This window comes from Hypomesus nipponensis, chromosome 9 (assembly GCF_054491055.1).
Source record: "Hypomesus nipponensis isolate SF chromosome 9, ASM5449105v1, whole genome shotgun sequence".
In the NCBI taxonomy this organism is placed as follows: domain Eukaryota; kingdom Metazoa; phylum Chordata; class Actinopteri; order Osmeriformes; family Osmeridae; genus Hypomesus; species Hypomesus nipponensis.
The window spans coordinates 23,813,428-23,957,606 of NC_140369.1; the positions used below are offsets into that span (position 1 = coordinate 23,813,428).

A 144,179-nucleotide genomic window follows, 5' to 3' on the forward strand; every position below is an offset into this window, starting at 1 on the left:
TGTAGGCTATGTTGTCCATGACAGCAAGGATGGATGTAAGGCTACATAATCGAATACAAAGCATGGAAAACGATTAGCCAATGGTGTGTCAAATACCGCCTACCTATTTTGATTGACACATCTCATTAACATATTGAGAAGAAGAAATACAGGAATGAATGAATGAATAAATGAATGAATAAATGAATGAATAAATGAATGAACACATGAATTAATAAATGAATACACAAATAAATACATAATACATGTAAATTATAAGGTAATATTGATTGACAATTGTGCATTAATTAGTACATGTATTCATTTATTTATGTCTAAATGCATGGATGTGGACATTTATTTATTCATTCATTCATTTTTAAATATGGCAGGTTTGGTCCTCCATAGAAGAGTAGTAGCAGAGCCCCTTTACGGATATTAGACATTCTCTGGTAGTAGGTTAACGTTACGTTTTGAGTGGATGGCGAGCGCAAGACGCCGAAATGGATGCCAATAAGATTCTGAATGGTTTATTTAAAAAAAGTTGCCAAATGGGTCAATTGACAAGACCAAAGTGATCTGTGTGTTTTGTCGTTGTAAACTGAGCTATCATCGCAGCACGTCCGGTCGGAAATACAACTTGATGGCCGAGCACACAGCTGATGCGAATTCTCCGCCCCCTCGTCAAAGCCAGGCAATTGCAATGTTGTTTTCAATTTAAAAAAACGAACCACTTTTCCATGTTGATAAGAGCATTAAAGAGCATTTGAAAAAAGAATGGGACCAAAATAAATCAAGGGACATTTAGAATAGATAAAAATGTGTGATTAATTGTGATTAATTGCGAGTTAACTATGACATTAATGCGATTAATCGCGATTAAATATTTTAATAGTTTGACAGCACTAATTTAATTCTTATTCTTGCTAACTGTGTAATCTAAATGTAATGAATTTAATTAATGAAATCACCCATATAGTTTCTCTTGGTGTTACAAATCAGTTAGCCTTCAAAAGGTGTGATTTGAAGCTACTTCAGAGATTCAATACATTTACTGGGGATATGAACTTTAGCTAACATAATGCATAAACATCAGAAAGAACAATAGTATTTGCAGCGACTATCTCTCTACAGTATTAATAATATCATATATTAAATAGTTGACAGCATTCTAAAAGTAGTGTCCTTAAGTACTAAAAGTGTCTTTCTTGAAATATTACTACTTGCTTTAACTCACAATCTCTTTAAAAATATTTGCACGTGACATGATGTTAAACACACCATCACTTATTCAGTTTCATACATATTGTGGTCATGGATAGATAAGGCCTGCAGGTTCACAGACTAACATCACCATCCTAATCAAATGAATAAACAATTGATGCAAGTCAAGTTTTACTTACACTGTAATATGTATGTACTTATGTGGTAGATGGTAGAATGGTAGATGCCAAGATCAAAGCTCAATGAACCACAAGAGATATGGGGCAAACTTCATCCTCTATGTTTTCTTGGTTGAGTGCCATCATGAAGGCTTGACCTTAGGACTTGTTAAACCATACATGAGCTGGCGCAACGTTGGGATTTCATGTAGTCTCAGTGTTCCAGGGCATGGTTCTGTCATGATTCTGACAACTCTAATACTAACAACAGGGTCTGGAAGCGACTGAACAGTGTTGCAGAGATATTATCCTGATGTATAGGCCTGGCTCTTCACTGACATACATTCTTCTACCATGATGAGGCCATCTGAGCTAACCACTCTCTTCACTCTGACAAGTGAAATGTATTTCTATAGCACATTTTAAAGCTACCAGTGTTAGCCAAAAGTGCTGTACAATCTGCTATGATAAAATAAGGTACCAAAATAAAGATAAGATATCACCAGGACACATACAGTACACAGACAGTATAGGAAAATATGTACTGTATAGGCTAGGGAGTATAAGTGGGTTATTTCAATATAAGTGGGTATAAGTGTATAATGGGGGCATCAATGACCTCCATCATGTTCTTTTCTCTTCCTGTCCTCTTCTCACTCCAAAATCACTGAGAGAAAATAACGAGCGGCTGCTACTCTGTTGGGAGTTTGTTGTGAACTGATCTATTTCCAGAGAAACAAACAGCTTATTAATAAACCTTTCTTTTTCTTTCCTATCTCTGCTCGTCTCTGCTCGTCTTTAGCTCTTTTGCCTCACCCTTATATCCTCCCACAGGCTGTCTCAGCAGTGATGCAACTCAAGCAATGCACCATGGGAGACACACCACCATAATCTGTTTTGTATGGAGGGATATAGCCATTGTCCTCCCTTTCACGGTTAATAAAGACGCCTATATCCTAGGGAAGGTTAGTCAGAGGTAACCAGTAAGAGCAGTGTGGGGACAGTTCACAGCACATCAGGACAGTATTGAAATCATGAACTCAGTATTTAATACAGAGACTGACCTTGTCACAAATGTGTGTGTGTGTGTGGGGGGGTTGAAATGCTAACCCTTTCTTGCTGTAATTGCAAGTTAACAATAACAACGCACATCCCAATAATATGTATAGTGTATGATCTCCCATGGTTGAGTGTGAGGTAAAGAAACCTACCACAGTTAAGTTATATGGTCCTAGACCTGAGTTAACTGCTTACATTAATATGATTAATCTCAATGAACAGTCTAACAATATACGATTTTTATTACAGGTCATGACCTTAAATTCAGGCCCTTTCTGCTTTGATAAGAAATAATTAGTCAGCACCCCAGTGTACTGTGACTTCCTGGCCATTGATACAGTGTAACACTATATGCAGCATGGAGAACACTGTGCTGTGCTTTGTTCTAGATGAGTGCTACTCCTGCTCTACTTCTTGCTCTAGTTCTTGTCCCTCTAAATTCTTTGCTCTTATTTGTCGTCTAAACTGGTCCATAGCAGCTATTTGATACCACCAATAGGATTACGTTGAAATGAACAAGCACAAACATGATAATAATGTGAGCTCATAGAATAGCATTTTGTGCCATATATTATAAATGCTGATAGTGGTTAGTCATGTTTCTACACTTTTAGTACACACTTACCGACCTTAACCCCTTTGTTTTCGAAATGGGTCCAATAAATAACAAATTGACAATTGGTCTATCTCTTTATCTAGATAAATACTCACTATGTATCCTACCAAATCCACATCCGTGACCTTGCCATTGAAACCCATGTTGTAGCAACAGCCATAGTGACAGTGACAGTTGGCTATCTCACAAAGAGAGGAAGGAAGGGAGGGGACAGGGGCGGTAGCCCACAGCTCTCAATCATCAAAGTATCCCACAGTGTCTGGCACAACATTACCTCCTTCCATCTCCTCAATATCTGTCCATCCATCACTCACTCCCTGCTCCATGTTTCATTACAACATGTCCCAAATCTTTTTTTAATGTAACAAGTGAACATTTTCTGTTCTTTTCTCTTTCTTTCACTCTTTCTGTGTATCTGTGTGTGTCAGCCTGTCTCTTCTCTTCTCATTTCATATTAATATTATATCATGCTTCACAGAAAAGGGTGCAATAACAGTATCATCAAAAAAAAGTAAATCAACCAAAAATAAAATTCTTACAGAAAATGACAGTCATTCCCCATTGTCCTACATATTTTCTATGGCTATTTTTAATCTGCCCCTTTCATTCTCCCTGTGCTTCATCTGTTACTCCATTTGCCATTTTCTCAGTTGCACATCCTCTCCACTCCTCACTACTTTGCTCACCTTTCTTTCTTTTATTTCAGCCCTCCCTTCCCTTCTTACCATCTTTGCTTCCTCAACATCTTTCAAACCAACCTATCCGGCCTCCCATGAGGTTGCAGAGAGGTTGCAGTAGTGGCTCCCCCGGAGAGAGGGACAAAGTGAAATATTTATGCTCCAAGGCAGAGGGCACCTCCAGGACACTCTATGGGGGGTGGGTCAGTGAGTGAGGAAGCCAGGGGTGAACTCGAGTGAGAAGGATGAGAACATCGTGTGTCATAGACTGAGTGTGAAGAGGAGGGGTGAACATGAGCGCGATTAGAGAGAGAATGTGTGTGTGTGTGTGCCTGCATGCTACGTACAAGCCTGTTCTGGTTATGCAACCCCCGGGAAGAAGTAGCACTGTACAACATGGGTATCACAAACAAATACATTTCCTAGTACACAAAACAAACACTACTAGCACCATCCCATTTATGAGTGTGCTTTTGGATTATGCTTGCTAACTGCTAACCTTGTTAGCATCTAACTGCTAACCTTGTTAGCATCCTGATGGCTACAAACCACTTGCCAGCTGGCCAACCGCAAATCCACTCTCTTGCTTCCAGCTCATATGGCACCTGCTGAAAGCTTTGTTCAAAGATGCTGTTACCTTCTCTCACATATAGTGGCCAAATAAAGTATGGTTTCATTTCTATCCTCGTCCCCTTTCATAGCTCAGTTCTCCCTCTCCCTCTCTCAGCTGTTGTACTGGGTGTCAGTCAAGCAGAGGTGACCTTGGTGGAAAGCAGAGAGAAGCCTGCAGCAATTGCCATGGAAACCGCATGTAGTGACACACCAGGCTATGGTTAGGGACGACAGAATATTTCATAAAGCCTTTCTACCATATGTGTCACTACCGCAAAGTATCAAAATGACAAAGAGAAATGGATGAAACAGACGAAGGCAGAACTCTGGCACAGACAGCCTCAAAACAGAGCTTCCGCTCTTGATGCTCAGCCCCATCAATCTGTTTTAGATTACTATAATTCTGCAAGCCCCCTCCCCCTCCACACACACAAACACACATCCAAACTCAAACTCATGGACACGTGGCACCTTTTTAAGTATTGAATTAATATGATCACCGTTTGCTCATCCCTATTCGCAGAATGCAGTCTACTTGTGGTGCAGTAAATAGCAACCAACCATTTCTCTCCAGTTTACCTGTACTGTACTTACAATATAGAGAAATAACTGAACTGAAGTGACAAGGAAAGTATTTTAAAGTATGTTGATTTTGGCTTCTGTCCAAATTGTATTGCATCAGGGTCCGGATCCGGACTGCGGTCCGCCTATTGAGTACCCCTGCTCTAGTGTCACTTCTCATTCCCCTCAGTGAACATTCTACTGAAAAATTCCACAAATGCAAAGGAAAATGGAAAATTGTGCTGGCAAATTGTCTGCTGCAGGCCACAGCTCCCTCTCAGCCACTCCAGGTCAGCACCAGAGACAAAGCCCCTGGGGCTGTGCAGCAGGAAGAGGCCTGCCAACCAGGAGCAGCACCATGGACAGCAACCCTGCTGCCCACTTCTCCAAGCTCTCCCAGCTCATTCTCCAATTAGCCACCAACGCGATGCCCTACTGTGGCCATTTGGCAATCAGGGCCACTATAAAGAAGCCCAGAGAGCCAGAGGAAGAAATAGGAATAGGAAGCTTTTGCACACTACCCTCCAGACAACTACCCAGACTATCCTCCGACACCTGCATCCCAAGTCCAGCGGGGAGGAAACCTGAACTCCCCGTTGGAGTTCTCACTTTTTCTTTTCCCGTAAGCTTTAATAAACACCCCTTGGGGCTGAACAGTGTTTTGATTGTCAGCCTTTGTGTTCTCCTTGCCACAATGCTTACAGAGCAAAAGCTCAAACTACTATAACATTTTGGATCCATGAAAGTCAAAAAGAGCTACCGCAGAGATGTACACTCAACCCATGTCAACAGTCCCCTGAATCTGTTCATAACCAAGCTTATGTACTTAACCTGCTTCAATGAAACCCATAACAGTAAATCTAACACGTCTTTCAAACTTTATAAACCAGAAATATGATAGCCCAATTTAAAAAAATAAAATATAATAAAGGGATTGTTTTCAGCTGTTGTGCAGATTAAAAAACAGGGATACATTTTTATCCAAACAAGCAATAAAAATGATTGGTTTATCCGACATTCAAATATAATTTTAAACAAAAGGATGATGCATGCAATACGTGTACATAATCTCCACATTCATGTGTGATGTGTACATTTATTTTACACACACACTTGTTAAACAGTTTCTCCCAAAGTAAGATAAGCTTACATTTGCCCAATGTGATTAATTACATAACTTTTGGGACCATGCATTTGTATTGAGAGCAGAAAATTGGGTCCTAAGGGCCAAACAGATCACAATGTAATGGTGCTTTGCTAGTTTCTGCAGTCAGCACAGTCATCTGTAGCCTGGTCCTAACCAGACCCTCGTACATTTCATTTGTACAGAGGGTCTGGGATCGCCCCATTGCCAAGCGTTAACTTCCTTGAAGGCGGGTCCTCTGTTGAAGTTTAAAACTATTGGATCTGCCCAGAGCCACTCTGATCTGCCATAACCAATCGCAAGCGTTCGTCTTAGCCAACTGCTTCACCACTACTATAACGGAGCTAGCTGCCGTAGCTGGAAAATCAAACTTTTCCCGAACCCCGTGGGGAGGAGGGCCACAACATCATGGCAGCCAACAAAACTCAGCAAGGAAAGTTCTTGCTCCGGCTTTAATATATGGATATTCGGCAACATTGCCACAACCGCAGATTAACTTCGCTTGCATCTTTCTCCGCCGCCATTCCTGAACTACTCAAACTAGTGCACGACATTAACGTCATCGTTCTCAGCCTTCCTCTGTTCGCTGATTGGACCTACAAAAAAAAAGTTTCTGAAAGCCGACTTCAAAGTCAAACTCCCAGATCTAGTAAAGAAGCAAAATCCAAATTGAGCGGAAGGACGTAGGAGGGCAGAGCCAGGCTAAGTCATCTGTGCTTTAGGACATAAATCTGCTGATCACCTGCTGATACATTAGCATGCAGTCTCCATTTGTCAGTTCACGTCAAGGAATCTCTGTCTATCTGTCTGTGTGGTTTCATAATGGTATTTTAGGGAAACAAATGTTCAACTATTATCTCGAGAACCAGGCACTGTACAATGTATCGTTTTGGGTGAAAAGCTGGCTAGCTAACTAAGATGAAGACAATGTTTAAAGTGGATCCTTTTTTTCATCTGGAAAGTTATCAGCAGTTATACGGAAGCCCATAGGGGACTATATTCAAAGGATAATGCATTTCTGAAATGGCATTAGAATTTTCAATATGTGTGTGTTATTTGAGACAATATTCAAATGAAAAAGCTATAATCCAAATGGCATTTGCATTGTCACGTGTCATATGGGCGTTCTATGACAATATTAAAATTAAAATGGAATAACAGTTTGACATTTAATTTTCAAAGACGTACCCCTCTTTATGTTAAAACGTCACATTCTCTCTGTAGATAGGACACCATAGGCAACCTACCCAAACCTGACTTTTAAGATTGTTGCGTGATGGCGAAGTCTGTATCGCGAACGCAATTTGGATTATAGCATTTTCATTTGAATATTGTCTTAAATAACACTTACATATATTGAAAATTATAATGCCATTTCAGAAATGCATTATCCTTAATAGCATAGTCCTACATGGGCTTCCATATAATTGCATGTTGCACGTTGCAAGTCAGGTTTGGCTAGGTTGCTTAAGGTGTTTGCTCTACAGAGAAAATGTGATGTGTTAACTGAAGACCCGCCTTGGTGAGAGGTCTGACAGGGCGCGATGTTTAGCTTTAGAAAATGTGAATATTGTCCACTACACATTCGAGTCTTTGAAAATGAGATGTCAAATGCCATTTTCATTTCCATTTTCAAATTGTTAGAAAGTGTACCTCCAACTCCAACACCAAATCAACTAATCAATGTTATAATCCAAGGCCGTAATGATAATATATATTGGGGGGGACACATCCCTCCCAATATTCAAATCTGGTCAAAATGTCCCCTCAATATATTGATATAAAAATATAAATACAAATATAAATGTGCTACGCTACGACAGGCTCGCAAGCTGTCCGAAATCATAATTAAAAAATAATTAGTCCCCCCCAATATTGACTCCATGGCTACGGCCTTGTTATAATCACAAGCTGTATCATGAGCATGGTGTGAAGTAAAGTTTTGTATGTAAAATAAACGGGTCTTAAATAAGGTTTGAATTTTAAGCTTCTATGTTCATTGATAAGAGACGTTTGTTACAGGAGAGGGAGATAATTAAATTGAGACAAATTGGACATCAGGCTCTGAGGGTCTGTTGTTTCAACTGTCACTGTATTGTGTTAGAAGAATGTGACAGATGTTTATCTTGATACATTGTATTCTTTTAGGGAGTGAGATGAAGAGACATGAGACAGCTACATTGATTGGTTTTGTGATGGCCATATGTTATAAGTTTATAAAAGACTGTGTGAATTGTAAACGGCACCTCTCGGCCGAACAATTGTAGCAATATCCTGCGGTATAGACGGGTTACAGAGTACTCTGTTTTGTGCTCTAATATTCAAATAAATAATTTGTATCAACCCGGAAAATCGTATCAATCTAGAAATACAGTGTTGTCGGAATTTTCAATAGACACTGCACTATATTCCAGGAATCTCTGTCTGAGTCTGTGTGCCACAGAATCAACTAAGCGACAAATGTAATCACCGGCTGCATCACGGGCATTGCACGGGGTTTGTTACTTGATGATTCGGGCCTGCTCCTCAGTCGGTTGTCAGTGTCAAAACAAGTCACGAGTATAGAACAAGAACGTGATTCCTATCACTTTAGTCGATAAGATTTATAACTGAATAAAATGTATTACATTTAGTCATTTAGCAGATGCTCTTATCCAGAGCGGCTTACAGTAAGTACAGGGACATTTCCCCCAAGGCAAGTAGGGTGAAGTGCCTTGCTCAAGGAAACAACGTCATTTGGCTCAGCTGGGAATCGAACTGGCGACCTTCAGATTACTAGATTACTAGCCCAATTCCCTCACCGTTCAGCCACCTGACTCCCTATTATCAGTATTGTTATTAATGATGCCATATACATGGATACTTTATGCTTTTTTAATTGGAAAACAGATGACTTCCTTGAACTCATTTGAGCAAGTTGGTAAAGAAAAATCTGTGGGATTTGTGGCATTGTGATAACTGATGTTTAGTAAGTGGTAAAATACAAGCCAGCTGGAGACAGATGTGCTACCACTATAGCAAAAGGTTATACCATTTAAATGTAAAGCAATGCAAAATAAATAGATACACCCAGTCCTTAATTGTTGGGAGTGTGTTAGTAAGAAATTGCTTGTGAAAGTGTTCTTCCAAAACGAAGGTTACACCTTTTTATAGAGTAAAGTTTTTGATCAATTGATAATGACGTTCCAGGTCACCCAACAACTAAAAACATATTACTATTTTTTGCATAGCCAATCTTAATCATAAATGCTTTACCAGAAAAAGTGATCCAGTGATTTTTACATCATCATGGAATCTGCATACATTTCTTGGATTTATAACCCATACATGCACATTTAGTTAGTTAGTAGTTTTTAATAACTAAGCAGTTCATAATTATTTCCCTTTAACCCGTTAATTAGTAGCGTCACGTATATGTGATCGTTCGAAAGCGGGCCCCACAGAGTACCGTCACACATATGTGATTCTGAACATTTCAACCGACTATTTTCCGATAGACAAAAACTATATGACAAACGCTATAGTATGGCTTCAAAATTTACAATTAGGAGGCTAACAAGTAACACTAGCAGGTAGTAGCATTGCTACGAGTATTATTCTAGGTTGCTAGGTAACGGAAGCTAACTAAAGCTAGCTAGCTTTCGTTTTGAAAAAATAACTCACTCTGGTGGCAGCATCGGTAACATTTAGAACTCACTCCTCTAAAGGTTAAAATATTAATTTTGCAGGCCAATCACAGAGCAGAGATTTCAAACTGACATTAATAACAATCTCCTTTTGACATGTTCCTAGTATCACTAATGAGTTCAAGTGCTTTCTAATGGTTCTTTTTCAGACCCCCAAAATTATCACTTAACCAACAGTTAACAATGCATGCTCCAATCTTCACCAGTTTTACAAACCTTACAAAACTCTCAGTAGAGATTAAATGAAATAACTTGTTCCATAACTTGAAATAGTGTTTCCCTTTACTTCCCTAGTCAATTCCTGCTGGTAATTAACTAGGGAAGCAACATATACTGTACTGGGTCATTGTCCAGGACCATCTTTGAGGTGTGTGTGTGTTTGCTTATTGTCTTATGTGTGCATGTGGTACAATGGCCTTGACGGTCATCCCTCCTCCTTACTGACTTCTCACTTTGCTTATTACTGTTCACCAACCATCCCTGCTCCTCCTCTCTTTCCCTTGCATCTTTCTCTACCCTTACTCCTTCCCCAACCACACTTCTCTAAAACCCTCACCTCTCCTCCTACATCCACTTCCTCCCCTCTCTTCCTTCCCTTGTCCTCTCCTATCACCCCCCCCCCCCCCACCTATCCTCCCCTCATCTGAGTACCAGTTCCATTTCCACTGACAGCTGCAGTACTGGCAATTAGGTCAGCCGTTGGCCTATTTAAAGCATCCTTGAGGAAAAAAAAACTAGGGCCCTAGATTTGCTTCAGTACGTACAAAAACAGCAGTAAGATCAGATAAAGACATGTATGATACACATGTATGGAGTGCATCAAATATACAATGGAAAAAACAATGTTTCCGTATTTCCTTGAAAAACCATGATATGCATCATCTGCATGAGTTTGTATTAGCAGTGTTAGTTACTTTCCAGAATTCCAGACTTTCCAGTTAAAGGTTGGATTATTGGGTACCTGAATAATTGTAACCACTTTCTTATGGAATACAAAGACTTGTAATGGTTTGCACCTTGATGACTATACCAACTAATTCCTTTTTTCCATGGGGCCAATTTAATTAAACCCCTTGACAGACTGACCAACACCTTGCACACACCAGACCAAATGCGAAAGCGTGTCATATTTGGTCTCCCACACGGATTGGGCCTATTTAAATTGATGGTAATTCAGGCTTTCTGTTGTTCATTTCTTAGCACTGAGATAGTGGGTCTTCACTCTTGGTATGGTTACTCAGTTTTGGCATGTAAAAAAGACACCGCTTTAGCTGCTAGCTAGTTATTTCCGACTCTTGCATTATTGTATTTTTTGGAAATAAACCCGCGACTTGTACCCCAATTTTACAGTTTTCTTGTGGTTGTAAGGCTTATATTTCGAAGCGTTTAACGACTAATTCAACTTAAGTAGTGTAACTGAGTGCATCACCTCCAAATCTTTTGTTTAAACTAATATCAAACATCCAAACATTTGGAGGTTAAAACTTAAATATTACAACTGATATTTCTGTACATTTTAAATAAGTATGCATACTTAGTATTTATGGGGATTGCATAGATTAAAGAGTGTTGCTGCTCATTTAACCTTCAAAATACTAAATTTACATTTAGCCATTTAGCATTTAAGAGTGAAGTGTAGAACGAAACAGGGTTCTCTTCTCATTTCCCTTTGTGCAAGAGGGAATGGTGATATGTGGCAGCCTCACATAGTTGAAACAGTTGCAATAAAACAATGAAATTAGGCAATCCTGTGTAAAAATGGTCCTAACCTAAATTATGATTTAAACTTCCCTTAAGGTTTTTCCCTTCTAGTGATATATTTTTTAAGCATGTACTCAGGGCCGGCTCAAGGCATAAGCGAACTAAGCGGCTGCTTAGAGCCCCCGTAGCTGCTTAGGGCCCCCAATATACGTAAAATTGCAGTTTAATGTACCGTGTTTCTGCAATTAAACGATGCTCTCAATTAAACGCTGCACCAAAAATTAACATTTTTAATAAACGTCGCCCCAAAAATACGGTAGGAGAAGCATGTCCTGAAATACCTATCTTAGTAGCAGCATGTCATTAAGGAACATTCTCTTTTCTTGTACTAGGGGTCCATTAGGGGTCCATCCTTTTAACAATAAACAATAAACTAGGGGTCCACTGTTGGCTAAATACGTTTCAAATATCACATCAACATACCTTACTTAGCAAATTACTCTAGCTAGCTAGAGGCTAGCTGTTAGGCTGCATTAGAAGGGAAGCTTACGAAAAATAGCCAGAAAACAAATAGCAGTCTAGCCTATTGCTAATGCCTGTCTAGATTATTAATTGAAAGAACTGGAGAAGCAGGTGCTTTTGCATTAGCAAGCTTAACTAGTTTACAGGCTGTACAGTAGCTTAGGTAGTCTAGGTGTTTTTCTTATCTTGCTGTTCTTGCATTCTTGCAAACAAGCATTAGTAAAAAGCAGATGAGATAAAGCTAGCTAGTCTAACTAACAATGACATTTGCTCGTTGCTTGATGGGTGATTTAGAAGACCGTACTGTTCAAACTATCTAAGAACATTTCATGTAGCGAACGAACACGCTCAGCTAGCCTAGAATACCGTATTTCTTCGATTAAACGTCGCCCTCAAATAAACGCCACCCCTGAATAAACGGCCCACCAAAAACAATGGAAAAAATGATGTGTAATAAATGTAATCAATGAATTACGACAATTAAGAAAAAAAAAAAAAAAATGGCAACGCTGAGGGGCCCCCAAATAAATTCTGCTTAAGGCCCCATAAAGGCTTGGGCCGGCCCTGCATGTATTCATATGCATTTCTTTAATAAAGAAACCCCTTTGTAACAAGCTGATTATAACAACGTCGTCACTCTAGCATTCGTTCACACATATACTACCTACTCATATCAACCTACTTATGAGACATTATCACCCTGGCCTGTGCCTGTGGCTTTAGTTCTGTAACTAGCAAAGTCGATTTAAAGTTCTAGCCAGCTAGCTAGCCTGCTGCAGTACCTCCTGGAAGTTAACTAGCTATAGCTGACAAAAACTGAGAAATATCTGGAAAACAAACAGTGCAACACTGTAAATGTAGCCAGCTATGTTTTCTGAGATAACACCACCCTGGTTTGTATATTCTGTCAGCTGTAGCTAGCTATGCAAGTAGAAAAATGGCTCACTGAATTAAAGGCAAATCATTGTAATTGTATTTGGTCTTCTTCATTGCTTACAAATAGAAATCCAACAATAAGTATTTATATAGGCTGTTCCTACAATCAACATATTCATCTGTGACCATGCACCATAGGCAACCTACCCAAACCTGACTTTCGCGTGATAGCAAAGTCTGTATCGTGAATACAATTTGGATTATAGCATTTTCATTTGAATATTGAACATATATTCATAACATATTCAGATATGCATTATGCTTTGAATATAGTTTGGGCGTCCATATAATTGCAGGAAAGTGAGGTTCGGGTAGGTTGCTTAAAGATCCTGTAAAGTGGAATTGAAAAGGAGTTTTAAGTTTATCACACCACAGAACAATGTGTTGTTAACTACCCATCCAAATTAGAATTAAAAATAAACACCCACAAGTATGTTAAATTAGGCTTTGAAATTGTGAGAAAATCAGCAGTCTTCTCTGCTTGAGACTGGGGGGGCGTGTCGCCTGAAGGAGATGGTTCTCCGCCCCCTCTAATTTATTACATTTTGATAACAACAGCTACACTAGCTAAATCAATTGCAGATATCAGAACAGACCACCTACCTGCAGTCTCTGAGTGTTTTATGTATTAATTACTTTGTCTTTGCATCGTACCAAATGAGTAACAGAATGCAACTGTCTGTGATCTGATGTAGATAGGTCGCTGTGACGTAGATCGGTTGGGTTTGGCTCCGCCTATACAAAACCTGAGCTGTTCAACGGTCTAACTCCACATTTCAGTGCAACAAAGTTTTTGCGCTTTGCACATGCTTTCAGGAACTAATTTCATACGTATATAATGTACTGAGAAGCAAATCATGGAATTTGCTTTACAGGATCTTTAAGATGTTCGCTCTACAGAAAAAATGTGACATTTTAACTGACCGCCTTGGTGAGAGGTCTGACGTCTGAATCATTTCCATGATTGAATTTTGTTCCTAAAAAAGCGTGGTGACTTGAAAATGTAAATGCAATTGAGAGGGCGCGCTGTTTAGCTTTTGAAAATTTGAATACAAGACCGCTGACAATCTACAGATTTTTCCATGGTTTTTAAACACCAAAGGACTGGTAAGTTGAATGGTTTTCCCCTGCTGTGTTTCAAATTAGCAATGACTGAAATGTACATTCTGAGTATTCAGGACTTTCTTTGTACATGTTGGGATGACCTTGTTAAGCTAGTTGAAAACTGCTGGAAAGGGGGGCTACAACTTTCAAGCAGAAGATCATCAGTGAAGACATGTCCCTCACTTCGACTCCTGCTGTGTTTTTCCTTCTTTGGTCAGCAATAAACGAGATAGACAGTCAAGATTGCTTTAGTAAGAAATTCAAGTTGCTTATGTGTAGAACTTTGAACTTGGAACTCCTGTAACTGGTGTTACAGCAAATCATACATGAGAACACATGAGGGAATACATGATATTACATGAACATCTCACTGTGTACAGCACCCATGCTCTGTTCAACAGAATCAGAATGTGCGAATGTGTTTTTCTATTCATTAATCTCATCATTTCAGTGTAACTAGCAATTCCATACAAGCCTGTAAATAAAAGTACATGGGGAAAGAACTACCAGTAGCTACCATGTAGGCCTCTCTGCATCCATCTCTGCGGTGGCAGTCAACATCTCTTCATCATCTTAATCATCATCATCATCCTGTGATGAAAAGCATTCTGTTGCGGATTACTGCTACTGCAAGTTGAAATAGGCACCAACTGATATTTACTTTGTATCATGTCGAATATGTTTAAAATCAAGGTGTTGTTCGTAGTATGTTTTTATATTTAATACAGCATTGAACATGCTATCTTAGTAGCTATCAAGTCCACCACTTTTTCACCTGTAATATTAAAAGACAGTGTGGTTAAATGTTCAATGTATGGACTGGCTACTGCATTCAAATGTATGCATTGACTCGGCCAGCAATTGTCTCCCATGGCAATTGTCTCTCCTACGCTGCTGCAACCGTGTTGCTTTTTTCCAGGATATGTGCTCAGATTCACCATAAACACATATTAACACTTCTATCTGAAGTGTTGTGAAGTAGGACAATGTTTTTTTGACGCCGGGTGCTATGCTGGATCCTAGTATCGGAGTTCCATTGATGTTTGCATTTAATAGTTCTCCTGCCGCACTTAATTCAGAATGGACGTACTCGCAGGTTGATTTAACTCAACTCTGGAATTCTGGAACCGAAAAGTCTGAGTTTCCCAATTTAGAGAAAATCAACTCAGAGTTCAGAGTTAGGTTCACAGTTTGTTAACCCGCTTTCTGGAATGCCCGCCTGCTTGTGGAAAGCATGAAAGGGTTTATTTTTTATTCTGCTAGTTCATTTAAGGGGTACCAACATTCAAACAACCGTTTCTTTTACTAGGCTATATTGTGATATCAATGTATGAAACATCATTTGAAAACTTACAATCTGTTTTCCATGATCTGTAAATAAACAAACAGAAAATGACAATGACCTACATGCGGACCAACATACCAGCACCTTTCATATATACCATTTGGAATCGGATCATAATTTCAATAACTGCCAAAAATAAATGTATCTGGTTATCAATACAAAACAAAATATTTTCATATGTAATCATGTATGTTTAATACTGTACCAGTATATTTGTTATTGACACCATTATGCTTTCCCCTCTAGAATAGTTATTCTTATTCTTATTTCACAACATGGAACGGCTTCTTTATGAACATCAACACCTCTATGTTAGCTCATGCATAGTAAAACAACAGCAGCATTCTAATCAAAAAGTCTCAGATTGTCTATCCATAGACCTTAAATTGAGACAAATGCAGATTCTAAACCATTTTTTATGCAAAAGCATATAAATCGGTACTTCATTTCTAAACCAGTTTTAGCTGACTGTCTCATGGGCCCACATAAATGGGCCTTGTCACTCTGGGAGTGTCAGATATGCATGTGGCTAGCTCACTCAGTTTCAGCTTCATTATGTCAGGTAGGATTCGTCGAGGAAACTATGTTTGTAGCAGTAGCTGTTATCAGGAAATATGTTGGCTTTGTTGTTATCAATGCAGTACAGGCAGTTACCAACTTTACAGATATTTGTTTATTAAACGTTTCTGTCTTTATGGCACAGTACACACAGGAGGGTAGCAGTTTGCAGGTTGGTCTGCAGAAGGTAAAACAGACTTGGGACATTTGGGATTGGTTTTGGGAGTATTAACAGGGCTAATACAACACTGCTAACCTAAAGGGTTTTGAAAGATCAATATTGGCACTGATAACTCTACTTGTTTTGCACATGAGAGTGATTATTTGATCCAGGACTGTAAACACTTAAACAGTAAAACCATCTCAAATTTGCACAAAGATTACACACATGCAAATGCCCGTACAGTACACACAAGTGTATTATATGTTGTCATAAATTCTCACACATGAACACAGTTTAACTCACAATCTAACCAGTTGTATTTTCCCAGTGGAGCTGAGATATTCATTGTGGTGCATTGTTTTACTATTCACTAATTATGGTAGTGTTCACTCTAACAACAAACATGCACAAAACAATTATGTATTGTAGCTTACCCTACATGAGGCTTAGCTCGCACTCACTGTGGCCGCTCCATCAAATAAATAAAAGCATACTAAGAACTCTGACACAAACAGATTTTAACATAGAGAACAACAAGTACAGCTTACTTGCGTTAGTTTTCCCATTTTGTTGAGTGCAAACCACATAAGGCTTCATAATGGCTGTAAAGTACTGTCAGACCTTCAGCCTTATGCTGGATTAAGCCACATACAAATCCAAAACATATGTACTGATAACCTTGTATGTGACGTCTATAACTAGTATCTCATCACAAACTTGGTCATCTCTTACAATTAATAAAAGTAGAAGACTGCTAGCACAATGTTTGAGAGATCAGGGCAGCATAATCTGTATTGCCTGGGACAGCCTCATCTGGACGACAGTATGCAAGATACTAGTCATGGACAGTCAGTTAATTTAGTCTATTCACCTTAACTGAGAGATAATTACTCAAACACAACGGTTGCATAGCAGCTAAAAGATAACATCTCTGTTAGTCCTTCTTTTTGTTTCTTATCTTTCTACATATTAGGAGATGCATTACAATTAGGTCTTGTCGCACCAAATCTACGATTGCATTAGAAAACGTTGTCTCTCTGTCTTAAATTGAGGATAAACTTTTACAATGTACCCATAGTTTAACAACCACAATTTACCTGGCAACTCTACACTAACCACATTTGACCTTCACTGCTATGTTAACCAGGTGAAGACCTTTCAGTGTGATTTACAAAGGTTGTTTATCGACTAAGCTTTAGCTTAAGAATTGACCAGCTCAATCTCTCCTTGTTGAGATACATCTGTCAAAAGCAGCCATTTTCTCTCCATTATATTTTGTGGGTTGTCATGGCTGCCAGAGTCAAGCTGTGAGGGCTATCATTCATTAATACAAGGGGCGAGGGGACTGAGGCCATTCATAGGAGGAGTAGATAGAGCTCAGGGTCTGCATCTTAATATGGCCTGTACCATACAACAGACTAGACTGGTTATTTAGGGGCAGAAGGAGGATGCAGATCAGAAAGAAAGGGATGAATAGTGAAGAGTGGCAAATAATATAATGAGAGAAGGAGAAAGAGGTGGAACGAGAGATGATATGACAAAAATAAAGAGCTCAAACAGCATGCATGACAAAGAGTCAAACAAATCATGGTTATTTGTACATGTTATGGAAATGTGTCCAATTTTCAGAGTTTGTGTTCACAATATTATGTTACTGTTATGGTACTGGTGATATTCTAGGAATTACAACACATTTCTCTTCAACACAAATTCATTAAACAAACTAAGGATAATATTATTATTATTATGTGGTCAGTAAACTTATTCGCTCTCTACTTACTGAGTATGTGTGCCAAGATATGCAAATATTATTATAAATATCTATCTGTGTTGCTCACCCAATGTCACAAACTTATCTTCTTTGTATGGTCTTTAAACCTTTTCAATTAGTTTCACTGGTCCAGAAAATCAAATTTCTTGATCCAGTCATACTTGGGGAAAGAGACATGACGGGTTTTACCTTTTTTATACCAAACAATGCCTATGTTTTAGCAAGGTCAATTCCAGAGCAGACGAAAGCTTGCATTATTTGGTTACAATGCTGACTTCAGATCTCTACTTGGCTACAATTCCTTATTGAGTTGGCAGTGCTGATCATTCTTCAATGTAGATGCAAGCAGAGACAAAGCTCTGGCTGACACCTACCTTAATACAATGCTAAGAATTAATGGTTGCCATGCATGTGGATAACCAACGACACAATTAGGCATATGTTGTGTTGACAAAGGCTACACACGGTTGGTGGGTGTAGTTTGATAGAAAGAAAATAGCTCCTACATGAAACTGATCCCAACCAGGTCTGTGGATTATCTTGAGTAACCGGGTCATGATCTCTGGAAAGAGACATTGCGATTTAGTTTTTCAAATGTACTTATTTGCCTTTTTATGACTGGCATATGAAAATCTTCCTCAAAATACAATCATTTTAAGCCTTTGGTACAATACTTAAACATTTCCCATTTGGCAATGCTGATGGAGAGATGCCTACAGTGTTTATCCTTGGCTATGCCAAAGTTGTTAAAAGATAGTAACTTAACATTTGGTAGCTATATGACTGCTAGCTCAGCTGTAGACATACTGTAGACTGTGGATTGATGATGTTTCCTTGATACCACCTTGCTTGTTGTACAATAGGATCCGGTTTGATTAATGCACAGACTTTGTTGTCCAAGTACGACAAATTCACATACTGGATTCACAAGTGCATAGATACACATGAAGCAGTGTGGCTTTTAATGACCACACCTCCTAGAAGGGTACAAATGCAGGTTACTCAGCCTAATATTGCCACCATCCTCTCTTCACTGTGTATGTCTTTGCTGCCAATGGCTTGATCGGTCTAGCTAACTAGCCTATAGGGTTCAATTTGTAACTTGACAAGCTACTATATACAGCTAAATTTAATAAGGTACTCCCTAATGTTGTTAATATGGTAGAACAAAATATTATTTAAAAAGATTGCCACTGTATGTTGGAAACCTCCATCCAAGATGTTTCCCTCTCACTTCACTACAGTTACAGTGCAGTGGTTACAAAATAGTTACATGACAGAAGTTACCAAATTGTTACAGTGCAGTAGTTACAAAATAGTCACTGTGCATGTGTTGTAGTTACGCAAAACCTGATCATACAGCAAGAATGTTCCCCCCTCCACCTGTCTTTAGACTGGAATGTACACCTCCAACACTGCAGATATTCAATACAGGATGAGCTATACATAATGCATAGCCCTCTGCAATACACTTTTCGATTAAATAGAGTCATTGCACAAATAGACGATGACTTGCCATTCATGTACTGATAACGTTGGGAGTTACATTTGTAGTTATGTTTGCTATATAATATATATTCATGGCAGATATATGAGTGTATGTGAGTGGACATAATAGCTGAGTTCTTATGATATTTTAAGTTATTATTGTAAGCTGACAATAAACATATGACTAAAATGACCAAAGAGATTATAAAAGATGAATAACTATACGATACGATATTGACAATAACTGAGATAAGAGAAGAAGATACTGAAAGATATGAGCTATAAATTGGCATACAAATAACAGAACAGGCAATGTGTAAGCCATATTGCAACCATACCTTGGCAGCTCTTTTCAAAATGTTAAGTTTTTCATTTCTGAGGTAAATTGAGGCCACTAATGCAGTTAGGCCAAGGTATTGAGGTCAATAAAAAAAATAAAAAGCTATGTTCAAAGTGTGGCACTAAATCCCATGCTATTCAATGGTGTGAAAACCACAGTAGATCTGGCGTAACTAACATATATCTTATCTCTCCACAGTGATCTAAAGTAGTACAAGAGCCACATTCATAATGGCATTGTTGCACTCACTCAGTTCCTATTCTTCATGTTATGTCCGCTTGAGACAGTCTACATTCGATTTAAGGCTAATGGACAAAATGTGTAAGAGGTGGATTTTGCCTATAACCGTTCATGATTAGCTAGACCTTATGCCCTTTGGAATAAGAGGTTGCACATAATTAATCATTACTGCTATTAAAGTCATACTCGTCGTCACCATATTTTAAGTAGGTTACACTGTGCACTGAGTGTACTGCATGTCAAGTAGTAGGATGAAGTTATTGGCATTCCTTCCTAAGGAAATACATTACAATAGTAAGTCTGTACAATCGACCAACACCCCTGATGTTGTAGAACCAAATTCAAATGTTTACTCTCCTCCCTGTGCCATCTGGCAAGCCACCCAGTTTTAAATTCTCTGCGTATGTATCAAGCAGGTTGGATATTTATTGTCAAGACATCTTGCTCCAGGCTTGTTAAAAACAGAATGACACGTTGGTAAAAATGCTCCCCATGAGTTTTTAGTTTCACAGCAACTGGATCGAAGCCTATTTAGGTTTTATTGGCGTTCGTATAACCTAACATTAATTAATTAATTGAAAGAACTCGTCACTTTTTCCTCATCTATTCAAATTAGACATTCAAAGCGCTCTTGTGAATCTATATCTAATAGACATAAAACTATTGCCTTTCCTTTTTAGGCTGCTAGTGTTAATTAAGCCTTAACGCCTCATGGGAAACACGACCGACAACGCAAACATGATCATGATCAAGCGTCCTGTCTTTTTTTTTTACCGGCAAGTACATTCTGAGTGCACATATTTGTCAACAAAGGAACTCGCACTTACTGCAGTCGAAGTAAAACGATTCAAGCTAATGATTTGCTAAGAGTCTGTCATGCTTCTATTATTAATCACTCGTCAACACTGAATAAGAATCGCTAAGCAATAACACATCAAATTCAACAGCTTCTTCTTCATAACCTTACCTCTAGAGCAGCCCACGTATTGGTTATTAGTATATTTTTTTATCGAATTAGTCTTGAAAAACTGCAATGTATCCTCTTCTGGCTACTGCCGTCGATACGTTCCAAAACCTTCCGGCTTCTGGAAAAACACGGATGATATGATAATCAGTGACGGTACTCCTTGTATTTTTTATAATATGCCTGTTATTTGTCCGTTGTGTCTGTGTTTTTCCAGTGAGGGGAAATGCAAGCTCCCCTGTCCACTGCTGTCCCCATTACTGAGCAGTTCATTCACGTTTGAAAGCAGACAAGTCTATAGGCGAGTCAGACAGTGATGCTATACCGAACTGAGACCCAAGGGAAGAGAGAGAGAATTCAAATCAGCACCACAGACAGCTCCTTGCCCGCCCAGACAAGTGCAGATCGTATAGTTTTGTTTCCCAAGAGTCAGGCAAAATGGCCACAAAGGCATACACATTCACCACTACGCACACACATTTCTATGTTATTGCCTGACAGACATACATTGTGCATGGTTGTAAGTCCTAAAATATTTACAGTAATGCAACCTGTACAGAAGTTAAGCTTTATTGAATTGTTTTAAGTAGGGGGGACCAGATATTATATAGATATATAATTGTCAGTTTCTCAGAAATTGATTGTTGTATTCCAATCAAAATGTAATACAATGTACATCTTTCCTTTAAAAATTGATGTTGTTATGATATATACATATATAACTTTTATTATTGGTTGTAATTTGTCAAACTTCAAATGCATGGTGCTGTCTTAAATATAACTAGAGAGGGTTACGTCAATTGCAGATGGGTATGTTTCCAGGCAGTGAATATCAACACTGTATTTTTGTACGCCTTCGACTGGTTAGCTCCTGCGATTCCCACACAGCAGAAGTGTAGTAGTTAGCTAGCTCTACAATTTACCAGGGCTAGGTCTGAATCTAGGAGAAAAACGGAGCACAGCTTTACTCTACTCTTAACGCATGACTATGTTTAACTTAATGTCTGCACCTCTCTGTCACCAACTGTCTCTGGAGTGGTGGGTGGGGGCTTCATATCCAACAAATTACACCCCTGAACTTTTAAAACAAATCTAATATTTTGTGCCCATTCTGCGCAGTTTTTGGGGACTTTCCACACCGGCACCCTTTGCCCAGTTCCTCTATTCTGCCCTACTATGTGTTTTCCAACGCCACTTACAATTAATCCTGGGTTTTAGCCCTTCACCATTGCATGGCGCCATTCATTCTTTACAGATCAAACCCATCAAGTCAAAGTGAATAGTAACTGGTCCAACTTCATGTCCAAGCCCATGGTATATGTGGGGGAATACTCATCACACTTGTCAAACCCTCACTACACAACACCAATGATTTTATAACTTTCGTGTAGGCCCAGCAGTTTGCAGACATACAGCACAGATGAGACTCAGGAGAGTGAATTAGAGATAATGGTAGTGGGAGGGTGTTGCACTTTCATGCTTTTCTTTTTCGCCACTCCTAGGAAACATTTCTGGAGCACCACTGCTTTTGCCTGTTAGTGGTTTTAATGCTGGAAAAAAAAACTATATAACAACGAAAATGTTTAATGTAACTGGCCTTTCTAACAGTGCAACTGTCCCCAGCTTGCCCTCCCATGGTCTAGAACATCCCCTAGTTGCAAATCAAATCAAGACAAGAGCCTTTTCATAAGGCCCAGTGGCGGACTTATGCTGTCTGAGGCCATTAAATGTCAGCACTCATGGAATGCCTCTTGTCCAATGAAAGTAGACTTACTTGGTTGTATCTGGACAGAGCCGCCCTCCTATGTGCATTCACTCTTATTTCCATAGCTATTGTGGTCTCAAACTAGCATAACTACATGTGTGGCCAGTGGCCTACACATACATACCATAAGTTAATTGGAGTCATGGTTCAGAAGAAGATATTTGTACGTTTTTCAAAATGTTCACCATACATGGCGGACTGTATGGGTCACCACTGTATAGTTTCCCATGATAAATAAGGCACGTATAGTTTCCGACATTTTAGACTCATGGCATGGAAATTAGAACGTGAGAACTTTTTACCATTGCATACAAAATTGTCAAATTGTTTTCATATTTTGACATATCAAGGTGAAATTGCATCTGGTACTTTAATGATGTAATCTTGAAGCCAATAAGGTTTGAAAACCATCAGTCAAAATTATATTAGATTTATTGACACAAAGATATTGAGGTAATGTGGACATTTACACAAATACAGCCGTTTCAGCCATTTTGTATTGCATTTCTTATTCCATTTCACCCTATATAAACACATGTATTCTACAAATCTGTAACAAATTTCATGAGGAGTATGTTTTTGAAGGTTGTACCAAATTTGGACAGTATAGCTAAATCTATCGTGGCGGACCTTATGGGTCCTTGAGGCTTTTTTGATCCCCATGAAAAAAAGGCATACATACCAATTTCCAGGCATTTTTTTGTAATGGGGCGCTGGGGAAATCACTAAGACATTGGGCGTGGATTATAGCGCCACCTATGGGCGTATGTGGGTGACTAGCTGCCTGGGAGTAGTGAGTGACCTGTTGTATCATTGGCCAATTTTTTTTAAATTGGGTCATGGTCTTTTTGAGCTATTGAGCCATTTCACAGAGAAGGATAATAATGAGAATACAAAAAAAAATCCTCCTACCGGAGGAACCCTAATAAAGAATAAATATATATGAGAGAGAACAAAGGTTGTGCTCGCCGAAGGCTTGAGCACACCCAATTAGGTCCTGGCCTTCGTCAACCAGTCTGCCCCCGCCAGACTTGTGCTTGTGAACTGACTACCCTGTCGGATCTCCTCCTTTGCTCTGATTATCTGTGTGACCTCTGCTTGTCTTACTACGCCTAATAAAACCTGCATCCGGTACCCTCTGTCCTGGGAGTCTGTCCGTTACACCTGGGATGTCCCGATTACTACTGAATGTCATAATTGAATGTTTGATAACTTATATTGTGTGATGTGTGACAATATACAACAGTTAAAGATCCTGTAAAGCAAATGCCATGATTTGCTTCTCAGTACATTATATATGTGTGAAATGAGTTTCTGAAAGCATGTGCAAAGCGTGAAAACTTTGTTGCACTGAAATGTGGAGTTAGACCATTGAACAGTTTTTCTTCAGTTTTCACCTCAGGTTTTGTATAGGCGGAGCCAAAACCCAATTGATCTACGTCACAGTGACCGATCTACATCAGATCACAGACGGTTGCATTCTGTTACTTAGCTGGTACGATGCAAAGACAAAGTAATTAACATATAAAACACTCAGAGACTGCAGGTATGGCTGTTCTGATATCTGCAATTGATTTAGCTAGTGTTGCTGTTGTTGCTAAATTCCATTAATTTGAGGGGGCAGACATTCAGCTCCTTCAGGCCACACACACCCCCAGTCACAAGCAGAGAAGAACTGCAGATTTTCCCATGATTTCAAAGCCTAATTTACATTTACATTTATTCATTTAGCAGACGCTTTTATCCAAAGCGACTTCCAAGAGAGAGCTTTGCAAAGTGTCACTGATAATAACAACAAGATAGCCCCCCAAAAATTGTGGGTAGCCAAAATATGAAGCACATATTGTGAACAACCAAAATAAGTGCCATTTAACATACTTTTTTTTAAATTCCAATTTGGATGGGTAGTTAACAACGCATTATTCTGTGTTGTGGTGAATTGAAACTTATTTTCACTTTACAGGATCTTATCAAAAAATGTATAACCACCACCAGGGATGTAAAAAATAAACCCAACTGGGATTAGGCTTTTATTCAAATGCAGCATGCAGACAAGGTTACAACAAAGAATGATTTGTAAATGATGCCATAAATCTCTATCTTGTTGTACTATGTGTGTCTGTCAGTCCTGTTCTACACCTGGCTGCTGTGTGGTTCAGCGTCAGCTCCATGGAATGCTCTCCCATTATTTCAGAAATAGGAGGGTCTATGTGCCAGTCTCAAAAGTGTTTTTCAAAGGGCCTGAATGAATTAACTGGATAAACTAGTAATGTGTGAATGCTTTTTCAAGGTATTGTTACCAGGTCACTTACCAACCACTTACCAGGGCAGTGATGGTAGATTTTTAATATGCTGTTGTGTATTAAATTCAATATACGTTTGTTGTGTGTATATTATAAAATCAATATACAGTAAATGTGAAATGTGTTCATTATAAATTCTATTTTTTTTAAATTTTTTTTATAGAGAACAGCTGATTGTTTTACATTAATAAAGTATAAAACACAACAACCAATGGATAAGACTACTTAAATAATATATGTTCATTTGATAAATCATTTTTAATCCTGGGTCACTCTGATGAGATCATGTCGGAAGCATCATCAACATCATGAGAAAGGTCCATTGGTTTCATTTTTGAGCTTTTCACCAACTCTTATATCTCAACCAAACTTATATTTAAAAGGGCAAATGAAAGTCAAGCATTTTACCTGATGTTTGCATCAAACTGCCACATAAGCTTATGCAATCATTGTGTTTGGTCTTCACTGCACACTTTTTTGTTTGGGTACAGGATGTGGTGTAGCAGCTTCCTGAGTAGCAGAGGTATACAGGCGCATTAAGTCGTTTGCCTTTCTATCATGCTTCTGCATTGTATACAGGCTAGAGTAGACTTCTGATAGTTTACTGGCATTTATTTCAGAGTTAGAGTATTAATATTAGGATTGGCTTTTGTGGATGTGGCTGGATGGACAATAAAACTGGTATTGGAGTAATCAATAGCCTAATTACTTGTCTGAGGATCAGCGTGGTCAGAGACACTAAGGTTAAAGACAAAAGTGTAGGTACATGAAATGGCATCCATCATCATGCGCATCCTGCACTTGGGAGCTGAGAAAAAGAAGGTCAAATACTATGAGAACTTACAAAGGGACATTGACCCACGAGAAACATGGGAGACACAGGGAGAACTTGGAGATGGGGCCTTCGGGAAGGTCTATAAGGTAAGAATGCTGTAAATTGTGCCCCAATACTTAAGACCTCTATTTCATTTGAAAATCCCAAATGAATGAGCTGTTTAAGAATATGAAAACATATAAACAGAGATGTTTGTTAGACAATTCTGAGCAGTAAAACCTGTAGCGATGTCTTTGAGCTATTAGTTGAATTTAGTCACATGCACAGGAGTCAGGTGTCTGATCAATTGGGGAACCGGGCTAGTAATCAGAAGGTTGCTGGTTTGATTCCTGGCCGTGAAAAATTACATTGTGTCCTTGGGCAAGGCACTTCACCCTACTTGCCTCGGGGAAATGTCCCTGGGGACACCTTGCAAAGTACTAACTTGTCAACAATCATAATCAGGGCCATTGCCAGACATTATTGGGTGTGCTTTGCCTTCGGCAAGGGCACAACCACTGTTATCTCACATATATATTATTATTATTCTTTCAGCCCCCCTAAAACATTTAGTCTTGGTAGCGATTGAGTTGCTTGTATTGGGATTTACATTCCGTTGTGCGGTTTAAGTAGAAATATTTTTTTTAGGCGAAAAGTGAAGCTAACGGTGGCTAACGGTCACTAACGTCACTAACGTCACAAAAACATGCGTAACTATCTCTAGCAGAACATTAGTTTAGCAGCTTGTTAACCTCTAGGAGATAACTGCTTTACTGCAAGGCAGCTGCAGACACGCCACAAGCAAAGAGGCCTGGGTTATAACTATTTGCTCATTTTACTTGATATGACACACAATTGTAATGTGTAATGTACAATATAAGCTAATATTATTAAGGAAGTACATCTACTTTCGGAAACAGTAATCTACTATGTCACTGAAGCATTAGCATCATGACATTAGCCTCTGTTGCCCGGGCAACACATACTACAGCGGTCTATGATGTATCTGTTTTCAATCGTTAAAATTAACATTCCTCACAAATACATTTTCGTTGTAGGATTTATTATAACATTAGATTACAAATAAACGATTTGTGGGTGAAATTATCATTACCTGTGGTTTCAAATCAGTGTAGCTCACTGCAACGCTGTAGCCTAGTCTAGTAGCTATCAAAAACATCTCCAGCTGTTTACAGTACTAGTAGGAAGTCAAACGGCGGCACATGTTCGGCACTACCCTTACTTAAATCAAAAGTCTTTCAATGGGTGAAACTGTCTGACTAGTGACTACTAACCTGAACTTAATTGCCACAGCCTAAACTTTGTCAATCTGTTCATGAAAATAATTCATTTCAGCCTAGACCGTACAACAGAAGTAACGTCGAATTCAACCAACGCAATCGCTACCAAGACAGTCTAGTAGCCTACAATTTACGGGGGCACCTTCTCCACACAGCAGGGCTATATCGCATTTTGCCTTGTTTCTGACAATGAACGCTACCACTGATATGTTTATGAATTAGTGATTTTCCCCTAAATAAATGTCAAGCTTATTTACGTTTTGGGGGGCATATTTTCAGTTAGCGTAGTACTATTTGAATTGCGATTCCATTTTTAATAGCTACTGCTGGTAACGTCATTGTTAAAAAAAGCTTCAAAAGGTTTTTTATTAATGAATGAATGCAATATGAGTAGGCTAAATGCCTGAAAATATCACGAGAAGGGAAAAACATACAATGACATTTAAGTCATAGAGATTAGGTACATTTTTACACCGGTCTGCCAAATGTACTTGTTTCGATTCAACTATGAGGTTTCTGATCACCATTCCCTCTTGAAGGGGAAATGAGAAGACAACTATTTCATTCTACTCTTCACTCTTAGTATTTTGAGTTGTAAATGAGCAGAAAAAAATGCTTTTAAATATATGTAATCTTTATAGATAAGTAGGCTATGCATTTTTATATAAAATATACAGAAATATCAGTTGTAAAATGTAATTTAAATACGAACCCCTGCAACCAACGCAAGCAAGCACACCCTTCACTTTCCCCCAAAATTGTACCCTCTCTTGTACTATTTGCGGCTTAGCCCAAACCTAGCATCGGACCTTGAGTATGCTTAATTTGACTTCAGATCTGGAAATTACATTACATTTACATTGCATTTATTCATTTAGCAGATGCTTATATCCAAAGTGACTTCCAAGAGAAAGCTTTACAAAAGTGCATAGGTCACTGATCATAACAACAAGATAACCCCCAAAACATTGCGGGTAGCCAAAACATGAAGCATACATCGTGAAAAAACAAATAAGTGTCAATGGGAAGAACCATAAGAGCATGCAGTTAAACAAGATACAATTAAACAACATGAACCTCAAAAGTGCAGGAGTGTACCAGTAGAAAAGCAAGCAACAATAATATAATTCACAGCGAGTACAATAAGTTAAATCAGATACAACAACCAACAAGAGCGACAAGTCTCTCAATAAGACTCATTGTGTAAATTAATATAATAATATAGTAAGTAAGTAAAACTTTATTTATATAGCACATGTCATACAATAATTGTAGCTTAAGATGCTTCACATAAAATCAATAAAAACAAAAATACAAAAGGACCTTTAAATTCAATTCTGAAGGTAACAGGGAGCCAGAGTAAAGTGGCTAGGACAGGACTAATGTATTCTCTCCTTTTAGTCTTTGTTATCGAGCGAGCTGTAGTCTTTCAGTGATTTTCTTGGGAAGACCAGTGAAAAGTGCGTCACAGTAGTCCAGCTGGCTGGATATAAAAGCATGAATTAACTTCTCTGCATCATTAGGGTTTATGCATGGTCGTACCTTTGCTATATTCCTCATGTAAAAGAAAGCTATTTTGGTCACTTTATTAATATGAGAGTTGAAATTCAAATTTGAGTTCAGGATTAGGAAAGTTTGCACAGACAAGGAATTTGCTTTGGCAGGAAGGTGCATACAGTAAACATATAGGAATCTTAAATTTAAATATGTGGTCTAACTATACTAAGGATACATAAACTAACAGTACTAAGTGGAATACAATTAAAATAAAAATAGAATATACAATAAAGTAGAATATAAGTTGCCAATTTACAATATAAAATACAATATAAAATACAAATATTACAGGAGTTGAGTGTAGTGCAAAAGGTTTTTAAGGACATTCAGTCAGTGTGAGCTTTGGCCTTGTTGAGGAGGCCAACAGCGGAAGGGAAGAAACTGTTTGTATGGCATGAGGTTTTGGTCCTGATGGACAGCAGCCTTCTGCCGGAGGGGAGTGACTGAAACAGGGAATGTCCAGGGTGGGAGGAGTCAGCCACAATCTTCTTCGCCTGTCTCATGGTCCTCGAGGTGTGCAGGTCCTCGAGGGAAGGCAGATTGCAGCCAACCACCTTCTCTGCAGTGCGGATGATACGCTGCAGCCTGCTCTTGTCCTTGGCAGTGGCAGAAGCGTACCAGGTGGTGATGGAGGAGGTGAGGATGGACTCAATGATGGCTGTGTAGAAGTGCACCATCATTGTCTTTGGCAGGTTGAATTTAGATAAACAGATAACTAATCAAATAACTGCCAATAAATTCCATAGCTTCAGGTTAATATTTAAAACTGCATCCATTGAACATCCTAGACACTTGAATGCCCAACATCAACAGTCTCCTGGCTGTTACCGTTGTCAGGCTGCACACCCGTCAAATTTACTTCAGCCATGAATGGAACTATAAGAGGGTGCAGGGTCCAGAGATTGTGAGGCAAGGACAGCAAACATGTCACAGAGGTTTAGATGAGGAGAGGATGGCAGTTGGAATAGACTGTGACAGATAATCACATTAATATTTTGCCTGACCACTACACTACCAAGCCTTAAGCTCAAGGAGGTGGATGAAAGTGGCATAAGAGGTAAAAATGTCATGTGATTCCACTGACTTCAATTGGAGCTACTCCAGCAGGCAGTGGTGAGTACTTTACCTGGGAGGGGTAGGATAGCCCTGATTTGTTCAAATGGCAGTTTCAAGTGTTTCTTACATTTACATTTAGTCATTTAGCAGACGCTCTTATCCAGAGCGACTTACAGTAAATACAGGGAAATTCCCCCGAAGCAAGTAAGGTAAAGTGCCTTGCCCAAGGACACATTTTTCACAGCTGTGAATCGAACCGGCAACCTTCTAATTATTAGCCTGATTCCCTAACCGCTCAGCCACCTGACGCCCAACCGCTCAGCCACGTGACACCCAACATTTCTTCGGTGTTTGCGTTCATTTGGAACAGTGTACTCTCTTATAAATATTCACGAAAACACTTTAAACTCAAAATGATCGATGACCGTTTGAACATCATCAGCTCAATGATCCCGCCGTTGAATTTAATGTTCAGTTGCAGACACAAATCTGCCACCTCATCACAAATGTTTAATATTTCATGGGCTGGGAGAATACAAAACTCAAACTTAAGGGAGTCATAATCCCATCAAATAGTAACACAACTATACTTTATCTTCAGTGCAGTCCCAGCCCAAGGGCTAACCTGATACATTATACAATTTTAAAACATTTAAAATGTTTGCCCACCAAACCCAGAGAGAAGTACAATGTGAATACACAAATAAACAACTATATTAACACAATATTTTACTGTGCCTTTTTTCTTTTGTCTTCATTGTATTGTCCAGATCCATTTAGTATGATATAACTGATAAGAATAGTGAAATTACACAGAATGTACAGTACACATCATTTTACTTAATGACATTTACAGGATTAGACAGGCAGCTGCAGAGCCTGATCCATGCAAAAAGAGAATAATAATGCACTTTTGGAAAGGATTTTGGATGTGACATTGCACTTAGCATGTAAAACCTGCACATTTTTGGGCATGCACAGAAGCTTTTCAATTGTGCACAATTTCCTCTGCACTCATGAGCTATAATGATCCACTTTTAAATGAGCAGTTACAAAAAATCAGAAACAACTCATCTGGACCTGAAAACCTGAATGAGTTATGAGTTAAACTTTTAAATTGCAAAACTGAGAATTTGAAGGTGGTTTATCATTCATTTTCCATGTTTTAAGTGATTCCACCTCATTTTGTTGAAATCCGTTTCATTTAGAAGTCTCGTTTGTTGGGATTTAATGTTTGTGTGTGAGATATTACCTTATAATAATATAAGATAGAATCATTATCTGTAGTGGTAATGTGGTAGCATGGTAACTTTTTTTACACAAATGACAACTATTTTACAATACTTCACACATGCATGATCTTTTTTATGTGACACAAAAGTCTTCACAGTAGCCCATAGATAATACCAAACCAACCTAAAACCCTCTGAGAAGACAGGAGGGGGTTGGCAGTGGACATGAGAAAGAAGAGGTTAGACAAGCGAATGATGGCGATGTTGGCTATCTGTGGGCTACTGGAGATGTAAATTTTACAGTTGGACTGACTGAAGAGATGCTTCTTATGATATGCGATATGTTTTTTAGACATTAAGGCCGTTCAAAGTTTTTGCCTATTGCTTACACACTTTTTGCTGAATTTGGCTCGTCATGTAAAAACTCTACACACAAGCCAATCAGACATAGCACTTGGAGATTAACAACTCACATCTATGCCAAAATGACAGACTGCAATCAAAACTTAACACTCCTTTCTAAAAATCAAATACTTGCAACAAAACCATACACATAAGCACCATTCGAATTACTCTTTCATATCAACAGCTACACACTGAAGGGCTTTATATAACATTTAGTCATTTAGCAGACGCTCTTATCCAGAGCGACTTACACGTACTTATATAAAACACTGCAGACTTTGTATTTCTATTTTAATTGTCATTTTCTCAGACTCAGTCTTCTGTAAAACTCAAAAGTAGAATTTATGCCGTAATCAAAGAAGAGTTTACAAGAGTTTACAAAAAACAAACATTCTTACAGACATAAAGAATAAAGAAATAGAATCACAAATCATCAAATTTAGCAACAAAACAAAAGTAAAAAAAATACAATTAATGGATACTATTGTATGCGTGTGCGTGGTGGGGGGCTGTGGGGGGGGGGGGGGGCTTATGGATCCCGCCTTCTGTTTGGATCTGGCCACAGGACCGCGTCAACATCACAGGCAGTGTCCTCGCAGGCTAGGCATCAGGGAAAATATTGCCTTGTGTGCCGAATCCACCCTTGGATTGATCCCACCTCAATGTCTCTGCATGCCATCTTCCATCCAAGATTGAAGCCTGTCTGTAACAGAAAATATTGAAAAGTTTTACTGAAAACACATACAGTAACTACAATGTCTATATTTGCAGTAAGGTTGGGTTGGGTCCAGGCCCGGTCCTTCCTACAGGCGACATAGGAAGCCGCCTAGGGCGGCATGAAAAGGGGGGCGCCATTTTCCGAATTGCATCCATTAATTAACCGTCCTGCACAACCAGCAGAGGGCGCCAACCGCACCACGTCATATATTCGTATTTCGTTTAGGGGGGCGGCATTTCGATTTGCGTTTCCGGGGGAGGGGGGTGGTGTTGATACATTTTGCATATTCTTGCAGTAATGTCCTGTTGCAAATGAATCCCTTTACTGCAGCAATTGTGTTTCTGTCTTCTTTTTTTCAATACAGTAATCAAACATTCTAGAAAGCTACTCTGAGATGGGTCACTCATTTTTTGTTCTGAATTTATGCAGCAAAAGAAACAGAATGCATGCATTTACAAAACCCAACAAAACAAAAATGTAGAGAGGCTTCAAAAGAAACTGCACTGTAAACACAACCTATAATCTATATACTGTGAGACCTGAGACCTAAAAGAATACAGCTTCTGTAATTCAATATGATGTTAGTGTTTTTCATGACATTGTGCTATGAAAGATTAAATGTTCCTGTTGAAAGAGAACATGTGTCAGTGTTTTGGTAGACACAGTGTTATATTTAGTGTATTTTTATGTTCTGACAATTAGTGTTTGAGTTTAGTTTACATTGTGATTTTGAGCATGAAATAAACTGTTTTGTCAATTGTGTGTCGTAGATGTGTTGGCGCGTTAGAGTTTAGGAAACTTGTTAGAAGTGTTGAAAAAAGTGTCATAGTGATTGTCAAAAACGTTAACATTTTTCTCATGTCTTCTTTGAAGATTTGGATTGGTAAGTGCTGATCAGTCGGCATCAGTAAAGCCCTCAGTGACATCATTTGAAAAAAGATGTACAAATAAATATTGATTTGTTTTGTTAGGGAACAATAAATTAAGTCAAAAATCTTATCTTGGTGATACTGATTTAGAATTGTATGTATCTGTGAATTATGAACAGCACAATGTAGTATGCCAAATACATGTTTGCTTATGTCTTAACCTATACACCAAGATCCTTATTACACTGTTATGTAATAACTGTAAAATGATACTACTGACTACATTAACATGAATAAAGGAACATTTTTAAGGTATATGTTTTTTTCAAAAATTATCTACCGAAAGGCAGCTTGAATTCAGACCACTGTGACGTGCCTTCTCCTTACATATGTTCATTCCATTTCTTTGTGTCTAGGTGCAGAACAAGAAAAAAGGTACAGCAGCAGCTGCCAAAGTGATCAAGGTGCGCAATGAGGAGCAGCTTGAGGACCACATTACTGAAATTGACATCCTGGCAACCTGTCACCATGACAACGTTCTTGCATTTTTGGATGCCACCTTCTTTGAGGGTTGGTTATGGGTAAGGAATTTGTAGATATGTTTGTCTATGAATAGTAACCAACGAACATATTAGACAATAGACACATGTTCTAACATTACATTATGGTTGGTAATCAAGTTTGAATGCTCAATGAGTTTGAATCTGTGCTTGTTCTTGTGAAATGTAGTTATCGGTCTAGTAATTGAACCAAAATGTGTTTTGATGCTTTTAAGATGGTTAGACTCTGTGCTGAGTTGTCAATGTCAGTAGTCAATGTTTTGAAAGGCTAGTGTAGAACATAAAGTATCATATTTATTTGCATTAGAACAAAAAACATAAACACGTCCTTGTAGTCAAGTTGCCTATTAAATGCCATCTCAAACCAGTAGTGCCTTAATATAACATTTAGTAAAGTTTGTCAGTGGAATTGAACAAACATAAGTTTAATGAAAGCAAAAGCTTGCTTTGAAAATTGTAGAAAATTGTTTTAGTTACTTTGTGTGTTAATTAATCATTAGTAATTGAGATGATTTCTGCCCCAGATCATGGTAGAATTTTGTCCAGGGGGTGCACTGGATGACATCATACTGGGTAAGTGCATCAACATTTATTATGAAATTTGACATATGTGTAGTAGCTGAAAAGTGGGAGTTAAATAGGTAACATTTTTATATGAAATCAAGAGTTTAAAAACACTCCCCGAACACATACAATTTTGAACAAATACATTTTAAATATGTCTATACACTTGTTTTCAAATGCTACGGTCAGAATCAGAATCAGAAACTGATTTATTCGGCAAGTTAGTGTGCACAAACAAGGAATTTACTATGGCAGGAAGGTTCAGTATCTAACTCTAATTCTATACAATCTAAAATATGAAATATAAAAAGAAAGATGGATTTTATGAGAGTGCAAGTGACAGTTGGGAGTTTTGGGCCTTATTTATGAGGCCAGCTGCAGACGGAAAGGAAATGTTCTTGTGGTGTGAGGTTTTGGTCCTGATGGACCGCAGCCTCCTACCGGAGGGGATTGGCTGGAACAGTGTGTGTCCAGGGTGGGAAGAGTCTTGCTCGCTTTAGGGACCTCGAGGTGTGCAGGTCCTCGAGAGATTTCAGTGGCAGCAGTGTACCAGATGATGATGAAGGAGGTGAGGATGGACTCAATGATGGCTGTGTAAAAGTGAACCATCATTGTCTTTGGCAGGTTGACCTTCTTCTGCTGCTGCAGGAAGTACATCCTCTGTTGTGCTTTGTTGGTGAGGGCGCTGATGTTCAGTTCCCATTTGAGGTCCTGGGAGAGGATAGTGCCCAGGAAGCAGAAGGACTCCACTGGGGAGTCGCACAGGGTGATGGGGCTGAGTGTCTCCACTGTCTTAATAGCATTGAGCTCTATGTTGTTCTGGCTGCACCAGGTCACTAGATTCTCAGCTTCCCACCTGTAGTCAGACACATCCCCACTAGAGATGAGTCCAATGAGGGTAGTGTCATCCGCAAACTTCAGGAGTTTGATGGACTGATGGTTGGAGGTGCAGCTGTTGGTGTACAGGGAGAAGAGCAGAGGGGAAAGGATGCAGCCTTGAGGAGATCCAGTGCTGATGGACCGGGAGTCAGAGACGTGTTTCCCCATCTTCCTGCATTGCTTCCTGTCGGACAGGAAGTCAGGGATCCACCTGCAGGTGGATTCAGGCAAGTGTTGCTGGTAGAGCTTGTCCTGTAGCAGAGCTGGAATGATGGTTCTGAAGGCAGAGTTAAAGTCCACAAACAGGATCCTAGCATAGGATGTGCCCCCAAGGTGGTGGTGGAGGGGGCCTCTGGGGTGGGTAGGTGTGGGTCAGGACAGACCAATTGTCTTTCAAATAGACAGTAGAACTCATTCAGGTCATTGGCCAGGTGAGAGTCGTAAATTGAGTGGGGGGCTCTGGGCTTGTAGGTTGTTATTATACTTTTGGCCAGCAACATACAGTAACAGAAATGATATAATGACAGCAAAAGGATCTGACAAGCAACTCAAACTTGATGATTTTCTGGGGGGCATTGCAGTTCTGTTACATAAATAGGCAGGCCTACATATAGGCCATTACCATTACCTAAGTGGTACATTATATTGGAGTGCATTTTCTGGCATTTGGGTGACTTTGCAGTCCTTGACGATTCAAAGCTTGCCTGAAGCCAAAGAAAATGGATGACATTGGTATATTAGGTATAGGTATAACGGACGATGCGGAGACATAAACCATCTGACGTGCAGCGGAGGTTTCTTATCAGGTGATAATGTATACCTCAAAAGGGCATTATCCCACTTATACCATGGTCCCCCATTTTTTTTATAAACATTAATTAATGTTTTCTTGAAATGAAATGTCTGAAGTACTGTAGATTGACTAGCGAGGTGAATAGCAAATGGGATGTGAGATGAGCGGTTATATGACTGACATTAATTCAAAAAAGTAACATTTTCCAAATAGGAAATATTGATATTTTTTGCTAGCTTCCAGCTTTGTTTCTCAGTGGACACTTTCAAGGTGTGTTTTTTTTTTTTTAAGTGCTGCTTTAGGCATTAGATAGTATTTTGTTGGGGCGCAGTTTTCAGTTCACTTGAACGTTTTTTCCTACATCTTCAATGAAAGCGAAGTTGTGTAAATATTTCCATCCCGAAAACGTAACACGTTCTGTGGCCTTGATTGCTGTTGTGTTAGCCCGCAGCGCGAATCAAAGGCAAACAGTAGGCTACTGCACCCAGAAAGTGTCATTTTGGCAAAAATCTGTATTTATAAGGCTATTTGAGTCCTTTGTTGAATTCATGCAATCATTGTCTGGAATTTTAAAGCTCTGAACCTTCACTAACTAGCTGGGCCCCTGGAAGAGATTTACCACTGTGGAAGAAATTTAGATTTCCTGTGTGCTTACATTATTCACTAATCAAGATAACTAGTCATTGGATACTAGTTTGTATGTTCTCATGTAAGCTTGCTATTAATAAGAGTAGATTGTGTCTATGTGTCAGGGTTAATAGATGTTTGAGATCAGGAGAAAGTACTGGCTAAATGGTCCTTGTCATGACTACAAGGAGAGCTCCAACTATGAACTCTGTAGTTTGAGTGGTCATGCGTTGGGAGCTGTGAATCTCTTTCTCTGAGACTGTTGTAACGTCATTACTGCCTGACTGTCACTATCTATGTTTACATTCTTGTGCCCTATAAAAGATGGTCCTTCGGCCTTCAGAGCGGAGAGAGACTTGTTTGAGACCTAAGCCTGGTGTTGTGTTGTCATTTATTGTCAGAGGTCTGGTTTTCTCTCCCAATCTGCAGATTGATAAATACTTATTAAAATCCAGAACTCAACTGAAATTAGTCACTCCGTTTATGAAGAGATGGACAAAACACTTTCTTCATCACCACACATGGTGACACAGAAACTTGAGAGTAACATATAGTGAGTCACACACAGCACAATATTAAACTGATTGATATTGCACACAGTTGTTTTGCAATATTGTGTTACAAGTCAGCGTGAGCAATGATCAATACACTGATTGCATTTTCATTTTACCTAAGATGTTTGCTCCTGAGGTTTCTATTGAAGGTTCTGTAATTTGGTGAATGAAGCAAGACGATGATAAGGGATGAGGAGATTCTTTTGGCAAGATTTTCCTTGGCTGAATTTCCGCTGAGCTTCTCTAAATCATCAGTTGACATGGCTCAAACATTATGCAATTACCAGAATATATGGTCTGGGTTATAATTTAATAAAAAGAGTTGGTGACCTCAGCAATGGCGAAAAAGTTATTTAAACCCCAGAACTGTGGAAAAACAACTCAGAATACATTCGCAGAAATTGGCTTTTATGGGTCAGAGAATACAATTTGTAGATAGCAATACCAGAAATAAGATAACAAAATAACAGAAAGACATAACATAAGGTCAGATTGCAAAAAGTTGTACAGACCATAGTTTGGGCAAAAAAACATAAGCTAAGGTTCATAGATTACAGTACAGGGAAGACAACCATTAAAATATACTTCTTGGAGGAACTACTAATTTGTCGTCATTGATGACGTTATTGCAGATGGTTTTAACAGCAGTATTTAGTTATTTATTTAGCAGTGTTCTAAGTGACCGGTATGCATTTGTTTGGCCAGACACAGAATGTCTATGTGTATCTGTCAAAGTGTATCTGGCTTCCTAAATACTTTTGACACCATAAAATGGGGGATGGGTTGACAATAAACCTCCATAGTAATTTTATCACTTCCAAATCCAGAGTATGAACAGGACAGAATTTGTGTAAATGTGTCACTCTCTAAATGTATGTATTTTTTTATGTATGTATTTATGTATTTAGTATGTTTTAACCTCCTCATCCTGACCCAAAAAGATTAACTAACTATAATGAAGTTCTGTTTTATGTGTGTATGCATGATTATGAAGGAGTATTCATTCACTGTTTTGAAACCAACCCAGAGCTAGAGCGAGGCCTATCAGAGCAACAGATCAGTGAAGTGTGCTACCAGACCTTGCAGGGTCTGTCTTACCTGCATCAACTCCACATAATCCACAGAGACCTAAAGGCAGGCAACATCCTCCTCATGTTTGATGGACAGGTCAAATTGGGTATAGCCATGCTCTCTATCCATCTATTCATTTATTCCTACCACCTATCCTGTTGATGATATGACAACTCTAATCATCCCTTTCTCTTGTAGCGGACTTTGGAGTTTCTGTAAAAAACACGCACACCCTCCAGAATAGGACCACGTTCATTGGAACACCATACTGGTTTGTATCTACCATATACAATAGACAGCCAAAAGTGAGTTGTCCATCATTAGATTTGAATTAACTGGTAACTGGCAAGATAGTTAGATAATGTATTTTTTACTGTTAATCATGTATTTATACGCTTAATTTACATAATTATAAATATACATGTGAAATGTACGTATATCTAATTGTCTTCTTTAACTATTGAACCATCCAAGGATGGCTCCAGAGGTTATCCAGTGTGAGACATCCAAGGAGAACCCTTATGGCCCTGAGGCAGATATGTGGTCGCTGGGCATAACTCTTATTGAGGCAGCAGAGATGGAGCCTCCACACCACTCCCTTACTCCCATGAGGGTCCTGCTGAAGATCACCAAGTCACCACCACCCACTCTTAGAAACCCACACCTATGGTTAGACCACATACATTACTGTGTTTTTCAGAATTAATGCCGCGGTTTATACCCTGATTTTAAATTTTTCTTGTGGTGATGAGGCTTATATTTTGATGCAGATTGTAGCCCAATTTTATAACAGAACAACAGTAGAAACACCTTTTTCGTGAATGCTATTTAACCCGTTAAGGAGTAGAGTCGCACATATATGATCGTTTGAATACAGGTCTCACAGCGGAACGTCGCATATATGCAATTTTGAACATTCCAACTGAATATTTTCCAATGGACAAAAACTATGCCACAAATGCTTTAGTATGAGTTCAAAATGTACTTATGAGAACAGGGCTTCCAACTCTCACTCATTGGCCCTGAGACACACGCATTTCAACCATTTCACATGCTCTCACGCCACACCTTGTATATCTCACTCTGAAAAGGCAACGCCAACCAAGTAGCCCTCTTAAGTTTGTAAACAGGGCTGTGGTGGGTAATCGGAAGACTTACCGGTGGACCGTTTCACTTTTGGGCCGGTCGAGGATTTTTTGTTGTTGACATTTGTCACGTTAGTATTATCTTCTCTTAAAGTGGGCTACACACGTTCCACATTCTGACCCCTCAGCCTCTGCATGGGTTGTACCATGTGAAGGAGTTCTCTCCTCCCAAATAGAGTTGGTTTGGTTCATAGCCCGTCTTTTCCCAAAAGTTTACTCAGATAGGCTACCAATAGCTGGGCCGGGGGGCCCTACCGTAACGATACGTGTTAGCGAGGATGGATGGGAGCATGGCATCACTAGACAAGGTGTTACCAATTGAAAACGTCTACGTATGTTTTTTCATTAAGCTCAATTCAACTATTTTGCGCTCAAATAATATCCAAAATGTTTTGCTTGCACGCTGTGCGCGCTTGCATTACGTGTGGAAGTCCTTATCTTGCATCAGATCAAACCCATATGCCCTAGGTTTGGGCTAAGCCCCGAATGTTTACATAGTCTGGCTCCGTGCCTGATTAACACTCAGATCGTTAGCAGTCTCAAAAATGTATCAATATAAAAAATAATAGCCTACGATACCCTTTCTGTAATCATGATACCCCCCAGAAAAGTTCACTGCACCCCCAGTTAAAGCAGGCTGCATCCGGCCCTCTTTGGTATATAAAAAAAGTGGGCCGGGGAAGGGGAACAAATACCAAATCTCACTCCAAGGTTTTAGCAAAAGTTGGCAGCCCTGTGAGAAGGCTAACAAGTAACACTAGCATGGTAGTAGCATTGCTACGAGTATTACGCTAGCTAACTTAGCCCAGAAGCTAACTAAGCTAGTAGGGGTGCAAAACTGAACCAAAGTTTTTTATTGTTCGACACACAAACCACAGTTCGGTTTTTATAAAACCACATTTTTGGGGGGGATCTACAAGAAAACCCAACTTAACACCCTTTGTCCTTCTACTTTACCGTAACCTTTCCTGGAGAGCAGCTGTCCAACTATCTGTCAGTATATCAATGACGAGTCAAGTAATGAAAGGAATTGGAGAACAGTGTTGCCAATTTAGCGACTTTCACTAACCTGACGTTGTCATACTCATAATTCTAGTCAGAATATGAGTCTGAAAACTCTCCGTTGGGCTGTGACTATATGGGGCGTGTTTCAACCGAACTCATAAAACAAATGCCTCTTCGCTCAATTGGATAGACATACAACCAATCTGAGCAACGTAAAATGTTGTTTGTTGAAGACGAATTCAACCCAAGGGCTTTTTCGTGACGTTGTTGATTACGTTACTGTTGATCATCTGTCCGTCATCGTATAAAGCCCGCCCTGGCAATTTCATTGGTCCGCCAAGATCCTAGTTTTATATAGTTGTTCCCAATACGAGACCCTCCAGACCCAACTTCCCGACCAAATGTTTTTGTGGGCGGGGCGAAGTTGGGCTGGCAGCCAGGCTAGTAGTGATGGGAAGTTCGGTTCATTTTACTGATTCGGTTCTTTGAATCTCGTTCAGTAAAATGAACAAATCTTTTTTCGAGTCATTCGTTCATTTCAACGGGGGTGGGGGGGGGGGTATACGTCCACTGCAAACACGTATCATATTCTCATGTAGGTTAGTGCATGACATGTGCACCAGCAGATACTATTTCAAAAGAAATTCCTGCATTAAAATAATGTATCATGAGTTTGTATGATTTTGTCATGTATTATCACACTAGCATGTAATTATCACGTCAAACAATTACACTGCACTAAACTGTAGCCTAAGTGTAAATGTAAAGTGAAAATTACAAAACCAGTCAGTATGATGACTTGAGCGAATATCATTCACGTCTTACTAAAACAGCGGCCACGCGAAAGGGAATAAGGAAACAGTTTCCTCTACTAAAAAATACAATGCGGGTCACGTGAAAAACGGATCCAAAGAATCGTAGAAAGACCGAGTCGGGAAATGAACAAATCGTTCGTTTCCTCTAGCTACAGAGCCTATGCAGGTCACGTGAAAAATGATCCAAAGACTCGTAGAAAGACAGAGTCGGGAAATGAACGAATCGTTCGTTTCCTCTAGCTACCAGTACAGAGCTTATGCAGGTCACGTGAAAAATGATCCAAAGACTTGTAGAAAGACCGAGTCGGGAAATTTACGAATCACTCGTTGAGGGGACTAGTTACTCCCGACTCCTTATAAGGATTCGTTCAAAATGAACGAATCGCTCACGAACGACACAAAGTCTACAGGCTAGACTTTCACGCTATATCTGGCAACTTTCTAAACCCTCCTGGAGACTTTTATTGTCAAAAGCGACTACCGACAAATCTAGCAACTTTTTTCGGTGTTGTTGGACACTTCCTGGTGTTTTAGAGAATCAACGATGTTTGATTCTCCCCTCCGTGAGTCACCACCTTACCGCGGTGGAGGGGTTTGCGTGTCCTAGTGATCCTGGAAGCTATGTTGTCGGGGGCTTTATGCCCCTGGTAGGGTCTCCCAAGGCAAACAGGTTCCAGGTGAAAGACCAGACAAAGCGTGGCTCAAAAAACCAACCATGAAGAAACACAACAATGGTTCCCAGTTGCCCCTGCCCGGAAGCGGGTCACCGGGGCCCCCCCCTGGAGCCAGGCCCGGGGGTGGGGCTCGATGGCGAGCGCCTGGTGGCCGGGCCTTTTCCCATGGGGCCCGGTCGGGCACAGCCCGAAGAGACAACGTGGGACCCTCTTCCAGTGGGCTCACCATCCGCAGGAGGGGTCATGGGGGTCGGGTGCAGTGTGAGACGGGCGGCGGCCGAAGGCGGGGGCCTTGGCGGTCCGATCCTCGGCTGCAGAAGCTAGCTTTAGGGACGTGGAACGTCACCTCGCTGGCGGGAAAGGAGCCTGAGCTGGTGCGCGAGGTAGAGAGTTTCCGGCTAGATATAGTCGGCCTCGCCTCGACGCACAGCACGGGCTCCGGAACCAGTCTCCTTGAGAGGGGCTGGACTCTCTTCCACTCTGGAGTTGCCCTTGGTGAGAGGCGTCGAGCTGGGGTGGGAATACTTGTTTCCCCTCGGTTCGGTGCCTGTACATTGGGGTTCGCCCCGGTGGATGAGAGGGTAGCCTCCCTCCGCCTTCGGGTGGGGGGACGGGTCCTCACTGTCGTTTGTGCTTATGCACCAAACGGCAGCTCAGAGTACCCACCCTTTTTGGAGTCTCTGGAGGGGGTGCTGGAAAGCGCTCCTCCCGGGGATTCCCTCGTCCTCCTGGGGGACTTCAATGCTCATGTGGGCAATGACAGTGAGACCTGGAGGGGCGTGATTGGGAGGAAGGCCCCCCCGATCTGAACCCGAGTGGTGTTCTGTTGTTGGACTTCTGTGCTAAACACGGCTTGTCCATAACGAACACCATGTTCAAGCATAAGGGTGTCCATATGTGCACCTGGCACCAGGACACCCGAGGTCTCAGTTCGATGATCGACTTCGTAGTCGTGTCGTCGGACTTGAGGCCGCATGTCTTGGACACTCGGGTGAGGAGAGGGGCGGAGCTGTCAACTGATCACCACCTGGTGGTGAGTTGGCTCCGATGGTGGGGGAGGACGCCGGTCAGGCCTGGCAGGCCCAAACGTAATGTGAGGGTCTGCTGGGAACGGCTGGCGGAACCCTCTGTCAGAAGGAGCTTCAACTCCTACCTCCGGGAGAGCTTCGATCATGTCTCGGGGGGGGCCGGGGACATTGAGTCCGAATGGGCCATGTTCCGGGCCTCCATTGTTGAAGCGGCTGACCGGAGCTGCGGCCGCAAGGCGGTCGGTGCATGTCGCGGCGGTAACCCTCGGACCCGGTGGTGGACTCCGGAGGTGAGGGATGCCGTCAAGCTGAAGAAGGAGGACTATCGGGCTTTATTGGCTGGTAGGACTCCTGAGGCAGCTGATGTGTACCGGCAGGCCAAGCGGAACGCGGCTCTGGCGGTCGCGGAGGCAAAAACCCGGGCATGGGAGGAGTTCGGCGAGGCCATGGAGAATGACTTCCGAACGGCTTCAAAAAGGTTCTGGACCACCATCCGGCGACTCAGGAGGGGGAAGCAGTGCTCTGTCAACACTGTATACGGTAGGGACGGTGCGCTGCTGACTTCGACGGGGGACGTCCTGGATCGGTGGAAGGAATACTTTGAAGACCTCCTTAATTCCACCAACACGCTTTCCGACGTGGAGGCAGAGTCTGGGGACATCGGGGGGGGCCCTTCTATCTCTGGGGCCGAGGTCGCCGAGGTGGTTGAAAAGCTCCGCGGTGGCAGGGCCCCTGGGGTGGACGAGGTCCGCCCGGAGTTCCTTAAGGCTCTGGATGTTGTAGGGCTGTCTTGGTTGACACGACTCTGCAACATCGCGTGGACATCGGGGACAGTGCCTCTGGACTGGCAGACCGGGGTGGTGGTTCCCCTCTTTAAAAAGGGGGACCGGAGGGTGTGCTCCAACTTTAGGGGGATCACACTCCTCAGCCTCCCTGGGAAGGTCTATTCAGGGGTCCTGGAGAGGAGGGTCCGCCGGATTGTCGAACCTCGGATTCAGGAGGAGCAATGTGGTTTTCGTCCTGGCCGTGGAACAGTGGACCAGCTCTATACCCTCCGCGGAGTCCTGGAGGGTACATGGGAGTTCGCCCAACCAGTCTACACATGTTTTGTGGATTTGGAAAAGGCGTTCGACCGTGTCCCTCGGGGGCTCATGTGGGGGGTGCTCCGAGAGTACGGGGTACCGGATTCCCTGATCGGGGCTGTCCGGTCCCTGTACGACCGGTGCCAGAGTTTGGTCCGCATTGCCGGTAGTAAGTCGAACTTGTTTCCGGTGAGGGTTGGACTCCGCCAGGGCTGCCCTATGTCACCGATTCTGTTCATTACCTATATGGACAGGATTTCTAGGCGCAGCCAGGGTGTTGAGGGGGTCCGGTTTGGTGACCTCAGGATCGGGTCGCTGCTTTTTGCAGATGATGTGGTCCTGTTGGCTTCATCGGGCCGTGACCTTCAGCTCTCACTGGAGCGGTTCGCAACCGAATGTGAAGCGGCTGGGATGCGAATCAGCACCTCCAAATCTGAGGCCATGGTTATCGACCGGAAAAGGGTGGAGTGCCATCTCCGGGTCGGGGAGGAGATCCTGAACCAAGTGGAGGAGTTCAAGTATCTCGGGGTCTTGTTCACGAGTGAGGGAAGAATGGAGCGCGAGGTCGACAGGCGGATCGGTGCGGCGTCCGCAGTGATGCGGGCTCTGCATCGGTCCGTCGTGGTGAAGGAGGAGCTGAGTCGAAAGGCGAAGCTCTCTATTTACCAGTCGATCTACGTTCCTACCCTCACCTATGGTCACGAACTATGGGTAGTGACCGAAAGAACGAGATCGCGAATACAAGCGGCCGAAATGAGCTTCCTCCGCAGGGTGTCCGGGCTCTCCCTTAGAGATAGGGTGAGAAGCTCGGTCATCCGGGAGGGGCTCAGAGTAGAACCGCTGCTCCTCCGCGTCGAGAGGAGCCAGCTGAGGTGGCTCGGGCATCTGATTAGGATGCCTCCTGGACGCCTCCCTGGTGAGGTGTTCCGGGCACGTCCCACTGGGAAGAGGCCCCGGGGAAGACCCAGGACACGCTGGAGGGACTATGTCACTCGGCTGGCCTGGGAACGCCTCGGGGTCCCCCAGGAAGAGGTGGTGGAAGTGGCCGGGGAGAGGGAAGCCTGGGCCTCCCTGCTTAGGTCGTTGCCCCCGCGACCCGATCCCCGGACAAGCGGAAGATGACGAGACGAGACGAGACGATGTTTTAGAGATGTGAAAGCACGGATTGTTTTGCAGAAGGCTACTGTTCTCAACAAGCAGCGGGTGCTGCCGTGAGCTCCTCCGCCATCCCAAAGACTGAGTCGGGAAATGAACTAATCGTTTGTTTCTTCTAGGTACTAGTGATGTCGTTCGTGAACGATTCGTTCATTTTGAACAAATCCTTAGAAGGACTCGGGAGTAACAAGTCCTCTCAAAGAGTGAACAGCTCATTTCCCGACTCGGTCTTTCTACTAGTCTTTGGATCATTTTTAACATGACCTGCATAGGCTCTGTACTGGTTCATAGAGGAAACGAACAATTCGTTCATTTCCCGACTCGGTCTTTCTATGAGTCTTTGGATCATTTTTTCGCGTGACCTACATAGGGTCTGTTGCTAGAGGAAACAAAAGATTTGTAGTAGAGGAAACAGTTTCCTAATTCCGTTTCGCGTGGCCGCTATTTTAGTAATTGGTGAATGATATTTGCTCAAGTCATCATACTGACTGGTTTTCTTATTTTCACTTTACATTTACACTTGCAGTTTAGTGCAGTGTAATTGTTTGCCGTGATAATTAAATGCTAGTGTGATAATAAATGACCAAATCATACAAACTGTCATGATACATTATTTTAATGCAGGAATTTCTTTTGAAATAGTATCTGCTGGTGCACATGCACTAACCTACATGCAGTGTCGCCGCTAGCCATTTTGGTACCCCACCACCACCACCACCACCACCACCACCACAGCTGCCCTGTCAATGCATCCACACTCTGTGTTTGATATGATGCTAATTACGGAGTTAATGCGTGATATGCGCGCGAGCGAAGTTTTGGGGCCTTTATTTGAGTGCATGATGTATTTTTGTCTCTTAATTTTTCAGCCCCACCCTTACGTTTCTTAGCATGGTTATCTAAATTAATTATAAACATTTAAAACTAAAAGCATGCAACCAAGGAGCTCTCCACCTTTATTACTCATTTAAAAACTATTTGATCAATTGACTATAAAAGCATCATAGAATGTACAGTAAAGTAACATCTAGCTGGTGTCAGTTATTTCAAATGCATAGATGGTAAAATCTAAATTTAGTTTGCACCTAACATATTTGAGTGTGCTAAAATTAGCAATAACGTCAGCTAGTTCGAGGTGTATGCATAGGCTAACTATAAGTTAGCAGCATATTTCCCGTATTTAACAATAATTAAACATGGACTTACCTGAAAGTGATGCACGGGCATCATCTTTCTTTTTCTGCCCCTGACTCCTGTTGTCTTTTTGAGGCCATTTTCGAAAAGTTTACCTAGCCTACTGTCAAAGTTCGTCAGGCCACTGAGATAGAAAAGGGCACCCACGGCGAGCTTGGAAAGTTGAGTGTGTATTTGTTTTTTTGTGGGGTGGGGGCACCATCGTAAGGTTTTTTGAGCAATTAAATATATCTCTTGTTTTGCCTGTTTTGTGATAAACATGCCTAAAAGGTGCGTAATATTCATACAGGCCTACTGAAATAATATTGGCATTACAATTATATTAACTATGATGATTTTTGTCCTATGATGAATTGTCCATGAATTGGTGCCCTACGCACAACGCGTAGTGCGCGTTGTGGGAGCGGCTGCACTGCTTGCATGAGAATATGATACATGTCTGCCGTGGACGTATAGCCCCCCCCCCCCCACCCCCACCCCCGTTGAAATGAACGAATGACTCGAAAAACGATTCGTTCATTTTACTGAACGAGATTCAAGGAACCGAATCAGTCAAATGAACCGAACTTCCCATCACTAGCAGGCACACGGAGTGAAGCAAATAGACGTGCGAACATCCGTGAAAGGAGTTAGAGGGGTTAGAACACAGCAAAATGTGGGTTGGCCCCACCGAATCTCACTCCAAGGTTTTTTGAAAAGTTGGCAGTCCTGTCCTAATGGTAATACATCTAATATGATGGGGCATTTACGCCGGATATACAAAAAATGCACTGAAAATACAGAGAGAACACTGAAATGGTAATGTTTTTTTCTTCCCTCTAATGTGCTAAACCAGGGGTTCCCAATCCTGGTCCTCGGGCCTCCCTACCCTGCATGTTTTAGATGTTTCCCTGCTCCAACAAACCTCCAACACACCTAAAACATGCAGGGCAGGGAGGCCCGTGGACCAGGATTGGGAACCCCTGTGCTAAACAATCCGAACTGTGGGCTTGTTGAATTGTTGCACCCCTACTAGCTACCTCTAGCCTGGCTGCCAGCCCAACTTCTCCCCGCCCACAAAAAAATGTGGTCGGTAAGTTGGGTCTGCAGGTTCTCGTATTGGGGAACAACTACAGAAAACCAGAATCTGGGCGTACCAATAAAATTGCCAGGGCGGGCTTTATACGATGATGGACAGATGATCAACAGTAACGTAATCACCCACGTCACAAAAGAGCGCTTAAGCTGAATTTGTTTTGAACAAACAACATATTGGTTGTAGGTCTATCCAATTGAGCAAAGAGGCATTTGTTTTCCAGGCTCGTTTGAAACACGCCCTGTAGTCAAAGCGCAACAGAGAGTTCTCAGACTCATATTCTGACTAGAATTATGAGTATGACAACGTCAGGCTAAGCTACCTCTGGGGATCGTTGTAAATATTTCGATCTTACGCGTTTAAAGGTAAATATAATTTCATTCCCGGGCAATAGAAAACATACATTATGCACTTACTTTCGTTGTAAGTGTGTAACACAAGGGTGTACTGTAAGGTGCCCTATTCATGTGCATTGCTTGGTATCATTGTTCCCGTATCAAGTGTAGCCTATAGTGCGGTTTACAAACACAAGGTTCCCATTCTGGTGGGGTGCGGATTATAGAAATTGTGGCTTTGTCTTTTTGCTATTCAAAACATTAGATTTCTTTAGAATAGGCAGTCACTTTCTCAGTTATTTTACACTGGAAAGTAAAGTATACAGTAACTTAAAAGCAATGAATGAATAGCAATTTTTGAATAAAAAGCTCCTTTCAAAACACAGTAGTGTGTCACGTGGTTTTATATTAGATTGATGGGGAAATGCTTTTTGATAATCTTGGTTCAAAGTTCAGTAATGAGTAATCAAGCAAACGTTATATCCAAATAAATTAAATGGGAAGTTCCAATACATGTGGGTTAAGTAGTAACATGTGATGTATGTCCTCGTTTCTATGACTACTATGATACACATTTCTCCCTCTGTTAACTTGAACCCTCAGGTCCTATCACTTCCAGGACTTTCTACAAAGAGTGCTACAGAAAAGCCCTGAGATGCGTTGGGGACTTCAGCAGCTCCTAAACCACCCTTTCCCTTCCACAGGACAGACAAACCGAGCCCTCAGAGAACTTATAGCTGAGGCTAAAGCTGATGTCATGGAGGAAGCTGCGGTAGGAAACACATTTTCAGAAAAGACTTTCATGGATGGCTATAATGTCTTGATGTCTTACACAAAAGTACATCATAAATAATTAGCACACTGAAAGCCTTGTAGAAGCTAGCAGATGCATGTATACCATATCCACAAATACACAGGTTTAGGAAAACAATAACATGAGACTGAAAACAGCATCTGTGTAAGGCGATCAAGTAAGTAATTGGTGTGAAGAAAGCTGAATTAAGTACGTTATGTATTTTGAAAGAAAAATACCACAGATCTCTGTGAAGCCATGTGGCTTCGCCATGTGGCTTCAGTCAATGAATAAGCCACATTCCAGTCAATGTAGAAGCCACATGGTTTATTCAAACATAATCACCAAGAAAGCATAATACTGCATACTGAACATGTTTTTCCTTTTCTTACTCTTTCCAGTCCATAACCAACTTCAGGGCTTCCCTTGATGAGGTCATGCAAGTGAAGAGCCCTGTAACAAAGACAAACTGCACTCAGCAGAAAGACACGGACATGGCACATATAAATAATATTGCCACCCCAAACCAAAACCATCCTCTTGTGCAAAGTAAACTTGACAAAACTGTACCAATGAATGAAAATAACCATAACACAGTGGCAAAGACAAAAACTGCACTCTCCTCCCTTTTGGAAGCTGGACATTGGGATAACACCAAAAATATGACAACCAATCAGACACTAATGACTGGTTTGTCTGATCAGACAGAGGCAATTGCAACAGAAGTGAGCAAATCAATGGAGAACTTTGGCAAAACAAAAGACAATGCACGTAATAATGAAGAAAAGACTGAAAAAGGTGAATGGCAGCAAAAAGAATGTCTAAAAGATGCAGTGGACTGCAGATTCAGATACCTTTCTCTGAGCGAAGTTCCTAGACATGGAGAACAGGCCAAAGAATACCCCCATTATGACAGGAAAGAAGTTGTGAATGACACTGTAGGCCCTCATTATCCCTTAGTAGAGATGTCATTCTGTCAACAGACAGCATCCTGTGATACAAATAGTAACATTTCAGGTTGCATCTGTCAATTAATGAACACACACAGTCTATTGATTATTGCCTTGGCTTTGGAATTTCCAAGGTCACCAAAAAAGTGCCAAGGGGATTGGTGTCTTTCAATGCAAGACTGTACTGATCTGAACTTGAATGGACTCGGAGCCAAGCACTGGAAAATGGCCATGGGTGGCAAGTTTAAGGAGATGGAATCAAGTATCAAAGTGGAAACTACTGAAACAAGCCAAGAAAAAATGCAGGAGGAAAGTGGAAGGATGAAGGAAACTATAGACAAACTATTGTTGAAAGGTAAAGATATAAAGCAGGAGGGCAGAAGATTTGATGAGACAGATGAAAACCACTCAAATTATGAGATAAAAGTGGAACTAATGGAAAAGTGTAACTTTAGTGAACAAGACCAAGTCACAGAAATACCAATGAACCAAGGACTAGAAGAAGAGGACACACAAGCCTATAACAGGAGAGAAGCCAAAACAGATACAATTAAAGCAAAAACCCAGGTCAACTTTGTGTCAGACGCACAGAAGAAAGAGACAGAAGATACAAGTCTGATACTTTCCTCTGCTCAGACTACACCCTCAGACACAAAACAGTCAAACCCAGAATCAAATGAAAAATTGCACCAAATGACAGAGTGTAAAATCAATAGGACCTCAGATGACAATATAACATCAAATAATAAAGTTTCAACAATGTCCCCACCTTGTAAGGTGAGTTCTCTTGTAACACTGCGGAAAGGTATTCAATCCTATATTACAATGAAAATTAAGATCTAGCCTATCTTAAAAAAATCCCAGGGCCTGTAGAGTATTTTATGTAGTTAATAATTATAGATATTTGGTATTATGCTACATTCTATCTAGAATCAATGTCAGGCAATCCAATCCATTTGAGAAGTCATTCAAAATAACATTCTGTGGGATAGGATCAATATGATGTTTATAGGAACTTTTGAAGATGACCAAATCCAGATAAACAGTTCTATGTTACCATCCACTGGACAGGTTGAGGAACTACATGACAACACATTAGTTCCTCAATCCCAATCAGTTTGTGCATACTGCAACTTTGTTAAGTAACATATTTCCTACATAACATTAATTGTGCATGCCTCAATTAATGTTTCAAGGTGTAGTTTTGGAAATGTAGTACGGTATAGAATATTTACTGCCATTTTGAAGAAAAACTGCAACTGATCTCTAAATCATTCAGCAAAATGCTTATTAAATCAATGTCAAGTTAAAAGTTTAAAGATCTTCTTCAAATTGATCATGACTACAGCTGTCATAAGGAACTGGTAAGAGGGCAGAGAGCACACTAAACTCAGGAACCACAGATGAAGTTGTAAGAGACTGGCCACAGGCCGGCAGTATTGGCACTAGGAAAATGTAACACAATTCCTTACACAATACGGGACATTCTCTTACTATTGTCTCTTACTTTTTCAACAGAGGAAAGTAAAAGAGTTTTTTAGAAACATAGACCGATTTGGACAGCATTTAAAAAAATCTTTGTTTGTGGTGATTTGTTCTTGAGAACATTATCTTAGTCCATGTCCCCCAGTACAACTTCGATCTTCAAATAGGGCCTTAGAGTGAATCCAGGAAATAGGACATACTATATGATGTGAAACAGCTCAGACATTTGGCAGGATGTAAGGTAAAATATCCAACTAAAAGATTGTTTTTACATTCTTTTTTTTTGTATTTCAGGAGTTAACCAATAATAGGATGACTATAAAGAAGACTCGAACGTTCATGGTGGAGGGCCGGGAAGTTAGTATCACCACATCAAAAATAGTTTGTGAGAGCGACAACAAAGAGCAAATTAGGTCTGCCAGGTAAACCATATTTCCTGGAAATGTTTTTAGGGTCACAAGTGATTCGTTTATTTTAGTTAAAATAATGTTCAAATGTTTTCCACATTGTCCATAAACAAAACAAAAATACATGTAGCAAAGATATAACTTATGTAAGTGCCATTTTAATATTGGACAAAACAAACAAAATGGACAAAATGTCTGTATATTCCAATTCTGGTTGCAACTACACAACTACAAAGAAACCTTCAGACACAGTTGACGTAACTAACAGATTACACTAGTCTGCATCCATTTTAATCAAGCCTCTGATTCAAAGTTTTGGTCAAAGTTAAAAAACATCATGCCCTTCATACTTAAAACATGGTATACTGTAAGGCTACTGTAAATTATATACATAGTGTGAAACCTTTTTAATCCTGTTAAAACTCATCTTTTGACTTAGGCAGCTTTTGTTATTTAAACTTTACACATGATCCAACACAAAAAATTGCTTCTCTACTAGCTTTCTAAACAATCGTAATTAATTTCAACATGAAATATCTCATGAACTTATTTAAAAATTGTTGGATCAGCAGTGATGATTAGTTATGCAAGCTAACCCATTCAGTGTTTCACTCGGGTACACTTTGAATGCAGACGCCAGGAGCTGCAGGCCCTGAAAATCCTGCAGAGGGAGGAGCAGAGAGAGCATGCCCGGTTGGAGCAGCGACAGCATCAACAGAGACAGATGATGTTTCGACAAGTTGCACAGCAAATGAGTGTGAGGAACTTTCCCTAAATGTAGTTTCATCTCATCTAGCATTTGGCAAAAAAAAGATACACTTAAACATAATTTTTTTTAAGGGAGTATTAATTAGTGATGGGTCTTTTCTGAGCGTAAGCAGTTATCAATTCACCCTTTAAGAAATGCATTTCCTTAGCAAACACTGTTGTGGTTTACACTGTTGGTAACCCAAAGCCCCCCTTCTTAATCCCAGCCTCTCATGCACTCTACTTTAAAGAAGCAACACCAAAATATACTAAATTCTGTATATATGTTAACATATAAATGGAATAGGTGGAAGGGATGACCAGAGGACCAATTAGAGTTAAGGGGTTGTGGAGGCACATGAAAGATGGGTATTGTTTTTGGAAATGTTGAAATGCTGATCTGAACAACGTCAATAGCGGCACTGCACTCTGCACTGTTTCTCCAGATAATCATTGACAACTAACACACACACAAACAAACAAACAAACAAAAAGAGATTCCTGCCATTATTAGAGAAGGTTAACATTTGAAGTGTGTGAAAATCTGAAATCTTAGAAAAATGAATTTCAGAATATCTTAGTATTTGTTGCCCTTTGCCCCACTATTGCATTAGAGGAAAGTTTGCACTTGAGCTGGCATGTGGACTCCACATGTTTGTGCAAAAACCTGATCCCAATTTGATTTCAAAATGTTCCAAATAGCTTTGTGTGATGTCACAGAATTCTTGGCTTTCTCAGTCTTCAATTTCCCAATGATCATAAGGTTTGGGACTAGGCCCTACCGTATATCTAGAAATGGCAATCCCTATAATAAAAGGACAAGACCCTGAAACTGTAAACGTAAATAAAATAGTGAAACAAGTATTTTAAGGCAGATTCCTCACTACTCTATGCCTGGAGTTTTGATAACTGTTCTGCACAATTTGGATTGGTTACAGTTCCCACTTGTGGGTTTTTATTGCATGTGTAGACTAAGAAGCAGTACTACGACGGTGAGCTGGAGAAGGTGGAGAAACAGTACCTCCAGCAGAGTAGTCGGGTGGAGGCCGATCACACAGTCAAGTTAAGAGAAGATGCCCGCAGACTTAAAAGCCAGCAGGAGAAAGATCTAGGCCGCCAGGCAGCAGCACTGAGGAATCAGCCCATGAAGGTAAACACATCCCAACGGGTGATACATGATGCTGCACACAGTCACAGGTTCTCATTTCTTTCTATGCCCATATGAAATTAAATTATAACTTAATTCTGTAAGACGTTCTATTAGACTGTATCACCTTCATCTACATTTCTTCCACTTTACAAGGAACAACCTTTCATACAGAAGCAACAACAGGAGTTAAATGAGGCATTACAGAAGGTTGTGCAGGAACATAAAAGGAAGGTTGCCTTTATGGAGAAAGAATTCATGATCAAAACTCAGCAGCTTAAAAGAGGTATGCACATACTTATGCACACATATTATCACTGTCATCCCAACCATAAACAAAATGAATGAATTATCCCTTGTGAGGATAAGAATATTTAATTAATGCTTGAATAGAAAACATACAAGTAGTAATGGCAGATAATCCTCAACCGAATATTAACTAAATTGTAAATATAACTTTGTAGTTGATTATAAACAAAAGTAGTATTTTTTTTTCCTTTTGAGGAAAGACGAGATTATTCAATTAATGCTTGAATAGAACATACAAGTAGTAATTGCAGATAATCCCTAAACCGAGCATTAAATATTTATATATGGCGCCAGACAGACAGCCAATCAGATATGAAATACAAGATGACGCTATGGTGGGGCTACCCATAGATATATATATCACTATAGATATATATATCTATGGGGCTACCGGCTCTCTGCCCCACTTGGCATCAAATTTGTGTGATCTACATTAATGGATTAGAATTCTGAGCATGCTTATTAATACTTTCCCACGTCCAATGTACATTGTATTGTCGAGAGGGGCTAGCCCCACCAGAGCCCCACCTTCACGATTAGCCTATGCTAACTCGAATCGGCAGAACGCAGTCTGAAGCAGCAAGGCAGGGACCAATGAACATGAAATAAAATCCTAACACAAACGAATGAAACGAAACAATTTAGGAAGATGCTATATTCATAGATAATAAAAGATTCAAAGTAAACGAACATTAAAAAAAAACAGAAATAAAAAATAACAATTTTGTTGCAGTTCCTTCTTTTGATAACAGATGGGGCACTGCCCCACCTGCCCCTAATGACCAGTCGCCACTGTATATAAGAGGTGTTCATATTTACAGATTGGCAATAGGATGTTATGGGTTGTTCATCAGCATCCCATCAGCTTTTTTGGTGCCTTTGTGAGGCACAGGCTTTCAGAGATAGAAATTTAGTGCATTTAGTGAGGAAGTTACATTAAATAAATTGTAATCTATTGTGCTGACACATTCATTGTGAAAGACCAAAAGTACCAAAAGTATCCTAAACAGAAGTATTTGGAATCTAAATTCTGTTCTACATTTTATAAGACAAAAAGATGGTTTACCTGCTTAAAAAAGGCTCCGGAAGGTCATGGGGCCAGCTGCTGCCAAATGGTGAGGGGCTTCACATGTAAGTTCATCTGCAGATCTTCGTCCCTTTGCCAACCATGATCTCACATAATTGTGTCGACTAAACTGCTGTAATGGTGGTCCATTGCATTTCAGGGACACCAGGTTTGACAGTCTGTTTACAGCAAGGGAATTCCTTTTGACTGTTAAAATGTCATTCATGCAACTGAAGGCTCTTTCGCATTCACTGGTAGAGACTGAAATTGTATGGACAGCTTAAGAAGAGGTTTCAGGGCTGCTGGGGTCCGGGATGCCCTCAATTCCTTGTACTCCCGAAATCCCTGGATAATCTCTCTTCTCTTTATTTTAAATGTTTCACATAACCGAAGGACCTCTGCTTCACCATGTATGTCCAGATTTCCCTCTGGCCAAGTATCTGGTTGAAGAACCTTGAAGTCGGACATCAGTTTGCATCCACCTCTGTATGAGTGACTTTCCTGTGTGTTGACATGAGAGGAAGTTGTTGTAGCTGTCCTGGTTCTCATATTTTACGCCATGCTGCGAAAGAACTGTCCTGCATTGATCTTTACAATCCTTTGATTGTCACACAGTGATAAATTCTGGAACGATTTCTCGGTTTCAGCTCAAAGAAAGAGTGTGTGTGGGGCCAGGTGTGAAACCATGAACTCAAACACCCGGATCTCCCGAAACAGCGGCTTGTCTTCTTCAGGCAGTGTTGTGCCTCTCTTTTGCAGCATCCTTGAGAGATCACTCAGTTCTGCTGGGGCATTGTACATAACTCCACACACAAAAGACACAGAAGTGAGAACGTCAAGGAGTCCCTTATATTTTGCTCTCTCTGTTGAATCCCTGGTGACATCATCTGTTTACTGTCACGTCAGGCTAATTACATAACGGAACCACATTAATAAAATAGATTATCCGGATATTCGAAAATAATTTCGGATACTATTCGAATAGTGAAATCAGTTCAAATCTCCATCCCTAGTAGCCACCCCTGCTTTTCTGCCAAGCATCACTGATGCTCCATCACATACAAAGGCCACAAAAAACTCACTCAAAAAGTTGTCATCGAATCCATATTTGTTGAGGCATAACAACAACGTCGCTATGATAGCATTTACTGTGGTCCTTTCCAATTACAGCAGGACCAAAAAAAATGGTCAGGTTCTGCGTCAGAAATAGCTGTCCGTAAACAGACAACCAACAGTTTTCCCACTGATTGTCGTGGACTCGTCAATCAACAAGCACACTTTTCTTTTGTTTACAATGATGTCATCAACCATTTTTTTTCTAATCTCCGTTGCAATATGGTGCACAACTTGGCCCATGTTCAATCCATTAAACTCTTGCAACATTACATCCATTCACATGTCTTTGAATGGACGCCCTTGCGTGCCAATTTTGTATGCAGTTCGGAACACCCGAGACGTAGTTTAATGTTAACTCCCGTGAATAGATTGAACTTTCCTGCTCAGTTTATTGCGGGACGCCATTTTGGCTGCCTCAATGCTTTCGAATCTCTGTGGTCTTTCAATTTTTTGCGCAGTGACTGCAGTTGATTCACTTTGTCTGTACCAAAGGCTTGAATTAAACATTGCCTCCATTCTTTTGACAGCTTCAGTGACCTCTCTGTCTGTGCAGCAAGTGACGGGATGCTGGTACATGTTTTGCAGCCCAGTTTGTTATTTTTAAAAACAAGCCAGCTGTTCGTGGAGCAAAAATACATCACTTGGTCCCTTGACCAACAGTCAGGCTATCCATGTGTTTTGTTACTCACGTTATTGTTGATGTCTGTGTCATTGACTAAGGTAAAGTTAAGGTTGGTAGCTGCAGACTCATTTACGCTAGCTGTTAATATCAAGTTTGAAGCGCATGATTCGTACACAATGTTTCTGGTTGGACTTGGACCTCTGTTGACTCTGGCACACGCGTTCCTTTAGTATCTTTCTGAAGCCCACTCACCAAATGTCCATTCATTCCAGGGTCTGGAACAGTGATGGTTTATTTTTCTGGCCCTTACCTCAGAGTTCTGGCGGTAATTTTGATCAAAGTGTCATTTCATGTTACCACTTTTGACAAGGGCAACCGTCTAATTGCAGATTAAACACGTCGGTTTTGTGCTCCCCACCGGCAACACCGTCTGAAATTTGCGATTTTCTGAATCAACTTTTCTCTTTTAGGTGGGTTTTGTCACATCATGATTTTTGTTAAGAAAAAAACAGGTACCGTTAGCAAATCGATTTGCCTGTGTTGTTGCAAATGACACACACAACCATTGTGAACCTCAGGAGGTTGTGGCCAACGTTGGGGTGAGTGAGTTGTCATGGTGATTACAGTCATTACAGCTCCTGATTGGATCTTTGGATTGGACACAGAATATAGAAACCACATCTAGTAGGAAAACAATGTAGGCTTGCTTGGATCATGACTCAATTAGAATGTTGATTTTAGCTTCGGTCCAAATTGTATTGTGTCTGGGTTCGGATCCAGACAGCGGTCCGCCTATTGAGTACCCCCGGGTATTTTTAAGTGACAAGATTAATTGTTCCAAATCTTTTTTCTTGTGGCATATTAATCCATTCAATGGAGAATCTTCCAAATACATTGTTCCTCTTTACCAGAGGTGGTTCTAGTGATTTGGGGGCCCTAGCCAGAGACTGGTTGAGGCCCCTAAATAATGTATTTCTTTACCTGGCTTCTGAGCCATACCGACAACAATTTGAACATACCTTCTTCCTTTATGGTTGACTGGAAATGCCGGTTCCTAAGACACTTGCATTGCTCCCCCTTGTGACTTTAAAGAACTACATCCCCTCGTACCCCCAAGAACTCTTCTCAGTGAAGTCTGCTACCGCTCACGGTGCCAAAGTGTTCTTCGACTAAGGTAAAAATGTCATATTGTCACCGGATGGCACAAGGTATAATATTCATGTATATAAGAGAATGTACTACTTGCAAACCGAGTGTGATGTAGATGATGTGTGTAATGTCAGCTTTGATATCCAGACATGGCATTAGATAATGGGTCACTGCAATTACGAGGATATCTTGAAGCTGCAAGATGTAACAGAAGGCATGCACATTAAAGGTGCAAAGCGTAGGCCTGATAAAGAATGTACAGTGTGCATAGAGGGAAAGTACATTCAATTGAGAAACAGAGATCCGGCTGATAAGGTAAAGACACCACTTGAACTGGTGAACACAGACCTAGCTGGTCCAGTGAACAATGAGTCCATAGATGGTTTCAGGTACATGCAGTCTTTCACCGATGTGTGTACGGGGGCAGTGTTGGTTTACTTTCTGAAAGCAAAAAGTGATGCATTTCAAGCCACTGAGAAGTACCTGGCAGATGTAGCGCCTTATGGTACTGTAAAATGTATCAGATCAGATAACGGGACCGAGTTCATTAACAGAGAGTTTCAGACACTACTGAGAAAGAACAAAATTGGACACGAGACTTCCTGTCCTTACTCCCCGCACCAGAACGGGACAGCTGAAATGGAAGGGCGCATTCTTTTTGAGATGGCCAGATGTAAGCTTATCGACAGTGACCTACCAAAGAGTCTTTGGCACTATGCCATCCAGGAAGCAGGCTATACCAGAAACCGGTGCTTTAACAAACACACGGGCACCACCCCATATACAGCACTGACAGGTAAAAGGTGCAATCTAGGCAGTATGCATAAATTCGGGTCAGTGTGCTATGCCTATCAGCAAGACAGAGGGAAACTAGATTCTAGGTGTGAGAGAGGACTTTTTGTAGGGCATGACAAGGGCAGTCCTGCCCACCTAGTTTACTACCCCAGTAAAGGTGCAGAAGCACAGACTGGTAAAGTTTATCACGAAGACAACCTGTGAAAACGAGACTCAGACACAGGAACTAGAACTGGACCCCAAGTAGCTTGTGACAAAAGCATAGAGACTCCACAGCCTAATGTACTGAGCACAGAGGACAACCAGACCTTTACCCTGACTAAGTTACCAGAGGGCAGGAAGACAGTGGGAGGAAGGTGGGTATACTCGATCAAGGGTGACATTGACGGACATGACCAGTACAAAGGTAGGTTTGTAGCAAAAGGATACAGTCAGAGAGCAGGGATAGATTATGGGGAGTCATTCTCACCAACAGCCAATCTTACAAGTATACGTGTAGTGATGCAGAAGGCTGCCCAAGACGATTTGAACTTACATCAAACTGATGTGAAAACAGCCTATCTGCACGCCCCCATTGATCGAGATATATACATGGAACAACCTGAAGGTTACGAAAAAGAGGGAGAGAAGTTAGTGTGTAAGCTACAGAAGTCAATTTACGGCCTCAAGCAGTCGGGGTGTAATTGGAACGAGATGCTCCACACATGCCTTGTAGATGACAACTTCACTCAGAACCCAACAGACCACAGCGTCTATACAAAAGAGTCTAAAGAGACAGGGAAGGTAATAGTAGTTGTCTGGGTGGATGATCTTATCATTGCAGCCAGCAACAACGAGAGTCTAGAGAAAGCGAAAAACATGTTTTCTACCAGATTTAAAATGGACTTAGGTAGGTTGAAATATTTTCTGGACATGGACTTCAGCCAGTCTGATGGCTATGTAAAAGTGTCACAAAAGAGGTATGTTGAAAAGATACTGGAACGTTTCGACATGCAGGAGTGTAGAATCAGAGAAACACCATGTGACCCAAAGTTAGACTACTCTGAAGATGCGCCTAAAATATCTGATGTGAAGAAGTACAGGGAGGCTGTCGGCAGTCTCATTTACCTAACAACCTGTACACGTCCTGACCTATGTTTCGTGGTGAGCAAGTTATCACAGCAGCTACAGAGGAACATTGGGTTACCGTGAAACATGTTTTGCGTTATCTCAGGGGTACTGCCGACAAACAACTCTGTTTCAGGAAGAGCAGAGAGAGTCTAGGCCTACAGGCGTATAGTGATGCAGACTGGGCTGCGGACGCTAGCGACAGATGCAGTACCACGGGGTATTGTGTGAGTATGGGTAAAGACAGCTCCTTAGTCTCTTGGAAAGCCAAGAAGCAATCCACAGTAGCATTAACCACATGCAAAGCCGAGTACATGGCTCTAGCTCTGACAATACAGGAGTGTATTTATTTGGAGCAACTACTGGGAGGTATAGATACCTATGTGTATAAGAAAACTGTTGTTTATGAGGATAACCAGGGGACAATTGCACTGGTTAAGAACCCTGTGTGTAGACAAAGATGTAAGCATGTGGACATTAAGTATCACTTCATTAGGTCTACCATAAGGGAAGACAAGATGTCACTTGTTTACTGTCCCACAGACGACATGGTCGCGGATGTTATGACAAAACCCGCCTCCAGACTTAAGCTGAGGAAATTTGCAGGAGTCATGTTTGGTTTGTAAAATGTTGACATTTGACACTACCATTTTTGTTTGTTTTGTTCATTTTATTATGGAAAAGTTGTACAGTATACATGTCATTCATAAGTGGGAGTGTTGAGAGTGGATAAGTGTATGAATGTATGTATATAATTATATCTGTCCAGGAGGAGGCACTGTTGTGCCTCATCTTATAAAGGGGGATGTTCACCCTCTCTCTCTACACTTGTTACCTGACTCTCACAGAGAGAAGCATGTTGTACTTTCAATAAATAATGTCACGCATTGATGGCTAAAGAGACAAACGTCTAAATGTCCGTTCATTCCTCTGAATCATTATTCCGCTGTGCAGGTAGGCAGAGGGTAAAAGCCTAACTGTCAACAACTCGGATGAAGGAAAATACTTTTGTTTTCATTTGAACATACAAACACTGAGCAACTGTTATGCTTCGTTTGTTTGCAAGCTATGATGTCCCTCGAGGAAAAAAACGATATTGCACTCTTACGGTCATAGGTCAGTATCTCATGGGTGGGCCAGATTCTCTTGGCGGGAAAAGCAGAGAAAGGGGAGGTAACCTTCCTCCTTATGATGACATAAGGAGAGGATTTTCAAAACCGAGCGTTTGAGTTTCCATTTTCTCAAAGGCGGAGAAGAATACCCAGGCCTTGGTTTACACCTATCAAACTTTCTAGCCACTGGGGGAACAAAGGCTAGGGGATCTCATATTCATGTACACATACACATAACCTCCTAAAGTGAAATGTTCATGTCATGGGACCTTTAAATAATTTTGGCGTTATATCGATCGTATTTTGGCTTGGATCAAATCTTGAAAATGGGTTGTTCAAAATAAAATAAAAAAGAGAAATTGGATAGATCACGTAATCCAGTCTTGGGTTTGATCTGGAACAAACCTTCAATATGTGTTGTTCAAAACTTTTTAGTAAGATTGGGATACCTTTGATCTAAAAAATCAAGGTCATTCTGATCCCAGGAAAAGGATGGATTTAAGGTAGATTGCAGGAACAAAATGTAATAAAACTTGAAATTGGTCAAATAAAATTGTATTTGTATTATGTCATTGGGGTGTGTTTTAAAACATAGCCTACTAATACTTAACATTTTAGTAACACATGTGACCTTCTTTCATCTTTAGTTACCAAACAATATGTACATAACACTAAAACTTAACTTTAAGTTAAACATGACATCACAGGATTCGTCAGTACCCAGCGGTAGCATCTCTTCCTGCAATCTAGTTTGCAATATTTTTTTTAAGCTCACCTTCAGACACTTTCTGCACTGGCGATATAAAATCAAGTTTTGCCTGCTTAATAGGAGTTGCTGAGGTGTTGTCTGTCGAAGTCAAAGTAAATTCCTTGTCAGTGCAAACTTTCATGGCGATTAAAACCCTTTCTGACTCTGATGAACATGTATCACTCAAATGTTCGTCGATGCTGCCTTGTGAAGTGCTTCAGTAAGTTACTTGTGCTAGCCGCAGCCTTATATCGTTTTTCTCCCCAGGACATAGCTTGAACTTGACATTAATGTTCTTGTCAACCTGTGACAAAAAGGTAAAGTACTTGGAATATTTCCATTTGGTAAAACAACTAGAGCTACTTGCTTCCACTTCAAACCGCTAGAGCCCGCGCTTATGCAACAAAAACTCGCGTCTCCCGTGCAACAGGAGCAGTCTCACAAGCCCTACTTACCCGGCGTCATGGAACCGACCAACTCAATAGTTATTTAGCATTTGTGTTGCTACCTGCATACCTAAAGCTGGCAGCTGTGCTCCGTTTTGCTCCTAGATTCAGACCTTTCCCCGGTAACCACTAGACGTCTGCTGTGTGGGAATCGCAGGAGCTAAAAATACAGGGTGCTGATATTCACAGCCTGGAAACATACCCATTTGCAACCGACGCAAGCACACCCCACAATTTCCCCAGAAATTGTACCCTCTCGTTTATATACATTTATTTATATATGAGAGCAGAAGTACAGATTCTTCTGGCAGAGGACCAAATCACTCTTTCCGAACTTCAACAAACCAAAACCTGACTTGAGATCCGCCTCCTAAAGGGAGAGTTTCAAAAAGTTTGTCTCTCTTCAACCGAAGACTAACTTTTATAAAAATTATTTAATTTAGTTAACTATTAGACATTTAGTCTTGATTTTGAAATATGTTCAAAATAATCACATTATATTTGTGAATAATGTATATTTGTTTGTTTTCAATTGTTTGTGGGTCAGATGATGGCTCTGACTGTTAGGATTGTTTTATTTTGACTGTTTCTATCTTTACAAATCAAAACACTTAAAAGTGACCCCGTGCTGGCTATTGAACCTGTTCTTTACTTGGCTAGCCTACTACATTGGCCTACATTGTTATATGTAGCCCCATTTACAACACTGGGAATCCGAATTTGGTAATCTTGAAAAGTTTGTATCTGGATCAGGGTGATCCAATGTTGCTTTGAAAAAAAACAGTGCTAATGTAAAATGGATCACCTGATCCTGGATGGCAAAACATGGGATTTCAAAATCCAGATAATTCTGATCCAGATTCTACTTTTTGAATAACTGGCTCCTGGTCTATTCAACCTTTCAGAATTTATGGCTGCATCCAGGATCCAAGTTCATTCTATTCAGTGTTTTAGTGAAAACAAACTTTTTTCTCAAAGAAATTAAAATAAAGAGGATACCCTTTCATTTAGCAAAACATGGTTTCTTAGTGCATCATTTCCATCTCTGATAATTTGTATGTAGGTGGTCGGTCAAGCCTGTTTCATGACTTGTGCCATCTGGTGGTTTTGAGGTCCATTTGAAATTAATTCAGACAGGCAAAGAGACATTTCAAATAATTCCCTGTGTTAGATTTTGCTGCCGTACCAGGAAGAACCTACAGTTGGCGTGGTCATGGGGGAGTAAAAAAAATCATAATTAACTCAAATGAAGTGACGAACAGATTGAAATCTTTACTTAAATTACATTAATGCTAATGCATTGGATATATGCTGGGTATGTTTACAAGTATTGTTCCTTTAATTCAAGACTACATAATTGTTACAAAATATGTAGACATTGTTTATTCTTGTACTCATATATATATATATATATATATATATATAATTTGATTTTTTTTCACTTCAGCGAGAGAATCTGTGGTTTGGGAGATGGAGCAGCGTCATCTCCAAGAGAAGTATCACCTGTTTAAACAGCAGGTTAAAGAGCAGTTTTCTCTTCAAAGACAGCAGCTCATCAAAAGGCACAAAAAAGTGAGTCACACAATTTGACACAAACCTTTAAAACACAAGCACACACACATTTTGTTATTAATATTGTTGGATATTACTGTACCTGAAATTGTTCATCTGAACATACTGTATGCAGAATATTTATGTGTATTCTCATATCTCTGCAGTGGCCTATACAAATTAAGTAAAAATATCAACTGAACATTTCTTGACAAAGATTTAACTTAAGCAGTGTGCAAACTGAAGTTTTTAATAGTCCTTTGTGACTCGTCAGACTGTACATACATATACATTTAGTCATTTAGCAGACGCTCTTATCCAGAGTAACTTATAGTAAGTACAGGGACATTTCCCCTGAGGCAAGTAGGGTGAAGTGCCTTTCCCAAGGACAAAATGCCATTTGGCACAGCCGGGAATCAAACCAGCGACCTTCTGATTACTAGCCCGATTCCCTAACCACTTAGCCACCTGACTCCACATACATGACCCCTGCAAGGGGTAGGCGGATCGATCCTGTGGTATCGATACTGACGTTGATGTTGTATCAAAAGGATCGATTCTCACATAATAATATTGATACAATGATGTTTGATTCAGTGATTTAATTTATTTAGCATGAAATGTAATGTTTAAAATAAGTTTTGAGGCTAATAATCACCAAACACGTTGCTCCTCTTCCCGGCTTAATTTTGAGGTTGTCCTGCCATCATGCGCAAGCAAGTGCAAGCCAATTAGCAGAGTAGACACTTTGGGCTGTACATGAGTGAGAGATGTCATGATGGCAGAAAGAAAGAAAGAAAGAAAGAGGAGCATTATGCGGCATTATTTTACGGCGGTAAAAAAACTTGCAAGCTGCGATGTGCGTCGAAAGACTATTCTTTACTGTGGCAACACCACCAACTCATACAAACACATTAAAACACACGAAAAGGAGAACAGAACATAACCACGCCCTCTCGCTTGCATGTATGATTGGAAATGTATACAGCACAGAAATAAATGTGGTGTTCGGAAATATGTGACATTAGAAAATAAATGTCTCAAAAAATGAATTAATGTGGCATTACGAAATAAAAGTCCAATGAAATAAATAAATATTGTCTTTACAAAAACACAATTTTGAAATAAGTACTTGCATTTATTTATTGATGTAGGTAAATGGATTCAGCTATATAATAATATGATGCTATGATTTTATATTTATTGCCATCTTTTTATAATTTCAGGGTTTATTTCATAGCCATATTTATTTATTTATCTACCTATCTATTCATTTATTTAAAATTGACTGACACGGCAATACACCAGGGCCAGAAAATGCAAAGCTCCCTCATGAAGTTGCATCGCTTTACCTCTCATCTTAGGGCCTCATGTACGTACATTCGCAAACGTAGCGTTATAAGCACCATGGCCAACCCACAGATTGCACACGCTGTGATACTTAAGTTTACATCGTATTTACGAAACCTGCAGGTCACCGGGTAAACAGCGCCTCATTTCGCCGTCTATACCGTACATTGCGAGCATTTAAACGCGCAATTGGGCCTCCTTCCTTCTTTCTATCATGGATCAGCCACCAAAGTCAAAACAGCGATGACTGTTTGAAATGATCCTGATGCCAATATTTGTAATGTAGCGAGGAGTTAAACAACTGCTGGAATGGAATAGGAACCCTGAGTCGGCGATTTGATGTAATCTATGATTTCTTCCAGTAACTGTACTATTGCATGGCTGCTTAATCTGTAACGCGTAGCGTAATGATTTTGTGTCAACTCAAAAAGTGTGATTCTTGTGGCAAAAATAATTTGGCCTATGTCTTCATCTTGGTCGGGTTACGGCTGCCATTTCACCAGAAGGTCGGCTTCCATTTCATATGCGCATCCTGGTTTAAGGCGGATCGTTTCACCGCAAAATAGAAGCACGCTTTCACGGGCGGTTTCTGTACATTCCACGGAATACATAATTAGGCGCACTTTACGCATCTCCCCCCATCTCTTTATGGGAACTCCCACTTTCCCCTTAACCATCCGATGAAGGCATATGCATGACTCGGAAAAGTGCAATTTGACATTTTCAATTTCTGCAACAGGCAGTCTGCGCTTTTCTCTCAGTGCAGCATGACAAATACGCCTGAAGTGGGCGCAAAAGCGTTATTACATGAGGCCCTGAGTGTTAGCATGGGTCGCTCACGTCTCAGATCAAATAAGACGACTTAACAGCCCAAACTATCTTAATTTATAGTAGTATATATAACAAATGATCCCACTGATGGTTTCACCAACAGCATTTTGTTATTTCCATTAGGATGATATTTAAGTTTGTTTTAGGACAATAAATCTCATTAATTTGTTAAATTAATAATTGTATTCAATTGTTTCAATATGATAAGGTAACGAAAGGTATTCTTGGTCAAGTTAGTTTACCTTGTTTCTATGCAACGGTTGTGTAGTATATGGAACCATAATGTTGATAAGGGGGAGGAACAGGTGCAGATCGTTGTGGCTGAAGCGGAAACAGGTGGAAGTAGGACAGAAAGCCCTTTTACCTATCCAACTGACAGGGGTCATTATGCAACAAATGTGGATGGAAACTAGTTTTTTTTTAAATATGATTTGAGATAAGAATTTTATGACATAAATGGGAAACATTATCATTGTCATTATTTCTTTTTTTTCCTCAAACGTTCCCCTCGTCTCCTCCCCTTTGTAGGATACAGAGCGGACATGCCAATTTCACAGTATTCTGCTAGATGAGTTACAGTCTGAGCATGCACAGAAGAAAGGTGAGCTCCAACGAGCACACCGCATAGAGACCAAGGCCAAGCTCTCCCTCTTCAAGGAGGAGCTGAAAACACTGGGGTGGAGTGGTCCTGAGCAAAGACAGCGCCTAGCACTGGTGAGTGTATGAACCTCTCATATGTAGGAAAATCTTTTATTTGAACAGTATCTCATAGTTCTGTCAGCTGTTTGACAAAAGAGTGTACTGTTGGCTAGGAGACACCTGTTGGAGGATTGAGCCCTGGGGGGACTCAGTCTTTCTACGAGTCTTTGGATCATTCTCACGTGACCTGCATAGCCTCTGTATCTAGAGGAAACAAACGATTCGTTCATTTCCCGACTCGGTCTTTCTACGAGTCTTTGGATCCTTTTTTCGCGTGACCCCAATTGTATTTTTTAGTAGAGGAAACAGTTTCCTCATTCCCTTTTGTGTGGCCGCTGTTTTAGTAATACGTGAATGATTTTCGCTCACAAGTCATCATACTGACTGGTTTTGTTATTTTCACTTTGTCATTTACACTTACAGTTTAGTGCAGTGTAATTGTTTGCCGTGATAATTAAATGCTAGTGTGATATTACATGACCAAATCACACAAACTGTCATGATACATTATTTTATTAATTTATTTTGAAATAGTATCTGCTGGTGCACATGCACTAATCTACATGAGAATATGATGTGTTTGCAGTGGACGTATAGCCCCCCCCCCTGAAATGAACGAATTACTCGAATAACGATTCGTTCATTTTACTGAACGAGTATCAAAGAACCGAATCAGTAAAATGAACTGAAATTCCCATCACACGTGTCCACAAACAGTACTGTCTTTGAGAGATGTTTGTAGATCCAATAAATGTCTGTTTTGGATAAATCCTTAGTTTAATCCAAAGTTTTCTGGAGTAGGGAGAGCTTGAGAAAGGACCATTTGGCTGGCTCTTCCCCCCCGTATCACCCCCTTTGAGGTTCATACAATCAGTCGTCCTGGGGGGTATTCCAGGTAGCGGGTTTAATAGCGGGTTTAATGAAAACTTTGAGTTGTTTAACCCTGAAAAGAGGCTTACTCCAAGGTTTCCATTCCAGAAAGAGAGGTAACGAAACCTTTTGGTAAGTTTCCATGGTAACTTAGTCCGTGAAACTAACCTGCTCGCTAGCAGGTTTTCCATGCCAAACTGTGCGTTTCAACCTATCCCCTCCCACTTTCTGAGCTTGCAGAATTGCCAGACATGGGATATCCTTTCCTGGTTCAGCCGAGCGATTTCAAACAAAATTTAATTCGCTTAGTTATATGCTGGGAGACTATTTTTAAGACTGTGATTTGATGTGCTTTAATTCCCTGACGAATACCTAGGTTAACGTTACTGTTTCCTGTCACAATCTGTAATTTGTTTTAGCAACATTCTAAGCCCTTGGGCCATCGCTAATGTTACACTCAGAATGACCAAATGCTTTTTGGCACTGAAATAAAGACATATAATGGAAATTGTATTTGGTCTTTTTCATTGCCTACTAATAGAAATCTAATGAGTATTTTTAATGGCTATTGTTCCAACTTCCTACAATTTACGTGATTCACCATGTACCTTCCTGTAACTGGTGTTTCAGCAAATCTATTTCAAGATTGTAGGGGGTCAATATTGGCCAAACAACTGAAACTAATTCCCCTATGTTTTTTTGACTGAACAGTGTATTAACATTAAACAAATAATGCCAATACCAATGGAATTACAGTTATTTGACCCTATAGGTTAAATCAGAGAAAGAGTGGTAAAATTAAGGTGAAATAATATAATCATTTAATCATATTGCAAATTAATGAAATCAATGAAGGTTAACTCTTCCTACTCTACCAGATTATTGTAAAGTATTGTAAAAAAAAAAATATTGTAAAATTGAGATAGAAAGCAAGAGGTGAGGAAGAAGGAGTAGGACAAGCCAGAGCTGATGAGAAGGTCTCAGGAGATCAAGAATCCACAGATCAATGCTTCACAATTCCTTTTATACCCAAGAACAACTACAATCACATCACAATCTTGACCCTTACTTATCTACATGACAGCAATGCTACAGTAAGTTACACAACGTGTGAGATGTGTGAGAGCCATCAAGTTGAGACTCCATCCAGTAACTCCATATTTTACCATATGAGAGGTGGGGGCAGGTTGATAGCCTTACAAGATCAGCCTTTATTATTCTGCCCTAACTACACCATCTCTTGGCTCATAATAGAAATTCAGAAAATTTCAATTGCAATTAATATTCATATAGGTTATTATTCCTACTATTAACCTATGGCCATGCATCCTCCTGTAACTGGTGTTCCAGTAAATCTTGATTAGCCTTTATTCTTCCACCCTAAATAGGCCTACACCATCTCTTGGTCGTTTTTGACACTTCATTCATGAGATGCAGTTTGTACAACTCATTTACTTGTAACTGGGAATACAAGAGATTGCATTAAATTTCACAGTTCCACATGTATAATTCACTTGCCATTAAATGAACATCTCACTATATACAGCATCCATGCTCTGTTGTCAGAATGTGCAAATCGTTGTTATATTCATTATTCTCATAATGTCAGTGTAACTGACAATTCCACACAAGCTTGTAAATAAATGTACATGGAGAGAGAACTACCAGTAGCTACCATACATCATTCTCTGCATCCATTTCTGCGGCAGCAGTCATTAATGTCTCTTCGTCATCTTAATCATCATCCTTAGATGAAAAGCATTCTGTTGGGGGAAACTGCTACTACAAGTTGAAATAGGCACCAATTGATATTTAGACTTCATGTCGAATATGATTAAAACCATGGTGACCTCGAGGCTACAGTCACAAGCGTATAGCCTAAGCCTAGCCAAAATATGCAATACCTGTTCAAAGTATGTTTTTATATTTAATAAAACATTGAACATGCTATTTTATTAAGTCTGCCACCTTTTCTAATATTAATGGACAGTGGGGTTAAATGTTCAATGTATGGACTGGCTATTGCCTTCAACTGTATGCATTGACTCGGCAGCAATTGTCTCCAACGCCACTTGTATACGCTGTTACAGCCGTGTTGCTTTTTTTCCGGAATATGTGCTCAACCATGAACACAAAATAAAACTTGTATCTGAAGTTTAGTGTAGGACGACGTTTTTTGTCGCCGGGTGCCATGCTGGATCCTAGTATGGGAGCTCCATTGATGTTGGCTTGTAATAGTTCTCATGCCCGTGCTTTGCCCAGTTTTCCATTTTAGAGTAACTCAACTCAGAGTTGAGGGTTAATCTCAGAGTTTGTTAAACTCGCTACCTGGAATATCCCCCGGGTCCTCTACTCTGTGGTTAATGAAACACAACTTATTACTTCCTCTTAATACACCCAATACATTAGTTCATTCACAGACAACAACGTCATCATCCAACCCAACACTCATAATACCTGTAAATAATGACATCTCTCTTTTCAGTTTGTTGCAGAGGAGGAGGTCAGACAAAAACAGATGAAGCAGAGTTTAGAGGAGGTCCAAGAGAGTCAGTTTTTAGATCTCCGGCAGCAGTGTGAAGCCAACATGGCAGAACTCCAACAACTACAGGTACAAGATGAATAATGCAACTGAACTAAAACCATAAATGCAATTAAGTTTAGAAAAGCATGTTACATTGTGGTACATTGTGTTAACGTTAATCATTGGCAGGTTTAATGTGAAACAGGTGATCAGACTAATTTGTGATCAGACTCATTTACGGCATTTGAGTTTGTGAGAAATAATATCTATTCCTTGCCGGTGTTTTGGGTGTGTTATTTTATTGCGCACATATGCTTGTCTAAATGGGTGCATGTGTGTGTGCAGAAAGATAAATTGCAGTTGCTGGTGGACATGGAAAAGAAGAAAATCCGTGCTCTAGATGATGAACACAAACTGGAACACAATGAGTGGAAAGACAAACTGTCTTTCAGGAAAGAGGTATGAGACCAAGGGAGGTTATAAAGGGAATGAAAAGAAAGGTCACGCAAATTAATAATAAGTTATCTAGGAGGACATCAGTAACAAAGTATCTAAATTAAGCCTCGATCCTGTCAGTGTTTAATTGTTGTGCTAAAACTACCCTTAACTAACACCCATTCATTATCTATTGATTAACACTACAACTCAGATTCCCTACCACACAATCTGATGACGTTTTCCAAGTTTTGCTTCCTGTGTTTAATATGTCTGTTCTAAATGTATACCTTCTAATAATCATGACCATTGATCAGTTAAATCAACATTGCTTTATAATGAGTTTTATTTAGTATTACATCTCCTTTCTGGCAAGTGGAGCAGTTGTATAGTTACAAAGAGGTGTTTGTTATGGCAAGAATTGTGAACTTTGGTGATACTAGCCATATAATTTGTTGTTCTGAAGTACATTTAAGTATGGAAGCGTATTGCATTCACCATAGATTTTTTTTTGACACCTTATCACGTAATATTGAGAAAAATATCTCATAATTACGAAATTAATGCACTTTCACAACAACAGAAAACAGCTCTCTTGTGTGAAGCTTTCAGGCTAGCTAATGCCATGGAAGCAAATAAGCCTACGTCTCACCTGTTTAGTTTAATCCATTATTATTTTGGTTTGAGACATTGGGAGATGCTAATGTCTTTAAGCACAATAGATGGGATTGTCATCTCAGAGACGCAGAGTTTAATTACTGCACTTTGAATTCACCTCTTAGATAGAACAAAAAACAACTTGTGAATGCATTGTTTCGAAATACTGATCAGTATCGTGGAAGACTCAACAGGGTTTTCCATAATAACAAGGGACTCTTATCTACATAAATATGCTTATTTATATGTTACATTAAGGCATCGGTTTTCAAACTTTTTTTGTCAGGCCTCCCTTTGGTATTTTTTCTTTTTCCCCAGGTCTCCCCTATACCCATTTCCACCTATTTGGTCAAGTTTATTGCATTATTGGGTTGGGGTTGAATTGGTAATTTCTACCTACAAATAATAAGAAACAGATGCAGATATGGTAAAAATAAGTTTAAATTTTAAAAGATTCATGACATCAGGATATTTAATGAACAGCACTAGCCAATGGCTGTTAAGATTTAGTCAGGCGGCAAGTTAAAACTAGAGAGCATACAATTTCTGGGGAAATTGTGAGGGTGTGCTTGTGGCTGCCCCAGCTTTCCATACACTCCTGGTGTTTACATATTTCAAAAAGCATTTAAGTGTATGACTACAGTTCTGACCATTGTGTTCCCTTGATAATAAGTTTGTAAAAATGACATGCATCACTCAGATGGAGGAGAGGTGATACTGGTTGGTTGGAAGAGAAGGAGGCCAAATGTAGCTCATGAAGATGCAGCGCTAGATAACTTATTAAATTGTAATCAGATATAAACAACTTGTTGGTTGCCCTATTATGTCCTATTATCCTCCTATCATCGCCCTATTATGTAATTTGAACACCCTGAACGGCATCATTTGAGTAATGAGGGCAAGCGTAGGCTTATTGATTACTTAAAAAACGTTAAGTTTCATTATGCATCATAGAGGAGCCTAGTTAGAGAAGGATTTAGCAGTTTAATATTAGAAGCCTATTTTATTAATAATTTTCAGAGTAACCTCAAACCTTTCTTTTGTTTCTTTGACCTTACATTTTCTTTGAGGGCTTAGTGGTCTCGGTTTAACATCATTATTTATAGCGACATAATTACCGGACACTGTTAGCTCGCAATGTAGACAAAGAATGCCCCTGCAACAAAGTTGTAACTTGGTAACAAGTAGCCAGCTAGAAACCGAGCAGAAGTTTGTAGCCATATAAAGGCCTATAAATATAGGCTACTTGATTTGGCTGCAAGATTCGCTGATTTTGAGTGTCCAAGATATGATGGATTCTGATCTGGATCAACAGTCTAGCCATGTAGCTAAGGCTTGTCCGGGAAGAGTATTTTAAGCATTTTTTTTTAACGGCAAGTCTGGAAGATCAATTTAGGCTAGTGCTACTTGCCCCGATGCACTGGACAAGTTATTAAAACTCAAACAAAATAAAATGCAATGTTAGGCCTACTTCACGTTATGTGCCACTCGTTACGTCTATCGATTTTATTTGAGCGAATTCTGCATCAGTAAAACCACCAACCCAAGATCTCTACAGACCAGCTAATTTCCTGCTCAACACTTCAACGGGGGCTTATTACTTGAAAGATTAATTAGGCTATTTACGGTCGTCTCAGTTACACCATGAGGGGTGGGAAATACTGTGATTTGCTTAAGAAGGCAAATGGCTAGTAAAACATAACATTTCATAATAATTTCAATAAATCAAGCAGCGCAGCAAGACCCAGTAAAATGTATATCCTACAGCTAAGCAAGGCTGAAGCAGGCTGACATTAATTATTTTCATGAACAGACAAAGTTTTGACATTGACAAAGTTTAGGCTGTGGCAATGAAGTTCAGGTTAGTAGTCAGATACTTTCACCTATTGAAAAACTTTTGAGTAAGGGGAAAGCCAAACATGTTCCGTCGCCGTTTGACTTTCTAAACATCTCTAAAGAGATGTTTTTGTTAGCTACTCATTAGTGTCTCGGGTAGGCTACAGCGTTGCAGTGAGCCGCCACACTGATTTGAAACCACAGGTAATGGTCATTTCACCAACAAATCGTTTATTAATGTCAAAATAAATCCTACAACAAAAACGTATTTGTGAGGAATGTTTATTTTAACGATTGAAAACAGATGCATCATGACCACTGTAGTATGTGTTGCCCAAGCAACAGAGGCTTATGTCATGATGCTAATGCTTCAGTGAAATAGTAGACTACCGTTTCCGAAAGTAGATGTGGGCCTACTTACTTAATAATAAATAAATAATATATATGTGAGATAACAATGGTTTGTGCTCGCCGAAGGCAAGCACACCCCAATAAAACATTTCAGGGCTCAACATTTAAAAAAAATTTTTTTAGTTTGAAACTTACTGGCCCCAAGACCATTTTTACTGGCCCCCCTTCAAAAGTTCTAATTTATCATTGTTACAAAAAAAACAGGCTCTGTTAACATTGTTTAACCGTCCATTTATTAAACACCATTTGTTTATATCCATCCTGGATGTACAAGAACAAAATGTAAATCACATTTCTAATGGAATTTTTTTTATAATTAATAATCAGAAAAACAATTTACTTATATATCCTCAAACATGACGTGCTCTCTCCCCTGCTGACAGCCATCTCTGCACTACTCTGTCTGGCTAAAACTGTGCAACCTCTGGTCCCTCAATGCTAACATACAAGAGCTTCCACAGCATTTCTACTGAAAGGCTGCTTCTCCAATCAGTTTTGATTCTCTTCATCGCGCTGAATCCTCGTTCACATGCAGCTGTTGACATAGGGAGCACCAGGACGAGTTCAACTACCATCAGTAGATTGGGGAAGGTCTCCAGTCTGTCTGGGTCAGCCATGAAGTCTGTCCAAGCAGTGCTGTGTTGGGCCTGGGGCAGTTGTTTGATTAGAACCTTTGCATTGGGCCACTCCTGGTTACGGTGGCCCTGAAGTGCAAATCACACCCCCTAATATGAGTACATCCCCCAAAGGAAAACACTCCCCCCGAATACGAGTCAACTTCCCCCAAATCGGATGACTTGTTCACCTCCCCCCCAATACAAAAACACGCTCCCCCAAATGGAAAACGACATTACATTAACTCTGAACGGAAAGGGTAGGTACTACACTTTAGCGCTGATTGGATGCTAGTAGGCTAAGAAATTGATCGACAGAAGTAAAAAATGCAATAGCCTGACAGAGTTACGTGCACTAGGACATTAATTTGGGTATCGAAGCATAGGCTACGTATGCAAAAGCATACATTGAGTGTTAAACATAGCCAAACAACTAGTCCACGTAACTCTGTCATTATCATGAACTTGATCGTTTTGGTTGGAAGGAAAGAGGAAACATTAATGTTTACAATTCAGAGTCATGACACTACTCTTTATTTTAATCAGGGTCATTCCTATGAAATAATCTCAGATATGCTGTTAACGTTTCACAATATAAGTAGCCTATGCGTACGCTAAAAACGCAGTTGAAGGCAGGACTTTTCAGAAGAACAAACTAATAGTCCACTACAGAAGAACAAAATGCCACAATGACACGTTACTCTGTTTCGTGGTAAATTATTGGTAAGATTTTTACATTTAACACGAAATACTTTTGCCTAAGTAGCCTACTATTTGCTATATTCTTTGATAGCCAAACAAATGTTCTGGTGCACGTAACTCTGCCAGGCTATTGCATTTTGTACTTCTGTCGATCAATTTCATATTTCTTGTTAGTTAGCCTACTGCATCCAATCAGCGCTAAAGTGTAGTACCTACCCTTTCCGTTCAGAGTTAATGTAATGTCGTTTTCCATTTGGGGGAGCGTGTTTTTGTATTGGTGGGAGGTAAACAAGTAATCCGATTTGGGGGGAGTTGACTCGTATTCGGGGGGAGTGTTTTCATTTGGGGGATGTACTCATATTAGGGGGTGGGATTTGCACTTCAGGGCCACCGTACCTGGTACCGTGCCTGATGTCTATCGCAGCCCACAACATCCAAGATACTGGCAAAGTGGTCTGTCAAGACCCGGAGATGTTCTAATCTACACCATAGCTGGCCAGCTCAGCCTCGTCTCTTGGCCATTCTCTGGGATCCAGCAACTTTGCAGCCGCTTGAAGGATCTTGTGTGTCTCTAGGTCCTTGAATCTGGTCGTGAGCCTCTCTATCACAGACTCCAAGAGTTGACTTTTCACTCTAACAAAATAACATATTATTAAAAATAATCATGCAGGGACAATGGGCAATTGAGAATGTGATATTAAGGCCTTTATTAACAGCAGCGTTATGTAAATGAATTTAAAAACATTCTCATCATTTCTGTTTTCTTTTGCTACCTGTCAAATCTGTCCCTGCTCTCACTGCTAAACTTCTAGCATGGCTGGTCAGGGATTGTCTCCTTTGATGCCATCTTCTGATCTTCACTTTTGGGTTGGGTTAGTAGCGCACCTGATCGGGCCAGTGAGTTATTAGTTTTACTGGCCCAACGTTACTTTTTACTGGGCCATCGTTATTGTAGAGCCCTGCATTTAAAAAGCAGTATTGCAAAAAGTAAATTGTACAAGTCAAACTCAAAACAAAACGTAAGCTAGGTAACACTGCTCATTGATAGCCAAACTCTATGACTCTAGGAACATGTATGCAAGACCTCATAGGGAACAGAATGAAGTGATGGGTGAACATACCGTAACTGATGGCAGGGAAACTAAATACAGGTGGGCATGCAGGTGTGTGAGTAAAGAACATGACTAACTTAACCTCAAGTGAATGTGACTTGGAGGCGTGTAGATGGAAGAGACAGGAGTGGCTGTTACACATGTCAATGGCATTGATGTGCCTGGTGCTCCTGGCAAATCTTCTGAAATCTTGGCATTTGTTTTGAGATTGCAACTCTCAGCTCATTCTCAATGTTCAGACAATTTCGACATTTGCTTTTAATGCAGGCCACAGCAGAAAAGCCTACCTCACAGAGATATGATGTGGCTAAAGGCAGAAGTACTGCCACTGCTCTCTGGCCAACCAGGGGAAACTCTTCCTCAACGGCAATCCAGAACCCAGACAAGGTCCTAGTTGTGAACTACAGCCTCAGAGTAGTTGGATGTTAGCTTTATGTACTGCTCCTCCTTTTCAGTGGTGAATGTGACAGGTGGAGGTGCGATGAAGGGGTTTCTGATCCAGTCATACTTAGTGGCCTCTTTTAGGGAGAAGTACTTTTGAAAATGTGCTTTCAAGGTTGAGAGGTGGTCTCTCAAACACAAGCATTGTGTTTGAAAGTTGATTGGCTTCAATTAATGACTTGAGGTTCTCAAATGCATCTATGTTCCCCTGCTCAAGTCTTCTTCCCCATGTATTAGCGATGGGCATTCCGGCTCTTTTTCGTGAGCCGGCTCGTTTGGCTCGGCTCACTGAAAAGAACCGGCTCTTTTGGCTCCCGAACGGCTCTTTAAAAAATACATGTTTTAACTATGAATTTGACTATGATAGGTGTGAAAACAATTTGAATTAAATTATTAAATGAAATCATACTCTACCTTAACCACAATGTCTTTAAAAATGCATTGATTTGTTATGAAAAAGAATACTATTAAACAATTAAAGTGTAACTTTTTAATGTATAGAAACAACATACAAAACAAATACAATCTGACACTGAACAACATAATAGAACCCATATTATAAATAACTGAAGCACTTATAAACTGGTCCTTATTTTTTTCTCTTCTTTATTGCCATGTTATAAACAGCACACACACACAATGATGACCATATTTTTTATTTTAGGAGAGATTTGCATTCAGAAATGCAAGCTGCCTCACTTTCGAGGGGCTGATGCGGTCTCTCAGTAATTATTTGTCTTGTTTTTGAGAAGATCCTCTCAGATGGAACGGATGTGGCCACTATGCAGAGTCTCCCTGTCATGACTTCAGTAAGCCGTGGGTAGATAGAGGCCTTGTTCTTCCACCAGCTCAGAGGATCTGTAGATCTTTGGAGGAGGGGCTCCTCCAAGTAGGATCAGACCTCCATTATGGCATCTGCTGAGGGATTCCTTCGTGCTACATCCCCAATTGCTCTCTCATCAAACAGCAGACATTTGCGGCACTACTGGTGGTGCTTCTGCTCCTTCTGATCGCTCCGCTTCCTGTTGCTCTGGTGTCTGAGCCAGCTGACTGCTGGGGCTGTTCCTCTGCTGCTGCTGAGGTGATTCTTTGAAGGGCCTCATCAATCGCTCTGGCATCACTGAAGGCTAACTTCTTAAACGTGATTATATTCCATTCTATGGAACTTTCTGTCCATTGATGAACATAGGGTGTCCATCAACTCTGTCACTTGTCTTGTGGTTACATTTGCTTCTCTCTGGCGGTTGAGCTTGTGTGTAAAATAAGTTCAAGCATTTAAAATTTGTGTTTACTCTATGCGTTTCATTCCATCTCACCGCACCTCCCCTGCAGTGCCCTCGCGCCTCCCATGCTGCATTAAGGCAACGTGTGACTTGTTTAATGCGTCGTTTAGTATTGTGGATTAAGATAATACAGAGATGTCTGCTCTTTTCTAGGATAAGTTACAGAGGGGATGCACATTATATTAGGCAGTTTTTTCACCTGATATAATGTGTACCCCCTCCCCTAACATGCAAAGGGTCTGTCCTGCCATCATGTGTGCTATGTTCTGTGTTCTTTTGGTCACAATAAACAACCTGGGATAATATGGATGGAGATGTCTGCTCTTTTCTAAGATAAGTAACAGAGGGTATACACTGATTGACCAACAATAGTTGATCACTGAGCCGTGGCCTACTGACTAATTATTAGATATTTTCTCGTAATTGTGAGAACTTTTCTCAATGTTACGAGATAAGGTGTAACATTTTCTTTTCTATGGTGAATGCAATACGCTTCCGTATATTGAGTTATTGCTACTGAAATAAAAAAGGTATCTTTGTGTGCAGGTTTTAGAGGAGGACCTGACTCATCAAAGAAGGGAGAAGGAAAGAACAAGGAGAGGTGACCATGAACAAGAGTCAAAATCTACAAATCGGAGAACTTTTTTTTTTGCCAACCTCAACCTCTCTTAACCGTTTGAACAATCATAACCTATGGTGTGGCAGACACATAAATTGGAGCATTACAGGAAAAATTATTAACAATATGTAGTATTCATTTAGTAGAGGCATTGATCCAAAGCAACATACAAAGGACAATTTTAACTGCCGTGTCTTCATCTGCAGCCAAATGCTAAAGCAAATACCTATACCCCGCGATCTAAATTAAATTTTATAATTTACAGTGACATATTTATCTACATTTATTGTTGGTTATTCTACTTGCAATCATTACATTCAATTGTAGTGTTTTACACTTTCAGTAGCTTTTGCTTTTCCCTATTACTGATGATGAAGTTAACATTGTATGTTTTACTACTACCTTGTGATAAAGCCACAAATAAAGCATATTATTGCTATAATGCATTTTTGGAACCACTGTTTTGTTTTTAGCTGTACTATCAGTACTAACAATAACTTGATCAAAAAGTAGCACGATGTTTTACAACCTAACTAATCTCAGTTGGCTATAGATAGTTATGTGTCTTTGCCTTTGGCAAGGCCCAACTTGATGACATATTCTGTCATATATTTGTTATTAATTCCCAACCCTAACTTCTCCCTCAATATTTGCACTACATCGACGATGTCTGTGTCAAAACATTCATCTTGGTCCCAATTGTGTTGCTTGTATCTCCGCGAAGGTTAAGTTTCACGTATAGGCATAATTTTTGTGGCCAAACGTTAAGTGTGTGTACGGATCTGTGAATGCATGTAGTATTCAAGTTCTCCAAAGGGGAAGGCCTAGACCTTCAATCAGCACACATTCAGTTGATTGGGTGAGTGACATCATGAAGTGATGTGCAGTCCAAGTGCCATGCCAGATAGCCTGACGTTGTCATACTCATTATTCTAGTCAGAATATGAGTCTGAGAACTCTCCGTTGGGCTTTGACTACGGGGCGTGTTTCAAACAAGCCTGGAAAACAAATGCCTCTTCGCTCAATTGGATAGACCTACAACCAATCAGAGCAACATAATATGTTGTTTGTTCAAAACAAATTAAACTTAAGCGCTCTTTCGTGACGTGGGTGATTACGTTACTGTTGATCATCTGTCCATCATCGTATAAAGCTGGTAATTTCATTGGTACGCCCAGATTCTGTTTTTCTGTAGTTGTTCCCCAATACGAGACCCTCCAGACCCAACCAAGTTGGGCTGGCAGCCAGGCTACATGCCAGAACTAACTCTGCCAATTTGTGTAAAAATGCACACATAGGCAATGCAAATAGAACCACACCTGCCAAAGACAAACCTAACTCTAAGGGGAAACTCTCTGCCTTGGAGAATCTAGCATAGCTCAAGTACATCTATTGACAAGACAGGGAGCATAGGATATAAATCCCCCCCGAAGAAAACCATACACTAGTGTTGAAACAAGGTGGTTTATGGATGTTCAAGGTAGTATTATCTTCCCTGCATCAAGTCACTACCCCTTTTCTCTGTATTATAAAAACTAGTGACAACAGTCGCCGACGCTCCTCTGGATTGATTTGATTAGTGTCCGTACAACGCTGCTGTGATGTTTGGATCCGCTTTGACACACCGACAAAGTAAATGTGACAAGCTATATTAATCAATTCTGTGACATTGGATATGACGTACTTTACATCGTGCGTGTTTGATTGATTACATGTGAACTGACTATTGTTAGTTCACCACAAGATTCAAGAATTGAAAAGAAGGTATGATTCTCTTTGTTGTTACATTGACCCCATTGCTACATTTGTTAGCCAATTACAAATCTTACTAAACCAATAACAATCTCCATAACTGTATACTGTTGTATTTTACAATATTTTATCATTTGAACTTGTAATCTATTCCCTTACATTATCTGAATCTCCTCACTTAAAGAATGCATTCCTTCAGACAACTGATTATTACATTTTTAACCTTGGTTTCTTCAATGTTGTCCTCACCCCAATATTGAGGTGGTGTCCAGTCAACAATACTAGATTATAGATCAAGTATTTATATTCTTCAATGAGAAAACCCCGCTACACGTAACAATTTTCAAGTGAAGACTGGCATGTTAAAAATTAATCTCCCATAACCTAAACTAAACCTATCATACTTAAACTACATTACTGAATTGGAACACAATAACAATTCAAATTTGATTGCTTTCTCTTTCTAACACATTTTGCCAATTACCAGTAATTTTTCTCATACATTAAAGAGTAATTGCTTTTTCAATATTAATATAAATGCATATTTAGTATACTTCTCAAAGGAAATATTTTGTAGCCTTAAACCAAACAACGATAGTTCAGTCAAGACACTCACGTGATTGATTTCACCAATTATTCATACACATGACAAATGGTTTAACATTGGCGGAATGGATGTAAATGGGGAAGCGCTCCCTGCCTTCACTGCAGCATGCATGACATGAGGCAGGGAGCAACAAGTTAAATCCCCAAAACACCGACACTCCGCCAGTCTATACTATGTGTAGAGCGGAGCGTCACACCTCCTGAGCCTCAGGAGGACCACATGACATCCCACTGTTACTAGCAACAAACCTATGTGTGAGACAAATCAGCGGTGCATCCGCTGTTCCCAGGGCATCTGGACGGACGTCCCCATGTAGACACTGGATTCTGATGGCGACGTAGCGCATCAGAGGACGTCTGCGGATCACCACGGCTGCATGGAGATCCGAAGAGACATACTACCATTGCAATGTAAGAAGCCACCCAACCACAAGATACATGCGGACCACATTGGTCACCGGAGGTCTCAGACCCGCTCAGCTTGAGCGCCCTGCTCAGCTTGCGTGACCAGCTCAGCCTGAGCGTCTTGCTCGGCTTCCTCTCGAGCGCCTGCTCGGCTTCCTCTCGAGCGCCTGCTCGGCTTCCTCTCGAGCGCCTGCTCGGCTTCCTCTCGAGCGCCTTCTCGGCTTCCTCTCGAGCGCCTGCTCGGCTTCCTCTCGAGCGCCTGCTCGGCTTCCTCTCGAGCGCCTGCTCGGCTTCCTCTCGAGCGCCTGCTCGGCTGCTCGTCTTAGAGTAGATAGTTGCAGAGCGTTATCCAATGCAAGCCTCTATTGTGTACCGGCTGCAAGCATTGCCCGATACAGTCCCGGTCTCTGTTCTCAAGCGCTCATGAGTTCTGCGCTTCCACGACGTCCAGCGCGGACACCAGAAGCAGCCGCCCCGATCCGGAAGGAATACGCCGTATACGGCTCCGAGGACAGGCCATAGCACTCGCACAGAACTAGTGGAATTGCATGAGCCACGATCTGGTCGTGGCCTTGCCGGCTGCGTCGCTGGTAAACAGGGGCTCATCAGGTGTCGCCCGGGGCAGTACAGCAGGTACTAGCGCATGAAGGAGAGGGGACAAAAGGTAGTTAGTGTGGACCATCACAGTGGGGGTACCTTTACACCGCAGAACCCGAGAAACACTATCGAGTAGGGTGTCGACTTAGCACGAAGCACCCCTGTCTCAGTGGTAGTTTGTGCAGTAAAGGTGGAGTGTTAGGAAGACGTTTGTCTGCTTTCCGCCCGCTGCTTCCGTGCACCGCTCATTACAGGCTTACCAGAAGGCTGCATGAAGAAGGATCCGCACACCGAACATACAACTGGACACCAATGCTTTGATGGACACGGTTGCAGCTTGCGGGACTCGAAACGGTGCACCCTGCAAAGGGCACAGCACAGACATGTTTACAGGCAGAGGGCTCGCAGAGAACGCATCAAGGTATGTATAGGAATATCGAAGCTAGGCAGGGTTTGACGGTATTCGCTTGCCCTTTGACGAGGGCACAGATCGAGGAAGCGTCCCTGCAGGCTACCTGCAGCATGCAGATACCTATTGCAATCAGAATATAGCTGGCTTCATGCTGACCGTCTCACAAGCTTCTCGGTTCATCATTATTGTTACTCATTTTCTGACACATTGATTACATCAGACACACGTTCAGCATTGTCATTACACATTGGTATATCTACAGGTGTAACCGGGGCAGGTTATTCTTCTCTGCCTTGAGAAAACGCAGCTCAATGCTCCCAATTGAACATGTTCCTCTTAGGATGTCACAAGACAACATGCAGATAGGCTACAATATTAGGGGACCGCTACGGCCTGCAAAAAGCATCCAAAACAGCATGTCATGGGACTTTATATGCGTCTCTAATAAGTAAGAGACATAACTAGTAGTATATGGAATTGCAGCAGGATGAGCATCGTGTATTCATTCCTTTACAGGACGTATCCTAGTAAACTATTACTGCTATTAACCGACAACGTTTGCCATCTCCATTGTTAGGCTACTTAAAATGTCACTTGGACGATGTACTCCAGTGCTTCCGCTGTATTCATAATACCGCTGCACGGAATTGAAAAAAATTCATCAAACGCGAGCGAGTAGATTGGATCTGCTCCACGATTCTAACAATCAATTTAAACGGCGCAAATATAGCAAGCACTTCTGTTCGGCTCGGTCAAGCAGTGACAAACAGGGCAGCTTAGTAACAGTAACACTACCAGTGTTTCCCCTAGGAATCTTTTTAGCAGTGGGGGCAGGACGCACACGCGCTATCTCAACTGCGCTGTGAAGCGCGTCTGTGCTATTCTCCGACATGCACTCTAACAATCACGGCTGATAGACGACCAACATTTTTTTACAGCTCTAATTCTGATACCGTGGCGGCAGAAATTTAACCATGGCGGGCCGCGGTTAAAATCAACATAGGGGAAACACTGACTACTAATGGATAGCAGCCACCAAGCAAACTCTGGCTGCTTCAGAATGCGGGCTTGTGCAGTAAAGCATGAATGCCCCTATTATTGTAAACTGAGAAGCGTGCACATTGCGTTGTCCTTGCACGATAGGTCCAACCCTACACCCCGCACTCGATCAGACTCCTGTCCAACAGGTCTGTGCACCGAGAAAACCTGAACATGATTCACTATGGTACCTGCAAATGTCGCTCCTCGGATATGCCAGATATGCCGCGAGTGCTCGTGGTCGGCTCCTGAACGCGAGCCCCCTTTTGGACAGCACAACAGCAGCACAGGAAACGGAGCGGCCCTTCGCCGGAGCCTTCCCCGGGCAGCATGCAGGGGAGCGGATGGAACGGCCTTGCCGCACTCGAGGAACAAACAGCTCCTATAGTGGCCGAACCCCATGTTGTACAACGGACAGTCCTTGTTGGCCGACAAAGCCAAACGGGAACTGCGCCTGACTCGGCGCCCCGAATTCCACCGACCCCATCGGTGCAGGGCTCCTCGGATGGAGAATCATCGGGAAGCAGCTTGAAACCTTCGTTCAGATCCCCAAAACACGCACACGGCGTCCGGGACTGAAGAGACAGACAAGGAAACGCGAATGACAGACAGGCCAACACAACACAGACGGGCGTGACCAGCAATGGCAGCAGCACAGAACACAAGGGGGCGAGGACGCGTGTGCGTGCATGTGTGCGACTTTATATCAAGCTAAGCCTATGGGCTGACAACACGGCGATGGGTGATATGGCGCGCGCTGCCCGAGTTCCATGCCTGAACTAGCTCCGCTTATTTAATGGAGGTAACTCCAGTTCTATGAGCAGATAGACCCTGTGTGAGCATATGTCTCACACAGGTGCCTTATATAAGGGTGTGACAGCTGTCACTTATCTTTGCAAAAGTATAAAATACAACCAGGTTGGAATCTTAAACGACACAATCTCACAAGGCACCGAAGAAAAGCCTTCTGGAGCCAAGTGCACCAGCTGGGCGTACGCCTAGGCATAATGCTACGTCCAGCATAGAACAGATAGTTTCGACCAACTTAAAGTTACGACTTGTGCACCAGTTAGACTCAAGCCCTTTGTGTGCTGCACCTGGGTGTACATTTTACGCCTATTGAGGAGCAGGCGTAAGTTGGAAAATTGGACTAATATCCATGGTAATTATAATGTACAGTTTGATCGCACAATACGCACAACGATGGCAGTGCGTCTTGTTTATCGACAACATATGGAAAGGGAATGGCGAGAGAGTCATCCGTGATCGCACAAATCCCCTGGATATATATTCGGACAACAAGCTCATTGAGAGGTTTTGCTTTGGCAGGAATGACCAATTGAGCTAATCGAGGAGTTCTCTCATTTTCTCCAACATGCGACGGACAGAAACGCCGCGTTGTCCCCCGCCCCGCAGGTGCTGATTGCTCTCAGTTTTTTGCAAACGGGGCCTTCCAAAATACAATGGGAGACATGATAAATGTACAAAGAACGACTTCTTGTCGAACAATTAGAAGAGTGTCGTTGGCCCTCCACTGCAGCTTTAGGCAATATACCAACCTACCCACCCTAGAAGAAGCATCCAAAAAAAGCAGGACTTCTATTCGAAAGCTGGGATACCTGGTATTGTCAGATGCATTGACGGTACCCATGTTCGTATTCAGGCCCCCTCCTATCACGAATATTTGTATGTAAATAGAAAGGGCTACCATTGAATTAATGTACAAATAGTATGCAACTCAGACATGTCCATTATCGACCTTGTGGCAAAATGGCCTGGGTCAACACATGATGCTCGCATCCTCCGAGAGAGTGCCCTCCATCAGGAATTTGAGGCAGGGAGAGGGAATGGCATTCTCCTTGGGGATGGTGGATACCAGTGGCGGCTGCTGGTCTTTCAAACAGGAGAAGCTCATTTTTGGCCTACATCATAAACATTTTCAGTTCACTGGCTAGTTCACCCCTACGACACTAGCCTAGCCAAATTCAAATGAATGGGTCGTTATCCAGCTCTGCAGAAGCCTGTTAACGACCATTCCTTTTAATCAGGTGTGTTGGAGCAGGGAACACACACAATTATGTATCTTGTATCTTTAATCCTATCTGAACTGATTTCAAAATGTGTTACCTTTTTTAACCCTTTGAAAGACCCTTGCCACATGGCGGTCATTTGGAAAGAGTCCACCTGGAAGACTTTCCTCTCCAGTGTATGTCTGGTTATTGTTGCATGAATGAATGCATCAAAACCTTAGGGGATAATTGTGTGTTATGTAAAAAAAAAAATTTGCCAGAAAAAAACAACAAACAAAAAGACTGCATGTTTTTAAATGCCTGCACCTCACTCTCTAGCTCTATTCTGGGAGCCACATTTTCGAAGTCGCTGGCTAATATTTTAAATGGCCCCACTTTGCTCCACAGCACCCCTCTGAGCTTCCCAGCCCATATGTCAGCTATTACTGAGATCAGATGACAGAGTTGTTAACCAATACCTCATTTGTGATTCGATGCAGTATCCAGTTCCAAAATATCACCAAAGCATTAAATTGTCTTTGTATTGACATCTACAGTATACTTACATTCCTTTGTGGAGGCAGGTGCGGTCAAGGTGTTGGATGGTGCACCTTTGGAAGGAGACCTCAAGGGGATGTGCTGCTGGGTTTGAGGTGTGGAGGTCAACCATTTTGCAGGGATTCGCTCTTTTGGTTCCACATGTTGTTTTAAATGGTCAATGTTAATTCTTGACACAGTACAGTGGTTCCTTTTGCACGTTTCAAGTCTGCACTTTTCCCCTCGATGTTGCAGATGACATATGGGTCCAACCACTCAGCCTCTAGCTTCCCGCCTTACCGTTGCTCCTCCCGTATATTTTTTTCTCAACACTTTGTCTCCGACCATAAAGTTGTCGTTGTCCCCCTTAGCCAGTTTCCTTTTTTTTGTTGTTCATGTTTTCCACCACTTTTGCATAGACGTTGGGTAGGTTTTGGGTGAGGCTGCTCAAATCCTCATTCTTTTTAAGGGCAGCAATGTGGTCATCATTTATCTGTAACATTGGTATAGAAAATAAAACACATTATGGCATAGACACATACATACTGATAGTGCAGGAAGAGGCAATCATACCTGCCACTTGATGGGAATTTCAGAGGGGTAACGGGCCTCCCTTCCATACATTAGGTAGTATGGGCTGTATTTTGTGGTTAACTGCATTTTGGTTCGGAGGCCAAAAACAGTTGACCGGATGTATTTATCTCAGTCACTGGGGTGGTTCTGCACCATTTTTTTTTTTTTAACCCTTGAATTGAAAAAAGGAAATCAGTCATTCCCTATATGTTATCAGAATACATTTAGTGAAAAAACTATATATTTTTTACCCTTGAATGGTGCCATTGAGTTTTTCCACTAAGCCATTCGTTTGTGGGTGGTAGGGCGCACAGAGGCTTCTGGCTATCCCTAGCTTCTCTCACAAGTCATGGTTGATCTAGAATATTCATTAAGAGGATAATTTATTTTGAATACCATGGTGAATTTTCCATTGATGTGACCAAAAAGACAGTAATACTACTATGGACCTACTTACTTGACAAATTATTTGCCACGGTCAGTTAGGATTCTTTTAGGTGCACCATATTTATAAAATAAATCCAAAACGCATTCTGCAACCTCTTCAGCCATTTTCGTTTTCAGAGGATACACTTCGACCCACTTGGTGAAATAGTCCAACATCATGCAGATGTAAACATAGCCCTTCTCTGTGGACTTCAGCTTGCCCACTAAGTCAATCCCGACCAATTCAAAGGGCTCAGTCACCTTTAGAATACAAACCGAAGCTAAACACTAACAATACTTCCATTTAACATGTTAAATTGAATGTCTATGACCTCTATGGGTTTGTATTGTATCTTCTCCTTGATGGAGCTCTTCTTTTTCTGGCAGGCAACACACTGGGCAATCTAATAAAGTGAAAAAATGTGCAACACTTTCATATTGAATATGTAAATAATAAGCTCCCCATAAAAATGGAGCAATAAAACACTTACCCATTTTTGTATGTCTGCCTTCATACCAGGCCAGTTGTACCGCTGTAAAATGGCATCTAAGGTTTTGTCAATGCCACAGTGAGCTCCAATTGCACTGTTGTGAAACTCACTGCAAATGGTATTGGCTTCCTCCGGTGTAAGCACAACCTTTGACAAATGATGTCTCTGCTCATCCTGCCTGCGTCTGCACATGTAGTATAGTTGGCCATCTAGGAATTACATTGTCAACATTTGAAACTAGGAAATGCTTATTTTGCTTAATGTGTAGAAATGTTAAATGAAATAATACATGTCACTCGGTGTGTTCAAATTACTTAAAAATGGCTCATCTAGGTCACATGAAATATTAAATTAAAAAAGCTGTAAATACTGAAAAGGGAAACTATTATTTAACTGAACATCTAAACAAAAATCCTTGTTATTTAATTATATTAAGTATGAGTGAAAAAGTTGGAATATTCGCAATAATCCAAGAAATGATTCGAGAGCGAGAAAGAGCAACAGATCTGAATTATTATACACACTTGGTTGAGAAAAGATAGAAGTGACTTACCTATCAGTTGGTAACTCTGTGCCTGTCTTTTCAACACATACCGTTCTTTTTTTGTGAAATGTGGTGGAAAAATATTTTGCTTGTAGGCAAGCAATTCTTCCACCTTTTGGGGATCCTTCTTTCTTTCTTTCGTTCTTTCTTTGGTCTTTGGCAAAATAACCTATTTCTACTAACCAAGTGTCGCATTAGGTGCCACATTCCTTTTATACCGAATTTACGTTACGTTTTTGCTTGATTATTAATTTTCAATTAAAGGCGTAGTTACTGTAATACCTTTATTTAATCTTTTTTAAAATTTGATTTGTATTATTAAAATCTGACGATATTTGAAAGAAACTGCGAAATATGTTTGGAAGTGTTTTACTGTGATAATCGCCCGAGGTAACCAGTTGTCTCAGCTCACCTAAACCTAAAAGTGTCTTGGACACAGACGCGATTTGACGTGATGGCTATTACCCTAAATGACTTGTCTTACTCTAATATTCGTTGGCTCCATAGGACAAGCCACTGACCTATGCATATTTACCATTTTGCTCGACAGGGTTCGAATCCAGGTCGTTGCGATTTTTCTAAAAATGTATTTTCTTAATACGTAGTTGTGATGTAGTGCTCACTTCTACAGTCATGATCGCGTGGCTTGGAGGTCTCCAACAGTTGCTTCCCATTGTTTGTGGGTACAACATTACTAGTATTCCACTCATCCTGTGGCTCATGTGTACGCAATGTGTGTAGTTTCCTTTCACAGTACGATCATTACTGTATATTGGTCACAAAACGCACATTTGTTTTTGTCAAAATGCGTCAGTGGTGTCTGGCCGCATCCTTGGTAAAAAGCCTCGCTAAATATGTTTGGAAGTGCTTTAAGATCCGCCCGAGGTAACCAGTTGTCTTAGTTCACCTAGACCAAAAGGTGTCTTTGACACCGACACGCTGTGACGTCATTACTAATACCCTAAATGACTCATTTACTTTAGTCTTTGTTGGCTCTATAGGATAAGCCACCGACGAGCGCTGTGTTAACGTTTTTCTCAACAGGGATCGAATCCAGGTCGTTGCGATATTTTGTAATATATTTTGTTAAATGTGTTTCTTTATACGTCGGTAGCTAGCTTTAGTTAGCTTCCGGGCTAAGTTAGCTACCATGCTACTTGTTCGCCTTAAATTTTGAAGCCATTCTAAAGCGTTTGTCGCATAGTTTTTGTCTATTGAAAAATATTCAGTTGGAATGTTCACAATCTATGCGACTTACGCTGTGACTCGCATTCGAACAATTACATGTGCAATGCTACTCTTTAAAATCCAAGAAAAATGTGAGGTTATTTTTCATATATCAAACTTAAGTTAATTCAGTATATACACATTCTCAGAATGAGTGAAGAGAAACAGGCACCAGCAACTCAGTACATGTGATCATGGAGGTCAGCTAAACGTATCATCAAGACGATATCTGAGAGCAAGAAAGTCCACTTGAATGATACCAGTGACTTTAGGGATCAAATTCTACAGTCTGGTGGTCCATTGTATGCCAATGTTGATGACCTCAAGGAGGTAGAATTCGAAGATGACCAGGACTGCTTAGACAAAGACACCTTAGAAAATGACCTGGAAGACTTGTTGGGGGATGACCTGGAAGACTCCTTGGAGGACGACCTGGAGAAATTTGAACAGGAAGTCACCATGTGCAAATCACTCCCATCTGATCTGGCAATCTGGGCATCTCAGTTACAGATCAAACACAACGCTCTTGATAGCTTGTTAAACATTCTGAAAAGCTGTGGCCATACTGAACTGCCATCCTCCCAACATCCAGCCAACAACTATATAAACCGGAAAAACATGTATTGCTTTTTGTATAAAGTTGATCAATTGCATATCTTTAACATACTGCAAAACAACTTTTCATTGTTTGAAGATTATCTAGTTACAAATAAAATGAAACACTTATGGAATTGTTTTTGTTTTTACTGTTTATTACTTCTATGGTCTTTTACTATTTTACCGACAACACATTTTGAAATATTTACAGAATATCCTTATTCTTCTGAACCTGTGGCAGCTAATCAACATATACACTTTTACAATGGAAGAAAATGAAGTGAGCAGAATTGAATTCAAGTTATTGTTGATGTTGCCCTCCAACACATTTCAGATTTCTCATGTGGCCCCTTGTAAAAATGAATAGCCCACTGCTGGTTTACACCAATGCAATACCAATTTACTGTAATAGCTTTACTTGCCTCTTATAGGAGGATGTATACTGTTGTGGAGTTCTCTGAGGAAGGGCTGGTTGGGATTGTAGCCCAATCCTGGACTTTTAAAGACGATGGGGTACGTATACTTTAAATCTGTAAGAGTATCATGTCACAAATTCTTCCAAGTTGTGTATGACATCTATTTTTGGATTAAGTTTGTTCATTTTTTTTATTTATAAGTTTATTAAGTGTATTAGTTATTTCAGGAGACATACAGTTATTGGCCCCCGGCCCAACAAACCAAGAGGGCAAAAAATAATGAAATGCCCGATGTGGCATCGTGGATAGCCAGGAAAGTGCGGGTATTTGCAACTACAGGTACATGATAACAGGCAATGTACTCACAAACAAAACAGAACACTAGAATGTATATTCAAATCTCTGAAAACGTTCACGACTAAATGGTAGTCTTATGTTGATTCAACCTATTTGCTATTATCATTTTGTACGTAGATGACTTTGACAGAGCCTTGCGGTAGAGCAAAAAGGCGGAATACCATTCCACCCTTGAGACAGAGGACGAAGCTCCACCCAAAAGAATTGGCAAATGCCCGCACAAATTTGTGAACAGTAGTGGAGGTATGTCAGAACCACCGTGTGTTGTATTTTGTGGTACATAAGTGTGTAGCACTAAGACATCTATGTTATTAAGTAAGTTTGATTTAGTTTAATATACAAATTAAATAATGGGCCTGTGCAATAAAATGTGTCATCATTTGCGTTCTGTTTAGATGAGGAGCAGCCATGTGTAATGGAGAAGAGGCAAAAGATACATTTGTTATTTTACTACAAGACAGCTACAAAAAATAACACTAAGTTGCCAGCCGCTGTAATATAACATCATGTATTCTCTATGCAAGGTCCAAATGTCCATGCCATGGTGGGCAACCAAAAGACCCATAAAGGTTGGATCTTTTTTTAAATGTTTGTGTCAAAGACTGTACTAGCAAAAATGCCATAATTTCATCACAATTGTCACTCATCTTAAACTGTGCAGAGATAACCTTACCTACTCCACCACGGTGTATTCCACCACAACCACAACCATTAACATCCCATCGTAGGTTATTCAAGAATCTCAATCAACAGTAATTACAAAATTTAACACAGTTGTACTATCAATATGCTAATACTTTATACATAAACTACCTTCCACTTTCATTTCTCTATAGATTATCCTACCACCGTCACACGGCCTGGCGTGTCCCTGTTAAATAATGGTAAGTTGATGAATGACCGTATAATCGTATGAGCCATGGCAACCCTAAAGGCAATGTTTTGAAGCAAAAGCATGAACTTTTACGTCACCAGATGCCATACACCCAGGAGTTATTTCTGGAGTGGTGGAGGAGAACCCATTAAGGGGCCGAGAAAACACCTGGCAGCCCGGCAAGTTCAAATATAATTCTTTAAAATACTAAAGCTTTTCAATAGCATTGCCAACTCATTAAAATGCATACCTAAGTTGTTCTGATCGTGGTGGGAGGGAAATGTATTTGTCAAACACATGTTGTCATTCTAATGCTTTTATACCCCATTCAGCTGTACCATCCTGGGAAACCCAGTTTCAGAAAATTCAAGGTAACATTTGTTAAATATATAAATGTTACAGCTAATCTAGAAGAATCACAGTGTATGCCAGTCATGTAAAATCATTTTACATGTCCTTGAGTAGACACGTTACAGGTGATCTTGCTAAAAATGGAGACCCTGGAGGAGAACCAGAGGGAGGCTCTCCTCTTCAGGACAGCACAGGGCGGACAGGACTGTGCTCGACCTTGGGGTGTCCCAAACTTTGGCCGAACTCCAAGACCTTGAGGGGGGGGGGGGTGGGGTGGGGGGGACATTTCCGACAAAAAAACTGAACAAGTGAACAGTGTTACGCCCACAGAATGGGTTAATTCGATGGTGTGTCAGAAAGCCAAATGGAGACATGCGTGTGAGCATTGATCCTAAAGATCTCAACAATGACATAAAGAGGGAACATTGTCAGATCCTAACTAGAAACAAGATCACCAGCAAGATGGCGGGTGCAAAATACTTAACTAAACTAGACGCCTCTCAAGGCTTTTGGCAGTTGAAACTGCATAAAGAAAGCACAAAGTATTGCACATTCAACACACCCCACGACCGGTACTGCTTCCAAAGGTTGCCTTTTGGAATATGCTCTGCCCCTGAAGTGTTCCACCGGGCCATGGAGGACAGGGCCATGATTGATGGAGCACATCATTGAAGGCTTTGAAGGCGTACGTGGTATGTAGATGATGTTATTTTGTGGGTTGCCACATGGGAACAGCACAAAGAAAGGCTTAACAGTTTCCAGCAGTATGGACTGAAGTTGAACAAAGCAAAGTGTCGGTTTGGCGTGAGGGAGGTCACCTTTCTTGGAGACAAGTTGTCCGAAGTGGGTGTTGAACCAGACAAGAGCAAGGTGCTGGAAATGCCCAGGCCTGGAGATAACAAAAAAAATACGTTTAGAGCATTAGGGATGATCAATTTCACTGGAAAATGTATTCCCAACCTATCTTCTAAGACAGTTAATCTTGGAGAACTGTTAAAAAACGGGTGCGAGTTGAAGTGGACTGCTGATCATGAACAGGAGTGGGCAAGTCTTAAAATCACACTCACTACAGAGCCCTTATTGACGCTCTTCGATCCCTCCAAACAGATCAAAATATCCACCGACTCATCGAAAGACGGCATAGGAGCTGTATTCCTACAGGCTGCTGGGAAAGACTAGAAGATCCGTGGCCATTGGTTTTCCTATTTTGCAACCTGTGTTGAGAAACGCAAAATAGGGCCGTAATATAGTTTTGTCATTTGAGTAACTCAAACACACATTTAAGTATAACGGCTTGTTTTTGGTTGTATCGTAAAAAAAAAAATGAAATAACCATATAACACAAATGGCATAACGAGCCATTAATCTTTATTTTGATTGTTCCATATCCTTTATGCTGGTATCTGCAAAAAATGAAGAATAGCCTCGTAATATCGTTTTGTCTATTTTGGATGTCAGAACCAGATAATAGGGAAAGGCTTGTTTTCCGTTGTTTTGTTTCATTTTGGAATTACGGAATAACCATACAACACAAACGGTATAACAAGACATTTACTCATTTGTTTGATCGGCCGTATTATGCATACTTACACTAGTGAAACAGAGAGAGGGGAGAGAGATGTGCAACAATTGCAGAGGGCAGCAACGACTAGCTTCTTTTTTTTTTTTTTACCTGTGATCTGTAGCGTAGCAGCAGGTTCTTAAGGACAAAACACACACACCAAGCTGGATGCACATGTTGTGAGTGTGGTAGTTGCTACTTTGTTAATAAATCTTTGATTAACCCGAATTTCTTTAATATATATTAGAAACATTCAAAGACGGGGCTCCAGTGTGTGTTCAAGCAAGGCCAAAAGTCCCATACGGTAGGTTATCATTTGAAAAGGACAATAACACCTGTGCAAAAGACCCTCCCCCCCCCCCCACCTACATTATCGCTTTCAGGGCTGTTGTACTTTTTAATGAAGTGCATAAAAGGACATAAAGCTAGAACATTTAAAATTGTTTCTTGATGCCACTTTTTATAGGCCTAAACACGTAGGGCTTAGTAGCCTACGATCACAGTTAAGTTGCTGTACCTCAACAGCGAAAACGGAGATTGCCAAAGTAGCCAGATGTCACTGATGACATTTTTTGTGGATGGTAAAAAGTCAACATTTGTTTTAGTCAAGACCACCAAAACCGAGAACAAGTCTCGACCAAGACAAGAGTGTATCGAGACCGAGTCAAGGGCGAGGCCAAGATCAAGGCTAATTTTTACAGTTGTGAAATGTTATTTCACTACATTTTGTAAAATAAATCATTTAATACTGCTAACATTTCCTCAAAGTGTCTATATTTTCATTTTTATTGTATTTAATATAAAGGGGGGGGCTGAGGGGGGCACTGCTCCCCAGATGTTCCTTGTGTGCGCCCAAAATGAAGGAAAACATCTCTGATTTGGTTTCTTTTGTTTGTTGGTTTTTTCACCACTGTAGTTTTTACAATTAGTCTACTGTTCTGACAATCATAAAAATGTATTGTTAATGTCTACTAAATGCTGATTGGTTAGTTGGGTGGTAGGGCCTATAAAATTCGAGGACAGCAGCGAGAGGTGCCCTGTAAAGGTTCTGGGCTGCGTTTCCCGAAAGCATCATAAAGCGTCATAATAAAGCTCTTAGAAATGATCGTAGATTAACGAGAGCTCCTGATAAGTCGTAGATCGCTAAGTGCATTTTAAGCAAAGAGACAGTGGAAACACCAGTAGGCCGACCCTAAAATAAGGCTACATGGATGCAAAATGAAAAAAAGACAACTCATATTTGTATTATTATTTTCTATTGTTTTTACAGAAGTTAAACTGAAACTGGGATATTTTTCAATAAACTAGATTACACAAGCCTTTAATCAAATGGTGTGCGAAATGCTTAAAAAAAATCCATCACACTGACTGTAAATTCATAACACCTGCTAGGCTATGTGCAAATCAACTATTTTCAACCACCCAAGATATACATTTAAAACAATCATAATAATGATGATTTAGTAGGCCTAAATGTAGCCTACAACGTTTTCTACCAACAGTAAATAATAATTATTGCGTACCGCAATTACTCAATTATTTTGGTTAAAGTTAATTTAACAATATTTGAGACAGAAGAATCACATTTCCGCATCTGGGAAACGTCTTGTACGAGGGTTCTCCTTATGAGCATGTTCGGGAAACGCGCGTAAGAAATAACGATAGATTGTTAATTTGCTCGTAGAGAACCCTCGTAACGATCCGTCGTTGTCGGGAAACGCAGCAGTTGACAGCCTCTTGTCACATCTGGTGGTTAGCTAGCTAAATTGTGTTTTGAGTCTTTGTGCGAAGCACAGAGACTTGAGTTTTGGCATTTTATAATTTCAGTTTTTAAAATAATTTGTCACATCTGGCTAACGCACACAGCTACTCAACGGTGCGGCTAAGCACGCGCCTTGCACTACTGTTGGTAGAGAAACCACAGAAGTGAGAAGCAACAAACTTGGTCTATTGTAAGAGCTAAATGGGCTAGACGGTTAAGGGTCGGGACTAGGCATAGGCTATCTTTCGTACTTCAATAAAGCGATCTATTGTTCGCAATTGATTCTGCATTGCATTGCTCTGTTCACCTTTCCCCTATCATGTAACCTACAGCGTATGCTCTGCTACACTACTACGCACGGTCATGTTGACTGCACGGGATTTCCTGAGTTTGATGGTTATTCAGCAACTTTCATTGTCTGTAAGGTTGATAGCGGTCTCGAGTGCCTCCCTTAATCTGTTGTAGTGATAGACCTGTTCCTGCAGTTGTCGTCTTAACCGGTCTCAAAATTCCAAGTCTTGTTTGTCCGAGGAATGCAAAGTCAACAAACAAAAAACTGTTTCAGGTGTAACACACAGAATTATGTAGCTGTAAATGACGCTGAATGTATGTCGGGTGATCTGTCCTTTCCATGTAACAGTCACTGCTCTGGTCAACAGCTGGACCAGGTCACATATTTTGACGGTCACATAATTGTTAAATTGATCCTCACCTCTAGCCTGGCTGCCAGCCCAATTTAGCCCCACCCACAAACAAATTTGGTCGGGAAGTTGGGTCTGAGGTTGCTAGATTCGGGAAAAAGTATTGTCAAGGCGGGCTTTATAAGATAATGGACAGTAGTGATGTGTCGTTCATGAACAATTCGTTCATTTTGAACAAATCCTTATAAGGACTCGGGAGTAACGAGTCCTCTCAACGAGTGATTCGTTCATTTACCGACTCGGTCTTTCTACGAGTCTTTGAATAATTTTTTACGTAGGCTCTGTCTCTAGAGGAAACGAACAATTTGTTAATTTCCCAACTCGGTCTTTCTACGAGTCTTTGGATCCTTTTTTCACGTGGCCCGCATTGTATTTTTTAGTAGAGGAAACAGTTTCCTTATTCTGTAACTCCAAGAGCCTCTGTGGTAAAAACATTCCAAAGGTGATCAAATAAACCTTTCACTTCTTAAATGCAACTACTGTTTGTATCACATCAATTGACACATCAACCCAATGTAATAGTATGTTATACAATTAACCGTGTGTTCAATATGGCAACGACGGTACAAGCTTTCTGATTGGCTAATGGGTAGTAATGCCAGACGCGTACTGCCCTCCTCAGCGGTCAATACGCCTCCTTATTGCCCTCTGACGTCATCTTCAAAATGGGCGATATCGACGAGTCAGCTGCTGAGTTTTACTCTCCAGACGATGCTGAAAAGATTTGTCATCGAAAGTGAGGATGGAGACTAGACTCTTTGCATCACTTGTGTCGTTATTTTGTGTTGAAATTAAGGCAATTTTAGCAGAACCATGTTGTCCACTTTCTATTAAAAGTAATGAGTTACTAGGCAACACATGAAACACAGCGTGAGAAGACTTGAGAGCTAGCTACAATTAGCCTAGAGGTAGCCTACCATATATTTTTGTTTACAAAATGAAAAGAAGCTAAAAATGCCATATAATAAACTACTTACTAACCTCGACTGTTTGGTCATGCCGGCAAATATCAAACCTCGGTTTTGCCGTATCGTATGCCGATACATTCCAGCCTCAGTTTGATATTTCCGGGCATGACCTCACTCTCGGTTAGTAAGTAGTTAATATTTTGTAATGCTAGACATAACTACAAGAAGTTAGATTTACAACATTTATTCACAAATGTGACTTGAGCCTTTTTGACACCAAAAATACATCTGCAAAATAATGTGCTTTCAATGTCATGGCTACATTATGTCAGAAGTATATCTGCATAATCTACCTGGATGCACTGGCTGTATTAAAGTAATAAGGCATTAAGACAATAAATGAGTAAAACATTCTTTCATACCAAATTTTTTGAAACATCTTCATCGCTGAACTTGTTGATGGCAAGTTGGAGACGAGCAAAGCGTTAACAGTGCGTTATTTTGAATTTGAGGCATCTGTTACGGGCATCCTAAGTAAAGTCAATGAAGCCTTTGAACAAGAAGACATGCTCATCCTCACTGACAGCCAGGGAAAGAAAATACTGGACTCCGAAGGAACCAATGGTATAGTTAAACACTATTTATTGTTCATATGATAGCCTCAGGAATACCACATATAAAATCCAGAATACTTTTAGTGTATGCTTCAAAGCCCAGTGGGTTCTTGAAACCTTTAGCATTCAACATTGTCACCCTTAGAAAACCATCCTATTTCCCAAGACCTGTAACACCATATGCATAACTGGGCGACTATTTTCTATTCAGGAACAACGTTTTGGAAGCAAAATGCTAGGAAAATATTTGCTGTGCAGGAAGATGACTTCCTGAAGTTACAAGCAAGTAAAAAGAGGAAATCAAGGTACTTGATTTGTATTTTTTGCACAACATCATTATGGTTGCCTATTTGTATGTATGTTATCCTAAATTTATTAGTGAGGACTAAGTAACTGCTCTGTAAGATATGTTGCAAATATAGGCCCCAGTACCAATAGTCACATATCTATAGAGAATCTCATACACAACATTGACTGATTCATAATCTTCATTTTGGTGTAGATGTTCTGTCCAGTTTTTAAGATTTTGTCCATAGCCAGGTCACGCACGAGAGTTGGGGTCGCTAAGATTCCATTCTTTCATGGACTTTGTTATATTTATGTATGAATATTGTTGAGAACAAGTAGGTCATAAAGGGCTTGTTGTATATTTTGCTTGTTATTCAGTCGACTACAAGATACTGGCCTTGATGAAGCTATCGATAGAGTGGAGGAGGTGATCCTGGCAGCCCAGGGACTGCACAAGGTGCAATGAAGCAGCTGGTGGAGTTTGCTAATTCCAACCGCAGAACAACCTTGTCCCTGACAGAGGTCCAAGCAACAGCTGTTAGAGATGTCTTTGCCTGTGTTGTCTGCCAAAGTACGTTTTGTAATATAATTTTCTTCAAAAACCTGTATTATCCATAACTCGAGTTGTTCAAAATGCATAAATGTTGTAATGTCTTATTTAAACACTGTCATTTTTAATACTGTTTTCCGAATTCAATTTGCAGATCCAGTGGTTGAGCCCATGGTGTCGTCATGCTGCCAAAGCATTATTGGCTGCAGGAGCTGCATTGAGGAGTGGCAGAAAAATTCTACCTTTTGCCCAAAATGTCGAGTTGATGATTTTGGTTACAACATACAAAAACTCACTGGACTCTCTAATGCATTGGCTGCACTGGGAAACATACTCCAGGAGTAACATTGTACAGTATGCAAGCATGCAGGCTTGCATAGTTGTAAGTTTAATTGTTCTGGTTTTCCATTAACAAGTCTACAGTTCAAGCACAGACTTTGAAGTGCATAGTTGAGATTCAAACAAAACATTTGTAACCAGATTTCAATACTGTGAAAGCTAAGCTTAAATTTGCACTTTTATGTATATATTTTTGTAAAGTTTTATTTAACATTTAATTTTAAAATGTCTGACAATACTGGTGTCAAAGTGTAATGTGTTTGTATGCCAGATTACTCAACTGACAATTTGGGGGCACAGTGGCAGCTACATAATACTTTTAGATCAATATTTATGCCTAGATTTCCTTAACAGCAAAACCACATAGCAGAACTATGTGGCAAAAAAGTGTGTGCTTTTTTGCCACATAGTTCTGCTATGTGGTTTTGCACAGCATTTCCGTTACTTTTTCAGACATATCTTTGGGTTACATTTATGAGGTACAACAACGCATCTTGGAAAGGAGTATAGTCATTGTTTACCACATGATTAAAAAGAAGAGAGATGTCAGGGTAGTTCTCTGCAAAGTCCTGTTCTGCACAACATCTATCGTCCTCGGATAAAAAGGGATCAGTTCCAAAAACTGACACCCAAGTCAGCGTGGATCTTAACTCTTGCTCATACATGTTTGCCACAACAGAGGCACTGGGCAGCTGCTCCTTAGAAATTGTAGCTGGGCAGCCACCTGCTGCAAGTTCATTGGGTATTCCACGGCCTAAAAACAGGAAACATGGTAACAAATAACTAACAAACCGTTAAGGTTGTGTGTGACTGGACTGTAAAACATGACCACCGCTTCTGAAATGTTTTGGATATTAGGCCTAAGTTTAGCATACCTGGGATCCTGTGTGCATTCCATGATTGCACCACTCTGCCTAGTCCAATTTGACTTAATTGACATGTTAAGTTTGAGATGCAGAATTTAGTCAAATTGTCCTCCATGTTTGACTTCTTGGTCCAGCAGGTGTACCGAGGCTTGTTTCAACGGGTAGTTCACTCGATTGTTCACCTCAGGCCACATCCTTTCCACTCTAAGATTCTGTTGACGTCAAAACATGTAGTTGTAGATTAAAGAGCATTGGGTTTCTTAAGCAAGGAAAATGAATTCTCATTTAAAATGTTTTCAATCAGTCTGTCGTTCTTCCGTTTAATTATAGTTTTACAAAACACTTGCCCTTGTTGATGTTGTTTGGAGGTATGGTGGCCTGCTGAGGTTGTGTCTGTGTCTTGACAGCTTCTCTTGCATGTATAGGCACATGTAAAACTCCCTGCCATGGTCGACTCTGACTTGGTCTCAGATCCCATGGTTGACCACTGTAGATCTGAAGTAAAGTAATGTGTACATCTGCACAAAGCTGCACTGAACTTAACTGAGCCAATAAGAAAAAGGAATTACATTCACTGAAAAGACAATATAGCACAGCCAAGATTATGCCAATAACCTTGGTTTAAAATGTACTCACCTGTAAACTTCATCATAAATCACAAGGTTGTTTATTACTGGCATGGTGGCATTGGCAACAATTTTGCTGCTGTAGCCATCAACTGTCAAAACGTGTCACACCGAACATCCCAAGCTTCTCATTTTGATCCAGATGTTTGTGGACCATATATTCAGCATGACAAGGGACTGGATATAGATTACGAGCACCCTGAGGAAAATATAAATATTATAACAATATGTCACATTAGCTCACAATAGTTCATGGGCTGGTTATAACATTCTAGTTGTTCAAGTTCAACTCAAGTTCATCTCCTAAATATATTTAAGCTATTCCTTAAGGTGATGTAGCCTACATCAAGATGGTTATATATTTGTATTAGCCTGAATAACAATAAAATGAAATCTTAGCAGAATAGTTAGTTACCTGACGTCGGAATTCATGGTATAGCTGATGAATCTCTCTTAGGATTTTTCCAACTCGACATTCTCATGCATGCACTCCCATTGAAGATTAATAGCCAGTCATGAATTTGCGGCCATAAGTTGGGCCCGTCTGTTTGAAAAGTACAGCCATTTACTACAACGTTTGAAAGATTGGCAGGATATAAAATGTAAAAACCTGAATTAAAACGTAGCCGACCTCGTATATTGATCAAATCGTTTTTGTTTAAGGCCGTGGTGAGCACAGAACCTTCTAACACTAATTTCAGAGCATCAATGGATTCCCATCTGCTGCAGAGTTTTGGAAATCTCATTATGCGTCTTCCCAGTTAGAAATAAATCCATAATTACATCAAAGTAACGTTCCAGTGCGGCCATGGTGTCGACACCGTACCACTGTTAAGGCCCTTGCACACTGAGTCCGAAATTCGTATCCAAAATGTTTGCACGTAAAATACCAATACCAAAATAAAAAAACAACCTCACGTTAAGTCAATCGCTCGCATACTGCCTCCGAAACTTTCATCCGTCAAAAAAAAGTTCGGATTGGGTTCGATTTTCTGCGTTTTTCGCATCCGTAGCCAGCATTTTGTTAGGTTTTTGGCAATTCAGAGCCACCCTAAAAGCTAACGACAAAATCCATTTGGCGTCTGACAAGTTCATACACTTGGTCTCGCAGCACAGAGCACTGTATGAAAAGTGTGGATTGTAAAGACAAAGGGTGTACGAAGGTTTATATAGTCTTGTGTTCAAGTTAGCTTAACAATAGCTTGTTGCTAATGATATTCATTAATTCATTGTCAAAAGTGATAACGTCGTCCCAACCAGTGTACGGGTGTATTCAAAACCAGGGTGTATTCAAAACCGGCAACAAAACCGTCCGCACTGCTTGACGAATCCATTGAGTATTTTTTCTGTTTTTTCCCGCAAACGTTTAATAATTACGCATCGGACTCTTTACTCACAGTGTCGGACGCATCGGACTATAATAATTTTCGTTTTTGGTTTCTCAATTGAATAATGGAAAAACTAATAGTTTTTGGTTTATCAATTGAAAAATGAAAGAACGAATGATACACAGATTTTCTCCAATATTCCAGATAGGCCACGCAGCTGAATATCACTGCCTGGAGGGTGGTTAGCCCTACATGTCAGGCACTGGCGGGTATTCCAGGTAACGGGTTTAACAAACTCTGAGATTAACCCTGAACTCTTAGTTGAGTTACTCTTAACATGGTAAACTCCGAAAATTCGGTTCCAGAAAAGCTGATATGAATTTGTTAACTCAACTCGTAGTACGGCAACTCTGAGTTCAGCGCGTGCATGAATATTACCAAAAGCCAACATCTATGGAGCTCCGATACTAGGATTCACCATGGCAACCGACGACAAAAAATGTCATATTTCACCACACTTTAGATATAAGTTTTATTTCGTATTCATGGTCAATCTGAGCACATATTCCGGAAAAAAGCAACACGGCTGTAGCAGCGAATAGCCTATAGCTACAATTGAGACAATTGCTGCCGAGTCATTTCCTATTTGAATGCAATAGCCAGTCCATACGTTGAACATTTAATAGCATGTTCAATGTTATATTAGGCTACATATAAAAACATACTACGAACAGGTAATGCATATTTTGCTTATAGGCTACGCTTGTGATTGCAGCCTCGACGTCACCCTGGTTTTAAACATATTCGACATGATGTTTAAATATCAATTGGTGCTTATTTCAACTTGTAGAAGCAGTTTCCCTCAACATAATGCTTTTTATCAAAGGATTATGATGATGATTACGTAAAATAACGAAGAGACATTAATGACTGCTGCCGCAGAAATGGATGCAGAGAATTACTATGTATGGTAGCTACTGGTAGTTCTCTCTCCATGTACATTTATTTACAAACTTGTGTGGAATTGTCAGTTACACTGACATTATGAGAATAATGAATATAAAAACGATTTGCACATTCTGACAACAGTGCATGCTGTATACAGTGAGATGTTCATTTAATGGCAGGTGAATGTTGCATGTGGAACAGTGAAATTTAGCTAATGTAATCTCATGTATACCCAGTTACAAGTAAATGAGTTGTACAAATTGCACCTCGTGAAGAAAGTGCCAAAAACTGACCAAGAGATGGTGTAGGCCTACTTAAGGTGGAAGAATAAAGGCTAATCTCCAAAAAGATTTACTGGAACACCAGTTACGGAAGGATGCATGGTCACATGTGATGTTAATTGTGGGAACAATAACCTACATTAATATCAATTGTTGAATTTGCTGAATTTCTATTTTGACCAACATATAACATGTACATAGGGCAGAAGAATAAAGGCTGATCTTGTAAGGCTATCCACCTGCCCCCACCTCTCTTATGGTAAAATATGGAGTTACTGGATGGAGTCTCAACTTGATGGCTCTCACATCTTTGTAACTTACTGTAGCATTGTTAGACATGTTGATAAGTAAGGGTCAAGATTCTGGTATGATTGTAGTTGTTCTTGGGATGGAATTGTGAAGCATTGTTCTGTGGATTCTTGATCTCCTGAGACCTTCTCCTCAGCTCAGGCTTGTCCTAGGCCTACTCCTTCTTCCTCACCTCATGCTTTCTATCTCTGGTTTACAATAATCATGGAAGAGTAGGCATGAGTTAACTTCATTGATTGCATTCATTTGCAATATGATAAAATTATTATATTTTTTTACCTTAATTTGACCATTCTTGCTCTGATGTAACCCAAAGAGTCAAATAACTGTAATTCCATTGGTATTAGCATTATTTGGTTAATGTTAATAGGCCTACACTGTTCAGTTTCCCATCTTCCTTCAAACCATAGGGGAATTAGTTTTGGTTGTTTGGCCAATATATTGACCCCCCAACAATGTTGAAATGGGCTAGATTTGCTGAAACAACAGTTACAGGACGGTAGCCTACATCATGTAAATTGTAAGAATCATATGAATCATGTAAATTGTAGGAACAATAGCCGATAGAAGTAGGTTACTCATTGTTAGATTTATATTTGTAGGCAATAAAGAAGACCAAATACAATTTCAATTATTTGTATTTATTTCAATGCCAAAAGCCATTTGGTCAATTCTGAGTGCAAATCCACGGCGAGTAACACTATCGATGAAGACCCAAGGGCTGAGACTGTTGCTAAAATAAATTACAGATTGTGACAGGAAACGGTAACGTTAACTTAGGTATTCATCAGGGAATTAAAGTACATCAAACCGCAGTCTTAAAATCGTCTCCCGGCGTATAACTAAGCAAATTAAATTTTAAGGAGTAAGTTACCATGGAAACTTACCAAAAGGTTTCGTTACCTCTCTTTCTGGAACGTGGAACTCGGAGTATGCCTCTTTTCAGGGTTAAACAACTCAAAGTTTTCACTAAACCCCGCTACTTGGAATACCCCCCTGGTCTGCTGTGGCTAACCACACAGTTTACACCCCACCAAAGTGTTGCAGCAACTACTACTACTTTGCGTAATGTTCAAATCCTTATTGTAATTTAGCCCATCAAACAATTGAATATAGGCCTACCCTGGCAGACAAGGCACTTGAAAGCCTCCATTGACAATCTGTTGGTTGTCTCACGCAAGCCCACCAGCACAGAGTCCAGGTTCTGGGATGCCAAGATCACCTCCTCAATTTTTTCTTGAATACCATCCAGGCTGTCCTCTCTGCAGCTACTGAATAAAAATTACATAAGATATAATTACTATAATTATATAAATTAAAAGGATTCACAACAAGCTTTGCGACATTGAAACGTATTCAAACGTGGTAGACTACTTTTATGCTCCACCTATAACACAGTCCTAAATAACATTACCGTATTTTCCGGACTATAAAGCAAACTTAAAAGCCTTTAATTTTCTCAAAAAACGACAGTGCGCCTTATAAAGGTTGTGATAGAGATCACAACAAAGCACTGACACTGAAGTATATCCCGAACATTGTCGAGGAAAATGTCAAATTTTTGCCGTGTTTCAGGTTGTACCAATAGGACAGATCGAGAAAAACATTTGGTATAGTATTGACTTCCAAAAGTTATTAAAAACCAGGGAGAGGAATGCCAGAGATTATCTGAGTAAAGGAGGCGCTTGTGGTTGGCAAAGCTCAACCAAGATCTACGAGGGAAAAATCTGGACAACATCCGTATTTGTTCGGCACATTTCTTGTCAGGTATTGTGAAATGTTTATTTCAGCGGCTCATAACAAATGTTATATTGTAATGTAAAATGACTAAATGTAAATGTAATGATAATATTTGTAATAGTAAATAGTAAAACATTTACTGCTTTTATTGTTTTTACTGTACGCATTTTACTGTAAAGCTGACATTGACATAATATAATTAATATCAAACTACTGCATGTGTATGGGTTTGGCGAGAAAAGTAGTTAACAATATCGGGATATCCAACTGAAGGCAGAATCACCGGGTCATCACAAATCCAAGTAGAGGGAGCAAAGTTAACTGGTAGGGATCTGCACAGCCAATAAATCCCAATTTCTCAAAATATCGACCCTTTTCTTGTGGTCCAAGTCCTTCCCTATATGCCTTTTGTTCTTGGACACGTTTTGATGACTATTTCGGTCGTTTAGACATGGCTACAGTTGTACCAAAGAGGACAGAATATACTTTCTTTGGTTGTACTCCGTTCAGTTGTTTACACCCAGTGCCTCCAATATGGCCGCATATCCGGGTTACCGCCTAGAACGTGACGTCGTTGAAAACCAGAGGTGTCAAGTAACGAAGTACAAATACTTCTGAGTTAAGGGGGCCAACTCCAGTTTGGAGTTCTATTTAAATTCCATTAAAGTTTGAGAAAAACATGCTCTTCGAGTTTGTGGTCTTCGACACCATTATTGTAGCCTGACGTTGTCATACTCATACTTCTAGTCAGAATATGAGTCTGAAAACTCTCCGTTGGGCTGTGACTACGAGGCGTGTTTCAACCGAACTCAAGTGCCTCTTCGCTCAATTGGATAGACCTACAACCAATCAGAGCAACGTAATATGTTGTTTGTTGAAAACTATTTCGTGACGCTGTTGATTACGTTACTGTTGATCATCTGTCCTTCATCGTATAAAGCCCGCCCTGGCACTTTCATTGGTCCGTCCCGATCCTGGTTTTATGTAGTTGTTCCCAATACGAGACCATCCAGACCCAACTTCCCGACCAAATTTTTAGTGGGCGGGGAGAAGTTGGGCTGACAGCCAGGCTACCATTGTTATATGTTTGTATTACTTTTTTTTTACCATGTCTTGGGCTCCATGTAGCACTAATCAGCTTTCAATTAAGCTTCTATTTCTTACAGTCATGTCAACTATGAGGTCCAACTAGTTTAGCTTTAGATGGTAAAAAGTTTTTTTAATTAAGGTTACTTTTTACTTTTATACCTTTAAGTACATTTTAGAGCCTGTACTTTTTTACTTTTACTTGAGTAAAGAGGTTGATACTTTTACTTTTACCAGAGTATTTTTAAACTCAAGTATCAATACTTCTACTTGAGTAACGAACATGTTTACTTTTGACACCACTGGTGAAAACCCTCTAATGCGGAACGCCTCATATATGGATTAATTCTGGTTGTGCTTACTGATCTCGAAGTGATTTTGTGTGGTACACAAAATGTTTGTGCTCTGTCAAAATGTTTTTGTAAGACTTTGGTAAACGACAAAGCCGCACTGCTTGCAGCATTACCGGCTACCGTAGTCAGGAGTGTCGCAGAGTAATACATACTGTGCTTCACCATAATATTACAGTGTGTGTGAATAAGGACCCCAAAATTGTATATTACGTGTTATGTATTTTCGTGTTATAACTGAACAAGGTATTGTGAATATGCTCATTAACGTTTGACCAATGTTGGGAGTTATTGTGAACACGTTTAAAGTTTGACTGACTGACTTATCTGATTGTTTCGTTTCGCTTATTGCGCCTCACAGTTCGGTGCACATTTATACATGAAAAAAAGATAGAAAATAGTCCATTCATTGACAGTGCGCCTTATAATCCAGTGCGCCCTATAGTGTGGAAAATACGTTACTTGATACATTGATTTATTGAAGAACTCCACTGAAAGTGTTAAGCTTAAACTTTGTGTCTACAACCTGGAACGCCTCCTCTTTCCCTGGTTCAAGTTGGTGTAGACAAGGACACAGCTCAGACCTTCCTGGAGTTCTGCCTCCAGTATGCTGACCATAAAAGTGTTAAAAACATAACATTTTAATATTTGTTCTCATTCAGACATATTGTGGACATGCAAGTCCAAACGTGTGATTTCTAGTGCAGGCAAAGGATGCTGTGACTTTTGTGAAAAATATTACCATTATAATTACAGTGTCCTATTTCATTAATATGGTATATTGTATATTATTTTTGCTTTACAAGCTGTATTATTTCAACATACTGCTTGTGAAGTAGCAAATGGAAAGCTTGGTGTATTCCCCTTGTATAGCCATAAGCTATCTTCACATCTTTTCTCTGTAGTCTCACCTCTCAAATACATTTTGATTATCACCTGTTGTTTCCTCTGAGTCTACAATTTGGGTTCCCTTGATGTCTGTGAAGACAAATTCCTCATCAGACCCAAGGGCCTCCTTCACTTTTGCAGCGATGGCTGACACGGTTGCTTCTAAGGGTGGGCGATACTGCAAACATTGGTATCGATCTGATACTAAGTAAATACAGGGCCAGTATTGCCGATACCAATACCGATACCAATACTTTTTACTTCGAAAAGCAGCTGATCTACTTTTATGTAGGGGAAAGCAATGCCTTGTACTTTATGAAGTCAATGCATCATCAATATACACATTTGAATGAAAATAGAAAGTTAGTATGTAATTATTATAACACTTATGTTTTACGTTTATTGTATGCCCACCAAGGTAAATTCCTTGTTTGTGTACACTTGGCGACTAAACACATTTCTGATTCTTCTGATTTGCATTTTCATGATCAAATGAATCCTCTAATGATTTGATTCCTTTAATTAGTTGCGAAGCTAAGCTTCTCTTTCTCTCTGCCTTTGTGCAGCCATCAGTGTGTTGCTGACTGAGTCATGTACTGCACGTGCACACCGGCAACAACTAACAGCATAGCAGGGGAGGCGGGGGAGGGGCAAAGTGAGTTTGAGCGAAGTAAAAGAAGCGGTGTTTGCAGTGATGTAAATGGAGTTGTGTACTGAATGTAGAGAAGATACATTTAAACTTAAGTATCAATCTTATCACGGGAGTATCGATCAATACTGATACCAATGTTGGTATCGATACTATCAATACTTTAGATCGATCCGCCCACCCCTAGTTGCTGCAGTCTCTCCAAACCGCACAACCAACATGTTAATTGGCTGGAGTTTGCCATCAACTGTGTCCGCCTTGTATACTCTTCTGGAACACATAAATGGGTGGGGGGGGGGGATTCAAACTGTCCCAAACTTTGTAACTGACAGGCATATAGATATGCCAGTATGTTCATATACACATAGCTATAGTAATATGCTTTAGGAAACATCGGCACACACAATGGCTTTATGCACACCTTGAATATGGCCTCCCAGCATACTTTGATGCAGTTGGTATAGGAAAGATTCCAGGAACTGTCATGCCGTGGGTTGAAGTCGAAGGGGGCGGTTGGAGGAGCAGGAATTGATGGTGGAGCGACGGGGAGCGGAGCGCCCGGCGGAGTGGTCGGTGGCAGCAAGGGGGCCGGCGGAGGGGCGCCCGGCGGAGAGTGGGAGAGGAGGCCGAGGAGGGCAGAACCTGGCATGAAAGATTTGATTCGGTGCGTGTAGAGGGACCCCACGGTGGGGCGCCTGGTGAGGGACGATTTCACCAGGCGCGTTGTCATGGACATGCTCAAGCTCACCCCGGCGGAGGTCCTGTGCCTGCAAGACAACGTGCCGGAGAGGGGGCACGACCTAACCTTGAGGTCGGGGCTGATAGCGGCGTCGGTGCTGGCCAGGTGCCGGGCTCTGGGGAACCAGACACCCCTGAGCTACTACGAAGTGGTGGACCTGGCCAGGCAAAATTTCAGGGTTGTGACGGTGGAAATGTTCGGCCCCCACTTGCAGGAGAGGGAGGTGGCGGCCAGCCTGTGCAGGTACGGAACGGTCGTCTCGGCTGCCCGTCCCGTGAATGACATTTTCGGCTTCTGGCTGGGTAAGAGACAGTATCAGATCCTGCTGGGTGACAACCCCGACGGGCTCAATGTGGGAACGTACCGGGGACGGATCCGGTACGTGAGGCAGCCCCCCAACTGCCGAGGTGCCGTGCGGTGAGAACAACTCGGAGAACAACTGCCCGGGGGCCCGCTGCAGGGAGTGTGGGGCAAAGGGACACCTGGCGCGGGAGTGTCCAGTCCCGAAGGCCTGCATCACGTCGGTAGAGCGGGGGCACCTGTGGCGGGCGTGCCGGACAAGGGTGCGCTACTACGCGGAGGCGGTGGGTGGGCCCAAGGGGGCCCCTGGAGATCCGAAGGAGCAGTGGCCGGCTCCGGCACGGCCGGCGACGTCGGCGCAGCAGGTGGCACCGGTGCAGCCTCTGGGCTTGGACGGCCGGGAGTGGTTTCGGTACCGGCCAACCCAAGCGACAGGGGGGGGCTGGGGCGTCCAGGCAGCGCCGCACCGACCGCCCCTTAGGACCTCCTTTTCACGCCCCAGTTTTGAGGCAAGGACAGCCGCTAGAGGCGGCGGGGGTACGGGACCCCGGATTGGAGTCGCTGCAGCGGATCCAGCGGGCCCTGGACGAGGTGGACCGGGGAAACACGGCGTCCCCGGGGCAGAGACGGCGTAGGCCGAGGGACACGGGGGGGGGCTGTGGCACCTCCAAGAAGCTGCGGGGCGCTCAGGGAGGGCCCGGGGAGGAGGTGGAGGGGGAGTCGCAGGACTCCGACCAGTACGACACCCCGGAGGAGTTGGCCCAGGGGAGGGTTTGGGAGCCGGCGGGGGGGGGGGCGAGGGTGGGGGTAGCCCTGACACAATGCCGGCCTCATGGGGAGACATGGTGGAGGATGAGGACCTGTATGGGACATAGTTTTGTGGTCCTTAGTGTGTGGGTTTTTTTATTTTTCAGTATTTGTAATGTCATTCACAGTGGGCACTTACACTTTCCGAGGGTTAAGCGGGCGGGTTTTTTTTCTTTCTTGGGGGGGGGGGTTTAGATTTTACTTTAAGTTTCCTGCAGGAAGTGCATTTGAGGGACCGGGCGGACGCCGGGGACTTCGCACGGGAGTGGGGCAGGGGAGGGGCCGTGTGGAGCGTGGGTGGGGTTCATTCGTCGGCGGTGAGGTCTTCCGTAGTGGGTTGACCCGGCGGGCGCCTACAGATGTGGTGGAGGCATTGGAGGCACCGCTGTCTTTGGAGGAGCTGGAGGGGGCACTGCGGCGGAAGGGGCCGGGCCTCGATGGGCTGCCGGCTGACTTTAACCTCAGGTTCTGGGGTGAGGTCTGGCCGGCGGTCCTCAAGGAGGTCCTCCGCACGGCGCTCCTGGGAGAGTTGATGGCCGTCAGGGTGCTGTCCCTTTTGAAGAAGAGTGGGGACAGCACGGATCTGGGGATCTGGTGGCCATTGGCCATGCTGTGCGCAGACTACAAGTTGTTGGCCAAGGTCTTGGCCGACCGTCTGCGCACGGTCCTCGTGCACGAGCAGACCTGAGGGGTCGGGGGTTGGTCCGTGCACTGGAATCTACAGCTGCTCTGGGACGCCATAGCCTGGGCCGAGGACCACGGGCTGCCTCTGATGGTGGCCGGCCTCAACCAGGTAAAGGCTTTCGTTATGTTTCACCAAGGTTTTTTGTTTCGGGTGTTAGAGTGGTTAGGACTAGGGCGCGTTTTCTTGGGTGGCTGAGTACTCTGTACTCTGCCGTGGGGTGCACCGTTACCTATGGTCACTTGGGGCAGCGGTTCGACTTGGTATCTGGGGTTAGGCAGGGGTGTCTGCTCTCACCCCTGCTGTTCATCCTTTACATGGAGCCCCTGGCGGCGGCCATTCGGGCCAACCCGGGTGTTGATGGACCACTGGTACCAGGTAGCGGGGGCCTACGGGTCAAGATGATTCAGTATGCAGATGACACCACCCTGCTGCTGAGGAGCGATGCTAGCCTGATCCGTGCCTTGGGAATCTTCCAGGACTTCACAAGAGCCTCTGGTGCGGTGCTGAACCGCACCAAGTCTTCTGTGAAGTCCTTTGGGCGCTGGAAAGACCGGACAGATGTTGTCTCTCAGTGCTGGACCCTTGCGGATCTTGGGGGTGCACTTTGAGGCAGCCCAGTGCGCCACGGCCAACTGGACTCTCGTCTTCCAGGCCTACGTGTATCCCATGCCGGCCAGTGTGCGGCGTCCTCTGACGCGGCTCGTCTTCCGCTTCCTTTTGGGGGGGAGGTCATTGTGGACTGTTTTTGGCGTCCAATATAAGCTTTTCTAACTTTCATTTTCTTTCCAAAGCCTTGAGCGTACAGGTCCATGCGCCTCGACCTCCAACTGGTGACCGGGCGTCCCCAGCCCCACCGCCACGGGCGTCCCCAGCCCCGTCGTGGGAGGAGGAGAAGGAGGACAGGGCTCTCCTCCCCCTGAAAGCCCCCCTCCTCCCCGAGGGACAGTGCTGGGGTAAGCGTTTCATCGCGCGTGTGCTACTTTAAGCGTTACTCGTTGAAAGTTCAGCACGTGAACTCAAATTTCTCTCTCTCTCTCACGCAATTGGTTACCCCTGGCTGGCGGGGAGTGCTCAGCAGTGGCCAGCAGCAGTGGATCGGCCGGGTGTTGTTTGTCTGGAAGAACAACAGAGCGGAGGTTCGTCCAGATCTCCAGCTCTGGTACGAGCCTCCGCAGCCCCGGCCGGTCCACAGCCATCCACCCGCATCGCCAGACGCCTTCTTCGCTTGTCGGCTGTTTCTTTGGATGCCCGTTCGTTTATGGGCATTCAAGCTGACATGCCCCCAGCCTGCCTGCACAGGCAACATGACCAAGGCTGGGGTGTACAGAAAGACCATCTGGAAGGTCTTAGACATCGATGCCTGGTACCTCATGGCCACTGAGTACCTGGCGTGCTCTCTGTGTACGAAGAAGATGGTGGCATGGTCGCAAGGCATCGTTAGGCAGCTGGACGCGGAATGCCGCTGCCCTTTTCCAGCTGTCCTCACGTACAAATAAGAGAAGGTTGTTTCTCCCCAAATAATAATGATAATAATAATACTAACCCCTAAAATAGCACCCCAACAGTATGCGAGTATTAAGCCTCTCTGCCCTCCTTTTTCAGGTTGTCCTGCGACCTGCGGGTCGTTTCTATGCTGAGGGAGCGCGCTTTGGGAAACAGCGCCACTCAGCTCTACACCAAGCTGTGCGAGAGCCACAGTGAAGCCTGGATGCGGCGCACGAAGCAGTACCTCGGCGAGTGCAAGCACTTTCTGGCCTTGGGCACCGGCAGTTTCCACCACCACCAGCCATGCCGCCGGTGCCCACACCCGTCTGGCTGCTGACATTCTACAGCATGGACGTGCTGTCGCGGCTGGACTAGGTTAAGGCCAGGGTCACCTCAATCTTTGGGTCCATCTTATGAGATGGACTCGACGAAGAAGGTAACTAAGCGTGTGTGTGTGTAACACACATTGTCAAAGGCACGTCACTTCATCTCTCCCTGTCTCCTCCCAGGTGACCAAAAAGCTTCCGGGTACCGCTGCCAACACGGCCGCCTGGGTTACTAATGTGGCCACTGAGCACGGCCAGGTCCTCACCAGCGTGCTGACCAGCGCTGAGGGTGAGCCTGGTCCCCATGGCGGCCGGGCTTGCGCAGCGGTACCAGCTCGCCGGGGTGCCTCCGCCCCAGCTGATGTAAGTCGACAGAGACTGCTGCTCCAGCGTCGGGAGGTCCAGGACAGCTGCCCTGTTTAACACTTGGGACCGGCTGGTGGTACACATGGCACCTGATGCGGCGCCTCGCGTCAGGTGTCTCCACGGAGAGCCACCAGCTGTATGGTCCCTTCATGGGGCAGCTGTCCACCTGCATCTTCGAGTGGGATGCAGGGGATGTCCGCCGATGGCTGGAGGCCAAGCGCAGTCAGCTGGCGGCGGAGGAGGGGCTAGTCGACCTGACGAACGTTGAGGTCTCCAGCAGGGTGTCAAGGAGGGAGATGGGCCGCCACTGACATCGCCGCGGCAGAGACGGAACTGCGGCTCATCGGCCTGCTGGAGACCTTCGACAGCGATGGAAGGCGCGACACCCTGGGCATCCCACTAAAGGACAGTGCCCGCCTCCAGGGGATCTGGCGAGAGCAGAAGTGTCACCTCCACTGCATCCAAGATCCGCTCGGTGTACAGCTGTACACCGAGACCGGCAGGCTGACCAAGGCCGGGGTCAGTCTGCCGGTTTATCGCTGCGCGTGCGGTTTATCATCGCTGGAGTCGTTCCACCTCCACATCAACCGGTTCATCCCAGGTAATGGGGAGAAAGGAAAATGAAACCCGATCTGTGTGTGTGAGTGATCTGTTTTCTTTTCGGCTGATGTCGTGTCTTTTTGTTCCCCTCTTCCTCCTTTCGGGACGTGGGTCAACATCCGCCACTTCCAGGCGTTCCTGTTGGATGGACTAGTGAGGTGGAACGAGAACCGCGCCGCAGCGGCTGAGGAGGGACGGGAGCAGCCTCTGCTCTCCTACAGTGGTCACCTGCAGCACTCCCTCAACCAGCTCAGCCAGTTGGTGCTCGGCCTGACTCTGTTTGAGGATTACACCTCCCCGAGGGGGTACATGGGTGAGTGGTTCGAACACGCTCTCGTCTCGTGCGCGCGCGTGTGTCTATGTTCTCTCCTCCTCCTCCCGACCTATGGTTTTTCACACGTTATCACAGGAGAACTCCTGGGGGTGGAGTACCTGTACTCCCAGACGGGCAGAGTGCTGCAGGAAGTCAGCGTGGACCCCGACATTCCGGACGAGGAGGCCGCCTTCCAGGACATCGACACGGAGGTCGATGGCTTCGAAGAGGTGGGGGAGGACGTGGACACCAGGGTCCGGTCCGTAACCCCTCCTGAGGCCCTGGAGATAAAAGCAGACGCACCTCAACGCTCCTCCTCAGACTCTAGATGAGAGAGACGAGTACGCCTGTGCGTTTTTCTGTTTGTTTCTTTTTGAGGCCTCGCGTTCACTTCTTTTTCTTTCTCCTTTTTCTCTAAAGGAGGAGTGCCAAGGCCCCAACGTCACCATCTGTGGGGTTTGTGTAAACGCTGCTGCCGTTTTGTCTTGAGCCAATCGAATGTCCGGAAAGAGAGTAAACTAAAACTGTATTCAATGAATACGCTAAACTTGTATTGAGACTATTCAGTGAATGTGTGAACAGCTAAAAAAAACTTTGAATGTCTTGAGAAACCGCAACAAATGTATCATTGTAACTAGACTTTTGTCCTGTTTTCAAATCAAAGATAAAGTTGTGTTGATGAAATTATTGTCCTGAATGAATGATGCTTTTAATGCCGATCCATTGTTTCTTGTATATGTATTTCAAACACCATCCTTCTCAGACTGATTTGCTCTGGATCTCCATTGAAAACCAGCCAAAATAGTTGTAAACAAACCCCTCAATGCACTTGCCATTTGTACACACAGCAGTCACTAAAACCTCCTTTTGCCTTTGAGCACATGGCCACTCTTTTTACATATTCACCCCCACTTTCTCCCAAAAAACGAAAAAAACAACGGCGAGGATACCAGAAAAACCAAGCCTTGGGTATTCTTCTCCACATTTGAGAAAATTAGAGCTCAAACGCTCCGTTTTGAAAATCCCCATTGATAGGGAGGTTTCTGAAGAACGTAGACCGGAAGGAGTCACAACAACGGAAAGGAGTTTGATTTAATAGTCGAGTACCCGGATCAAACAATCAGTTCAAGACAGACTGATGGCATGAGTGACAAACATCTCTCTTCAGAGAGCTTAAATACAGTTGCTGGACATGTTCAGATATAGAATGCACAGAATTGCTTCCTTAACGGGTCTTCAGTGGTCAGTACACTGATACACTAGAGCATATTAGCAGGTGAACTGGTCGTTAATCACAAAACCTCAGTTTTGTCCATAATTTGCCTCACAGTCTAATTCTGCTCGGTGGGAGTCTCGCTTCACAACCTTTGACCTTACAGATACTTAAGCTACACATGTACACAGAAAATCTGCATATCACCCATGTTGTGTCTCTGCTTTGCCCACTAAATAAACTAATTAAAATGAGTTACGATCGTGCGAGCGCAACATTGGTTTTCCTTGAGTCATGGCTTGCAAATGACCGAAGCATGGCAGTTAACCCCGCCTATTTCTTCCTCATAGCATTTAAAGCTACAGACAAGGAAACGGCACGTCCTGAGCAGTGTTGCCAGGTCCGCGGTTTTCCCGCGGAATTGGGTTACTTTATAAGTGTTGCCGCGGGTTGATTTTTTTGTCCGCTGGTTCGGGTAGACCTATTTTGCATCCAAATTACATTAATATCTTTAAATACAAATTTATATTTTAAATGAAATAATTTATTTATGCCCAAATCCTACCAAATTGACTCCAGATCAGCACATACACACATGGACATGGGGCACGCACACATACACACACGCACTGTGCGTGTGCACACGTGCCTAATGCTCTCAGTCTCCTGAGAAAATCTCCTGAAAACTGGTTTTAATGCTGGCATGTTTGAATGACTATTGCTCGACAGCACTGACCTCTGTCATCATGAAGTGCTTCGAGCGGCTAGTCAAATCATTCATCTGCTCCTTGCTGCCTCCCACCCTGGAACCTATACAGTTTGCATATCGGTCCAACAGGTCTACAGACAATGCCATCGCCTTGACAATGCACATAAGGCAACCTTATAGTGGGCCTATTCAGAACCAACTCAACTAACCAGTAAACCAGATTCCACATCAACATCCCATACTAAGCAGTGATGTTCCCTATCAAAATCACACTTCTAACACTTCTAATTGAATTGGTCCCTCATCATTATTGTATGTCACAACAGCTTTGTGCTGTTAAGCAATTAACTAAGAGTTTTGAGTTAACTAAGTTTATTCGGTATGGAGAAAAAAACGATTGAAGTCTAATATTTTGCAATAGCCTACATAAGAGTTAAACAAATACGTTCTGTTACAGTAAGCATATCTACAGGGGAGCATGTTGGTTATCATGATTAAAAAACCTTGTCACCATACATGTGTGTGTAGTGTACACACAAAAGGCAAATAAAAGATTCCACAAATCCATCTTCTTCTAATAGGCTAAAGGATATAAATATATGATATTAAAGTGTTATAATTGTTTAGTCTATATGTATCCCAGGGTCGGACTGGTTATGGGAAGAGTCGGGAGATGCCGTGGCATAATGCAAAAAAAATAAAAAATATATATATAATAATACACGGTCGCAGGCCGGTCTGCGTTTTAAAGAACCGGGCTGTTTTTCAGTCTCGGTCCAAACCTGTAAGCATATGTATTTTAGTAAAAATATTTTCTGTTCATTTTAATACAACTGTCAGATCACTATTTGGTCAACATTTGGCCATAAATAGGCCTGCTATAGTTGTATGTTTTTCTGGTAACTTAAAAGCGATAGCCTATATTTTTTCACGATCTAGTAACTGAAAATTAAAAAATCTGACACCTAGGCTTCAGCTCTTACTTTGAAATATGTTTAATGGTGGCCCCTCCTTTCACCTCCCTTACGTATCACGTCTCCCTTTTGCTGATTTTGTGATGGGAATTGGGAAACCAAAACACTTGTAGGTGTGTCTCGCAAATTGCCAAGCGTCCATTGGTAGCGCATGGCTCGAATATTTGCTTTGCCAATTGCAAAACGATTGCCCACAATATACCCTGACCGTTTTGTAACTGACTGTTTGTTTATTTTGTCATTATAGGAAAACATCTGATCAAGACTACGAGCCGGATACTCCTGCTCAATTCAGCAAGCGGCCACGTACAGCAGCAGGGCCGCCAGACAGCAGCAGGTCATCCAGTGATGAGCGTCAAACTCCCCAACAAAGAGGTTCTGCCAGCAGGAGAAGGCCAAGATGAAGAGGACGGGGGAGGGGCAGCAGCAAAACCAAAGCTGCAGTGTCAACAAGCCCATCTGGGGGGTGTTCAATTAACGTTGATTCAGGGAAAGTGGGACTTATTTCGCCAAGTCTCACTTACTTTAGCGAGAGTTCTGTTCCATTAAGGTGGATTATTCTAGTTCAAGCTACATAATCAAGGTTTGGTACTAGCCTGATCCGTGTCAGACTAAAAGTCTAGCTAAACTAAATTGGGTTGCGAATCATTTTAAACAGACAGAAACAGAATCTTAAAAGATCGTTCCGCCAAGGGAATTTCAGCCTTCTGAACATTTTTGTTCCGTCCGTGTTCGGAAACATAAGTGTAAACCTTTTTTCTCACAATGACCCTATGAATTAGGCTAATTGCCGTGTTTCGCTCATCTTTTAATACATAATTGTATATTATTAGGCTGATCAAAATAAACTGCTTTAGAAATTATGTCACTATGTCAAACTGTTTTGAGTTGGATAATTGCCTAAACTATAAAAGCACTGCGTCAAAAGATCATTTATTAATATGAACCATCATGGCGTGTCCATTCATCGACAACCCTGTGGACGAAGGTGCACAGATCATTCAAAGAGCGTTAACTCAACCAGCCCCACAAGTCTTCAGAGACAGAAACAACCTGCTGTGCTTCCCTGATTAGTATCTGTGGGAGAGGTATCGGTTCCGCAGGCCCAGCATAGTTTACCTATGTAGTCTGCTGGAGCCGCACAGAAGGAAAAAACCCCAACCGGAGCCAGGCTTTGACCACTGTACAGTCCGTCTGTATAGCCCTGCATTTCTTTGCTTGTGGTACCTTCTTGGGACGCAGAAGCTCTTGCAAAGGTAACTGTATGCCGGGAAATACGAACGGTATACCTTGCGCTAAAGCGGTACCTGAATATCTACGTCTGTTTTTCTGGTCATCGTGACATACAACGAATCAAAGAGACTTTTTATTCAATTGCAGGTATGTGACAGTTTTATTTTTCAAGAAGTCTGCAGGTTGACAAGAATTAATTGACTCCTCTCCTTCAGGCTTCCCTAATGTCATAGGGGCAATTGACTGTACACGTGTGAATCCAAGCCCCATCTGGACCTGTGGAGGCAGACTATGGCTGTGTCTACTACTGCGCACTTTACGAAGTACACTGCAATACAGTGCACTGAAAAACAGTGCACTTACATATTCAGTGCACTCCGTCGCTGATAAGTAGGGCTGCCACTAACGACAATTTTTCTTTCGATTAATCTAAACGATTCATAAAAAAATTAATTGTATTATTATTTTCTAAACTATCAACTCCAACGTTAATTAAAATATTTAGATAAGGTACATAACATACACGAACACACACCCCTTTTAAACCAAAAATTCCAAGGTGCTGGTTCTGGGCTGGTGCTTATGCCAGTTCGGTAATGATTATAGCGATATTCGCCAATTATCTAAGAAACAGGTAGTCTATATTTACCACACTCTAGAGCCGGAGTAGGGCTAACGTCTTTAAATCACTTCATACGCCTCCATTGTCCTAGCAAAGCGTCATGATTACGGTTAACAAGTTAGCTAAATAGCAAGAGCTAACCTAGAGAGCCATCTTACCGACCAACGTAGAATAAACACCGATTCTAACCTACCTAAACATTTATTCAATGGAAACTCTAAGGTAGCAGGCAGACAACTTTATAGCTTTAATAATGCGTGTATTTAGCAGCTACAATGACAACATAGATTAAAAAGGCTATCCCTTATAAACATGAATAGACAACACCAGACAACGGTGGTTTTGCCTTTTTAGCACCTGTATGTTTTCTTTTCAGGTGCTCGTGTATAGCGCAAGTGCTGCTGTGGTAAGCCATTGAAACTTTGCAGTGTACAAACCACCTTATTGTTTGATGATAGCATTAAGTCGAAGTATTCCCATACTTTCGAAGCCTCGGGTATTTGAGGACTCTGGTTTTGTAACCAAGTCGGACTCTTCATCTGCCATGATATTTGAGCGTTGACTGGAGCCGACCAATGACTTGAGCCAACAACGACCGACGTCATGCAAGCACCAATTACGATGTGATATTGAAGAAGAACACTTGTTATAATGAATTGAAGCGTTTTTTGTATTTTTTATAATAAAAAATTTGTTTTAAAAGATGCGTCGATTTAAAATATTGATGTCGACGCATTTTCAGCGTCGACGAATCGCGGCAGCCCTACTGATAAGTGCAGTCTGAAATGGAACACTTACGTTACACACTTGGCAGAAGTGACAGACGGAAATTTGCTTGCGACACCCGCAAAACCTGCCAAAATGAACGCGCTTCTCCACCCCAAGTGGAAAAAGCTGCCGAAAGGGCTCCTCCTCTTCCTCTACGTAGCCAAGATGGCGCCCGTTAAGGGCAAGTAGTGTCTATCGTTTTTTTGGACCGTTTGCAGTGCGCCATCCGGGTACTTTCAGTGCACTGTCTTCTGCATGTTTTGTTAGTGAAGCGCCCCAAGCACTGGTAGTCAGTGCTCAAAGTGCACAAATGCGCGGTAGTAGACACAGCTTAAGTCAATCGTAAATCTTTCCATAGCCTAAATGTACAGGTATGTATCAGCCGAGGACAGCTGTCAATACACTTGAGGGTAAAAAATGTTTTTAATAGATTGGATGAAATGGGCCCTTCTACAATAGAGGTAATTATATATTTCTATAGGCATGCCTAGCAATTTCAAATTACTGTTCTTTAAAGCAGTGTGCCCCATAATTGAACACACTTATCTTGTCAGATGATCTGCAATGCAAGTTGCCTGATCTCAACATTGAGGCAAAATGGCCCGGCTCTGTCCATGATTTCCGAATATTTCGAGCATCATCTCTTTCACAGAGGTTGGCACAAGGCAAGAGCATGCTGTTACTATAGGGTTTACATAATGTACTTCACCTTAACAAGTTTGTATATTAAAACACTTCCATTCTGTAGGAGAGTTTAATGGATTTATGCTTGGGGACAGAGGTTATGCCTGTACGCCATACCTGCTGACACCCTACCCAGAACCAGCAACAGACCCAGAGAGCCTTCAATCAGGCCCATGCGAAAACCAGGGCATGGATTGAGATAGTATTGGGCCAACTGAAATCGGGGTTCCAGTGCCTAAATGGTCTCAGGGTTGCTCCAGACAGGGCCTGTAACCTAACAGTTGCCTGTGCAGTCTTGCACAACATCGCCACCCTACGCCGTGAGAGACTGCCCAGAGTGTTGCCGGAGGAGCGATGGGAAGATTTGAACCCAGCCCTTCAGGACAGAGATAACCGTGCGGGATCTTTACAAGAATACTTATTTCAGTTAACCCATTTTAGTCACGGTCACCTTTGCATGAATTAACCATTTATTAAAGCTCAGAATTAAAGTTAAATTGGTTTGAATTCGATTAAGAGGGAAGTTTTTCCTCATCTTCCTTGAGGGTTTAGGTGCAGTTCTATGGGCATGTGTAAAGGCCTCTGTGACATTGCTTGTAAAACAGAATATACAAAACAACACTTTGCAATTTCATTGTATTTATTCATTCATTTTCATCAAGCTGTGAAGACAAATAAAAGTTATTAAAAAAACAAAATATGACTTGCAGTGTTTTAAATGCATACACACATCCTTCTCCAGTTTCTTGATCTCCAACTGCAACTCTTTTTTTTTTCTTCTGTACTCCATGTCCAGTTTTTTGCTTTCAATATCAAGAAGCAAATGCCTCTTGTATATTGCCCGGACATCCTGTGAAAAAGAAGATCGTTAGAGTAGCCGATTATGTCGTCAATAGCAATATTAATAGTTACTTCGCACCTTGACGATGTTCTTGTCATTTCCTGCAGCAAGGTGTATGGTTAAACATAATCGAAAAGAAAACAGACATCCAATAACATGATTTGGTCTTACGTCTGGAATTTCTGTCATGGCAGACATGGTCTCTTCATCAGGGGCCATAAACATGCTAGCACCTTCTCCCTGCAACTAGAGCATAGCAGTTAAAATGGCAAATAATAATGTAATCATGCACAACCTTTAAAAAAGGACTACTTACAGGATCAAAGTAATGGCCTTGGGCCCCTTCAGTGGGACTCAAAAGGGATATTTCATCTCCAGTCACTGAAAGATAGGCCTGTTAATTTGACCATAGAGAGACTGATGCCTTTTGAGGAAAGGTATAGCAGTCAAAATACCTTGAACAAATTTCTCCCGAACACCTTGGGGAAGGACGTCAGAAGAGGTCCCACCCTCTATTCCCTCTACTAGAGGACGCCCCCGGTTGAGGCTTAGGCCACGTTTAGTAGGGTATTTACAGAAACGAATATTTCTGCCCCTCCGTTAAAAAAATAACGTCGTACACACAAGTACATTTTCACAAAAAAATATATGTTTACATGAATCCGCATATACGCCCTCGAGCGCCATCATAACTATGCCAAACCTGTAGGCGGCAGTGTAATGTGAAGGATAAAGCCATGCAAACCAATCAGAATTTTTAAAATCAACTGCGAATAACACAATCGACTTCCTTCACCTTTTAGGCGCGAGGTTAATTTGTTTGAATGATTCACAAATGCGATGCACAAATGTATTTCGTGATTCAGAAATGTAACGCAATTCATAAATAAATGACCCCATTACGCTGGTTGTGTTCGACTTCATGCAGCACCGGCGGTGCCGACAGCCGGCTGCGTTGAAGCTGAGAAAGCCATTGGCTCCTTCAAGTCAGCCGGGCTGCAAGCGGCTGCTGGCAACGCCGGCGCTGCATGAAGTTGAACGCACCCATACTGTGACATTTGAGGAACCTAAAACTCTGTTTAAGATAGTGCACACGCAAACACAAAAACTGAGTTTTCTGAAATCTCCACTTTGGCCGGAGTTTTTAGAAATGATCGTTTACCGTGATAAAACCTCAGTTTTTGTGTAAATGAAAGGCCAAACCGCATGAAAATATACGCGTTTTTCTTCCATGTGAACGGTACTTAACACTCTGGAAAAATGTTCTTATATTTAATTTTGACTTGTTGCCAAGTCCGTTTTTGAGTGTTCAGTTGGCTGCTGTTGAGAATAGCCCAATAATTAGACCTACGGTCAGAAAGGCTTTAAACACCTCATCTAAATTGGCTAAAATTGTAAATGCATTAATTTGTCTACACACCACAATAATTAGAATAAAACAATCCTACAATTTACGCCACCTCCCTTGCTTTATTAATAATGGCTGTGTTTCCCTTTCACAGTGACGACTCGATAGTCCTGATACAATTGCATAAAAAATGTCTGTACCGCAACGGAAAAAACATCAGCTCGGGCGGTCTTTGCTGTTCTTTCAGCCATTTTCTCTTCTTTTCAACGATCGCCTGCTCTGGGCTGCTTAAATACTACGTGCGCGTCCACACTTTGAGATCACGCAAGACTGGTTTGTGTTAGCGATGATTGTTAGTGGAACGGCTTGAGGCTTAAGTCTAAGTTGACGCTTACCCAAGTGAGATTTATTTGTGTTAGCGCGACTTGCGTTAGCGACGTTGATGGAACACCCCCCTGGAGAGAGATGGAATGATGTTGACATTCCTGACATAACACCACCTCAGCCTACTTTCAGGCCAACAAACCCACCTGGACCCCAGCTCATTCGGACAGCGGCCTACATAGCCCTGCAGCTTTTCCAACTTTTTTGGACAAACTCAGTTTTAGAAACTATCCTTCTATACACCAATGACTTTGGCACGACTCAACACCCACTCACCCCGGATTGATCTGACATTGGGTCAATGTCATATACATAAGTCTAGTAAAATGCTCTTCATTTTCTGATTACTGGCGAAAGGACAAACTGCACAGCTTCCCGTTCCCAAAAACAGGTAATGACCTGGAGAGATCTGGATAGGTAGTGAAGGTTAGAAGTTGACCGTGTATACTTAATGACATCTACGTCTAAGGGTAGTGTAATGAACAGGAATGCTAAGGAAACACATTTAGATTTCAAGCTATACTGCTTGAAAGGACACCGTCCTCAGAATGCAACCAGTTGTTCATACATGGTCACTTCACGCCCTGGGGTGTAGAGGCGAGGTGATTCCTCTACCCACATATCCCAGACCTCTCTTATCGCCGCCAACTTGTCCATGGTGCGTCTCGTCGCTTGTGTCCCATGGTCGTCAAATCATATCAATGACGAGTAAGTGTAAAAGAGTTTGAGCAGCATTGTAGTGCGGAAAATCGCTCTACCGCTTTGTGCATCCCACAGACTAGCAGCTGCTTCACCTCGGGACATGTACACCCCTGCCAGGATTAGCAGCCCAATGTAGGCACATAGGTCAGTGGCATCCACTGTTCTCCGCGCTTCAGATACCCTTCCAAATTTGTCTCTTTCAAGATTACTCTTTGGATTTGTGCGAGGATCTCCACGGAGGAAGAGGCTGGAGGTGGCAGTTCAAGCCCGATGGGCTTGGAGGGTTCCTTTAGGATTTCTCAGGGAAGGGCCTTGGAGGCGGACATTTGTGCGGGGGACCTCAAGATGCGGGTGATTTGTGTGTATGGGCCACAGGGAAGGGTGGCGTGGGGGGATTTGGTGGAGTGTGTGGCTACTCACTGTGCCACAAACCGGGTTTTGGTGGTAGGGGGGGATTTCAATGTGGAGTTAGGGGGCACGGGTGACGTGAGTATAGCAGCGTGAAGGGTTTTGTTAGCGGGCATTGTTTGGTGGATGGGGGGAGGTGCACTACCCCTTATTTGGACGGGCCCACGTGGCGTAATTCCTTTGGGGTCCAGAAGCGTTTAGATTACGTTTTCTTGCCTCTGTCTTTGGGGCCGGTGTCAGGCCGGGTGCTCCCTGTGTTCTTCTCGGACCGTGATGGGGTCCTCTTGACGGTGCAGGCTGGGTTGGGCTGCATCGGAGTAGGTATAAAGGTATGTCCCAGTTCCAACACCCTTTTCTCAACCTCATTGAGTCTATAAGATTTCGAGAGGTTCATGATGTTAGACAAGGGAGTTGTGTTGTCACACTCCTCTCCCTCTAAAAGTTTAAATGGCCCAGCCATAATTTAAAAATCCTTTCGGCAGTTTCAGTTGTCCAGTGGACTGGATTGAGTGGCATCACCCGAAAAGGATCTTTCAATAATGATGTTATTTAATTTCCTCAACAGGCTCTGCTGGTTCCTACTGAGCCGGTCAGAGAAATGGATCTGTGGCATGTGGGAACACTCTCTCACAGACCCGTAGTGGTTGCTGAAGCTCTTTCAGTGAAGTGTCTGATGCCTGTTCCGAGAGACCGTTGACTAGGCCTACAGAGAGAAGTACTTTCTCTGTTTCCAAGTGAGGTGTTAACTTTGCTATCACCCCCCTTAAATGGTCGCAATTGGCTCCCGGAAAACTGTCCACCTGGATATTATCATCTTCAAAGGTAGGTATTTTAGAGAGATTAGAATCTCCTACAACTACTTTAGGTTTTACAACCTCCAAGTTCCAATCATTACTTTTCTCTGATTGTTAGGGTGCCTAACGGGTTCCCTTCGATGGGTAGTTCTGGATGGCGGCTGACGGCTAGGATTCAGGTAAGTGGGGTCTGGGGAATTAGGGGGGGAGGGTTGAGTTTAGGGCCAGGGGTCTGGACCAAAATAGGCCACCCATCATCCCCCATTGAGGAATTTGGTTTAGGGATGGAAGGGGGAGGGTTGGGGTTAGGAACAGGGGCGGGAAGGGGGTAGAATCCCCCTAGATGGATTGGATTTGAATGTTGGGGGCAAAATGGGGGTAGGATCCCCAACAGCCCCCGTCATCCCATCTCGCCGTGCCACTGACAGCTTGGGATGGTTGTTTCTTTGGTCCTGTGATGCTGGGGAAGAGTTGATGCTGTCTGTAGTGAAAGCTACCGCACCATTGGCAGTGGAGGGCTGCGGATTTGTCTCCCTATCCTCCATCGAATTCACCCGCCACATGAATATTGGCAGGATGAGTGTCCCCCCATTGAGGACCCTGTGCAGCCTCTTCTTCCGAGGAGGAGTACTCCATTTGGAGATTAAAAGAAATGGGGTTTAAAGGAAACGTTTCCACAACCGTCCGTGTCTCCCTAGATGTTAATAGGGCCTCCCTAAAGGTAAGTGGAGTGGGCTTGGTAGTTGTTGTTATGGACCCTGCCACCAACTGTCTAACACTGTATTTCCACCACAGCAGACCGTATCGAAGACCCTGGAGTCATCCCCACTTCCTGGTTTAATGAAAGATGCCAATTTGTAAACCTGTCTTTTCATCCCAATAGGGCAAGATCCTGTTAAAATTGATTGGTGTAATGCCTGGAAAAGTTTTAAATATTTTTTTAAAGAGTGGAATATTAAGTTTGTTGGATTTCTCATTACCACCCCCTACTGTTCTTCTCCCTAAGGCTTCCCCCCTTCCGGTCAGGATGGGAGTCCGCCTATAGCCCAACTCCATTTCCTACTGGTGAAACCGGAAACCGCTCAATAGGGATATGAGAATCTAAGCTGGTTCAAGTTTAAAAATTACTCTTCAATGTCTTAGATGAATAAGTGCACAGACACTGAAGGAATCAAATGAAATCCTATTGCATGTGGTATTTTCCAATTAGTCCCTTAAATTTTTTTGCACATATAAAAACTTTAATTGCCTTTTGAAAAGCATTTTCGGAGAATCTTTCTTGTTAGAAAAAGAGGGAAAGGACTTTCTTCCTTGCCCCAGGAATAACCTATCTAGGTCAATGTAAGTGATCCCCTCTGTTTTGGCCCGAGACTATGACACTGCACACTGTGCTTTGAAATAAAAAACAAGGGCTCTGAGCAAAACATGTCAGTGCGTGAACACTCTGTCTGTCAAGCTCTGTCAAGACTGTCAAGCTCAATCAATGGGAAAAGAGTAGATAGCGCTGAACATGAACAACGCGCCTCACAGCTGAAAGTTTATGTAGCGCGATTACATGAAATAAGCGCAGCTAGTTCTGGCAGGGCAATCGGGCAGCGCGCGTCAGCCAGTTATAGGGGACGTAAGGCGTCTTACTCCACCTTCCTTACTCCACCCACTACCACACCCATGTAGCAGCGCATATCCATTGGGCCACATCCGATAAGGCGTCTTTAAAAGACGCGCGGATATGCACACACTCACCCCGGTCGTTGTATGATCAGTGCTGCTGCCAATGTGTTTGTATTCCTGCGTCGTCGGTTGTTGCTTTCGCCTGTGTTGCTGTGTCCGGCTCTTGCAATCCGGGGGTGGCCTGTTGTTGTTGGGGGTGTTTGCGGGAGGTTTCGGGCATTCGCCTGGATTCGCAGCCTCTGAGAACCGCCCCGACGGCGGTTGCGACGATACAGGTAGCCAGGCCCGGCGTAACTCGCGTCGGCTCAAAGATCGCCTACTACCAGGATTGGCGGGTCAACGCATCCTGGACTCTACTACGTCTTGGTCGTGTCTCTTTCCTTGAGTGTATCATGATGAACTGCACGTTCGTGGAGTGCTGCAAGGCCGCTCTTTCTCCTTCCTTCTCTTCCTGACCGGTGCCCGCTGAGAATGCTCTGGTCCAGGGAGGAAGACCCGGTCCTGTTGGCCCCTCTGGACGTCGAGGTCTCTGGCGGAAACGAGTGCTCGGGTCGTCGCGCTGGAGGAGGGGTCGACGACAGCGGTGGATCCGCCGATCCCCGGTACTGCTTCGGAGGCGCTCCCGTGGCCTTCGATTTCGCATTGACTGTAGGGGAGGAATGACGTGGTACCGTGTCTTAGGACACCACCGGCTGGTAATCAGGAATGGCGTACCCGAATGAAAGGGTTTGTGTATCTGCGGTTCTTTAACTCGATTGTATTGTTTGATTGCCATGGCATTCAGTAGGCTTAGTATACCCTGTGCAAACGGAATACTCGGATTTCGGGAATGTATTAGCCGGTGCTTACGTAACAGCTTGTCAATATTGTTCATTGTAATATTCTTTATTTCAGGGGTGCGCACTGATCAATAGAAAGTGTAAATGAGCAGTCAGCCAGAGACGCTAATTTCGTCTGCTGTCTCCGGGCAGATGTTAGGGCAGCCAAATTAATTCAGACGTCAAATACATCCTTAAGTGAAATATGGTATCCCTATATTATCGGTTAACCAGTTGAGTAGCGTCACAGTATCTGTCTGTCGTCGTGTGTGGGCCCACAGCGTAGACTACCATCTCGGATGTGTGACTTCGGACATTTCAGATGAACGTCCAATAGACATACGGTTATCTAGCTCTATGCACTACGCTGGTGTGGCAAAACATGTACTGGCAAGAGGGTGCCGTAACGGTAAACACCAGCGTCTAGCGTTGCTAGCTACGAGTGTCATGCTAGGTACTTGACGGAAGGAACAAGCTAGCAAGCTGTGGGCCCCAACCGTACTCATGCTGTGGGAGCGTGGGGATAATTGGACTCACGCATCTAAGTGTGCGGAGTGTGGCTATGCAAATCGTTGCGGGTGTAATTGACGTGTGATGGGCCGTCAGAGTGCCCCTACCCTGTGGCTAGTATAGGCTAGTGGGTCGATGGGTACTCGCATGAAGGTACGTCTATCTGCATACATGCTTCGAAACTTTCAATACAGACATTCCACGTCTCCCGGGAGTTCCGGGTGGGAGAAGCCAATATTTAAATCCACCGCGTGTACAAATGCACTACAATATTGAATTGTATTTGATTTAAAAAACTGAATGAGATTAACCCCACCTTCCTGAGGTAGTTTGGGAAGAACCCTTGGACCAAGTGTTGATTTAGTGTTACTAGTGGTAGTGCTGAAAATAATACGCAAATACCTTGTATAATTCTGGGATTTTTTGGGAGGTAAAACGTATATACTGTACATTTAAATTTACAAACTAAGTCGAACCATCTTTTTAGGTGTCTGAATCCAATAGTACTCAATATATGTAGGCAATTCCGATCCATAGGGCCTACATTCCACGTCTCCCGGGAGTTCCGGGTGGGAGAAGCACCACCCGGAAATGGGTCTCTGCAGGTTGGGATGACTGACACCATCAGTGTTAATGTGACTGTGTTACATTGGTCATTTAGCAGACGCTTTATTCTGAGTGCCAATATTTAGATTCACCGCAAGTACATAGGTTATCAGTTACGAGAAGCCAAACGATTGCAACGGTCCCTCTTGTCGTCTGTTCTGAGGGACTGGATTTAACTCTGGCATTCACATCTCAAGTAGACAGCTTTCTCAGGCTGCCTGCATGTCAACGACCGGTGGTCCGCGCATTTTGCTGCATGCCTCTCAGTGGCACCTAATTGGCGTCGGTGGGCAGCAGCTGTAGCCTACTCTCGGTGGTATCGGCCGCCGCAGCGGCCCGCACACATCGACACACTGTCGGTGGCTCCATGTTGGATCCTGGTAATGAGCACCAGTCGGCATCGTGCACCTGCTGGACGATTTGTCGGGATGTTCCGTGATCTCCACCCGCGCTGCCTCTAGGTGTTCGGACGCGTCTGATTGCATGCACATTTCTCTGTCCTTGAGTTGACCGTAGGCCCGTCACCTTGGTTCTCTGCATTTCCTGATAGTGTTTAATGCGGGCGTCGTTACCCTCGGAGTGTGTCCTCTGCGTCGTGGTGGCCGCTCGGGCACCGCTTCTATGCATGCATCGTGCCCCAGAGTTCGTGTCCCGTCTGTTGGACTTCTCAATGCGTGCTAGTTTTCGTGATGGCGTACACGACTGGTGCGGTCGGATATACGTTCTGGGTGGGCTGTGCGGCCTTTGGCGCGGCGTCAGTTCTTCTATCACGGTTCCGTGGAGTCGTCCTCCGCCTCGATTTTCGTACCGACGCGGCTGCCTCTTTAGGTTGGGGGGTTATCGAGCTCTCCGGACAAGGCCCTGTGGCCACGGGGCTGCTTCCTGGCTCTTGAGACGTATCTCACGGCTTTACACGAATTGCATTCCATCGTGATGCTTGTTATTGCGTAGGGAAAAGTTTACTGTTGTAATATCGAAGCAAGGTCCACATCATAAGGAGGTCTGTGCATATTAATCTAGTCAGACTGCTCGCTTGGACCAGAGTGTGGGAATCTCATTGCGCACCGCAGTCTTTCAGGCTATAGAGACGGTGTGGCGCACTGTCTTGTTCATTTCAGGAGTTCTGATAGGCAAGCATGCCGCCATTTCTCGGACGGTGCTAGACCATAGGCCCGGGTGCGTGCGCGGTGCACATGTAGGCCTATGTTTGTCTGCCGGCGAATACATGAGGATGGTTTTCAATCCACATTGGTGGATGAAGGATGCAACTTTGTGGTCTAAGCAGAGGCAATGAGCGCACAGCGCAGACGTGTTAAACACGGGTTCGGGGTATTCAATTAAGGTGTTTGGAGCCCTCAGCAAGCTGCTGAACGGGCCAAGAGAGCAGAATTCAGATCAAGATTACGTCTACTATCATCTACCCATCTTGCACATAGGCCACTGAGGGTTAGGTTGGTTGAGGGCCACTTATGTGAGCCCTCTGTGACATTGCTTGTCAAAGGGCTATGCTCTTCAAATTACTGGTGTCCAACTGAACAAGGGTACTCGGGCCTATACAGCGATAATACTCGAGTCAGTGTTTTCACAACCTTTTAATGTTTCACGGTGTGGGGAATTCACCACCATTGTGCAGTGAACGTTTAGTGTCCTGAACATTCCAACCTGATACTTTGCAAGGTGCCTCTATTGTGATTTCTCGATCTAACTGCGTTTTGTCCACTCTCCTATGTCACGCCGTGTCGCCCGGGGTGACGCCTTCCGAGTCCCGCCTTCCGAGTCCCTGTTGTCACCAATGCCGGCAAGGCCATGACGAAATCCTGGTTTGCTCAACGATTCGCTGTGGGCTGTCCCAGGATTGGTATACATCGCAAAGCTTCCGGATTGGGGCTGCCACCTGGGCATCTTCAAGTGCCTAGCCACGCTGGAATGATGGGGACTGGTCGTCCTCGGCTTACGAGCACCATGTACGCCCCAATGCCCTGGACATTGTTAGAGTCCAGAGATCTATGAGCTTGACGTGAACAAGCTTGCGGCCATGTGGTCAAAGGACTAATTGCTGTGTGTCAATACACAAGCCTGCATTACAGATGGTGGCTGGGTCGGCTTGTTAACCCATAACAGTAGAATATCTCTTTAGATCTCGGTTTAGGCGTGGTGATCCGCAGACGTGCTCTGATCTGGTAGCTATCAATCAGAATCCATAGTCTGAATCGAGATATCTCTGGAGATGCCCTGGACTCCAGGGAACGGCGGGTGCTCTGCCGACACATTTGTTTCTCATTCTCACATAGGGACATTGATGGTACACCATGCGCCTCGCGTACATCTTTGGGGTTGCCGACGGGCGCTAGAGGAATGGGTCTCTAGAGACAGCTGTAACTCTGCCCTGTATGGATGAGAGGTTACCGGATCACAAGCATTGTAGAATGTCTCCGTAGATCTTGTCTCAGCACTGGTGATCCGCAGACGTGCTCTGATTCGGTAGCAATCGATCAGAATCCAGCGTCCGAGTCAAGATATCTGCGGAGACACCCTGGATACCGGCCAGGGAACGGCAGGTGCTCTGCTGACACTAGTTATTCTCACTAGATAAGCATATCTTCGTGTTCCGGCGTACATGCTGCCTTTGTGTACATCCTGATGAGTTCGCTGACGGGCGCAAAGAGGGGCAGCTCTCTGGAGGTAGCTATCTGCCCGATGTCGGATTAGAAGGGTACCGGGGAGATGGTCGGTGTATTTGGCTTGTCGCGGGTTCACCTTCCGTCCAGCACTGGGTCTGGACGGGATGTGCGCGTGGGACGGCTCGGTAAACCGCACATCAGATGGTATGTAACACGATGGATATGCACACATAGTCTTAGTCATCGTTAATGCTAGCATGACCCCCGCATCCAGAAAACGCTTGTTTTCGCCACTAGTACGTACGTAGTGGGATGTAAGGGGGTCCTCCTGTGGCTCAGGAGCAGCGGCGCTCCGCTCTACACATAGTCTGCATGGCGGAGTGGTGGCGTGTGTTGGGGGATTATATCTCTATTGCTCCCTGCCTCATATGTCATGTATGTATGTGTTGCATCGGGGAGGCAGGGAGTGCTTCCCTTAGATCATCCACTCCGCCAAAGTTAATCTACATGTCCATGTCATGTAACAATAAATGCTCAAATCTAATACGTGATTGTCTTGACTGAAATAAGCGCAGCTAGTTCTGGCAGGGCAATCGGGCAGCGCGCGTCAGCCAGTTATAGGGGACGTAAGGCGTCTTACTCCACCTTCCTTACTCCACCCACTACCACACCCATGTAGCAGCGCATATCCATTGGGCCACATCCGATAAGGCGTCTTTAAAAGACGCGCGGATATGCACACACTCACCCCGGTCGTTGTATGATCAGTGCTGCTGCCACCCTCCACCGTCCCCTTCTCCCCCATGCTGTCTGTATCTGTCCAACAGGGGGATTATATCTCTATTGCTCCCTGCCTCATATGTCATGTATGTATGTGTTGCATCGAGGAGGCAGGGAGTGCTTCCCTTAGATCATCCACTCCGCCAAAGTTAATCTACATGTCCATGTCATGTAACAATAAATGCTCAAATCTAATACGTGATTGTCTTGACTGAACTGGTTAATGAATGAATTTGTCCTGATTGCACAAGGACAGGGTTCAAAATTATTCATCCACAAAATCATGGCTTTTAGTAGTAGTTTGCTTCTGGAGTGTAGTCCGTGCAAAATAGATGGGAAGGCTGGTAGCCATAAACACCATGCTGGAACCTATTTAACCCATGAGGTGGGGAAGCAGCTTATCCCAGTGTGACACCGCATGTCAAGTGACAGCATGCTGCAGCGAATGAAGCATTGAGGCACTCAGAATGCAAACAAGTGCCTTAACTCTGTTGTATGGGTGCGGTGTCCAAAAAACGGAGTTGAGGCAGCAGCCAGTATGGCCATCTCCACTTTTAATGAAGGTGCCTCTGCCTTGCCAAGTGTAATGGAGAGGTTGTGGCTTCAGAGCACAGTTGTTACAGTTAATGCCATGAGGGAAACTGATCTGTTCCGAATGTCCAAATCTGAGGCTTACGCAACCAGCATGAAGCAGAGACGCAAGTGTCTGAGCACTGCAATACTGAATAGGCATCAGTTAGATAGGGATGAGGGTCCAACATATGAAGCAGGCATGGAAAACTAGGCTGCACACAGAAGTTAGGGTATAGGCAAAGTTAAGCAGGATGGACAACCACCAAACCAGGGTGGAAGTTCTAGTAGAAGTGTGTCTGTGCGGGTGCGTGTGTGTTTTACTACAGTTCTGTTCAGTTAAAAGCCAATGCTGGTTACATTTTCAGTTTGAATGTGTTTGGGATGTTTTCTGTTGTTGTTGCTAAGGTCTTGATGAGATATTTTGTCTGTAAATAGTGCTTTCAAATCCATTTGTACACAATTTTACAACACTCTCTTTTAAAAGCCCGTTTTCTCAAAATGAGGTTTTTCTCATGCTCTGAGCGTGAAATCTCCACTTCTGTAGTACTTACATACATCAAACTTTCTATTTATCTTCCTATTTACTTTGTCTATGAGTTTACAGAGGGGTTTGTTAATAAATGTTTCATAGCCTGATTTATCTGCAATTTTATTCAAAACAAGTGGCGAAAATCGTTTTTTTATGAGTGTTGACAGTATTTTCTGATTTCTGAAGTGATAAAAAGAGATATCAAAAATCTCCTCTGTAAAAAACTTTATAGTCAAAGTATCAACAAAAGGACAAAAAAGGTTTTTACCTAGCTTTAACCAATAATCTGATTTCAGTTCTGGAAAAGTACGCATATTTAATTAAATTGTGCCTCATCTGCATATAATTTGCATATCTAAAAATATTCAGAAAACTTGTAATGCAAAAAAACATTGTCTTAATATGAGTAATCAACTGGGGAAGTTTAATGGTGATATCTATCAGTTAAAATGTTTACCCTATTAACCTGTGGTGTCTGGCCATAAAGCGGACCATCCACTGTTAACCCAGTGGTGTCTCCTGGTGCAAAAATGAGGTGAGAGTGGGGCTTGGTCAGCACACCATTTCCAGAAAGGATGTGTGTGCGTGTACTTTGGGCTATTGAGCCATTTAGCGAAGAAGAAAAATAATAAGAATACTAACAAAAACAATAGGTTCCCTCCTACCGAAGGAACCCTAATAGTGTTCTTCTTATTAACAAAAACACTGTATCCTCCTAACCTTACTTACTGTATATTGAAAAAACATGTAACAAATTTCAATATTTTTCATTTAGACCCAAAGGGTCGATGGTTTTCAATAAATGTATCCATGTTCTTTCTGTTTTTTGGCTTAATGTTATGGACCATTTCTTCTGGCTTTCCAGTCCTTAAATTATCATGTTTGAAACCCCATGTGCTATAAAATGTCTGTATAAAACGGTATCTTTATTCCCTCTCCTGACTTGGTATTTGTGTTGTCTAAAAAGGATCTGCATGGATTGTTTGGTTTGTCCTATATAGTTTCTGGCACTTCGCACACCTAATGGCATAGACCGTATTAGGAGTCTTAAAAGCTATTTGGTTCCTTATAGGTACCCCTCTCCCTGCATACCTATTCCCAATATAGGTATTCAGGTTAAAATAATTATTTTCCTCGGGAGATACAGCAGGTTTTCTATTTAAGTTGGAATGCATCAGTCTATCTTTGAGGTTCTTGTTTCTCCTATATGCAGAGATCAGTTTGAAACGCCCCAAGTCTCCAAAGTCTCCCTGGGCCTGTTGGAAATTGAGTCTTAATTGACCACCCAAACATCTCTTTATCGTCCCTCTCCACCACATACTTCCCATTCACTTATTATATAAACAAATATTTGTCTCAATTCCTGTTTTATTTCCCTAAGGAACAGACGAGAGTAACCCCGAGGCCTGAACAGGATAGATGTCGCCTCAAGTACAAATATGATTGAAACTTATTAGTTGTGACTTTACTAGTCCTCTGCATGTATGTTTAGGATGATAGCTCTGTTTGTGAAGCAAAGCATGTCTGTCGGTCTTTAAAAAAAAGACCTTCGTAGCTAAAGCTTTATTTGCTCCCAAACCGGGTATAAAAAAGACCTGTGTATCTAACGAGTTTTTCCTTCTGGACGATATGTGTGATTGTGATTGTTGGGTGATGAGAGTTCAAAATATCTAAAAACACCATAAATTGCTCCATGTCCCCCTCCTAGTTGCCAAAGATGTCATCGAGGTACCTGAAGTACAGCAAAGGTAGATGCCCACACTTTAAAAAGGCTGATTCCTCCCAGCCACACATATAAAGGTTGGCATAGGCTGGGTCAAATTTCTTGCAAAATAGTGCTTTTTGTTGAACTCAAAATCATTACGAGTGAGGTGTATTTCCAACAGTTCTTAAATATAATCGTCAGGCCGCCCAGAGACAGGGAATTTAGCAGCTTTTTTAATTTTAAAAGCAGCTCAAACTGACTAAGCCCAGAGTCGTGTTTACGTTGGTGTATAGAGAATTAATGTCTATAGAAAATAGAAAGGCATCTGCAGAAACTGAAATATTCCCAACTTTCTCAACAAAGTCATACGTATCCTTAACATAGGACGCATGTCTCTGTGAAAGTGGGTTTATGTGAAAGTCCAAGTATTCTGTGATGTTTGATGACTCTGAGCCACAGTCACTAACAATTGGTCGACCACAGGGAACTTGACCAGGGATGGTCAAGTTTAAGGGTGAAAGTGGGGGTAGACGTTAGGCGGTGTGGGATGCATGCGGCCAGAGAGAGGTGGAAGGCGGGTCTTGGCATCCTGTGAGGTGCGTTTTTTTTGGGTGGGTTTCATTTTGATTACTGTATGGGAGGGTCACCCTGTCTGTGTTTGGCCCCTGTGAGTGGCCTTTGACCAGCAATGTCCGTATTGTTTCCCTGTATCCCTGCCCCTGTATATAGCCTCGGGTTTTGTGTATTGTCCCCTATGGGTGGTTTGGTGTGTTGTTTTTTTTTGTCATTGATATTATGTTTTTTATTTTTTGGGGGGGTTTTGGTGTGTACGGGGCTGGTGGTGAGGTGGAGGGGATGGTTTATTGTGGTGTACATGATTGGTTTTGGAACTGAGAGGACAGTGTCAGTTGGGTGAGTGGGGTTCCGGCCCCACGCCTTTCCTGTGTTGTGTCTGTTGTGAATAAAACCTGTAAAATAAAAATAATCATTTTTGACAGCAGAGAGTGATCCAGAAAGAACGATGGCGGAAGAGCGGTGTTGGTGGGAGGGAGTAAGGCGGCCGGCGACAGGGCGATGTCTGTTGGCGGTTTGGAGGGCGGAGTTGCGGTACTGGGGGAAGTAGTCGAGCGGTGCATGGGACACTTCCACCGGCAGAGGAGAGGCGAGCGGGGCCGAGAGCGGAAGGGTCGACCGAGCAGCAGGGGTTAGCAGGACGCCCGCACCTGCAGTTGCCGGAACGTCCATGGCGGACTGCGCTGGGGGTCACAGCGTCATCACCGGCAGTATGAGTTTGAAGGGGGCAGTTTGCGGAGCTGAGAGTGACGGGGATCAGAGCACCCGGCGGAGGGACCGGTGGCACTGACGGTACCAGTGGCAGCGGGGAGTCTGGTGGGGAGGGGGACAGGAGGCCAAGGCGGCCGGAGCCTGGACTGAGGGACTCCATTCGTTTCATCTGGAACGACCTCGCGTCTGGTGAGGGACGACTTCACCAGGGGCATCATCATGGACATGCTGAAGCTCACCCCAGCTGAAGTTTTGTGCCTTCAGGACAATGTGCCAGAGAGGGGGCACGACCTCACCCTGAGGTCAGGGCCGATCGCAGCATCTGTCCAGGCGCAGGGCTCTGGGGCAGCAGAAGTCCTTGAGCCAGTATGAGGTGGTGGACCTGGCCAGGCAGAACCACCGGGGGGTCACAGTGACCATGTTCAGCCCTCATGCCCAGGAGAGGGCAATCGTCACCAGCCTGGGCAGGTACGGGACAGTCGTTTCGGCGGCCCGGCCTGTGAAGGACATCTTCGGGTTCTGGCTCGGCAGGAAGCAATACCAGGTCCTGCTGGGAGACGACCCCGATGGAGTCGACGGGCTCAGCCACCCCCCGGACTATTTCACCGTGGGGGCGGGTGTACTACGCCAGGCAGCCCCCCAACTGCCGGAGGTGCCGTGCTGTGGGGCACATGGAGGCCAACTGCCCGGGGCCCTGCTGCAGGGAGTGCGAGCCGGAGGAGCATTTGGTGAGGGACGCCCCGAAGGCCTGCAACGGCTGAGGAGGAGGGGGACCTGTATGGGTTTTAGGTTTGTCTTCCATTGAGTGTGGGTTTTTTTTTTTTCAAGTGAGCACACCTTTCCTACGATTTAATTGTCATTCTTAAAAAAAATAAGACATAAAAAAATTACTCTTAAGGATGGCAACGAACACATAAGAGCAGCCTACCATCCTTTGTATAAAGTAATAGAAAGGAGAGTAGACTGCAATTTATGTAGGTAAGCCTAGACTGTGTAGTCTCCTGGAGTCACACGCAAGGAAGCAAACCCACTGCAGCCAAGCCTTGACACTGTTCAGTCTGCCTTCGTCTGTCTGTCTTTGCATGTGGGACATTCTTGAATGGGCAACCATGCTAGGAAATATAAAGGGTATACCTTGCTCTAAAGCAGTACCTGAATCATATCAGTTTTTCAGGTAATCCTGAAACACAAAGAATCAATTATACTTTTTATTCAATTGTTTAAAGTAGCCTATATGTTGACAAGCCTCTATATTACCTCTCCTCTGGCTTCCCCAATATTATAGGTGCAACCCTGACCATCGAAGGACGTATTTTAATCATAAAAGCTGTGATTTTACCCATGTTTTTATTGGTTTCAGCTGTTTTTATTCCCCCGAGAAGGGTAATTATAGCCTTGGACCGCTTGGTCTTTTACTTCATCTGGAAGTCCAAGTGGGAAAAGCTGAGAAGAGGTGATGAAGCGCAGCCTTTTTATTGGGGGGAGGGGCCTCCCAAATTTTGCTTTATTTCTTACGAGCAGGTACACCGCCCTCCATGTGGGCCTGGCGACCAAGGGAACAAAAACGGGCCTGCTGGTGAGATTCTGGATGGGCGGGTACCTGCAAGCACTGAGGCTCCTCCCCATCGACCTGAGAGTGCCCGTGGCCTTTGACCTCCCACCGGCCTACTCAGTTTTAAATACGTTTTTGAAAGTTTTAAATATGTTTTTGAAAGTTTTTAATCTTGAACAGCAGACAGAGCAAGTTTTAACTAATCACCGTTTTATTCTCTCTTGTGCAGGAAGGGGAGCCAGTGAGTCCAGTGCGCGAGCTTGCGCGAGCTGAGCCCTCCACAGTTTGGCGCAACGTGGCCCATCCTGCTCTGCTGAACCGGCACCGTGACCTCAACTGGATGGTGGCCCATGAGATCCTCCCGGTCAGAGCCGTCATGCACTCCCGGGGCATGGGAACAACATCTAAGTGCCCACGGCTGACTTGGCAGAGACGAGACCGTGCGGCACCTGCTTTGGGAGTGCAGGGCCGCCCAGGACCTGTGGATCCAAGCAGGGCCCCTGATAACCCCGAGCCTGCCAGCAGGGGAGGTCCTGACAGCACAGCTGGTGCTCTACGGGGTGAGTCAGAGACCCATACCATCGGGACAATTCCACCAGCTCTGGCTCACCCTGACATGCTATAAGGAGGCACTTTGGACCTCCAGAAACCTGCTGGTGGGGAAGCGCATGGAGACGGCCACCCAGGCAGTGGCGTTACTGGCTACAGGGACCCTTGGGTGGTATGTCCGGGCGGCCGCGGCCTTAATGCGCCGGAATGGCTGCCGTGGTCGAGGATCTCCGCTGGGCCCCAGAGGAAGAATGGAGCGGTGACCGGTTCGGTGGAGCGGGAGGAATCGGCCCTGTTCATGGACTCCGAGCTCCCCTTTCATTGCACAACAGAGACTTTTAAAATTGTACACACATCTCTTAACATGTCTTAACCCTGTATTGATGTGACACTTTTATGGCTTTTATAACACTGTGTTTTGAAGTATTGTCTTGTTTTTAAGTATTGCCTTTTAACATACATACTTTTAAATTTAGATCTAGCACATGTGTTTCTATCAAAATTTTACGCCTTTGTTTTAAGACTTGCTAATTGAAGATGCTAATGCTAATTTTTGAAATGTGTTTGCTCTGTCTTGCTGCAAAATGATCAATAGATAAACAAATAATTAAAACCTCCCCATCTTCTTCTCCAACAACGATGGGGTTCTTCTGACTGTCTTTGGCCCAGAGTACTGGAAACTGAACTTGGGGGCCCTGGAGGAGCAGGCGTGCTGTGAATCTGTGGGCCATTTCTTTCAGGGACTCATGGGCCTTAAGCCCCTTATTGCAGGGGTGGTCGAGTGGTGGGAGATCACTAAGGCCCACTTGCGGGACTTCGTTCAGGGGCACTGCAGGAGGCAGGCAAGGGACCAGAGGCCGGAGACCGCAGCGCTGCAGAAGGAACTTGAGCTGGAGCACTCCTGGGGAAACACTCCCCCCAACGTGCGGCGCTACGCCAACATCAGGGCCCGTTTGAGGGCCATCCACGAGTGCCGAGCTTGCGCCTTCGTCCTGAGGGCGCGTCAAGATTTCGTGGAGCAGGATGAGACGTGCTCGATCACTACCGTGCGTTTTTCAGTGATAGGAAGGTAGACGCAGGTCTTGTTTAGTGGGTTGACCTGGTGGGTCCTGCGGCGCATGGGCCGGTGGAAGGTGTCGGGCCTCGATGGTCAGCCGGCTGACTTCTACCTCAGGTTCTGGGGTGTGGACGGGCCAGCGGTCCTCGAGGTCCTCACCTCAGTCCTCCCCATGGCGTCCCTGGGAGGGTCGATGGCCGTCGGGGTGCTGTCCCTCGTGTATAAGAGTGGGGACAGCACGGAGCTGGGGAACTGGCAGCCGTTGACCATGCTGTGTGCAGACTATAAGCTGTTGGCCTAGGTCTTGGACCACCGTCTGCGCACGGCACTGCCATGCGTCGTGCAAGAGGACCAGACTTGTGGGGTCGGGCCGTGCACTGGAATCTCCTGCTGATCCGTGACGTCATAGCCTGGGCTAAGGGAGGGAGGGACGTGCCTCCCTTCCCGCAGAAGCTCAACTGTTTTTGTCTGTTTTCTTTTGGGAGAGCTGTCCTGATCGGTCTTGCACCCTTCTGGGCACTTCCTGCGTCTTTATTTTTCTTATCAGGCGAGGCATCTGTGGGAGTGGTCCAACCTGGGCCCCCGGGCTGAGCAGTTGCCCTGGCACTTTGGCCACGTGGCCAAATGGCTCCGTGCTCACCCCGAGGCCAGGGACCCGGTGCTGGGCCCGGACCAGAGGGCCCTGTATGCGGAGTTCAGGCGGGGAATCTGTGCGCCGGCGGGTAGCCCCGCCACGGTCTGGCTGTCGGTGCAATTGCCTGGCCTCGACAACGGCCTCAAGGATCTGAACTCGCTGTGCCTCCACAAGGGCCTGCCGGTGTGTGAGGTCATGTACCGGCATGGCCTGGCACGGACCCCAGTGTGCCCGTGGTGACGAGTCCATCTGACACGTCATGTGGGACTGTCCTTTAGCCGGGGTAGTGAGGGCGCGGGCTTAGGGTTTGCTAGGGAGGGTGGTGAGGGGGTTTCACGTCACATGGACACGGGTGGAGAGGGGGGTGGAGGAACCATTTCCTCCTGTGGCTCATTATCTCCCTGTTTAAACTGGTCCTGTGGCAGGGGAGGAAGGAATGGGTGCTCCGGGGGGTCGACTGGGGGGTGGAGGGCTGTGCCAGGCGGGTGGAGGACAGCCTGAGGGTTCGGATGGGGTTGGACATCTGGCAGTGGATCCCGCGCACCACCCGGGATAGGTGGAAAGGGGGGCTGGGCCTCATTTGAGGGGCCTGGTCTTGTTGTTGCCTCGGGGGGTGGGGGATGGCTCCCTGGGGGTTCTTTTCTCCTGGGAGTCGGGTTTTGTGGTCGCTCCCCGTGTGGGGTGTTTTTGTTTTATTCTGTCTGTTTTTTTTGGCAGGGCCTGTCTTGTCCTTGTGTTTATGTTTTGTTGGGGCCTGTGTCGCCCCCTGCTGTTTTATTCTTCGGCATTGGGGAGTTTTTTTTTTTTTGCCGACCCCTGCTGTATGTGTCGTGTTTGTTTCCTTGTGTTGATTTTGTGTTTTTTTGTTATTGGGGGGATTGCTGCCCCCTGCTGAGTGTTGGGATGTCTATCGGGTGGGGTTTCCCGCCCCGTGTTCTGTGTTTGGTGCAATTGGGGTCTGTGACCCCGGAGGTGTATGATTGTCATTGAGTGGTTCTGGAATACATTTTTTTTATATTCAAAGTCTGTTATTGGCCGGTGACGGTGACAAGTGGTGGCAGCGATTTTTGGGGTTTGACATTTAAGGGGGGGCGGATGAGGAGGTGTCGTGTGGTGTTTGGGACACTACTAATCTTGCGTTTGGTTTCTCAGGGTTTTGTGGACGTCTTTTTTTAATCAGGGCTGAGAGGGGGTTCCTATTCTACCCTTGGCCGCCTTCTTTCTGCAGGAAGTGTTGGGTTTTCGGGCACGTGGCCACTAGGTGCGCCCAGCTGCGGTGCCGGAACTGTGGTGAGACGGGGCACGGCGCTGCTTCCTGCCGGGCCCCCAAGAAATGCCATCACTGTGGCGAGGACTCTCTGCTGTTAGGGGTGCCTAGGAGGCTTTCCCTGGCCCCAAGGTTCCATAACTCCTGGTGGTCCAGCGGGTCCGGCGGTGGTGGTTCCCGATCGGGCGGCGGTTCCGGTTGCTCCTGGGGCGGATCCCGTTCCGGCGGCGGTTTCCGGCCTCCAGGTGGCGGCAGAAGTTGGCGCTTTGAAAGGGGCCTTCATTTCGTCCTGGGGAGAGGCGGTGGAGAGGGACGCTCAGGCCGAGCTGGGTTTTTTCCAGTTTTCCTCTGAGTGGCTCCTGGTCAGTTGGGGGCAGCGAGGAGGATACCATGGACGTGGCGAGTCAACAGAGGAGCCGGTGTTGTCGGGCGGCGAGGTGTCGCCTTCCTCCTTGAGAGAGGGGCCGTCGGAGCTTCCGGTGGTGCAGGGAAAGAGGAAGAAGAGGAAGGGGGTGGGTGTGGCACTGCCCCCCCCCCCGTCTCTCTCCCTTTGGCCAACTGGTTTGCTCTACTTTCTAGGTTGGACGACGGAGAGGCTGTCTTGGTGGACGCCATCCCCAGGGTTCCCGCGGGGTGTGAAAATGTCTATTAAAGTCTTAAATTCTGAACTTTAAATTTAAGGCCTTAAAATGTCTTAAAAACTTCCATATTTTCACCCGAGGTCTTAAAGTTCAATTAGTCAGGTCTTAAAAGTTTTACCCTCGTTAATTTCCAGAAACGCAGGCTGCAGAAAGTTATTACAAGGTAGCAAAAAAGTATTGAGGCGTAGCCTTGTGCATTGTGAATTACTCTGAGTCTTGGCGCTTGAGACTGGCCTGGATTTCATGGACAAGATTCCTGATGGGTGAATTTTTTTGTTTGCACAGTTAATGTCCGGGGGATGCAAGGGGCTGTGAAGAAGGCGGGGGTGTTTTTGTATCGGGGGGGGTGTCTTTTCAAGTGTGTTTAGTGCAGGAGGCTCACTTGAGGGAAGGGAGGGATGTGGGGGTTGTCCAACAGGGAGGGGCGAGTCCTGCTGGGGTGTGGGGGGGTGCATTCCTCAGGGGTGGGTATTTTGTTTGGGGACCGGGATTTTAGGGTGTTAGGGAGTTTTTCTGTGGTCCAGGGGAGGGTTTTGGTGGTGGACGCGACGTGGACGGGGGTTTCTTTTCGTTTCATCAATGTATATGCTCTGGCCCAGCGGCGGGAGCGCAAGGGGGTGTTCTTGGCCCGGGCTGATGTATGTGTCACTGATAGGGTTTTGGTGTTGGGTGGGGACTTAAATGTATCTTTGGATGGGGAGTTCTTTGTTGCAGGACTGCTACAGGGCTGAGCACGCTAGGGGGAAGGGTTACACATGGGGGACCGCAGTCGATTTGTTTTTGTTTTAGTGCCTAGCGTGGCGGAGGTAACGCCGGTATGGTTTTTGGACCATCACCAGCTCTGGGTGATCTTTGGGGTGGAGGCTCTGGTGCTCGGGAGGGGTTATTGGCGCCTCCACCTGCGGATCCTCGAGGAGGAGGCTTTTCAGGGACCACTATGAGGTCTGGGCCTCCCTCAAGCTGTACTTTGGGTCTGTGGTGGACTGGTGGAAAAGTGTCAAGGTCCACACTCGGACCCTGGCCACACACTACGGAGTTCTCCGCAGCTTCCTGGGGGATCCTGGGGCTGGACTTGGTGGAGGCACTGGAGGGGGGGCTTCTGGGGGCCACCATGAGGGTGGGGGTCCTCAGCCTCCTTTTCAAAAAGGGGGACCGGGAGCTGATGGGCAATTACCGGCCCATCACTCTGCTCTGTGCGGACTACAAGATCCTGGCCAGGGTGGTGGCGCGGCGGCTCCGGGCGGCGCTGCCTCATGTGGTTCACATGGACCAGACATGTGGAGTGGCGCGGGGTCCATTTAAACACGGGCCTGGTCCGGGACTGTCTGCACTGGGTGAGGGAGCGGGGGGTCCACCTGATGCTGGTGGGCTTGGAAATGGAGAAGGCTTTTGACAGGGTGGATCACGGGGTAAGGCCGGGTGTCATCCTGCCCCCACCAGCCAGTCATACGCTCAAATCTGAGGTTGCTTGACGCAGTCTCTATTTGATGGCTATCACATCTCATTGTGTAACTTACTGTAGCTGTTGAATCTCAAAACCCTGTTTGTACATCAGAGAACACACTGACCCAAGGCCCTACCACTCTGCCATCCGTAGCCCATAGTCTTGTCTCGCCAACCCCCATGTCCCTTTTCACAGTTTCTCCCTGCGGCCCCTTAAAGGAGAAAATCAGCTGGATCTGATGACCTTGCCGCTTTTTTTGTTGAAACCGCAGCACCCATAGCAAACATTTTCAATCTTTTACTCTATACGGCTGAAATACCAGCAGATTGGACAGAAGCTATTGTGCTACCCCTGTTTAAGGGTGGCGAGCAGTCCGATCGAAATTGCTATAGGCCCGGTTCCATCTGGCCCTATGTGTCCAAGGTACTTGAGAAGCTTGTGAACAAACAGCTTACATCCTATCTTGATGCATATGGTCTACTATCTGGGGTGTAGGTTTTAGTGCTGGTTACGGTTGTACAACAGCTACAGTTTTAAATTATACAAAATCTGCTGAAGACGCTAAACAACATTGGGCTGCTGTGTTCATTGACCTTGCCAAAGCCTTTGACACTGTTGACCACACCATCCTTGTCAGTAGGTTGAGCAGTATTGAAGTCAAAAATCACTCACTGGTATAGTTCAGGCAGGAGGACTCAGTATAGTATTTACTTGATACTTTATTCACGCGGTACAACACATCAGTGTGGCATTATGGTTCTGCTTGCATCGGCTCCCTGCCGCACCCAACTGAGACAGCGTCTCGACCTCTGAGCAGAGAGCAGCAACGCATTCCCCCTATGACAGGAAACACAGAACCAAGGGAGGAGCAAGCAGAGTGCAGCGATATCCTGATTAAATAGCCCGTCCTGCTAAGGTGTGCCCCTACTGCGTGATATGACGCGCTGCCAGTGACACGCTGCTAATGAGGCGCTATGTCTCCCGTCCCCCTGCATGAACCCGCTCTGCTTGTTTTTCTCACTATCTTTCTCACCGGGTGCAGCGCGTACGGTTGGACAACTCTCTCATACCCTCTCCCAGTCATCAAGGGTGTCCCTCAAGGTTCCATACTGGGGCCAACACTGTTCTCCATCTACATCAACAACATACCCCTTGCTGCCAGTAACTTGCTTATTAATCTCTACGCTGACGACACAATACTCTATGCCTCTGGTCCTTCCCTTGCAACTGTTCAATCCACAATCCAGTATAACTTCCTCCAGGAAGTACTTAGGTCGCAGACACTTTTGAAAAGGTCGCCAACAGAAATGGCATCACGGTTGACACTTTTAACCGTCGCTTGAAAGTGTCGCCGACCAGGAGAAATTTCTACTGGCGCTAATGTCGTCACATTGTGTCACGCAAGTGCGATTGGCTAGATAGGCGGCACGGGTCGTTAACTGCATTGTTTTGAATTTTCAGTGAAGGCTCAACAGCTGTTTAAGATGGAAGGAATAAAGGAGAGATTGGCAGAGCAAGTTAGAACATATCCACACCTTTATAATGCCTCTCAAAATTAGCTACTGCCATTTTCACCGATTGATCACCTAAGCTACAAAGCGTAAACAATGTAACCATAGCTGTGTTGTTTGCAGAAGTATAAATGCAGCAGCTTGAGTGACACTTTTTTTCCGGTGGCGACCATTTCAAAAGTGTTGGCAATTAAGTATAAATTAGGCCATGTGGTTCCATCGGAAGGGCACTCCCTCCCCTCCACCTTTACACATCACCACCTGTGAGGGAGCCATCCTGGAGCAAGTTTCCACCTACAAATACTTGGGCATCTGGTTAGACTCTACACTATCCTTCTCTCTCCACATCTCTAAGCTACAGTCCAAAATCAAGGCCAAGTTGGGGTTCCTCTACAAAAAGCGTCTCTCCATCTCTTCCGCTAAACTCACCCTCATCAAAAGGACCATTTTCCCGTCACTTGATTTCGGTGACACAATATACAGATCTGCATGTAAGGGCACCCCTTCTATTACTCTGCTATCCGCTTTGCCACTAACAGTGCGTTCATACTGCAGCAACACAATACGAGCGACATGTTTTCCATTCATTTTCTATGGAGCCACGTAAACCCAAGTCTACACACTTAGCCAAGACAACTACAACAGTGATTTTAGAGAGCTACATTCTACATAATCTGTTTGAAACGCCCCCCAACGCGGTGAACTGTGGGAAGGCGAGCGATTCGCGTCGTTGCAGTTTGAACGCAGGGTAACGCCCCTTTCCACATGCACCACTGTACTCTTTACTCCCTGGTAAATTGGCCCTCAATTCACACCCGTTGTAATATTTACTGGCTTATCCTCATCTACAAGACCCTTCTTCACCGGACACCCCCCTACCTGGCTCACCTGCTGTATCCGCTTCCTGTCACACACAACACCCGGTCCTCTCTCTATATCCAGTTCAGTCAAGACACTCACGTGATGGATTTCACCATTTATTCATACACATGACAAATGGTTTGACATTGGCGGAATGGATGTACATGTGGAAGCGCTCCCTGCCTTCACTGCAGCATGCATGACATGAGGCAGGGAGCAACAAGTTATATCCCCCACGGGGAGGACAGACAGACCACATGGGGGAGAAGGGGATGGTGGTGGGTGGCAGCAGCACGGAACACAAGGGGGCGAGAACGCGTGTGCGTGCATGTGTGCAATTTTATAGCGCCGCCTATCAAGCTAAGCCTATGGGCTGGGTGATATGGTGCACGCTGCCCGAGTTCCATTCCTGAACTAGCTCCGCTTATTTAGAAATTCCCAAACACAAATCCATCCTAGGTCTAGCATCATTTCAGTCTGCTGCCGCCTCTGACTTGAATGCTCTGCAAAAACATCTCAAACTGGACACATTCATTTCCATGCCTGCCTTCAAAAATGCTCTCACTCTTGTCCTTTTCATCCCCATGGTCTGTCTGTATGATCTGTTGCCAACTGCCTAATTTAGTCCTACCAGCCATGCCCCCGGTGCCCACCCCAGAGTGGTTGATGACCGTTTACAGCTGCGACGTCCTGCGGCTGGAGGAAGTTAAGGCCAGGGTCACCTCCGTGTTTGGGTCCATCTTAAAGATGAACTCAACCAAGGAGGTAACCAAGTTTGCGTGTGTTCACCGGCTTTGATAACGCATAGTGGTTTTATTGTCACTTTACATCTCTCTCTCTCTGTTTACTGACTTGGAGAAAGACTGCTTTCAAAGTTTACCTTGAGTGCTCTTGTTCGATA

At 42.9% G+C, this 144,179-nt stretch overlaps 2 protein-coding genes and 2 pseudogenes across 2 annotated transcripts; 3 read left to right on the forward strand and 1 right to left on the reverse strand.

Annotated features, from left to right (window-relative positions):
* The first annotated feature begins 25,687 nt into the window (after nucleotides 1–25,687).
* LOC146273580 (serine/threonine-protein kinase 10) lies at nucleotides 25,688–77,825 on the forward strand. The gene is made up of 17 exons (XM_084706299.1): nucleotides 25,688–25,837; nucleotides 33,285–33,449; nucleotides 33,953–34,001; nucleotides 37,873–38,022; nucleotides 38,115–38,187; nucleotides 38,391–38,585; nucleotides 48,028–48,196; nucleotides 48,619–49,944; nucleotides 50,947–51,074; nucleotides 51,693–51,816; nucleotides 52,777–52,956; nucleotides 53,110–53,239; nucleotides 62,871–62,995; nucleotides 65,684–65,869; nucleotides 69,210–69,335; nucleotides 69,594–69,707; nucleotides 77,286–77,825. The coding sequence occupies exons 1-17, from the start codon at nucleotides 25,688–25,690 to the stop codon at nucleotides 77,409–77,411; spliced, it is 3,516 nt and encodes a 1,171-aa protein (XP_084562425.1). The 3' UTR covers nucleotides 77,412–77,825.
* Nucleotides 77,826–93,762: 15,937 nt separating this feature from the next.
* On the forward strand, nucleotides 93,763–97,299 carry LOC146273581 (uncharacterized; annotated as a pseudogene).
* A 289-nt stretch (nucleotides 97,300–97,588) lies between these two features.
* On the reverse strand, nucleotides 97,589–99,607 carry LOC146273582 (uncharacterized; annotated as a pseudogene).
* An 11,614-nt stretch (nucleotides 99,608–111,221) lies between these two features.
* On the forward strand, nucleotides 111,222–112,317 carry LOC146273583 (uncharacterized). Its single transcript, XM_084704020.1, is given in 4 exon segments — nucleotides 111,222–111,388; nucleotides 111,390–111,671; nucleotides 111,774–111,985; nucleotides 112,082–112,317. Coding segments are annotated over 4 exon segments (897 nt in total).
* The last annotated feature ends 31,862 nt before the right edge of the window (nucleotides 112,318–144,179 follow it).

Coding starts and splice junctions, on each gene's coding strand:
- LOC146273580 (XM_084706299.1), top strand. CDS start 25,688: ATGGCATCCATCATCATGCGCATCCTGCACTTGGGAGCTGAGAAAAAG. Junction 52,957..53,109: donor TGAGGAATCAGCCCATGAAG/GTAAACACATCC, acceptor CCACTTTACAAG/GAACAACCTTTCATACAGAA. Junction 53,240..62,870: donor AACTCAGCAGCTTAAAAGAG/GTATGCACATAC, acceptor TTTTCACTTCAG/CGAGAGAATCTGTGGTTTGG.